This window comes from Copadichromis virginalis, linkage group LG5, assembly GCF_057382275.1.
Source record: "Copadichromis virginalis isolate Kocher_CV1m ecotype Utaka linkage group LG5, C_Virginalis_male_GT1.1, whole genome shotgun sequence".
NCBI classification, from domain to species: domain Eukaryota; kingdom Metazoa; phylum Chordata; class Actinopteri; order Cichliformes; family Cichlidae; genus Copadichromis; species Copadichromis virginalis.
The window spans coordinates 17,006,592-17,128,997 of record NC_140622.1 but is presented as its reverse complement, the minus strand read 5'-3'; the positions used below and the strand labels follow the sequence as shown (position 1 = coordinate 17,128,997).

General features: G+C 40.6%; 11 protein-coding genes across 15 annotated transcripts; 5 read left to right on the top strand and 6 right to left on the bottom strand.

The window, feature by feature from the left end:
- The first annotated feature begins 10,853 nt into the window (after positions 1-10,853).
- On the top strand, positions 10,854-13,680 carry lhfpl5a (LHFPL tetraspan subfamily member 5a). Its single transcript, XM_085458030.1, has 3 exons — positions 10,854-11,265; positions 12,915-13,151; positions 13,315-13,680. Exons 1-3 carry the CDS (start codon positions 10,863-10,865, stop codon positions 13,323-13,325), a joined length of 651 nt encoding a protein of 216 aa, XP_085314156.1. The 5' UTR covers positions 10,854-10,862; the 3' UTR covers positions 13,326-13,680.
- A 390-nt stretch (positions 13,681-14,070) lies between these two features.
- Positions 14,071-38,169, bottom strand: srpk1b (SRSF protein kinase 1b). Of its 3 annotated transcripts, XM_085456278.1 has the most exons (16): positions 38,098-38,169; positions 37,408-37,462; positions 24,976-25,103; positions 24,031-24,139; positions 21,350-21,437; positions 21,171-21,258; positions 20,408-20,514; positions 20,075-20,240; positions 19,497-19,522; positions 19,171-19,393; positions 18,625-19,032; positions 17,891-17,985; positions 17,641-17,748; positions 16,877-16,946; positions 16,619-16,711; positions 14,071-15,502 (listed from the first exon to the last, which is right to left on the bottom strand). In XM_085456278.1, the coding sequence occupies exons 1-16, from the start codon at positions 38,108-38,110 to the stop codon at positions 15,318-15,320; spliced, it is 1,962 nt and encodes a 653-aa protein (XP_085312404.1). In that variant the 5' UTR covers positions 38,111-38,169; the 3' UTR covers positions 14,071-15,317. The 3 variants fall into 3 exon arrangements, with proteins under 3 accessions (XP_085312404.1, XP_085312403.1, XP_085312405.1); XM_085456277.1 differs by lacking the exons at positions 37,408-37,462; positions 38,098-38,169 and adding an exon at positions 34,064-34,305; XM_085456279.1 differs by lacking the exons at positions 37,408-37,462; positions 38,098-38,169 and adding an exon at positions 30,355-30,751.
- Positions 38,170-40,082: 1,913 nt separating this feature from the next.
- Positions 40,083-65,604, bottom strand: mapk14b (mitogen-activated protein kinase 14b). Of its 2 annotated transcripts, none has more exons than XM_085456274.1 (12): positions 65,141-65,604; positions 59,540-59,669; positions 51,894-51,952; positions 50,913-51,024; positions 49,254-49,283; positions 48,853-48,900; positions 48,610-48,724; positions 47,708-47,779; positions 45,263-45,342; positions 44,066-44,144; positions 42,267-42,440; positions 40,083-42,186 (listed from the first exon to the last, which is right to left on the bottom strand). In XM_085456274.1, the coding sequence occupies exons 1-12, from the start codon at positions 65,257-65,259 to the stop codon at positions 42,119-42,121; spliced, it is 1,086 nt and encodes a 361-aa protein (XP_085312400.1). In that variant the 5' UTR covers positions 65,260-65,604; the 3' UTR covers positions 40,083-42,118. The 2 variants fall into 2 exon arrangements, with proteins under 2 accessions (XP_085312400.1, XP_085312401.1); XM_085456275.1 differs by lacking the exon at positions 45,263-45,342 and adding an exon at positions 44,674-44,753.
- Positions 65,605-67,081: 1,477 nt separating this feature from the next.
- tmem167b (transmembrane protein 167B) lies at positions 67,082-71,221 on the bottom strand. The gene is made up of 3 exons (XM_085456276.1): positions 71,051-71,221; positions 70,218-70,349; positions 67,082-69,123 (listed from the first exon to the last, which is right to left on the bottom strand). The coding sequence occupies exons 1-3, from the start codon at positions 71,058-71,060 to the stop codon at positions 69,041-69,043; spliced, it is 225 nt and encodes a 74-aa protein (XP_085312402.1). The 5' UTR covers positions 71,061-71,221; the 3' UTR covers positions 67,082-69,040.
- Positions 71,222-73,429: 2,208 nt separating this feature from the next.
- On the top strand, positions 73,430-76,320 carry LOC146709246 (protein FAM107B). Its single transcript, XM_085456273.1, has 5 exons — positions 73,430-73,453; positions 74,621-74,654; positions 74,833-74,989; positions 75,710-75,851; positions 75,994-76,320. The coding sequence occupies exons 1-5, from the start codon at positions 73,430-73,432 to the stop codon at positions 76,093-76,095; spliced, it is 459 nt and encodes a 152-aa protein (XP_085312399.1). The 3' UTR covers positions 76,096-76,320.
- Positions 76,321-76,962: 642 nt separating this feature from the next.
- Positions 76,963-80,198, bottom strand: b3galt6 (UDP-Gal:betaGal beta 1,3-galactosyltransferase polypeptide 6). Its single transcript, XM_085456272.1, has 2 exons — positions 79,890-80,198; positions 76,963-79,558 (listed from the first exon to the last, which is right to left on the bottom strand). The coding sequence occupies exon 2, from the start codon at positions 79,546-79,548 to the stop codon at positions 78,529-78,531; it is 1,020 nt and encodes a 339-aa protein (XP_085312398.1). The 5' UTR covers positions 79,549-79,558; positions 79,890-80,198; the 3' UTR covers positions 76,963-78,528.
- Positions 80,199-82,180: 1,982 nt separating this feature from the next.
- LOC146709244 (dnaJ homolog subfamily C member 16-like) lies at positions 82,181-90,549 on the top strand. Its single transcript, XM_085456270.1, has 15 exons — positions 82,181-82,607; positions 82,793-82,859; positions 82,998-83,143; positions 83,470-83,645; positions 85,420-85,604; positions 85,745-85,849; positions 86,186-86,344; positions 86,433-86,563; positions 86,785-86,962; positions 87,323-87,505; positions 87,638-87,714; positions 87,979-88,059; positions 88,202-88,297; positions 88,862-89,032; positions 89,155-90,549. Exons 1-15 carry the CDS (start codon positions 82,420-82,422, stop codon positions 89,633-89,635), a joined length of 2,424 nt encoding a protein of 807 aa, XP_085312396.1. The 5' UTR covers positions 82,181-82,419; the 3' UTR covers positions 89,636-90,549.
- Positions 90,550-90,654: 105 nt separating this feature from the next.
- LOC146709243 (cytidine deaminase-like) lies at positions 90,655-92,936 on the bottom strand. The gene is made up of 4 exons (XM_085456271.1): positions 92,649-92,936; positions 91,719-91,830; positions 91,243-91,300; positions 90,655-91,003 (listed from the first exon to the last, which is right to left on the bottom strand). The coding sequence occupies exons 1-4, from the start codon at positions 92,833-92,835 to the stop codon at positions 90,863-90,865; spliced, it is 498 nt and encodes a 165-aa protein (XP_085312397.1). The 5' UTR covers positions 92,836-92,936; the 3' UTR covers positions 90,655-90,862.
- Positions 92,937-93,173: 237 nt separating this feature from the next.
- LOC146709242 (trypsin-like) lies at positions 93,174-105,477 on the bottom strand. 2 transcript variants are annotated; one of them, XM_085456267.1, is made up of 6 exons: positions 105,055-105,477; positions 99,035-99,103; positions 98,245-98,395; positions 97,910-98,051; positions 94,019-94,276; positions 93,174-93,717 (listed from the first exon to the last, which is right to left on the bottom strand). In XM_085456267.1, exons 1-6 carry the CDS (start codon positions 105,098-105,100, stop codon positions 93,568-93,570), a joined length of 816 nt encoding a protein of 271 aa, XP_085312393.1. In that variant the 5' UTR covers positions 105,101-105,477; the 3' UTR covers positions 93,174-93,567. The 2 variants fall into 2 exon arrangements, with proteins under 2 accessions (XP_085312393.1, XP_085312394.1); XM_085456268.1 differs by lacking the exon at positions 105,055-105,477 and adding an exon at positions 100,383-100,485.
- Positions 105,478-105,484: 7 nt separating this feature from the next.
- LOC146709241 (trypsin) lies at positions 105,485-116,129 on the top strand. The gene is made up of 5 exons (XM_085456266.1): positions 105,485-105,875; positions 106,982-107,141; positions 108,759-108,900; positions 109,019-109,285; positions 115,665-116,129. Exons 1-5 carry the CDS (start codon positions 105,734-105,736, stop codon positions 115,839-115,841), a joined length of 888 nt encoding a protein of 295 aa, XP_085312392.1. The 5' UTR covers positions 105,485-105,733; the 3' UTR covers positions 115,842-116,129.
- Positions 116,130-118,297: 2,168 nt separating this feature from the next.
- On the top strand, positions 118,298-121,127 carry camk2n1a (calcium/calmodulin dependent protein kinase II inhibitor 1a). Its single transcript, XM_085456269.1, has 2 exons — positions 118,298-118,993; positions 119,807-121,127. Exons 1-2 carry the CDS (start codon positions 118,825-118,827, stop codon positions 119,878-119,880), a joined length of 243 nt encoding a protein of 80 aa, XP_085312395.1. The 5' UTR covers positions 118,298-118,824; the 3' UTR covers positions 119,881-121,127.
- Positions 121,128-122,406: the final 1,279 nt, after the last annotated feature.

Genomic DNA, 122,406 nt, shown 5'->3' with positions numbered 1-122,406 from the left:
GTGTGTGTGTGTGTGTGTGTGTATATACAGTACACACACACACACACACACACACACATATATATATATATATATATATATATATGTGTGTGTGTGTGTGTGTGTGTGTGTGTGTGTGTGTGTGTGTGTGTGTGTGTGTGTGTGTGTACTGTTAGAACAACTCTACTATTCAATACTACACACTACAGTATATTAGACTGAAATGTCTTCTGATATACTGTACTATAATCCAGTCCTGTACTATACCATGCAACACTATATATCCATCCATCTCTTTTTCTACTTATTCAATTCAGGGTGACGGGGCAGTTGGAGCCTATCACATGACAAAGCATATTACACCCTGGACAGGTCACTAATCTTTGACTTGCCAACACATAGCTGCAGATTTGAATCCAGGACCTTCTTGATATGAGGCGACAGCGCTCACCACTGTCTGACCCAATGCTATACAAGCCTGCCTTAAACAATAAGCATGGTTGCTTTTGTGACTGATGCATGCATATGGGCCCACATCAAACAGCAGTGGCCAGATCTCCCCCAGAGGCTGACTGCCTGAGAGGCATGCTTTGGCACCTTAAACAGAGGGTTCTTTCTTTCAAATGCCAAAATACTTGGTGTTAAACTATCTATATCTCAAACTAACCACAATACGATAAGATAATATCTAATTGTAATTCATAAAATGAAGCATTTGGACGGTAACTAAACAACAACAATAACTACGGTCGCTTTTCTGCATTGCACTTGGTAAAAATAAATACGAGGAGTCCTTGAAAGCAGCCTAATCGTATTGATTGGCGTGCAGCTGGACCAACTAGTAAAAATCTCACACTGTTTCTTAAAAATCCCAGACCAATCATCGAGGAGAACAGACCGATTAGCCCCACCCAGTGACACACCTCTCCTGCTGTAAAGATTACACATCTACAGCCATAACTGCGAGCGGTGACATCTGAAGTCCGTTAAAATGCCATAAACAGAGGGAGACTTTTCACATGAGCAGAGGAGGGGCCACCGGTCTGAACACCTTTGAGGTCAAACTTCAAATTCGAAAGTTATCGTATTATTGCTAAGACTCGGAGTTCATTGGCCCTGGCTTGGATGGGAAGTCAGACTCCGCTCTCTTTGTGCTGAATCGCATTTCTTCAAAAGGGGAAACTGAAATCCTTTCCCTTTAGTTGAGTCAAACAAACAAGAAGATCTGTTGCCAGTCTTCCTCAATTTCTTTCTCCCTTTCTTCACGTATACACAGAGCCTTCTTTCTTTCTATATGTTATCTTGATCTATTTATGGAGGTACAGTTTTCTCTGACATCCTCTACATTCAAGTTTCTGCTTCACTGTTTTAAATAATCTATGCAAAGTGAATGCACCACAGTGCCACTACACTGTCATAGTTGTTGGCAGCATTTATACTGGCACATCAAATCTACACTACAGCCTTTCCAAATACTCATCCCCCTCATTACCCATGCCTCATGTACCAAAGATGTGAACAGAACAAAACTGATGAGTTTGCCAGTGACACACTCACGTCTGCACTACAGCAAGTTGCGTTTCCCTTTTCCAACACGCTTGCGAGCTCACTGTGTCACACCGCCAGACAGATGCTGCTTTATCTATACATTTTGATTAAATTAGAATTCCTAGTGTGAGGTTCTGGGACTATCTCAATACTGATCAGCATAAACATTTCTCCCTCTCTCTGCACCAGCACTGATGACAATCACTTTTATGTTATGAAACAGAGCCTGCACACAGTTGCATGCACTGTAAACCTATTCAGTGCAAAGAGGAGCTTATGACTATGTGCGAGTGTGTGTGTGTGTGTGTGTTGGTGCCTGGGGGCCAGGTGGTGGTGGTTGGGGCTGCTGGATTCCATGCAAGATTATGAGGATAGCTAAAATCCTCCTAGATCTGCTGGTTACCAGCCACTAGCCGCCACAACTGGAACAACATAACACAGCAGTAAGGGTGGTGCATACAAACACACACTGGTGAACCAGAGACCACGCCATAATTAGCTTGCACTGTTTTCCTAAGCGTTTGTTTAAGTCCTTTCACTCCTTTTCCGACCTGTTTACAGTTTTCAAATCCGCTCTGGGTGATTCTTTCCCCTGCACTGCCTCCTCTTCAGCGCTTCCAGGGTAAAACAGAACATTTCATAACCATCCTCTGTGGGTTATAAGACCCTGAAGATATTTTGCCACACTGCAGCATAATCCCTATATTTAGGGAGGTATACAATCAAAATAATTACATAAGCGGCATTAAAATACAATTGTTCAAGTCGCCTTTGGGTTTTGTCAGTCACGGTGAAGTCAGCACCAGCTCAGATTTAACACTTTGCTTTTTCGTGACCCACACACATTCATGCGCATCATCCTCATTACGGGAGCTTATGGTAATGTCCTGGGCTGAAAAGATAAAGATGAGTCATGACTTTCTTTTTGCAGCAATCTTTTTGTGGCTATTTTCAAATGTTGAATGGGCAATATAAACTGGAAATCAGCCGTGATATAGTGGAACATGATATAAAAGACTTTTCCAGAGTTACCATATACCTGTACAGTGCTGTGAAAAAGCGGAAAAACTAATTCTGCCTTGAGAAATTCAGTGTGCCAGACCTGCTGAATCAAGAAATCACTTAAATAGAAGCTGTCTGACAAAGTACCAAAAAGTACACTCCAAAGTACTGACAAAGTAGGCTAAAAGATCTCAAAAATCAACACATTGCGCCAAAATCTCAAGTCATTGGCATCTGTCAGTCTGGGAAGGGTTACAAAGCAATTTCTAAGGCAGTGAACCACAGTAAGAGTGCATCGACGACTCATCCAGGAGTTCACAAAAAACCCAGAACAACATTTAAAGTACCTCACACTTCACTCGTCTCAGTTAAGGTCATGTTCATGATTTATGATAAGAAAGTAAGCAACTGGGCAAAAATGGCATTGTGAGAGAGCTCCAAGGAGAAAACCACTGCTGACCAAAAACAACACAAAGGCTTGTCTCACATTTGCCAAAAAACATTTTGATGATCTCCAAGACTTTGGGGAAAATATTGTGAAGAATGATGACACAAAAGTTAAACCTTCCGGAAGGTTTGAGTCCCATTGCATCTGGTGTAAAACTAACACGGCACATTTGCAGTTCTTGCTGGGAACGGTGGCACAACCAGTTTTTGGTTTTAGGGCCCAATTACTTTATGACACAGGGCCAGGTAGGTTTGGTTCACTTTTTTTCCTTAATAAATGAAATCATAATTTAAAAACTGATTTTTGTATCTACTCAGGTTATTTTTGTTTAATATTAAAACTTATTTGATGATCTGAAACACATAAGTGTGACAAATATGCAAAAAAAAAAAAAAACCCTTAGAAATCAAGAAGAGCTTGAAGCTAAATACTTTTTATATTCACTATACTGTGTGAAACGCAGTAATTAATATTATATAAAAGACAAAGTTAAAACCAAAATGCATTTAACGCCAGTGAAGTCCACACTTCTTGAACATCACATCTCCTCTGGTGAAAAAGACTGAAAAAGCACAAAGCTGAAACGGAGATGGAAGATGAAACTGCACCCTGATGTACTCTCCATCTTTATTCTTACACTTTGATGTGTCTATAATCCCTCACATTCTATATTTGGCTTTGAAGCTCCATAAGCTAATCCCCCCCTTTTTTTTAAACCGTAACAAAACTGCTTGAATTGGCCAGGATTACGCAAACGCACATTTGACGACTCACTGGCTGGCACAGAAAGAGATGCGCTGTGAAAATAAGAAGTCGGGCCGTTGTATTATATACATAGTAGTTGAAATTTTGCTTTCTTACATGCGCTTCACTTCAACTTGAAGCACCTAGATTTCCATGGATGTTTAACGGTGCCTGTGTTTTATGCAGATGTGCAACAGAGGAGCTGCATATGTGCTTTAGATTTATGTGTGTCAGCTGCAGTGGCACACAGCAGAGCGGGCCCTTTGCCAGTTCTTGGCAGTGCAAAACTCCCACAGTGATTTGTCTCACCATCCGAATGAGCGTGACCGATAGAGGTAATGTAAGAATGTGTTTACTCTCAGCAGAGCAATGTTAAAAACACTTGATTTTACTGCAAGGCCTGATTTTGATCATGTGTTTATTACATAAGTAAGAACTTTTATGGCTTAAAAAAACTAATAAAAAATGAAAGCGCGCTGAAGTGCCAAAAATTGCAGTTCCTCGAATGCTACCCGAGGGTGACTCTTAAACTGAGTCAGTTCCTTTAGAGTTCCAAGTGTTCAGTTTTACAGGATGTATAAACATGTTTGGAGCAAAAACAAATGCCTTTGCTCACCACTGATTAGTCCATAACAGGGGCACAGGAGTGAAGTTTTATTGCTCACTTATTTAAATTTTATCAAAGCTTAGAGTCTGCATCATTAGGGTGTGGCCACTAATCATTTACTAGGCAGTAAGCATATCAGCTAATTCAGTTCACTGCGTATGAGGCGTACGTAATGTTGTAAAAGCCCATCCAAAATGTCTGTGCTCCAGTTTTGGTAAGGGAGAGTCTGTATTTATTTGTTGTGCAGTCGTTAGCACCTTTGCCTCACATCAAGATGGTCTTGGATACCAGTCCACTCACTGGCTGGGTGGGATTAGTTTCTTTCTCTCCGAGTACCCAAGCTTTGTCCCACTGGCCAAAGACATGCATATTAGGTTAAGTGTTAAGTGTTTAGGTGTCTTCTGTCTCTGTCGCACCCCAACCAGTTGTGGCAGATACCCACACCCCTCTACTCCTCCCTGAGCCTGGTGGAGGAGTTTTTGGAGTTTTCTGGAGCAGGTTTCCTGCTAAAATTGAGTTCTTCCTTCCTACTGTTGCCGAGGGCTTTTCTCTTAGGGGGTTACAATATAAAGGACCTCGAGGTGTCTTTTGTTGTGACTTGGTGCTATACAAATAAATTTGAATTGAAATGAATTAAAAGCATTCCTTTTTAACAGGAGTTTACAAACTGAACAGCAGATAAAATCACAGTGTCTTCTTTATTTACATCTCTATTCATAGATAGTGATGTTTGTTTAATGTGCAGTAACTGCGTGGCAGTCATGGGTCAGTCATGACAACAAAATCCATATGTGAACACCATGCTCCCTCACAGCGAGTGCAGAGGGTGGGAAACAAAGGGAGAGAAAGCACAGATATGTCACAAAGGTCCAAGGCCAGGAGTTGAGTAATAGCTGTAAGCGCTTGCATGGTTTCCATTAAGATAACTTTTTTTGCCAATGCAAAGGTACTCCTATGGAGTTAAAGTGACTTTGACAAAATTCAGACAAGGAGATGAAGTTCTTTTCAAGGATGTGTTTGCTTGAAACCAGAAGAGCATGGCTGATCATGTGTATGTGTTCACGTGCTCATGCACAGAAAGCGATCAGCAATGATTCATGAATCCAATCAACCACAAAGAAGACCTACATTTCAGCTTCAGTCCTCGGGGCACTGACTGACCCACACTTTGCCCGTTTCTACCCCTGCTCTGATGCTTCCTGCTGGGCTGTGAGAGGAGGCTGAAAGGTGGCTCATGGGCCAAGTGCCTGCTGCAGCCTGGGGGCGTTACAGAGAAGTAGTGACACTCACTGACCGAGTTGCTATTGCGTCACACGATCTCAAACCCTGGATGTGTGTGTGTGTGTGTGTGTGTGTGTGTGTGTGTGTGTGTGTGTGTGTGTGTGTGTGTGTGAGAGAGAGAGAGAGAAAGCGAGAGAACGATGAGGAGGTCAGCAAGGGGTGGTTGTTGTTCAGTCCTCTGCCCCAAGCACATTGCATGCATCTGTTTCTGCTGACAGGAGACAGACAGACCCCCGGGCTCGAGGAACAACCTTCCCTGCCTGTATAAGTGTGGATGTTTATATTACATTAGTAAGTGTAAAAGGGAAGAAATAAAAAAGCGCTCACTATAAATCAGTATAATTGGCTAATCATTTCATTCGTTCAACTTCTGCTGTCATCTTACCCCATCATCTACCATCTTTCTCTCTAAGGGCATCCTGCAACTTGTTTCTATGGAAACTGCCTCTAAAGCAGGCAGGAAGAAAAGGACAGGAAGAGATGCTGAAATGGCAGAAAAGCCTCTTTGTGCCGGCAGAGGCTCTCAGATCCAGTTGGCCTAAAAGAAGCTAGACAGGGTTAAATACATACACACTCACACTCATAAGCTCCTCTTTAAGCAAAAAATGGGAAGACATGGTGAGATGGGGCATCACCAGATCCAAGAATTCCCCTTGAAGCCATGCAGCCTGAAATCTGTAGATAACCTGATAACAGACTACAGTTAACTGTTCCAGTCTCTGCAGTAAATAAGACTGTGCTATATTTATTTTTTGCTCTATCAAAGGCTGGGTCTTGTTCATGATTTGTCTTTTCTCCATTCACAGAGACACAAAGTCATGCGCGCACACACACACACACACACACACACACACACACACACACACACACACACACACACACACACACACACACACACACACACACAGAAAGGCTATTTAACAAAAACGCACAAAGAAAGCATGAAATCCCAAGACCCCTCTCATGTGCAAACATCACGCCATAAACACACACACTGTCACGCATACACAAAATCTAACTCTATTCTATCTTGGAAAATTGGATTGCCGGTCCAAATAATTTGATTATAAACACCTTCTGCCTTACACTGGGGCTGCATCACTTAATAAAGCTTAAGTGCAACAACACGCCAGCGCCCACACTCATAGACACACAAGCCCACACCATCACAGATCTATATTGTCAGCAGCTGCACCTTCCAGATCAACAGGCGGGGGGGAAATGGAGCTAATCTAAACAGATAGCAGAAGGTTCTTAGAGAAAATTGTGAATTTTAGATCTAAAATGAAGCAATAAATCAGCTTTTTTTAAGTCAGCTAGAAGTTTTGTGTATTCAGATATTGACTGAGGAGAAACTGAAAGGTTAACACAAGATCCAATATACCAGCAGTGGAAGAAAGGCTTCTTTAAGTCCATGCATTTATGTATTTTCACATTTTCACATATGAGCAGTTTGTGTGGGCCAAAAATTAAAACTGTGACCATGCTTTAACATTTGTTTAAGGAATGCACTGCAGAGATGAATGCATATGAATGTAACTGCCATTTAAAAAAAAAAAAAAAAACAGAAAAAGGTGAAAACAAATTAAGAACAGTTTACTTGATCTTACAGGAGCAACTGGGTTCAAAGGTCACCAACTGTTAGAGGCCAATATGGTTTATTTTGCTCCTATAAACAATATATAATTAGCAGACATTATTTACCATCATAAACCTACCCAATGAAATGCTACATTAAGTAATAATAATAATAATAACAATAACAATAACAACAACAATAACAATAACAATAACAATAATAATAATGATTACATATAAACATATGATCTCTAAAGTGATCATTCTGCAAAGAGAGCAGGTGGTAATGCTCAAATACGTTTTTATAAAACTTTTTATGGCACAAGATCTGAATCCAAATCGGATCTTGTGCCATATCACAAAAATGTCAACACTTTATATTAACTGGACACTATTAAGCATTACTAAGGTATCAATGATTATGTAGTTCATCATTTAGAAAACATTACTCCTACATTACTAAAGAAAGTTTTACATCAGGTCCTGTTTTTTGGGAGCTGTTAATGACATCATTTAAAAGTGACATAAACTATTAACAGTGTATTTAGCTGCACATTAATACAGACACAGCTTATAAAATGAGCTAGTTGTTTGTGAGTGTGATAATAGAAACGTTTCCATAGCTGTTTATTTCATATGGTAATTCATGGTTAATTCATACAGTTACGAGTTGTTAGTTAACTCTTTTGTGTGTACATCATCTAAAGTTAGGACGATCTATGTCTTACAAAGCATTTATAGAATGAAATAATGCTTGGAGAGAGGCTGGAGAGCCTATCCTGTGGAAGCGTCACAGTACACTTTCCGAAGGGCGTGACAAGGATTTGTGGCAGGAAAAGCCAAAAGTGTTCTGAAAGAACTTGCTAAAGTTATATATGATGTTATATACAAGCTATTTCATCATTAATAAACCACTAACATTAGTGTATATGAATGGCATGCTAAGGAAAAGTCATGCTTTAGAAATAATGAAGTATTTATTAATACTTCCCTAATGCTTTTCAATGTGTAGTTATCAGAAAAAGCTACCTCACTCCCTTTTTTAACTTTATGTTAGAATATGTTCTGAAAAAATCTTGCAGCTTGGAATTTGTCTGAGAAATCATTTGAGACAAAAACAGGAAGATTGACTTAAGTGCCAAGGTGAGGCCGCTAGATGAGACTGCAGCTCTGTAGCTCCATCTAGTGTTTGATTGTAGTACATCCAGAAATAGCTTGCAGACGTCACAGCGTCTCGTTCAATCGCTCCATCAATAGCACGTGCAAAGAAAGCTGGAGTCACCATGTCCCTCCTTAAACTCCGGATGTTTGTCTGAGGGATGTTAGGAGAACTTCGGCACAGAATAGCAGGATTACATTATAAAATCTCAGAGTTGTTAGGGTAAGCATACGATGTTGCTGTCTAAGGAGGTTGGACTTCTTTAAGTTTCCTTGAAGACATTTCACCTCTCATCCGAGAACCTTCTTCACTTCTAAGAGCAACTGATGGGGAGTCCCAGATTTTAAGCTCTATGGGAGTGTCCCCAAGAGGGTCGTGGACCGACTATGGATCCTCTACCTAATCACACAAGCCAAGTTGCGAAAAGGTGTGGGTCACAATCAGCCAAGGTCGGTTCGGGTGAACCCAAAGTGAAACCTAGCCCCACCCTATCATGTGATTTACTGAGGTCAAATGGCCCAGGGTGTGAGTGGGCGTTAAAGTGGGAAGGGCTCACAAAACTGGATTATAGATGGCAGACAGTTGGTGTCGTAAACCACCGCCTCTGTTCAAAGATGGTCGTTCACAGTGGACATAAATGGCTTCTTTTACTTCTCTTTCAAACCATCTGTCCTCTCTGTCCAAAATGTGAACACTGGCGTCCTTGAAAGAGTGTCCTTTGTCTTTTACATGCAGACGGGCAGCCGAGACTTGTCCCATCGAGGTGGTGGGACAATATTCAATAGCTATTTTGAATCTATTGAAAAGTGATGCTAGGTGTGGTTATAACAATGTGGAAGGGTTTTTGTGGATTTGTGCCCACGCTGCAGGGGCGCCTCCAGAACTGTTTCATAGGGGTGGTCATATGAAGGCCACTAAAAATACTGGTGGAACACCAAAAACAGAGCAGTGCAGGGGCACAGCGGAGGGGAGGGGCTGACGACGGGAAATTGTAAGAGACACACAAAGTGGGCAAATTTTGGGGGTGGCCAGTGCTCCCCCTCAGTGCTCCCCCTTGGTGCCGCCCCTGCTATGCTGTCTAGTGTGAAGGTGACGATCACAGTGCACAGGACTGTGCAAAAGCCCCTCATTTCTATGTTTTCTGGTCCTTTTTTATTTTCAGTTCAGTGCTTGTACCTGACCATTTTAAAAGAATTTGTTTGTTTGTTTGTTGTTGTTGTTTGTTTCTTGTTAATCAAAAAATGTCAAATACAATGCAGTCTAATACAGTATTTTTGCATCAACATGGCTATTCATAAATAGTTATTAGCTGTTCTGGCATATCAGGACAACTATGCAGTGTGTCGTTAAAAAACAGCAAATAAAGAGAAATCTGGACAAGTTGAGGGCAAAAGAAGAAGTAGTAGGCTTAAACAAATATTTACAGCAGGTGAACATTATTAAGAAATTTTACAAATCCAGCATAGACCTGACATAAGACCTGAGAAATGCATCTGACCCATCTATGTTTTCCTGAAGTTTCATCAGAAGGGGTCTCAGTAAAGGGGTGGCTGTGATAAAAGTCATTCTTAATGAAGGGAAACAGGAAGAATAGGCTGAGGTTTGCCACATTACACGAAATGAGGAGTGGCTCACTATTTTTGCACAGTATTCTAAGCCTACAGTGCTTAAATGCATCTTTATTTTAATTTCTCATGCTCCTTTATGCTAAAACATTGCTACAAATAAACACTAATATTGAACTGTTTAACATTTTTAGTACATTTGTTTAAGAGCAAATGAATATATTAACAAATACACAATTCAAATTGGATGTTTTTCTGTATTCAGTAGCCTACTTTGCTTTTTTCGTGTTATATGAGTACAGCAGGTTTACAGCAGTAATATAGATAGATAGATAGATAGATAGATAGATAGATAGATAGATAGATAGATAGATAGATAGATAGATAGATAGATAGATAGATAGATAGATAGATAGATAGATAGATAGATATTAGAAAAAAAGAAAGTTGATTAAGTAACACATGCTGTTACATGTGAAACAGCCTTGCTTGCCATCCTGTGTTGTTCTATCCAGCGGATCTTTTAACCATTAATCATTTATTACCTGACTACCTCAGCCTTCCTAGAGGAACCTCCCCTGCCAGGTGAAATCCAGAACAAACATCCCCTCATTGAATGCGGTGGAGTCAGTGCTGCCGTGGTATGCAGTGGTTTCTGGGACTGTTCACCTCTGCAGGGCCCACTAAGACACTGGGAGCGTGTCTCTCATACAGGTGTGTTTTCAGTACCGGGAGCTGTCCGTGGTTTTGAATTGCAAAGAGAACCACTGGAGCTATTCCCATCTCACTGGAGCAAGCGCTTACTAAAGAATGAGGACTTTGTCAGCGGATGTTTTTGAGCAGGACACTGAAGGTGCTCACTTGTTCGTTTTTTAACTCCTTCACTTAAATTCTCATTTTTTTCTTTCTTTCTTTCTTTCCTTCTTTTGAGAAGCTCTTCCACCTCTCGCCATGCTTCCTGCTCAGGAGGCAGCCAAAATCTACCACACCAACTATGTGCGTAACGCCCGAGCCATGGGGGTGCTCTGGATCGTTTTCACCATCACCTTCGCCGTCATCACCGTGGTGGTGTTCATCCAGCCCTACTGGATCGGCGACAGCGTCAACACACCGCAGGCCGGATACTTCGGCCTCTTCCACTACTGCATCGGGAACGCGCTCACCTCGGAGCTCACCTGCAAAGGGAGCGCGCTGGACTTTGGCTCCATCCCGTCCGGCGCCTTCAAGACGGCCATGTTCTTCGTGGGGATCTCCATGCTGCTGGTGGTGGGCAGCATCGTCTGCCTCAGCCTCTTCTTCTTCTGCAACGCGGGGAGCGTCTACAAGATCTGTGCCTGGATGCAGCTGGCTTCCAGTGAGCTTCAGGCTGTGACTAAAAAAGTTTCAAGAGTTTTTAAGTGTGTTTAAATTACAGGGTAGATGTCACAGTAAGAGTTTACATTATTGGAAAGTAACACCATCATCATGGTGTTACCAGAATCACCATGTAGGCTCCAATTAAGAGAAACATCATTTTAAAACTGAAAATAGCCTATGTATACAGTACATTTAGTCTACTCCACTATATTAGTATTTTGCAGATAAAGACTGGCACTAATCGAGCAATATTAAGAGGCTTAACAGTTTTATATGATGTATTGATCATACAGATGTAGAATGCAGTTAGTTAGAATAGATGAATTGGAGAAGACTTCCACTACCCGTAGAGCTTGCATGTAGATATTATTTTCATAATTTTGCTATTGTACGGTTATATCTTGTTTATGTATTTTAAAAATGTATTTATTCATGCAAGTCTTCATGTAAGTATTTAAAAAAGCCAAGGAAAGTAATGAATCCAGCTAATAAACAGTCAAAGTGGAAACTAAATGAATACCCATTAAACTAAGATTTAGGAACAGATCTGTAAGAAGGTTGTGAAGGATAATGGTGGCTCACAGCTGTAAACTCAGAGTCTGAAACATGTACGAAAGCCCAAAGCTGAAACGAAAAGCTATGAATTTAAGCATTTGGTGACATTTCTGTAGTTCCCTGCAGACTCGCAGACACAGACAGAGCTGAAACATGATTCTGTTTGAAACATGAAGCAGTTTGTGAGCAGATGTACCTGCGAGTGAAAGGAGAGGCCTGTAATGAACCAAGTAATGAGATTAACCCGAAGGTGTGCTGTTACACTTTCTCCTCTCCCCCTTTCGCACGTGTTCTTGTAAATCCATCTTCATGAGAAGCAATGTCATTTTGGCTCTGACACCAAGTTCATTTTTAAGGATATTTGGATGCAGGCTTTGAGAGGGCTGTTTGAAAATTGCTGTTTTGAGGGCCTTCTTTGGAGTGAGTGGATGCAGAACTTATCGGGTCTGTTACGAGGATGGGATCATTAATTCGCTGAAACAGAGGCCCCTGAGGTGTGAGCTTAATAAAGTCAGTTTAAGGAAAGAATTTTGCTGTATTAGTTTAACTGAAAGGGTCTTTCTAATGTATTCAAATATTTAGTGAATTTTAAAGAGGACTTGATAAAGTGAGTCTCAGAAATGCATGAAGATGAGGTTTTGTGAGGATCAGAAAGTGAGAGCGAGATGCGAGGCAAGTGTGTGCTGTGCTGCACCTCCTTGTGCTGAGGTGGGACGGCAAGAGGTCTTAGCTGTCTGTCAGTGGAGTCAATAATAGATGAACAAGTTCATCTTTATTGAGTTGAGATGCTCTGGAGTTGCTAGGCAACTAAACTCTGTAGGTGTGTGTGTATCTACCTGAATGAACACAGTGTATATTTAATTTCTCTGGTGGTTTCGCTGTCATTTGTTGCCCGAGCCTGTCAAAAGCAGCAAGATGGTCTGTCACAGTGAGCACATCTATTCATTTTTACAGGTTTCCCACCACAAATCAATGCATGTTTTTGGACTTTGAATAAAAAAATTTCAAAACACTAGTAAGATAAAAGTAAAACCATCACACAGACAGAGCTGAAGTCCAGCACTCGTCAGCCTGTGTCTTCTCTCCTCTCAGGTACGTGCATGGTGATCGGCTGCATGATCTATCCTGACGGCTGGGACTCTGATGAGGTGAAGCGCATGTGCGGCCAGCGGACTGACAAGTACACACTGGGCAACTGCACAGTGCGCTGGGCCTACATCCTGGCCATCATCAGCATCATGGACTCCCTCATCCTCTCCTTTTTGGCCTTCAGCCTGGGCAATAGACAGGACAAGCTGCTGCCCGAAGACTTCCAGGTGGAGGAAAAAGGTGAGGGGAAGTGAGGGGTGGGGGAAGGATAGTGAGGGAATGCTTTTCCTTAAATCTTAGCTGTGTGTATGGTGAGAACAATACTATATGAGGATGTATTTGTATCCTTCTTCAGTTATTATTGGCTTATATTTACACCAGCCATGTCTCTTCTTGACTACAGATAACGCATAGAGCCCAGTGGACACTGGCATGAATGGATGAGATTTTATGAAGAGTGCCACTGACTTCAGAGGATATCCCGAGGCTTCGAGTCACTTTGAAGAAATAAGAGTCCATCTCTGCCTCAAAATGAGCTCATCAGAGTCACTGTCCATCCTCATCTCCAAGGCTACAGCTTCAGATTGCCGTCAGTAAAAGCCACTTATTACATCAGATTTAGCTCTCACTTTTATTTGCTGCTTTACATTTTTTAAGCATTTTGATTTTTTAAAATAAATGTTAATTGCTGAAATGTTATTATCATTTTGAGTTTTGAGCCTGACAGTATTAGCCACTGTTGCCTTCTCTCTATGTGAGAAATCTAATGGCGCTAACAATAAAATGATACCCAAGCTGATAACGTTTGGTTTTGTGCTTCTGTAATTTATTTTTAGCATTCATGCTCTCTTAAGAGACATATTTCCATATGCATATACAGTAGATATTTGACTTAAGGGATGATTTCACATCTGTAAATACTGTTAAGTTTAGGAAGATGTTGCCTAAGTGTCTTCATTTGACTCCACCCATTACGTGTGATACTCTCACATGGGTTCCAATCCCTGCACGTACCCTGCACTACGCTGCTGCCAGCTCAAAGACCATTTTGTGCTACTTCTGTTGGACATTTGTGTTTTCACATGCATCTGTGTTCAGTGATGGAGAGAATATTTAAGTGGAAAAAAACTGTGGAAAGCAATGACATAAACAACCCAGAGAAACTTTGAAAATTATTTATTCTTACTGCCTAAAGAAAAAAAAATCAAATGATGAGACATGGACAGTCGAGCCTTTATAGAAAAACAAGCAACATGTTTCTGATAGGACTGAAAGGAATATTACAATAACTTTAAGTACAATCTATGATTTTCACATCCAGCACCTTCTTATACACCTGAATACACACCTTTAAAGATAAAAAAAAAAGAAAGAACGTGTAAAAGAACTGACTGTGCCCTCACTCTGTTCCAGCTTCAAGCTCAAAAAAAGGAGAAATCAAAGTCCGACTCTTTGGTACACTGTACTGTACACTTGATGTGAATCCACCTATCGCTGGATTTGACTGTGAATGTGGGAATTAAACTTATCAGGTAAAAAAAAAGCAACCCGGGTGTAAAAGAGCATTTGGCCAACTCATGCATGAAAAAGAGAAGGGCTCTGATTTTTTTTTCTTCACATTATAATGTCTCAAGTACTTCTCTTAAGTCAACATAAACTAATGCTGAAGCTAAAAATCTTTACTTACACAAGAAACCGACACAACAGTTTGGCTATCAGTGTGATTCTGAACTCCCGATGTATGACCTGCACCTGTATACAAATGTAAAAAGTTCTCTGATAACGGTGCTTTGAAAGCTACTAGCTGCTCTTCATTCCAGTAAGCAATATGTAGTTATCACTTTTGAGCTCTCTGCACTCTCTTTAAAGGCTTAAAAGCTGGTACACCTAACATGATGACGAGCAAACAGACAAATTTGACTTCTAAGTGACCTATATGATAATCGAAAGTGGCTCTGATGGTGACTGTTACAACTCTGTTAGCATCCTGTACCTTTCTGCGTTTGTAGAAAAATGTCCTTTTAAACCTGATGATCTCTTGTGTCTAAAATACAGAGAATAATGAGCAGAAGAGAAAAATCTGGAGCTGGCAAAAAAGGGAAAATAAGATCAATAAGTTCTATTCAGCCAGTAACAAAAAGTCATAAATACTGAGAGAGTACTTTGAGCCTGTTTTATTCTCCTTCCCTAACAGAACAGAGATTCAGCAGCAGTCTGTCTATCGTCTCAATGCTTCCCGATGAATGTAAGTAGACCCGTGAGAGCCGTGACAACAGGCTACAGGCACGATGGAATCACAGGCTCTCACAGAAATGGAAGTATTTGTTTACTGTACGTTTTCAAGCTTAAGCCCTTCAAACCCATCTTATCCTTTTCACAATATGCAGCTGTGTGTGCAGGCATCCTCTAGGATGAGAGCCATGGGTGGGAGAGGCACTGGGCTGCGGTGGCTCTTCTTTCAGGCACCAGGTCCAGCATGGGAAGCAGGAAGCTGCTGAAAGAGTGGGCCTCCTCTTTGGACCACTCATACTTTTCTACCAGGACATCAAACAGACCCCAAGGCTTCAACTTGGTGATGTGCCGGAGATCACCTGGGAGGAAAACACATTTAAAATTCAATCTGCTGCTTCATCGACACAAACAATCACTTTTCGCAGTCGTCAATCACAACAATACACCTCCACATTTTAGCCAACAACTAGACAAACACGTCCCTGTTTACATGAGCAAAGTGAAGCAGGTGAACAGGTTCAGTTACCTGGAAACCACTCACACACACAACCACAGCATAAAGACAGCTCACAAAGTATACTACTTAACAAACTTCAACAAGGATACATTCCCGTCTAAAGCTCTTGTTTGCACAGAAGAGCAACAGACAACATCTTGTTTGAAGGAATCGCAACCCAGTATAAATTATGCACACCCACCAGCAGAAGGCTCTGCAGGCGGGTGATTAAAACCACCCAGAACATCACCAGCACCAATCGACAGAGCATCACTGATCCTGATGTCATGAAGTGTCTGCAGAGCCCATAGCAATGCAGAAATATCCACTGCGACTTTGCTGCAGTTTCTTCCTTCAGGCTGTGAGACTACTGAACTGATCCTCCTCGCGTCACCACAAAAATCATGTTCCATTTATTAACATAAAGACTAAAATACATTTTTTTAATATTTGATTTCTAATGTAACGGGCTACATCTTAAAGTTTATTATACAAGCATGTGTTGAATAATGACATTTAAATGAATCTTGAATCTATTCACCACCCATGTAACTGAACATGACTATGTGGGATCACATGTCACAGAGCATGTAGGAACCATCTGAAGTGAATTCATAGGCTTCAAATCTATTTATCTCCATTTCATATTCATAACTATAATTATCCTGGTATTGTACTCTTAGTGATTCTATAACAAGCCTGAGTATCTCTTGAGTAAACACGCAGTGGGATCTCTTACTGCTGCTCATGCTGCACTTTCTCTGTAGACTTTGTGGGGATAAATCCACCGCACCACCTCTATAAACTTGAAATAGCTGCACTGATTATAATTTGCTAGTTCAAACCGAGCAGATGGCTGTTCCCTTGAGCCATCAGGTGTTGGGCCTAAAATAGAAATTCTGCACCAAATACCTGAGAGTATATTAAGGTTGAACTGGATGTAGCTGCTGCAGGGGTGGTAGCAGGCGGCCATGTTTACCTTTCTTGGTGAAAAACTCCTTTGAGTATTTGCCTGCCAAGATCAGCTTCCGAGGGACTTTGCCTAGCAGCTCGATGACCAGCGCTATGTGATCTACAGTGAGGCGGCAAAACACAAAAGCAGATGGACTTCACTATTGTTTCTTCAGTATAAGACATAAGTCACAATATGTCGAAACGAGGTGTAGGAGGAAGCTCGTCTTTGCTGGAACTGCTCTCTAGTTAAACTTAGATATATGGATGTTTGGACCACACCAACCTTCATCTCTGGAGTAGTCTTCTCCAGAGTGGGGTTCAAACAGGTAATCTCCAGTAGCCAGCTCAAAGGCCTGAGGAAAGAAGTACATAAGAACTCGAATACAAAAAAAAAAAGAGAGATCATACTCTCCCACTGGCTCCCTTCTAAACCCAAACTACAATTTAAAATCCTTCTCCTAAAATACAAAATCCTGAATGACAAAGCTCCATCATAAACCTAATAATGAGACAATATTGCCATACAGCACTTTGATCTCTGAGGAGAGGATTTCTTTCAGTTCCTAGTTTTCAGAAGTAGAATGGGAAGCAGTGTCTTCAGCTATCAGCCCTCTCAGTTTGGATTCAGGAGATAAGATGCCTCTTTCTTGCAAGGTTAAGTCTAATTTTTTCTTTTTGATAAAGTTTATAATTAGGGCTGAATTAGGGAATCTTAGACCATCTTTTTAGATCTGCTGCTTCAGGTTAAGGTTGCTTGGAGACTTCTCACAATGACCTAAGATCTTCTCCACTCTCCATTAATTTATATCAAAACCTGTTGCCTGCTCTCTTGGACAGTTTGTGTTTTGTCCGGTTTGTTGTCCATGGTGTCTCTATATTCCTCTTTTCCATGTTCTCTTTTCCTTCAACCAGGGGTTTTGACACATATGTTCCTCGTCACACTGAAAGCTTCTGCATAACATAAGTTATGTTAAGTTTGCTTTTCAGTGGGGGTTTGTGGGATCAGTTCATTTGCATACAGGTGTACTGTGTGTGAGTCTGTTTTACCATGCAGGCTGTGCTCCAGATGTCTGCTGGTGTGCTATAGCCGGCTCCTATCAACACCTCAAGAGAGCGGTACTGCCGTGTCTGGATGTCATCTGTGAAATGTTTGTGCTATAAAAACAGAAAAGTGAAGACTGGGTCACAAAATGAAAAACATGAACTTGGAAGATTTACAGTAAAAAGACACAGTGAATGTTTCAAGTTCTGCTTAAACGTTTTTTACAGAAAAAGTTTTATTGAATATTATACTCACCACCCAGCAGGCATTGCCGAGGTCAGCAATCTTAACCTGCAATTTGTCAGCATTGAGAGGGTCCAGGGGGTTTACTAACATGCTTCCTGTTGCTCCTGTTAAAGAGAGGAGAAGAAAGTGAAGCTGGTGTGTCTGCAGAGCAATTCTTTGCAGGATATTGTCAAGATAATTAATTATTGGAGGGCATTAGCAATGCGCACTACAGAAAAACAAAAACAAACCTTACAACCCATATTCATTGCGCCACACTGGTAAAAGTGATTTGGTGTACTCCAAATCATTCGCCCAGTCTTCTTATGGGTTACCATCCTTAATACTGCAGTGTGGTAGTAGCCATGCAAAATATTGTACCAATTTCACGAGCAATGCATTGATCAAGAGGCTTTGCATATCCAAGAGTATTACCGCCTTATAAACATGAGGTATGTCTCTGCCAACCAGTTAAGTTGTACTCTGTCCAGACGTCTCCTTTTAGAAAAGATGTCGCCACTTTATTTGAACCCATCATTAAAGTCAGAAATCGTGTTTAAAGATGTGATAATGATGTCTGACCACCAGTTCATCAGTTCATCATTAAGTGAACTTTCACCCTAATTTGAAGAATATTCTAAATGGACGTATACATATCTGACAACTAAAAGACATGATTCCTCTGGTCTCAGCTGCTGTAAACACTGTATTTTAGATATCAGTTTCTTAATTAATACACATTAATACCCCCCCCCCAAACTAACCATCCTGGCTGTTCTCTTCCTCATTTTCTCTTTTGGTCTCCTTTAGAGTGTCCATCTGCTCCTCTATCTTGTCTCCCTCTTTTAGCTCTACAGTGACAGAGTCTGGACTGAGTGAAGCAGGGGGACGTTGCTGCTCGGTATCAGAGTTTCCGTTACAGGATGGCCGCTCTTCTTTGTCACAAAATGCATTGTCGGTCTCTTTATTGCTTTCTGGTTGCTTTGCATCCTGTTGATCCTCCTGTTCCTCTGTACATTGCTCGGTCCCTCGAACCTCTAGACTGGTCTCATTCTCCGGTGTGGCGGCGTGGCCGTTGCAGTTGACCTCCATTCTGTTCTCGTCATCGGCCGTAACCTCCCTCTGTTCATTTAGCCCTGACGTATGAGCAGACTGCTCTTCGGGAGTCAAGTCTGGAGCAAAAAGAGAATAATTTATTTTGTAAAGAAAAATATATCTTGTGCGATCAAACATGAATTCAATCTGCAAATAAAACTAAAACTTATCGGCTGCCCTTCATGACCCTGACCAGGGTCTATCCTCTCATTTACCTGCGTTAGTATGGTTAGTGATGTCCTGCTGCGTGGCAGACGTAGAAAGAGTGGCTGAGGACGTATCTTCAGTGTTCTCCGTAGTCTCCTCGTCATCCTCCTCTTCTCGGGTGTCGGGTAATGCTCCTCCCTCCATCTCATGTATCCTCTTTTCCTGCATCTCGGCCTGCTTTTTTTGCTTCTTCTTCATCTTCTTCTTTTTGTTCTTTGACATTTTGGCTGTCTGGGAGAGGGAGAAAAAGGATAGTTTGCATTTTGAATTCATTCAAATGTAAATTTGTACAAAGTCCTGCACAAGATCTGCTTAACACAAAAAGATAACTTACTGGTTTGGAAGTTGGGGCTGTACTCACTGCAGGAAAGAGGAAAAAAAAAAAGAGATTTATGTTGCTGAATGACATGTGGCACATCCTCAGTCCCTCTATTATTAGTATTCTGTTCGAGTGGTTGAGCTGATTCATACCAGTGCTGTACTAATAGACTGTCTGCAGTGGCACCCTGCTCAGTGAGAGTCACACTCCTCTAAGCAAGCTGGTAATTTCCATAACCAATCCAGCGGTGACTCATAGCAGCACACAGCTAAGCTCTCCACTTTTATTAAAAACATCCACAAACACTCTAGTCTCTGAATACGTACATGGCATACACTGGATTATATCATAGGGTTGGAAAAACATTTTATTCTGAACTTCTTGTTTGTGCTTCTTCACACAATCTTAAAATAAACTACTTGCAGTGACAGTTCTCTAATGGCATTATTTGGAAGATTATGGCTCACCGCCACATAAATACATCTGAAACACCTCAAGTCACAGCACCTGGTGACAAACCTAAACAGCAAATCTCCTAGTTGTACGCAGCAAGTCAATCAAACCACAAAGATCTGAATGAGAAAGGTTGTGACCTGCAGAACCCGAGGGAGGTGCGGTGCCAGTCTTCTGCCACTGAGTAGCTTCAGCAGCCATCTTCTTGATGTAGGGCTCATTCACAGTGAGCAGAATGTTCTCCGGTTTGATGTCTGTGTGTATGATCTTACACTTGGTGTGGAGATAGTCTAAACCCTGCAGAACCTGTAGTTCAGAAAAGTCAGATTCAGGGTTAAAGGTGAACGTCTCCCATAATATCAATTAAAGTGCATCATTCATGATGGCAGATAGTTTTGATATAACCATCTTCTTCACTGAAAGACAAACACTTTTCTCCCACTAGAACCTGTCTGTGTTTTGCTGTTCAGTACCTGTCGTATGATGCTTTTAACACAGGGCGAAGGCAGCCCTTGATAATTCGACTTAATAATCCACTTAAGCAGGTGGTACCCAAGTACTTCAAAGACCATACACACATCTGGAGAAATGGAAGTCAAGGACTGAAATAGTGTTTGCAAATTAGAGTTTTTCTATATCAACTAGTGCACACGAACACACACACACACACACACAATCCCATGTTTTCTTCACATCACAAACACAATCTCCATCTACTGCTTCACTACTAATTTAAAGGATGTCTAGACAGGATACAGCACAGAGCTCTAAGACAGATGGAGATAGCATGAGCTTCACTATATCAAACACTGTCACACTGAAAAGACAAAGTTCAAATGAATGTCTGAACAACAAATGTAAATATGGAGTGTAATTAAACTGCGATATCCTGACTTTCCAATGACTGTCAGTCTAAATGCATCTTGTCAGCATGTCTGCACTGAAGCACAACAACACAGATGAGCTAAATTCACATCCAGCCTGAGGTGGTGTGGTCTTACCCTTGGACGTTCATCACTACTGTAGTTAATTGGCCTGGAAATGAATGTAATCATTATGCCCATGCCATCAAACTGAGACAACAACAGCAGGAGGGACAAGGGCAGCTGCTGTCAAGCCACTAATGCCTTCCTTAACAGAATGATCAGGCATCAGCTGATAGAGTCAGAAAACTGGTTAGTTTGCACCACTTAAAGGATAATGTTTCATTTGTGACAGAGTAAAAATATAGGATACGAGTTCCATTCATGCCAGAAATTTTGAAGTCATCTAGCAGCTGCACTACTTTCTCTCTGTAAGGGTCACTGGGATCTGTGTTTCTCACCTGGAGAAATAAAAAAAGAGATACAATCGGTGATGTGAGCTGTGGGATATCTACATTATGAGTCTGTGTGAAGTAAAGTGCTGTGCCTTACTGATTTCAGCAGCTTGATTTCATCCAGAGCAGTCTCAGTGTAATGTTCAGCACTTTTTACAACCTTCATGGCCACGAAGCGCTTTTCCCTGGAAATTACATGGACAAAATCAGTGAGTAAAACACATTATACAGTTCAGTGTATGCTGCATTTGCTTAAAAAGACTGGGGCTGTGCTAGAATTCTATCACCATCTTATACCTATTCTGTCTACTAGTAAAATTACTCTTACACATTTTGTACATCATCATTCATATAATGATGTATGACACGAACGCGTTTTTTAAACAATAATAATAAGTTTTTAAAAAGAAAATAAACAATTAAACTAAAATAAAATAAAATGTCATGCCCCCATCTAAAACACAGATTTCTAAAATTCTCTCTTTGATGTTTAAAATATTGTAAAAACAGGTCTCCAACTCCCGAAGAATAAATCTTTCTGAAGCCTTAAGAGATCTCCCAGACCATATCCAACAACATATGATATGTAGGAGCATCATGTTTCAACCTAATCATAATGCATTTATTACTGCTGTCAATAGTAATTGTAACAGATATTTACCAGCTGACCTCTCAGACCCTGCGGTATCAACCGGATCAATGCAACCTTTGACTCTCTTGCAAGATTTTGGTGAAATAGCTTCTTGGACAGAAGCAGGGTAAGTGCAAATGAGTCCCAATTCGTGTACCATGTTTTTCCAATATATATTCGGTAGGGGTGCAACGATACACAAAATTCACGGTTCGGTTCGGTTCGATACTTTGGTGTCACGGTTCGATATTTTTTCGATACAAAAAATGTTCATGCATTTTTAATTTGTCATTTATTAAAATTATAAATATATATTTTAACTCAAAAGTACAGTTTTTAAATTTAACCCTAACCCTTGTGCGTGTTTTTTATTTTGACAGCGAATGCGCACCTGCGGACCACTTATGTGCAGCCCTGGTTATTTAGCTTGTCATATTGCAGCCACAAAAATTCTTTTGTCCATGAAACCATAAAGCTGCACTTTCTTTTTGCCTTATAGTCTGATTTGTCATAACTTCTCCGTTTTGTGGTAAGCTTTTCTTTGGCTGTCACTTCTTCACCCTGACCTGTCTTATTTGGCTCAGCAGAACTGAAATGCTTTTACACACTCACTCACATAAGCTCAGCGATTCTCTGCGCGATGAACCTCTCACATGTTTAAGCTTGCTGCGTCATGTTTGCATAGTAAGCTAACGATTAATAAGACGATGTCAGAGGAATTGGTGCACAAATTATCATCACTCACAGATCAGTGCTGTCGCTCTCTATACACAGTTCGCGCGATTGCAAAGTGAAAGCAAAAAAACGAGCAAATTCAAACGCGATTTCAATTTGTCACATATTGACAGTGGCTCACCGATGCCAATGACATAATTACCCAGCTACATTTCCGAAAGAATGCAAAAGCATTGACATATATTTTTCCTACAATAGCCCGACGGGCAGGGAAGAGATAGATTTTGGTAGCCCGACTGAAAAAATCGCTAGCTCCGGGATGTCGGGCTAGCGATATTGCAAGCCCTGTGTCTGATTGAGGAATCACTCATCTTTGGAAAAGAGAGTTTATTACAGAGAAATGTCTCTTTCCAAAATAAAAGCTATACTATCCGCTTCTTCTAGGCTATATTCTCAGCAGCATAAGGAGAATCATGTGCTAACAGCTGTCTAAATGACTCGGCTAAAGTTAGTAGCATGCTTGCTTTTTTTTGTCTGCTTCCACTTGTCTTTGCACTACGATGATGTCGGCGTAAATGTGCAGTCATATTCGTTGTGTTCCCACTAGTGCTTTCAGGTTAATCTCGTTGAAATGACCTTAACGCCACAACATGGCAAATCTCCGTTAACGAGCTACCGCCGATCACTCCGTGCATGGGGCTAGACGGCCAACACGCTAACGAGCTAACTGCGCTAACACACTAGTTCACACCAATGTAATTGAGCATTGCGTGGCACATCCAACATACTGTTTTACTTTAGTCCATGACTCGCTTACCTTCAGGGTCATACGTCACATGAAAACCAAAATAATTCCAAACGCCAGATCTGAATGACGTTCAATTTGCCTGTTGCAAGGAGAGCTTAACTTCTGTCTCGCTAGCTTGCCCTGCGCTCTTCCTTCTGACTATGCTGTCTGTGTTGAGCGCTCAGTGGATCTGCGCTCGACAGTGCAGCCTAGGCGGAGTAGTCGAACACAGATTCACTGAGCGCTCAACACAGACAGCATCGTCAGAAGGAAAATTGATAAAATAAATTACAAATGTTGTATTGTTCGATACATATGCGTACGGAACCGAAAGCACTGTATCGAACGGTTCAATATCGATACGAATATCGTTGCACCCCTAATATTCGGGTAACCTGGGCAGATTTTTGCCATCATTTCTGGAATTCTGAACGAATCGAAATACAACCTTCAATCTGAAGTGCTATAGTGCATATTTCCTTCCATTTATCTGGTAATATTTCTGTCTGAAATTCAGCATCTCAACTTACATAAGTCTGATCAAATGTTAGCCACACTGGTGTCTGAATTACAGAAACGCGCATTGATCTCTAAAAGTAAAATCTCTTTAATAAATAAATCAGGTTGTCAGGTGATTAATTCTAAACACAGAAAAATTAATAATATTTTGTGAAAGCAAACTTACTGGATATCCCAGGCCAGCCACACAGTGGAGAAGTGACCCCAGCCAAGCTTACGGATCACATGGTATCTCCCATTGAACAGATCTCCAATCCTCACATGGTGATATCCACCTGACCAAAGGCACATGCATTGTCAAACAATGTATACAGAATATCCTGCAGGAGGATTTCGCTTAAAGGTTTTACTGTTCATGCAATTAGCCTGAAATGGGTGAAACTAAACTAAAGTGGGGTGGTGTTTTCTGTTTGTTCCTATGCAAATATGCAAAGAGCTTTTTTTTTTCTTTTTTTTGCATGTTACAGATACATTAAGGGGGATGAGAGTAGGGATATAAGCATAAATACACCATATATACACATATATAGATACAGAATATACAATATGGATGAATAGGATTGCTCATTTGAGTGAGTATATTGCACAGTGATTATTGCACAGTCAAATATAAGAAAGAGACAAAAAACAAAAAACAAATATTGCAAATATTGCACCGTGTAGAAAAGCCCCTACAACTCAGTTGTTCCCGCCCTCCCTTGTCCCCCTGTTTCTCCTCCCTGAGGTGAAGTGTTGATAATATATTATCATCATCATCAGTAAAAAGGTTTACAGAGTTTAAAACATGTAACATTTTAAGTGTTACAGAAAGCCTGGGTGGCATGTTCACCAGCTTTACATCTATACTGGACAACACTGGAACTTTGTTTTGGCTCCAGTATAGTGGTGGCTTTGAAGCATGAGAAGACGACAGCCTGTCTGAGAGAGGTGTTGAAGATATTTCTGAGGATGTGTTAGCTGAGACCCAGTTTTTTCTTGGGACACTTTAGTTTGCCTGCTTGTTGAGTTCCTTCATGCATTTTAAAAAAAAAAAGAAAAGAAAAGAAAGAAAAAAATGACACCCCTCACACACAAACACACATTTCATTGTAAAGAGTAAGAGAGATCGTACCCCTGCAGTAGTCGTTGGGGTCCTCCTGTTCATCGTCATCAGAGCCCAAGATCTCTTCATCCTGCTCTGGTAACGGAGACTCTGCCTGACCTGGCTGAGAGCCGCCTCCACGGCCATGAGGCTCTGGTCTGGGTGAAGAAGAGAACCAGAGAGACAGGGGTGGTAAAACAGACAGGAAAGTGTGAAATTCAGGAACATAAATGACAGGAAGAAAGGGAAGTGTGAAAGAAAAAACATTGACGGCTGAAAAGCTGGTGAAAGATGATGTCAGACTGGCTCACAAAGATGGATGTCAAAGAGTTTACAGCACGGTTTTATCCAAAATAAACTCATGAACAATATCAAGGATCAGGATAAATTCTCAATCCACTAAAAAGTACAAGTGTAATGTTTCTGTGATGACAGCCATTATGGAAAGGGTCTGAGCTTCAATGTATTAATATTGATGTATATATGTAAGCCAGGATACTTTTGACCCTGTCTGGATCAGAGAAGATTCAAAACAAATTCAGACTTGTGCACCCAATTCTTGTTTTTTAAAATCATTAAAGATGTATGCTGTACAATCATTCCAATCAATTAAAGGAAATCATTAAAATTAGCATGAAATTCATATCCAAGGTGAGTGGATGTAAACCTCTGAGAACAACTATACATCGGTAGTAATCATCTGACTCTACTTGGTTACTTGTTATCAACTGAATAACAAGTAACCACAGTTAGCGTGTATTTTGAGAAAGAATAAGTTAAAGTGAAATGATGTCACGTTAAGCTCCTTAATTTCCAGTAGCCGGCAACACAATGCTGCAGTGGTTAGCAGATCGTGGTCCTGGGTTTGTATCCGCCGACTATTCTGTGTGGCAAGTGAATGTTCTCCCCGTGGCTGTGCAGGTTCTACTTTGGGAACTCCCTCTATGTGTCATGGTGCATCCCGGAATAAGTTGGAAGTTAAAATTCGAGTTCCCAGTTGGAATTAAAAAAAATTGTTTTTCCTTGCTTTTCCTGGTACACGCCAAATCCAACATCCAAGTTCCGAGGTATCTGGAACGCAGCATTAAGGTGCAGGCATACCCTTTGCATTGGTCACTTCATGGGCTGCCGCAAAGATGATCATGCAATCACTTCTATTTATGCTCGGTATTAAGGTGGAGACAGCCACTGCAGTATTCACCTGAATAATAGGTGTCCCCACTCAGACAATATAGCAACATCAGCGCTGACATATGAAGAGAAAAACTCAAAACCACAAGCTAGCACATTGCCGAATGCTTTTCCACAAAGTCTCATCTTTTCAAACTATTGCAACATCCGCCCCAATAAAATCTGTAAACTTCTGAACTTCTGCTCTGAAATATCAATAAAATGGTGGAAAAAAACTGACGGTAAGAAGGCCTTAGGCTTCTAAAAGACTGGCGACCTCTCCAGGCTGTACCCCACCTTCTAGCCTATGATAGCCGGGGTAGTCTCCAGCACCCTCTTAACACTGAACTGGATAAACAGAAGAAATAGATGGTTGGAAAAGGAAATGGATATTCAAAATCATCATTAAATCTACAAGTTACAAAGAAAATACTTTATTTATTTATAGGATTGTGTATTTTTAAAAGTAACATGGGGCACTTTTTTCTAAAGTGGTGACTTTATACATACGTTTACATGCCAAAACCATTTCTCCCCGCCCTAGGAGGTCTGACAAGCGCATCACAGATATTTACTCACTCCTGAGAGTTCGAGGAATTTGGGTCAAAGTGACTTCATTTAAATATTAGGTTATACACATTTAAAAAACAAAAAACAAAAAAAAAAAACAATAACGCAAAGTGAAAATGTTTTTAAAAAAATCTAAATGCAGTAGTATTTTGTTTTTGAGCAGTTTTTTCATCACACTGTAGGTGTACAGAGACGTCGGTCAGGACAAGAACAATGCAGTACAAAATTGGATCAGAGAAGCCAAGTGGCCTGGTTAGCAGAGCTGCTGCCAAGCGGGGCATTTTCAACTTATAAATTCTTTCTTATTTTACCTCCTGAGAGTCCAAAGCCTTTTTAACAATTAGAAAAAATTACATTAAAAGAGCAAAACATGTATTTTTCCACAAAAACATATTTCCCCCCCCAAAAAAACATGCTTTAAATTATTCCCGTGCTTTACTTTATTATATTACTGTTATTTTCAGTTATTTAATATATTTATTATTATTATTATTTGGCTCCATTTTAATATCTAATCTTCTACAGGCTTCCCTTAATTCAGTTTGTCATCCTTCTCCTTTCAAGTAATATTAGACATAATTTACTCAACTCCACTGTAGCACATTTCTGGAGTAGCATTTGAAAAAAATAATAACAGCATGAAAGCAAGTGCCAGCATCAATGAGAGAAACTGATGTAAGCTCTTAAGCTCCAGAATCTATTTTGTTTTTTAGCTACACACAGGATGTAAAGCAGAAAAAGAGAAGAGGTGCGTGACTTGTGTTTCCTGAAAAACACCACACAGAGACTGAAGCATCTTACTTTGCATGGCAACTGGATTCTCGCAAGATTTACAAGATCATGAACTTTCTAAGCTTTGAGCTACGTGTGTGTATTTATACCAAAGTGTGCAACAAGAAACTGCAGGCCAATAAGGTAACAACCATTATGGGTCTTCATAATGTCACCATTTCTAATGCGATTTTATCTTTATTTAAATATGAATTATAATAATAATCTACTTCAATACTTTTGACGTAATTACCTACAATTTGAATCCATAGTGTCAGGTTGTAGAGCATCACCAAAAACAATGTAGTGATGTACTGCACTAATATATAATATCACCAAAGAGAAATACCATGTAGTTAAATATATGATTTAGGCTCACGATGGTTAACTGAGCAAGATGTGCAGTGGTTATCTAAAAATGACTAACTGCATATTAAAAATGAAGTCTACAGGTGCTCATACTGGAAAATTCAAAGTGAAAGAGACACAGTGTTTATTTTGTCAAACAAACATGTTTGAAGTCAAACATGTTAAACAAAGGCCCCTGAAGAATGATTTAACAGCATGTCACAGTTTCTTTAAGCTTCAGCTGCTGAAAACAAAAACAATTCTCTTGCTTTTCCAAGAGCGGCACAATGTTTGACTACTGACTATGTAAATGGTTATATAAAGTCAAGCCTCAACAAAATCTAAAATCAGAATAAATTAAATAATCAGCTAAATCTAAGTAACCATTCCTCCAGAAATAAGAGCATCAATAAAACCAAAGTGCTTATAATGGGCTACCCTATTTCCCCCCGGTGACGGTACACTGTGGAGGTAAGTAAGATAAAAGCTCACTGCTTCCAGCAAGAAATGTTTTCTGTATGCAGTGCAGGCAGATGCTTTTCCTCACAGCTGACAGATTCTTTCTTTATAATACTTCCAGCCTTGAATAGATGTTCCAATCTCACATATAAAATCTCTTATGATCTCAGGTCTAAGCAGATTCATTTATCCAGCTAATGTACAATGTTGGAGCTAAAGCATAACAGCATGTTGTTCACATAGATTTGCAGCTAATTAAAGGAAGTGACAGGGTAATAAGCAGCTGACATTACTGTGCACCCTCTGAAAAAGAAAATGTGTGGAGATGCTAAATTTGCTTCGGTCGGTACTTTATCGTGTTCCAGTTGCGATCAATTTTAAAGTAATTAGGATTAGTGTGCATAGCTAATCAGTTCATTGGCTTAGGTCAGAGCAGGATGACCACTGTGGATGCATCTTAACAAAATGTGCCCGCAAAGCTGTGTCACGTTTAGTTGTTTGTTCAACTCAGCTGTTTATTACTGCTCCTTAGGGGAGGAAGGCAATTATAATGTTGAGCTTAAGTCAGAACTGCAGAGATTAACTAATTAACCAAAGTCCTTTTCTACAGTGACAAAAAGTAGCTTGGAGTTCAAGTAGGTGAAATTAAAATAGGCTTTCTGCTTGGAACCTGACCACTTCTGCCTTTATGATGCAGGTGTATAAGAGAGGAGAAGATACAAATGCAGCCAGTGAAACATGTACCCAGTGCACTTTCTATTTGCATATCTGCCAACACAGTACAACAGATCTGTGATATTTTAAATATCACAATAACACTACAGGCCTGCTGATATCAGTCTAGCTGCTGTGTGTGGGAGGTATCCTCAAAGGAAAAAAGAATAAGACAAAAAGGTTTTGTATCATTACTCGTTCTGCGTCTGCATTACACATTCACCCGCCTGCGGTGAGAATTCCTCCTGAAAAGGTGTCACTGAAATGGGCATACGCGCATTTTTTCCTGCCCTCTGATTGGACTGTATGCACCCCTGAAAATTTTTGGGTCCCCTTAGATTTGATTGCAGTATTCAAGTGAATAAACACCAAAACCGCACTACTTTTAGAGCTGACAACTCCTACAAGGTGAATTTCTATTATGACTAACAGAAGCGTTCCTGCCTCCAGACTTTGTGCACATTACTGCAAGAAATATGAACACAAACAGTCTGATGAAGGCAAAACAAAACTAAATTTGCTTGCTTACTCAGAGCAAACAGAGCACAGTCATTGAGCGAAACCATTCAAAAGGCCTAACTCCTTTCATTCCTAATATACAAATGATGAAAAGCAAAACAGATTTGTATCAAAAATAGGTGAGGGTGGTCTCTGCCTATGCAGCTACTCATGGAAAAACCTGGATATTATTCTAATAGTCCTGAAACAACATCTTTATATTTGGACATGTCAAAGCTAGTGAATAAGGGTACAGGGGATGTCAATAAATGTCATCTTTATGGAGGAAAGTGCTAAAGTGACAACGACAATGAACAAAAACAGAAAAAAGAAAAGAAAGAACCGATTCCAAGTTTCTAAGCTTCTTTTGTAATGTTTAAACACAATGAAGGGATTTTTATATGTAGATCCATGACATGTCAATAAAGAGAACTACATCAACATATTTATGCTGACAGTTTTTAAATCAGCCACAAAGTTTTTTTGGACATTGAATCCAAAGACAACTAAAAATAGCTGACAGCATTAGGACAGAAAGGGGGAAAGAAATGTGGAGGTTAGAAACCAATGCCTGCATGTAAACCAGGAGAAGAAAAAAAAATGTAGCACGACCTCCAACCGATCAAGAGCATTCACACATTTGAAGCCAAAACACAGCAGGCAATCATGCTTTTCCAGATCACGTATCTAAGTTTGTTTGGTCCCCCCCCCTTTAACTGCGGTACGACGACACTTGGACCGAGACAGTTCAATGACCTCAGATCACACGACAAAAACCTGGATACATCAAGGACTTCTGCAGCACTGGAAACACCTGGACGTGAGTCATATCTCGTCTGGAGCTGTCAACAAACGCATACACACTCATCCTACTCTTACCTGCAAGATGCACGGATACCCATGGGATGATGCAGGGAGGAGGCCCAGAGAAGAGAGGGTGTAGGTGTTGAAAAAGCCTCTTACTCCATCCAACAGGAGGAAAAGAAAGAGGTATTAGAGGTTCAGAAAAGGGATGGAGAGAGTTAAAAAAAAGTACAAGTGGAGGAGAAGGAGGAGAAAGCGATCAGTGCTGACAACTGAAAAGCAGTGATTATAACAGAAGAGAGCAGAGAAGAGGAGAGAGGATGGATCAGAGCAGTGATGGGGAATACGAGCGAAGAGAGGAGAAATGTAGAGGCTCAACTGCAGGCTGAGCACTGAGGCTGAGTCCTGGAGCGCAGGGTACCACTGCACACTCCCCGACTCTCTCGCTCACTTTTTTCTCTCACACATTCACGTCTCTCTTTCTCTCCGTCTGACCGAGAACTCTCCTTGGCTGTCGTCAGCCTCTGGCCCAGCCCTCTTTCGCCGACAGCTGGGACATGATTGGATGATACAGCCCAGCACTGCATTGCAGGTGAGGGACGACATCAACCCCCCCACACACACACATACACAAACCAATCTGACCAAAACAACACTGTTCTCTATTCCCCCTCTCTGTCTGTCGATCACCATCGCGCTTGCCTGTTATTCAACAATGCTTCACTTACTCATATTTGCACGGAAACATCAATGCTGCAGTTTATTGTGCAATCATCAGACCTTACTCATAGAAAGGCAGACTTTCAAACTGTTGGACGATTCATGTAATGGGGAAGGAATCAGCTAGGTATCCGCAACTTGAAATGCTACTGCACTTCACAAGTTTCTGGAGCTGTATTGGAATAGCTTTGCATGACTTGGGGCCATTTTTTTGTGATTGGCCATTTAACATTTTCCAACAGCGCACAATGAGATTGCTGAACCTTCTTCTCCCTCCACACATATACTTGCTCACAGTGAAAATGAATACCAACAAGCAACCTGAGGGACATGAATGATTTAGCAACTTCTTTCCAACTTCTAACATACACATAGGGATAAATGATCAACATGTTGTACAACGTGTAACACGTACTGAAGTTACTAAAGAAAACCTTTTAAAATAAAGATAACGTACACTGTATGGGCTCTGGGATACCTCAGAACCCAACAGTATTTAACAGGTCTCCAGTGCATTGCAATCGTAGTTACAAACTATGAGTCAACGAAACAATTCAGTAATGTTGCTTTACAGCCAATTATCTAAATTAGCAAGATAAAATTATACAAAAGTACAAAATAAAAGTTATCTCTACAAAAGCAGACAGTTATGAGTACCATGTTTGTGTTGTTGAAGATATCTGAGACAGTAAATTAGATACAACTACAGAATAATACAAAATCTGGACAATGCAGCAAATCCACCTTCGTTCTATATATGAGAGTTACTTGGTTTGTACTCGTCCCCAGAACACACATGAAAATCTAGTAGAAGTAAAAGCATATGTGTCAATAGAGAAATGTGTGATAACTGAATCTCATTTCTCTGCTGCAGTTTCAGATTTGTTATTGTGTGCACACACTTGAATGCAACCTGGTCAATTACAATGAGAAGCTGTGAAAAAAAGAGCTCTATAAACTTTGCGCAGTCACTTTGAAGTTCAAAACAGTTTTCTGTGTTTCAGTGACTGCTGCCAGTTTTTATTATACATTGAAAAATAATCAGATAGTGTTTTTATCCAACAACAACAACCAATTCAGGAACCCACTGACTGCCATCTAATAACTTAACCCTCTAGGCCACAATGGTTAATCCTTTTGGTGGGGTAAGCAATTGTCAGGATAGCTGATATCTAAAAAATAAATAAATAATAAAAAGCTAAACTGTGGTCATGAAATAACTGATTATCTTGAGATCACGCTGCAGCCAGTGCATTCCCTGTGTTGTTCTCCCTGCAGACCTTTCGTGTTCATGCCAAAGCCTGCTTAAATATATTAGGTCTAAACTACATGGTCTAGAAAGCCTCTGGAACCAAAACTCTTATCTACACTCCTGCTTTTAGGGATTAAAGCAAACATAACCACATGCCAAAATTTGAACAGCCACAGCTTCAACAAAACTGGTCACCCTGAGCTGACTGTTTAACTCTTTTGTACACAAAGACCCAATAAATAGTCTGTAAATGTGTTATTCCGTTATTGTCCGTCAGAGAGACAAAATCTATAAAAAACTGCAATCACTTTACATGCCCGTCACTTCTGAGCACACATCTGATCTGACAGAATGTGTTAGCATCTCCTGCTTTCTCCTAGCCAAACTTTTTCCACCCATCCAGCCCTATCAGATCGTTAGAGCAAAACAAACAAGGGCACACAGAAGCAGTGGAGCTTGTGAGGATGGAGTATGGCCAAGAAGTTTAGCTTCCCTACTTGCTCCTTCGAAATGAAATCAATGCAAAATGCCTCGGCAGCAAAATGAAACAGCAGCAATAGGTATCTGTGCCGAAGGCCTCAGGGTGCAGTGCAGACAAAGTCTAAATGTGTGTGGTGCAGCATTTTGCCTTAAGCACTCGAACACCTACTGAAGGCATACGAGTGAAGCAAAGGATGCTTGTTAACGTCTTCAAATCTTCCTCACAGAAATGATTTACATCTACCTGCTGTGTAAGCACCAACTTTATATAATATGTTCTTTCCGATATTCAGAGCTATGTGGGTTAACTTTACAGAAATTTGTCTTAATAGAGACAGTGTTTTATGTTACACGCAGAGTTTTTTTGTACAAACCAGGTTTCCAAGCAGCCTGAGAAAGACACAGAGGGAGGGAGAGGCCAGCACACCACTACTTAAACCACTGCAGATTTCCATGGTTCACAAAAACAAATCCCTCCATAAAAACAGCTGAAACCCCGACATTTTTGAGGCCTGATGTGACCCGCCTCCCCATGACACCCAACACACACACACACACACACACAAACACCCCCCAAAAAATACTCGTGTTTATGTGTATTTATTCTGCTTCTGACAAGACGGAAGAAAGAACAGTGGTTAACCTACAGCATGAGGACAAAAAGAAAGCAAGAGAGAGAGAAACAGAGCAACACAGAGCTGTAGTCAGCTGCAGATGATGAAAGATTTGATGTGTTATGTAATGAACTGCAGCAATGGCTGGAAGAGAAAAGAGAGCAATGAAAGCAAAATATAACAGAGAGCAATAATGCTGGAAAATATAATAATGGCTATTCGTGTTCAGTCGCCTGAGAGGACCGCAGTCCTAAAATTAAAATCTGAGGCACAGAAATTTGCAGGGAAAAAAAAATGTTTCCTGTCTAACGTGATGCAAACAAACAAGAAAACAAGTCTGCAACTGAAACAAGAAATAAAATTTTAAGGGAAGCAGAAATAAGGTCCTGTGTGACAAGCATAAATCTTCCAATCCTGTTCTCAGTCACTTGTAAAAGGACTAAGTGAAACACATGAACAGGCAGTGAGGTGCTTAGTAAGGCAAAAGCCTGAACGTGCTCCCTAATTTAAAACAAAAATAAAGGGGAAAAAATGGGATCAGAACATCAGTATGTCAGCCAAGCTCTGTCTAAACTAGCAACACAAACTCATACACACACACTAAAACACTACTCTGACTCCCATCGTGGGAGCGGGGTTTAACGGCAGATTAAAGAACCAGAACATGCAAGCTCCAAGTCTGACTCGCTTCCCACAAGAGAACTGCAGTGCTACTCACTTGCATGTTAGACCGCTGGCAAGCTTCACTACAGCTGAATTGATGGAGAAGATCCAGTCCAGAAGCCACATGACTAAGAAGACACTAGCCTAAAGCTTTGTTACACAAGTCTATGATGAACTAAAATAAGCGCTGGCAAAGGTCTTTTTAAAGCTAGATTAAGACTTTTGTGACCTGAGACCAGGTCCATGTGCTCTCCGCTGGCTCTTTAACTGTACACTAGCTGCTGTGTCCTTTCAGCACAGCAGCCCCAACAGAGCGACTGACACAAGAGAGCGGGAGGGAAGGACCACGATGGGAGTAAGGGTGAGAGAGAGAGAGTGAGAGAGAGAGATGAGACAAAAAGAGCCAGATAGTGCAAAAGGGAGACAGAGTAAGAGGAAAAAAGTGGAAAAAGAAGATTTGATCCATCCTTGAATGGTTTCTACTTGTGTGTTGGTAAGTGAGCAAGTAAGCACTTTCTTCTGAACACCTTACACTGTATAAAAGATGGACGTAGCCACCATGATGACACACTGGTTTCTGAAGTCCCGTGTAGAAGCTTCAAGACGAACGCTTTCACTGTCTCTGTGCTTTGAAACGAGTGAGTGGTGGATCTGATGGTGAAACCAAAAGCTCATTGGTTAAGCACTTGTCAATCATTAACCAAGTTGTTAGCCTCCTTTTTTGGCATTTAGAATAACCCAAATTTACAAAACTGACCTAATGTTTTATTCAGTAGGACGTGAAATGGGCAACTGAGTGTCGGGAAAGCGTTTCTAGATCTCCTGGCAGAGGAACATCTTCCCTCTGCTATCACTCTTTGCTAGAATGTCGGTTGAAGGCTTTTCCACACTGACTTCATTTTTCTTCAACCGGATGCTACTTCCATCTTTTACACTGTCTATGCTGAATATACATGCAGTGCATCATTGTTTCATGTGCAAAAAGTTTTCAAGGGTTGTAGCAAATTTTAATGACTGTGGAAACCATGCATCCTCCAGATTAAAGAACAAAGGGACCATTCAACCTGTGATCTGCACAGATTTCAAAAAAGCACCTGTGATGGTGTGGGGACATTAAGCTGGATAATAGGGCTGCCACAAACGATTATTTTGATAGTCGACTAGTCACCGATTATTTTTGCGATTAGTCGACTAATCAGATCATCATCCATTGGACGTAAAATGTACAGCTTATTGCACCAGCAGCATCTGCTCTTATATAACTATCATTAGCTTAAAGCTTTAAGTGTTTAAGGTCTGTGCTAACTAAAAATAAAGACAAGATGATAGTTTATTAAATTTTAATGAAATCTGCAGATTGTTTCGGTGAAGTTTAATCAACTCCCTGCTATCTAAAATATAACGGGACACCGGAGTAAATTTTACAGCATCTCACACTTCTGATAATCAGCTGTCTGCTTGACGTTTATTCAGCTGTGTAAGAACTATAACTTTAATCTCAGCCAAACCGATTTACTCAGGAACAAATAAAATACTAAAAAAAGCCAAACAATAACATTTTAAGTTATCTAAGTGACTCATATATATTTAACCTGAGTAGCGAAAGACGGCGGTGGGTTTGAAAACGATCTGCCGGGAGTCCGGTGTTCTCACGGCTCTAGTGAGCCTTGCCCCCGGCTAGCTATCGAGCTAGTGGGTAACAGACGTCTCCGAAAACGTCGGAGCGCTTTTGAAAATATGTGGTGTCCTGATAAACTGAGCCGATATTTGAGGTTTACACAGCTACATTCTCGCCTGAAAATATGTTAAACGTTTATTTTGTGACCCAGAAAGAATAATAAGAGTAACATTAAAACTAACTAGCTGCCGCCATTGTTGGAAACTGAGCTGGGCCGCGCTATGAATTCTGGGACAGAGCTTCTTCTTCTTCTTCGGGGTTTAACGGCAGCTGGCATCCTTGTACATGCAGTGCTGCCATCTTCTGTTTCAGTCCGTTATTACACTCTTAAATCCTACTAATTCCTGCGTCTTTTGGGATCTTACAAAGCTTCAAACGACGCGTCGACTATTAAATTAGTCGTCGACGATTTTGATAGTCGACGTAATCGTGACTAGTCGACTAATCGTGGCAGCCCTACTGGATAATGAGTCCACTAGGGTCCTCCAAGTGATTCTGTCATCAGACAGTGAGGACAAGGGTTCGTGCCTGCCTGTTTTTTGTGACTGTGGAGACTCGACTATGGAAAATTTACATTGCAATGCACCAACTACACGTGCGTCCCAGCAGCAGACTTCAACGAACTATAACAGAAATGACTACTCGACCAACGGTACTCTAACTGTCCATAATCCATTATAATCAAAGCCTTACTATGTATACACGTGCAGAAGTAACATGTACATATGTGAAGGCACCATTAATGCTGAATGCAAGCTTTTTGCTACCATCTTCATGACAATTTCAGGAAAGGTTATTCCAGCATAACAATGTAAATTTTTCAACGTGTTGCTGGCAACCAATTCAAAATAATGAACACATGTATGGATTTTAAAAAATTAAATAAATAAATAACCAAAGGTCTCCGTTTCAACATGTGATGCATTGTCTTGCACAGCTGTCTCAAAATGAAAATAGAAGGTGTAAACACACAAATGCATCTGTGGTTGCATCAGGAATCCAGCCATGTATCCACTGTATGAAAAAATCTGCCAGATCAAACTGCGGCGCTATCCGCTGTCACGACCCCTTGTAAATAAGAGAGCAGCCAGAAGCAGCTTTTATTGTTTAACATATGTCTTAAAGTAGCATCTGTATTCCAAGTGGTATTTTTAGTTAAATATATGCAAATACATTTTGTGTGTTCTGTTTTGTTTTGTATACACATAACACGTGCATATGCATACATATACAGCTGAATACACAACTGTCTGTAAACATCTATAGCTTGCAAATGTTATACACTCCATACACACATATATTTGCCTTTTTGTGCCTTCATTAGGTTGCTGTTTAAAATCTATTCTCCTCTGCCCTTAATGTTATAAAGGTCAAATAATGCACTTTAACCACGGTGATAAAGTTTATAAAACTGTCACGAATTGTGACAAACCATGCACTCAAACTATCTGAAGCATCAATATGTTTAAAATTGACTCAAAAACCCTCAAATATCAAAGCCATTTCTCTATAATTATGAACTAACTTAAAATTATCTTCAATTATAAAGCGTTACAATGTGATGCTGCAACTATCAGTCTGCGTTGCAAATGATCGAATAAGAGCCAAATGATAGAAAGCAGCCGAGCAGTGTTCAGGACTGAACCATCTGCTTTGTGTCTTTATAATAATATAAATTAACTTGTGGTGTAAAAACAAGAGAAAGGTCCATCTTCACTTACTTTTTGCCAGGTTTCCGGGGCTTTGTCCTCTTCTTCCTTGCTTGCATCGCTAGTACTAAAGAGCAGAGAGGAAAGTGGTACAACATAAAGCACAGCTCCAAATATAGCAGCTGTATCTTTATAACACGACACCATGTCAAAAGCCGTTTTCGTGACTTTTTATTCCAGGGAGTGCTGGTGTAACTCGTAGTTCAAACTTATATTAGCAACAAATGAGGCTAGCAGGTTACTCCGCGTACGTAAATAGACAGAAAACCGGCCTCAGGGGTGTGTTGCCTCACATAAAAGAGGCATTTTAAGTTAGCTGCTAATAGCCAACTTGGTGCTTTTCACAGTGAATGTGATATTTCCCCTTTCTCCATTATCATGTGGACCCCTGGTAAATTTTATTTAAAGTTTTTGGGACTGTGTGTATCATTTATACTCTAATTCGGATCGACACTTTCCGCATACTTTGTCCACCATCTAATCTACTATGACGGCTATAGCTAGCATACTGTTAACACATACACAGAGAGAGCAGAGCGCATGGTCCACTTATACTTTCTGTCAGTTCTTAACGTTTCTTGTTATAACATTAGTTGTTACTATCGTTTCAGCAGACAACTGGCCTGATAAATGTCGAAAAGAAAAGCGTATCTCCTACAAGAATCCGTATAAAAAGCATTTTGCTTCAGTTAGCTACGTTACCTTTTCTTTCCATGCTGAAAACCAGTCAGGGCATATGCTGCGTTCGAGGACTGTTGGAAAAGTGAAAACTCTAAAGTCCGCCAAAATGACCAAACAGAGCGGATATGCGTTTGTTCCTGGGGGCAGTGTCCGTAGATACCGCCTTCGATCGTATTAAGTATCTTTTGTCAAATAAATTTAGCGCTCAGCACTTCATTTTGGAATTCCTTGCTAAGTTTGATTGTTAGCTTTACTGTTTATTGTTGTTTATTTTTGCACTGAAAAGTCGCACTTCTTCCATGAAGAAGAAAAGCTTCCCTGAGGAAATACTCATGAGTATTTTGGATTTTAATCATTACTTTTCCCCTTCATCTTAAAGTTTGGGCTTTTTATAAATCAGGGAGAGCCTACAAAGTGCTGAGAGCATCAGAGAGAAGCATCAAAGCAGCTATCAACCTGAGAGGAGCACTGAGTCAGCACTCTGTTTGCGTGAAAAAACATCATTTACTTTTAATGATCTAAAATGCCAAGCTGGGTAACAAACTGAAGTCTTGTACTCCTTTTACTAATAATTATTATTTATTTGCTTCTTTAATACTGGGAAAACATTCAACTGACTTATACTTGGTATTTAACTCTGATGCTTCACAAGTGTCACAGCTTGGGTGACCAGGTGTCCTTTTTATGTGGGAATGAATGCACTGCATTTTTATCCCTTGTCCCACAATTTGACTGATTTTGTAGGCCAGGCAAATTTTTAAATCCTGGCTTTTGCACTGTGGATATGGTGGGAATGCTTTGCTGTTGTACTTAGTAGCAGGTTAGCCCGTCTAATGCCATACTCATTAGGGAAAGTCACTACAAAGTCACAAGCTTTGGAGATTTTGTTAAATGTGATGGAAACTATTTTCTGTAATCGATACAGGGTCTAAAAGTCTAAAAGAATACATAGGGTTCATATATAAATATATATATAAATCAAATATATACATACATACAATTCTCGTCTGTGATCATGATTTATGATAACTGGTAGTTTCTCAATGGACAGATCAGTACTCAGAACAATGGTATAAGAACAGAGTGAAGATCTAAGAAAGAGAACTGTAGATTTACACAAGTTGGAAAGGTCTCTTGTAGCTTTTTCTAAACTATAAGGATTAAGTTAAATAGTTGGATCTAAATCATTTGCAGTCAATGACTACCTGAACTCTAGAATTCTTGAACGTCACCAAATGTGTTTGCTTTTACTGCAGCCACCTTCATTTGCTGCTTTTCTGTGGGTTTCTCTGACTTCAGTTTTGTATTTTTTTTGTAAGTGAAATTCATGCTCCGTTTGGTTGAGACCAGGTAACTGACTTGGCCATTGAAGAATATCACAATCAGCCTTGAAAAGGTCTTAGGTTCCTTTTGCAAGTTGTTTCGGCTCATTATCCCTTTGAACTGTGAAGAACTGTGATCAGTTTTGCAGCATTCATCTGCATCGGAGTGGAGAGCCCTGCACTTCAGAAGTCATCCTGCTACTTCTTTCAGCATCTACATCATAGGGGTCTTGGACTATCGATTGTGTGAGTTGTCAAATGAGCAAAGCACAGCTAACTGTGAACACTGGCATCCTTTAACCTTAAATGCAGATGTGCAGCCGATCCTGGTTCTGTTAAAACGTCTCTGTCATTGTTGTGCCGTGTATCTGTGGAGTGGCTGTTTGGAGGGCAAAAGTCAGATCACTCCTCACATGCACAGCCTAATCTATGTGGCTTTGTTTGTGTTTAGGCGTTTTATCTTTAAGATAAAGCAGATTTTTTCTGAGAGAGTGTTGCTGAGTCTGAAGTGCACTGGAATCTTGGAGTCTCTCTGAAAAGCCCAGCAGGCTTTCAACCCGTCACACACCAGATGACAGACAAGCTCTGCTCTACTTGTGCTATGCTGCCATCCAATGGTGACATGCTTAAAAAGGAAAAAAAGGCAAGGCAAAAGCTCACCCAATGAATGAATTCTGTTACAGCTTTGAAAAATAGTAGGCTTTATTTTCTAATGGTGGTATTTACAGGTGGCGTGGCCTGCTATCTTGATACATGTGGTCAAAAAAAACAAACAAAAAAACCCAGAAAAACATATTTCAGGCAGACGAAGTGTAACCAAATTTACTAATGACATCGGGATATGGACAAAATAAATATCCTATCTAAATCAATGCAGTTGTTTAAAAATGATAAAATATGAGGCTTCGGCATTGCCCTTCAGCATCCAGTGAGTAAACATATGCACTTTCCTGCATACATGTGACACCCCCCCCTCCTCTAAATTACTCTAACAGGCTTCTGGTGCTGCTTATAAAACAATCATTACAGAATCACAGAATAACATGAAATCTTGATTTAGCACACAAAGAGTAAAATAACACATTAGAAAAATCACTACATTTAAAACAAGCGGCTGAAATCAAACATGACTGATGTCTGATATTGTTTGGGTGCCAAAGGCAGAGCAACTGTGGATACAGCTTGCGTGTCTGACTTTTCAAACGCTTCACATTGGAAGCATTTTGTCATAAAAGTCTTCACACTAAAGAAATAGTTTAGTGGTTTGTTAGTCAATAAATGGTGACAAATATGCCACCATTAAAGGATATGTTTTGGGTTTCTTTTTTTAAAAATTGTGATAATTTGTTGGGCCGTGAATCAAGGCGCGCTGTAAACACAACCTCAGCAACGGTAATTTAGCAAACTGAGCAGAATGTATCAAACTGATTCCAAACGATCTCTTGATAACATTGTCGGCTCTTGATATGAAAGCTGTAGCCACTGTGGCTCAAGTGATCTATGAAATTATCGATGACACATTTGGATACTAATACAATAAGCTCTCCATAAATAATACAAACAACCTTAAATTCTGACAAATAATATTCTCTTTTACATCAATATACAAACAATATAAGAAAAGATCATAAATATACGGCGCAAACTGGCGCTCCAAACATTCCATAAACATTAATAGTACTGTTTCATAAATGCAATATGATTAAATTACATTGTCAGCTGACGTTGTGATGGAAAAACATTAAAATTTGAATAAACTAGTAAGCCAAAAACTCTGGCTTTAACATGCTGTGGTGAAACTGCAAAGATTGGTGGCTGTTCGCTGAAACATTCATGTGAAACAACACATGTGCGAGAAGACGGAAGAAGCTTACTAAAGTAATAGATGAAAATGAACACGTGGGAAATGCTCTCCTTGGGAGGGGGGGTTGCCATGTGTAAAACTCAATCATTAAGAAATATGAAGCCTTGAATTTTCCATACTGGGCTGAATATTTTACATATTTTGGCGTATCCTATACATATTCTAAATAAATTACACACAGTATCGGTTTATATGCCATTCTAGAACAAACTGTCAATGTGGGCGGCTGACGAGCCTCAGTACTACACGTGTGGTAGCCGTTTTTCCCAGAACGATTTATGTACAAATACTGTTTCTGTAGTATCTACATAGTTCTATGTACTCGTAGAAATAACAGAATTTAAAATGTGCCAAAAGATACACTTCACACTCAGCATGGTTTAAAACTTTCCAGAATTGTTGTCCTACAGCATTATTTTCAGCCATATTTTTTTTTTATAAAATACATAATACATGTTCCGTTATTACAATTTGCCTGGAGATACTGACATGTAATGTTTTCTTTTTTATTTATTTTTTGCTGTGTATGTAGAATAAGGGACAGAATATAAAGAATATATGTCTGAGATAAAAAAATTACTAATGCATAAGGAGAGTTAAAGTCTACCTCAGCACGGTGGGATTCATGTTAAGAAAAACAAAACAGCAGAGCAGGGGACGGTATGAACACGATGTCAAGTTTTTTGTTTTCGTTTCCCTGATAGAGCAACGTCCCCCCCACATATGAATGACGGCAGGCACTTGAATGTCATCGCTGTGCGCGTGTATGAGGAAAGTGGCGGATAGTCACATGAGACCGATAGTCTTTAGAGAGTGTTTCTTGGAAAACAAATCGTGGAAGAGAGCCGCTTCCTCCTCAAGATTCCATGTCGTCTTCGTCGAAAGATGGTGGCACGAAGCTGATGACCTCGTCGTAGGTTAAGGCTGAGAACAGATAATTGAAATTACTTTCCAACATACAGAATAAATAACCTTTAAAATCTATTTGGTTTCTAACAACTCACCTTTCCATTCCTCAATTTCCAGCTCACGGCTTTCAAAGCTCTGGTCGTAAGGCTCTGCTTCAGGCTCGTCATCTGGATCGTGATACTGGGCAAAGTAAGGGTGGGCCAGAGCCTCAGATGCTGTGATCCGCTTGTCTGTATCAAGCACCAACATTTTCTCCAGCAAATCCACCGCTAAAAGAAAGAAAGGAGACAAAGGTGAGTATGAGAAAAACTACAGGTCAGAGCAAAAAGGTCCAGAATGCTAACTTTTCTGTCAATATATGTACTGTGACTGCAGTCGATGCTCATATTAACTATCGGCAGCCTTTCAAATAATGGCATCAGCTTCTGTTTGTGTAAGAAAAAAGGTCAGCCTATACTAAACACTTTGATTCCAGTGATCCCAGCTCCATTAAAATGCTGTGCTGGGACCTTAGGAGAGCTTCTATAAACTACTGAATCATCGGTGTGCTTAGTTTTTCACAGCACTGCACAAAGTCTTGTGAAAACCTTCTTTTTCACATGACTGTATGCAGTGAAGACTTTGAAGAAACTGAGTGTGACAGTGACAACTGATTGTTGTCATTGTCACTAGTCGGTACCAGATGTACGGGTCGTTTAATCCAATTGTTTTACATTTTAATTGATACCCAATGCCAATAAAGTCTTTTGTCCTAATGTTATGCAGCCGTCTTCCACCAGATGGAGCACGGTTGCTGAGAAACACCATAAATCTATTAATCTGGGCCCGATTTTGGGGGTTAACGCTTTTACTGTTAGTTCTTTTAAAGGAGAAAAAGTGACATCATGCATACAAACGGGGGAAATAAATTTTCCCTGATGGGTGGATGGGCTTTTGATAGGGTGAGGAGTTCAGTCATTCATGATGTCGACCCCTGGGTAAAGGGTTCCGACTGGGCATGTTCTACCGAGAGGAGGCCCAGAGGAGACCCAGAGGAGACCCGGGACCCAGTGGAGATAATACGGCCTGGAAATGCATCAATTTTTCCCCGGACAAGCTGGAGGACTTTGTTTTTTTTAAGTGGTTGTCATGAATTTTTTATCTGCGTGCGTCATTCATAATGCAGCTTTGCAGAGTTTTTCACATTAAACAGTTTCCAAAACTTGATAACAGAGTCTCTTAGTTTAAGAGTAGTTGGTTAGTCTAATTTTTTTCCCTCGTTTAGTCGACTAGAAAATCAGTCACCAGGAACATCCCCAGTCTAAAAGCATTTTATCTAAAGCATTTATACAAATACTGTGTGCTGTAAAATGCATCAAGTCAGTGACGGAATAATCCTACAATGACATCCCCTAGATTATCTGCTGAAGAGCTCTTTATGACTCGAGGTGACAAAAGTTAATGTAGCTTGTTCACGTTACATAACTTGACATTGGTTACGTGAAATAATTTCCTGATGTGGTACGAGATGCACATGAGAAAGCACCCTTCACTAATCCAACTCGGCTGTCACCTGTATCCATTCTGTGTGTTTTTTTTTAACTTGATTGATTTAACATGCATAGCAATCAGGGTTTTTCCTGGCGTGGAGCTGGTCTTTGTGCAGTAACTACACATGCAAGCACAAATGCTTCATGTAAAGCAAAGCAAATGAGACACTGTTATTTCATGCCAGTGCTAATTGTTTTTCCTTTTGCACTAGCTAAAGCTAAAAAAAAACCCCACTGTGATAAAAAAAAAATCTTGCCAAAACAGATGAAACCGCTCCCCCATTATTATAACTACCACCACTAGAGGGAGCCAGTGAGCCAATAGCAGCCTAACCCAATGGTGTCATTCTGAAAGAGGAACTTACCAAGAGGGTTGGCACCAATAAACACGTCAGCAAAGTTTCTCTTTGGCATCTGGGGAAGTGAGTTGATATAGTTCCTCGCCTGTGAGAAAACAGAAACAAAGAAGTGTACTGTAAAAGCAAACTGCAGAAGATTTCCAAGTAATAAGGCAGCTTTTAAACTGCAAAAAACGTGCAATATTTCAATAGAACTACAATACTAAACTGAATTTGCCTGTTGCAAGACAAACTGTACATCCTCCCATTAAGCCATGTTCCAAGCATTTTAACTAACACCCAAATCACATGCATTACATAAACACTGTGGTATTATTTTCATAGTCAAATAGGATAGATGATCAGAACACGCTGGCTGCACTGGCAGAGCACTCTCATAAGCCTTGCTGTGAAAAGCATGACAAGTCAAAGAGGAAAAAGGGAATGTGTGGCGTGAGAGCAGAGGACAGTATGCAGAAAGGAACTGGTAGGATATATTTTAAACATCAAGTCTAGCTGCATTTATCTCTAAACAGTAATGTAGCTATCAGCTGATGGATGACTGCAGCATGGCCCTGATTCCGGCTGTGGGGAAGAGACGGGGCATGTGGGAAGACGAAGGGAACTTGTCTCACCTCGTGGCTGGGCATCCTGCTTATTAGGGAGGCTGGGGGCGTCCCTGTCAGGCGCATTATCTGCTGCAGCTGGTTTATATCTAAACCTTCTGAGTCAAGGGGTATCATAACATGGAGGTCAGCACATCAAAGAGCAGGTGTAGTTAGGAAGGTGGATGTATAGAAAGGATAGGGACTGGGGTGGGAACACACACGGGGTGAGGATGAGGAGGATGTGAAAGAAAGGAAGACAGTTTCTAAACTTTAATATAAAGAAAACCTTCATTGTCTGCAACCTATATTCAGATAATCACGAACACTGTGGTCCAGTTTGGCACTAACGTTTTTACTGTCACATAAAAGTTATCAGCGTGGCTCTGAAAAAAGTCATAGTACATGCTGGAAAGAAGCAGAAATCAAAGCACTGTGCTCAAATGGGATAAAAGCAGAGTGTTAAGAGCAAAACAGGTGCAGTTAAGAGGTAGTAGCATTGACACCAGGTCGTAAAATAAAGAGCCAGGGCAACACAAAGGCAACAGGGAGGATGGGCAATGCAAAAGAAAAGGAAAAAACAAATAAATAAAACAAAACTGGATGGGATGGCACTCACAGACTCTGAAGAGATTTTCATCAAGAGCTCAGGCCCTGGCGTTCCGACGAGCATCATTATAAGCTTCAACTGATCAATATCTACCACACTCACATGAAGGAAAACAGAAAGGATGGAGGACGTAACGGGGACAGAGGGGTGAGAGGTACAACTGTCGATGCTGTAGCCTGTAACTGATAAAGGTCCACTTATTCAAAATAAAAGATATCAAGCACCAACTAAAAATCATACAACGTCACACTGATGCATAAATATTCACAGATGAGTTGACTATGACTATATCACTTACTGTGACTGTGTGAAGTATTAAAGTACTTAAAAATGACTGAATGTAGATGCAATAGAAAATATCAAAGCAAATTATAAATGAAAGACCAGAAGCAATCAGAGTTGGAGGTGACATTGGTGGAGCTAACAGGCTACAGTGCTGTAGTTTCTGTGCCTGCTGTGGTGAAAAGGAAAAGCAAAACTTCTACTTCACCCATCACAAACAAAACAGAAAGTCTGGCTGGAATTTTCATCCCTCAGACTCAAGGAGGTTGAACATGGACATTTTCAAAAGCTGCTTTTATTCTGGGCATGCTCTTTCATAAATGTAATTCCTGTTGTTTTCTACCTGAATTCTTGTTAGTGTCTAAAGAAGTCCTTGTTTTTGTTTCTCATCTGTCTGCTGGGTCAGGGATGAGATACTACTCTAGGTGGAGGAGCTCAAGTATCTTGGGGATCTTGCTCACGATTGAGGGAAGACTGGAGGGTGAGATTGACATACGGACTGGGGCAGTGTCTCTAGTGATACGGATGCATCGACCTGTTGTGAAGAGAAGGCTCATAATAAAAGATAAACTGTTGTTTTATTGATTAACCAAAGGGTGGCTGGCTCGCCCTTAGAGACAGGGTGAGGAGCGGGGCCATTTAAGAGGCTCGGAGTAGAGACGCTGCTCCTTCACATCGAAAGGAGGCAGTTTGGTGATTTGCACATCTGATGCCTCCTGAATCCTTCCTAGGCATACCCTGTGACTTCGTATCCCCCCCCAGATGAGCTGGAAGAAATGGCTGCGGTAAGGGTAGTTCCGGTATCTCCGCTCAGACTGCTGACCTCATGACCCGAACCCAGACAGGCGGTAGAAAATGGATAGATGAATATGCATAAAATTAGGTGTGCAACTAGTGATTATAACTCACCGTGTAAATCTTATGAACAGTGATAAAACCATCACAGACTATTGAATCTACAAAAAATTGAGAATCTGGAATAGTGTTTATAATTCTTAGTGCAGACAAGCTGAAACTATAAAATAATTGTCCACAAAGTTTCAGATAATCATTTGATCCATCAACAAAAATAAATGAACTAACTACTGCGTCTCCACTCTGCAAAAATGTCACCAGAAAGCATGACAAGAATTCTCTAAATCACATCTAACGAGCAGTTTGAAGTGATTTGCTCATGCTACTGTTGACACACTACTACCTAGTACCCAAAATATGAACCACATACAGTTGTAGTATGTCTACTATTTAACATTTTTAATCCCGGTGCTATGGGAGTGCACCTGTACTTACACTGTACAAAGGCTAATGAGATGCATTGTATCCACAATCCCTCCCATTCTACTCATGTGCAGAGATCAGCTTCCATTCAGACAAGTAAAAGGAGACAGACCAGAAAGACTGCTTGCTGTATATTCAAACAAGCACTGTGGGTTGGTAGCTCCACTACATCACAAAGCAGTTTCGACACATTCAAGCACACATACCCCTGCAAGGCATGCAGCGAAGAAGGTGTAGATCGGCTGATTGATTAGTTAGAGCAGGAACACGTTATGAAACAGATTTTGATCTTTAACAAAACCACCAACTTGGTGGCGTATGCTACCTTCTATATTTAAAGGTGTGTGTGTGTGTGTGTGTGTGTGTGCGCGCGCTAATTTACAGGGTTTTCCGGTATGTTTTTATATCAAATCACATGACAGCTCTGCTGTGTGTAAGGGTTTTGTGGGAGGGAAACAGGAAGGTAGTGTAAAAAGTATCGTGGAAAAGCAGTGGAGATAAAAGTGGGCAGCACTGAGTCATAGACCACAGGGCACTATTAACTCCATATGAGAGTGTGTGTGTGTGCATATCATGCACACACACACACACTTTCCTGGCTATTCTGGCATGTAGCTCACTGAATTCAATACTCAGCAATGCTTTTAAGTCAGCCCAACTAGGTAAAATGGTGCTTTTGTCTGTGCTTGCAACAGTGCTGCAGCAATAGATTCTGTGAGAGCCTGGCAGTGAGTGCACTGGACAACAATTCTTATATAACTAGTCTAATACATATTTGTAAACCGTGTGCATATAAGCAGATTGAACTCAACCAGTACCTCCTCCTAATCTAACACAGACCTGCAGGCTGGCTACAATCTGACATTTATTTTAGCAGCAGAGGTGGAAGGATACGGTCTGTGCCAGGGAAGAGTGTCCGTCCTGTAAGTAGTTCAGCCATGATGCAGCCCACCGACCAGATATCCACTATTAAATAAAAAGAAATCATTTCAAACATGCATCTCAACAAATCCTTTAGATATGACACAAATCCAAGCTTTTCAGCATAATGCAGAACAACACAGCTGTACGTGCATGCTGCACATGCATATGCAAATGCAACGATGTAATGGTATCATCCTGTAATCTTCACTACTTGCGGTGAATTCAATGAAGTCTGCCTTGTTCTTTTCAGATTTAAACGCTGCTTCCTGATGAGAGCTGAGACTGCAGTTTTGTGACAGCATCCTGACAATTTGTCAAACTGTGAACGAACTGCGCTGCATTACGTTGTGTTACATGGGCAACGTTTAATTCAATAACTCTCACTGTTAAATAGGAAGAGAATTTCAACAAATTCAATTTTTTTTCACAAACCAAACGTTTCAAAGCTGCTGGGGAAGGCACAGCTCAAAAGCACAGCTAAACAGCTTGCACAGTTTAAGTCCACATTCGTTTATTTGCCCATTTACACCAACACTTAATGCTTTGTAAAGAAAGTGTGAAGCAGAACTAAATGGCACTCAACAAGGCAAACGTCTGTTGTGGATGATTTAGGCTGATGAAAAGGCCTCTAAACATCATGTTGAATAAACAAGAAAATTGAAAAGCTTGAAAAGCTGTCCTAGTTTCTCTAAAGTTGTCTCCTTATTTATAGAGAAGAAAAAACTTAGTATCCTTGTATGATCACTGCACACATAACCCCCCACATCATTGTAAACGCATGACTCTTGACTTGTAACAGATGTCCAAAAAGCTATTTCAACACACTTTTATGAAACTGCACTCAAAACATGATTGAATGTCAGTGTGCGTACCGGTCATGTTGTAGTGCATCCAGTTGAGCATGATCTCCGGGGCGCGGTACCACCGTGTGGCTACGTATCCTGTCATTTCATCATCCGTGTGCCGTGCCAAACCAAAGTCCAGGATCTGAGTGATGCAACAATGCATAGGCGACATAAAGACAACCAAATGAGACATGACTGAGCACCTTTAGCTCGACAGCAAGTTATATCGCATATGGTGAAGCTTGGATCTGAAACAATCAGTCTCCTCACCTTAAGCTCACAGTCTTCATTCACAGCCAGATTACTGGGCTTCAAATCCTGAGGAGAGAGGGGGGAAAAAAGAGTCCAGATGAGAATTTAGAAACAACAGGGAGACATCCTGCTGGTATTGCTACACATGTCATCATATTGCAAACATTTGTGTATGTTTTTTGTTTTTGCACTCATTCCTTCAATTATATTTTTAATCCACAATCAGAAACGTAAAACATTCCAAACCAAATTTTTATTTTATTGTCGTGTTAATCTGATTACTTCAAGCTCTAGTGTATAGATTTAATAAAACACCATCCAGAAAAGCTAAAGTGCCATTAATGGTTCTGTTCAGTTTAACCAGCACTGGACTGTTTTTCTTTGCAGACACTGACACATTCAGTGAGGCCATCACTTACTCTGTGGATGATATCTGCAGAGTGGATGTACTGTAGGGGGGAAAGAACATAAAAATATTTAAATGCTAATGCATCCATCCATATGGAAAGCATGCAGTCACAAAAAACACCTCACTTACATTAGTGTGTATTAGCTTATGGTATTTTAAATGTACACCAGCTGAACTCCCAAGCGATAAAACGAGCAGAACATCAACATAACTAGTGTACATTTCTTTAAATAGTAATCATTCAGAAATACCACTAACATCTTCCTTCGTAGCCAATCATCTGCCTCAGCCTCCTCTTCTGTCCATAAATTTTCTCTGAGGTCCATATTCAGCATTCTTCGCCCAGTGTATCCACTTTACCTCCTCTGCAAATGCTCAGACCATCTTAGCCTTGCCTGTCTAGCTTTGTCTCCAAACTGCTCAACTTGAAACTGTCCTTGTGATATGGTCATTATCTCCATCCTGGTCACTCTCAGTTAAAATTGTAACATCTTCAGCTCGGCCTCTCGTCTTTTCGTCAGTGCAACCGTCTAAAAACTGTACAGCAGGTCTTACCATCCCTTTCACTCTTGCTGCTATCCTTCTGTCACAGATGACCCATGACACACATCTCCGCCCACTCCACCCTGCCTGCACTCTCTTCTTCTCCTCTCTTGTGCACTGTCTGTTGCATTAGATTGTTGGCCCCAGGTTTTTGAATCTGTCCACCTTCACTAACTCTACTGCCTCTACACATCTTCACTATTACACCTGTCTCTCCCTCACTGACACACACATGTATCCTGTCTTATTTCTACTGAGTTTCATGCCTCTTCTCCAGAGCATACCTCCACCTCTCCATGTTTACTACAGACTACACTATCATCTGCAAACATCACAGTCAGCGGACACCCCTGCTGCACACCTCATCTGCCATTCTACCCATCACCACTGCAAACACGAAGCCGATCCCTGATCCCCATCTTGAACACTTCTGTCACTCGTACTGCACACCTCACCACTGTCCTCATACATGTTGTGCACCATCATGACTTCCTCATGCAGTACCACAGTTCCTCTCGTAGCACCCTATCATATGCTTTGTCTAGATCCACAAATATAAGCCAAAGTTTCAAAACCGTTCTCTCCTCTGAAATGTAACTACAAGAAACACAATCACAGCAACTCTGACATATCTGCTTGCTCTCAACAAGTGGCGTAAACAGGTGATTGACAAAGATAACACTTTCATGGAACAACAAAATCAAGTGTGTAATAGGCTGTAATCATACATGGTTTGCTCACATTACAAATACTACTAGCTGTAGCTGTATCCAGTTAACTTTTTACAGTCTGTGTTAAGACTCAACTGAGCAGCATTTGCTCTTTCCTGCATTGCAACAATCTGCAAAAGAGGAACTGTTGAATTTTATCCATTCACTTTCAGTTGCCACTGTTTGCAGAAAATTTAAAAAAACAAAACAAAAACAAAAAATAGTCACAAGAGTGGCACAGAAACGTCGCTGCCAACTAGAATTCAGCTGGTCTAAACGCAGAACAATGCAGATGCATCTGTGGTCTAGTGAGCTAGCTTTGCCTGGTTCCACAAGGCACCGCTTTTGCACAGATTGAATGCAAGTCAACTTTTAGGAGCAGCCAGTTTTGAGTTGAAAATGAGGGCCTCGCTGACCTTTAAGCCTCTGAGGATCTGGTATATGAGGAACTGGACGTGGTCATCCGTGAGCTTCTGACACTTCACGATGTTGTTGAGGTCTGCACCCATTAGGTGTGTCACCAAGTACCTGCAAATCAAACAGCCAATCAGATGTAATCTTATAATTCAGGAAAGTCTCTCTTTGATTTCTGCTGCAGCTTTATTTAGTTTAAACTTTAAAGATTTAATTTTTGCAGATTAGCAGGTCTGTGTAAAGTGCAGCTAACGGTGTTTTTGATAAAAAAATCATTCATCATTTTCTGTAAGAATTATTTCTAAATGTGGCAACTTAAAAGTTGGCAAGATTAAAGTGATGATAACAGAAAAACAACACAACAGAAAAAAAAACAACACTTTTTTTTCTCAACAGCAAAATATTTAAACAGAAAGTAAACCACTTGAAGGAGGCCAGCAGTGATTGTAGTATATATATGACCTCTTTAATCACACAGCACTAGTCCAAGGTCGTTGTCAAAGAACGAGGTGTTCGTTAATGGTCACGTGAAAAGATAAGCACCACGTCTTTGGCTAAACTTCACCTCGTGTATGAGATCGCGTTGAGGTTCATCTCACATTTCCACAAATGTGCAACATGCTGATGACGTTACACCATGCAGAGAATTCAAGGACGCTGATTGACTATTCTGCACACATACACTGCCAGATGGCTGTTACCATGGAGACTAGCTGTGATGTTCCTTAGGAGCACGTGTTCACCCTACATTCACCTTGGTACCACTCGCCACATGCTGCTCTCTCATGATGTTAAGAATCCTCGTGCATCTCTAACTAGTTTTGGCTATCGAGGTAATCTTGCGATTATCTGCTGGCACGAACGCTTTCATTGTGTAAAAAGTGAAGCTTATAGACGCTGAGACAGTAAGCAAGAAAATAAACAAACTGAACGAGTGAGAAGGAGAAAAGCAGAGAGCAAAAAAGAAAGAAAGAGTGACTTACACATCGTTAAATTCCTCTAAGCTTGTCGCTGGTGAGAAAACATCTAAAAGGCCGATCACCTGAAGGAAAAACCGAGAGGTCAGAGGTTAGAGACAGTTAGCAACTGGTTGGTGGGTGAAGTTTAATTTAGTTAAATAAGCAAACACCCCACCCTGAATCACCATCTTATTATAAGAGAGGTTTAAGCACTGTAGTGATCTCAGCACCTAGGCTGTCAACGCCATTTTGCCTGACAAAAAAACAAAATAACAGATCATGTTATCCCAGCTGATCACGGTAACTGGGGTCCCAGCCAGGAGACTGGCCAAGAGGAGGTAGGGCCTGGCACAGGGCCTTGGCTGTGCTCTCCGTAAATAGGCCACATAAGGCCACAGACTACTGGAGGGGCCATAGGGGTCCAGTGCAATGTGGATTGCAAATAGGGATGGAAATTGAGAACGGTTCTTGTAGAGAACTGGTTCCAAGTAGTCAAGATCCTTGGAATTGTGTGTCTGCCTGCATATCGGTTCTTGCACTCTCACTATGATCAGCTGATTTGTGTGGAGGAAAATTGTGGCGTTGTCTACAGTTTGGACATGGACATTACTTTTATTTTTATTGCACAAAAGGATAAGAGCGCGTTGGGAAAGTGGAGACTGCTCCAGGGCATAAACAACTGCATTATACTGCTAACAAAGCTTTGGCTCTTCGCAAGCACCTACACAGACATAATGCTAACGCTAAGCTAGCCAAGAACCCAGAGTGATTTTAAAGCTGAGTAAATGTTGACACCCGGCCAGCACCGTGATAAAGTGAGCCGTCACTTGCGGTGAAGCCGATGCTGAAATCAACAGGTAACAAACCAATGAGCAGCCAGACAGCAGCTTCCTTTTCTACCTGTTTGTGTTTCTAAAGTAGAATCGCTTTAAAGTCTCTTTGTGCTGGTTTTCATCTTTGTGTTCATACCTAAATACTAGGGGTGCAACGATACACAAAATTCACGGTTCGGTTCGATACTTTGGTGTCACGGTTCGATATTTTTTCGATACAAAAAAAAATGTTCATGCCTTTTTAATTTGTCATTTATTAAAATTATAAATATATATTTTAACTCAAAAGTACAGTTTTTAAATTTAACCCTAACCCTTGTGCGTGTTTTTTATTTTGACAGCGAATGCGCACCTGCGGACCACTTATGTGCAGCCCTGGTTATTTAGCTCGTCATATCGCAGCCACAGAAATTCTTTTGTCCATGAAACCATAAAGCTGCACTTTCTTTTTGCCTTATAGTCTGATTTGTCATAACTTCTCAGTTTTGTGGTAAGCTTTTCTTTGGCTGTCACTTCTTCACCCTGACCTGTCTTATTTGGCTCAGCAGAACTAAAATATATATCTGTCTGTGAAGGTCATCGTAGTCAAATATAAATCCTGCTGCTTTTACACACGCACTCACATAAGCTCAGCGATTCTCTGCGCGATCAACCTCTCACATGTTTAAGCTTGCTGCGGGAGATTTCACTTGTCATGTTTGCATAGTAAGCTAACAATTAATAAGACGATGTCAGAGGAATTGGTGCACAAATTATCATCACTCACAGATCAGTGCTGTCATTGCAAAGTGAAAGCAAAAAAACAAGCGCAAATTCAAACGCGACTTCAATACGTCACATATTGACAGTGGCTCACCGATGCCAATGACATAATTACCCAGCTACATTTCTGAAAGAATGCAAAAGCATTGACATATATTTTTCCTTCCTACAATAGCCCGACGGGCAGGGCAGAGATAGATTTTGGTAGCCCGACTGAAAAGATCGCTAGCCCCGGGACGTCGGGCTAGCGATATTGCGAGCCCTGTATCTGATTGAGGAATCACTCATCTTTGGAAAAGAGAGTTTATTACAGAGAAATGTCTCTTTCCAAAATAAAAGCTATACTATCCGCTTCTTCTGGGCTATATTCTCAGCAGCATATTAAACATATAAGGAGAATCATGTGCTAACAGCTGTCTAAATGACTCGGCTAAAGTTAGTAGCATGCTTGCTTGTTTTTTTTCTGCTTCCACTTGTCTTTGCACTAGGATGATGTCGGCGTAAATGTGCAGTCATATTCGTTGTGTTCCCACTAGAGATGGACCGATCCGATATTACGTATCGGTATCGGTCCGATACTGACCTAAATTACTGGATCGGATATCGGAGAAAAATAAAAAATGTAATCCGATCCATTAAATATCACGAAAGCACCTCACAAAACTTGCAACACGCCGTAACTCACCTCAGAACGTAAGCACGTTGGAGCAGTATGCATCACGTGATAGAGAGGCTGTGGCATGCGGGACCTGTGGGTGGTCTGGATAGCATTTGGAGCTTCGCTAGCAACCCGGCATTTCATCTCTGACAAAGTTATCCCGAGAGAAGTACAGCAAGTGTGTAAGTCCATCTCTGAATGTTTGTAAAGCATTCCTGCGTTAAGCTTAACAAGCGACTGCCTCTCCTGCTGCTACTTCAATCATGAAACTGCTTAACGATCAGCTGATCGGCTTTTCTGTGGTGAGTCCTTGTCTCTTGTTTGCTTTTGGCCCACTTTGCACCAGAAAGAGGAAACCAGCGGCTGAACAACAGCAGCACGTTTAAGCTTGATCAGCTGTTGTTAGAATGTATTTAATATTACTTTCTACTCGAGGATCTTTTTCTACGTAGCTGACGCTGGTAACTGTGCAGGGGCGGATCTAGCAAAGTTTAGCCAGGGGGGCCGATAGGGCATGAACAGGGAAAAGGGGGCACAAAGACATACTTTTCTTTCTTATTCTCATTTAAAATGTCTAGCTTTTAATAAATAATTATCTGACACCCAAAGTTTCAATTTGATGTAAAATGAATAGAAGTCAATTACTGTATATAGTGACTATTAAGTCTAATATATACCCTAGTAAGCTATAGTACTTTTTCCTTTGGGAAGGTACCATCTGTGCAGTCTGCAATTTTGTTGAAGAAAGATGTTGAATCTATTTAATATTTCTTGAAAAATAATTGATTTCTGTGCATTTTTTTTCACACTGCATCAAATTAAGGTTGATTACGTTGATTAAGCATCATGAGGTGGAGCGTGAGGGGTGGTTCCCTATTTTTTATTTATTTATTTTTGTTGTTGCTGGGAGTTGGAACCCTATTAGTTAGGTTGCTTAATATTTATGCTAAGTACTCTTTAAAATACCAGAATAGTGAGGATGGTGTAGGTTTAAGTTTATTAGATTGATCAGTATTGCTGAACTATGAAATATTTTTTTTTGCATACAGGTATAACAGAATAGCTTTAGTGTAGTTGTTGTTTTAAACTTGAGTATGAACTTATACAAAATGCAGCAAGATATTTAAAAAACAGTTTTGTTGATTAAAAAACACTATATCGGATTCATATCGGTATCGGCAGATATCCAAATTTATGATATCGGTATCGGTATCGGACATAAAAAAGTGGTATCGTGCCATCTCTAGTTCCCACTAGTGCTTTCAGGTTAATCTCGTTGAAATGACCTTAACGCCACAACACGGCAAATCTCCGTTAACGAGCTACCGCCGATCGCCCTGTGCATGGGGCTGGACGGCCAACACGTTAACGAGCTAACTGCGCTAACACACTAGCTCCCACCCATGTAATTGAGCATTGCATGGCACATCCAACATACTGTTTTACTTTAGTGCATGACTCGCTTACCTTCAGGGTCATACGTCACATGAAAACCAAAATAATTCCAAACGCCAGATCTGAATGAGGGTGCGGGAGGTCCATGTTGTAAGGAGAGCTTAACTTCTGTCTCGCTAGCTTGCCCTGCGCTCTTCCTTCTGATGATGCTGTCTGTGTTGAGCGCTCAGTGAATCTGCGTTCGACTACTCCGCCTAGGCTGCACTGTCGAGCCTAGGCGGAGTAGTCGAACGCAGATTCACTGAGCGCTCAACACAGACAGCATCGTCAGAAGGAAAGTTGATAAAATAAATTTTTGTATTGTTCGATACATATGCATACCGAACCGAAAGCACTGTATCGAACGGTTCAATATCGATACGAATATCGTTGCACCCCTACTAAATACTAAAGGGAAAGATCACGTGTCCTCATTAGAATAGCTAGCCTGCAGGTTTATACTGTTAAATTATAATTATGTATCAGTGTGTTTCAGTTCATTTTACAGAGTAAAATGAAAGCAACGTAATGAGTAGTATAACGAATGTCTTTCTCCTGGGTGTAATTAACGTACTGCATTACTTTTAATAAAAGTCTTCTGTGTGATATGTGTAAAAGCTTTTTTTTACTTTACTTTTTTTGACGAATGACGCAACACCGATCAGAACAAAGAGGGGAAATACCTCTAAGATCCATGTAATTCATTTGCATGAATGTAATGTCTTTGATATGCTGCTTAGAGATGGTCTCAAAGTGAAACCATTGAGAATCGATAAGAAATCAAATCGCTAAATTCTTATCAATTCCAAACCCTAATAGGAAACAATGCATATTGCACAGTATAGCAATAATAATAATTAAAAAACAAAAAAACAACAATAATAAGCAAAGAATTTGTTGCTGATTTATGTTCAATTTAGTGTTAGCACTAGGTGCTGTGCTTAAGTTACCTCGTCTCTTCAAAGGAAGTAGTGAACATTATTTGGTTGATGCATTATTTAGGATAATCCACCAAGCTGACAGCACAGGCACCTTTCAGGTAGTTAAAGTTGCATGCAACCGGTTATGCTGGTTCCAACAATGCAAAGTTATTTATAATGGCTTATAAATGCTGGATGCATTATTCCTTTTTTTCCTCTAGCAATACAAAAGCTTTTAGAGATGGGGTGTGTTCTGGAGTCTTTAACCTAGAATACACTGTATTTGCAGGGTCCTTCTCCCCTTTCCACAGTCTCTTGCACAATAAGTTTGTGATTGTATGAAAAAAAAACAACGTAATGTGTGAAAGTGACTAAATATGGATGCATACAATCACTACAGTTGAATATCTGCAGCTTCACGGTGCATCAAAATAAACTAAAGAAAGAAAAAACAGAAAGTCTTCTTATTTATGTGTCTTTCAGCAGTACGTGTATTGTACACACACTTCAGGCATGCATATACACATGCATGCAGACATACTGGCAGAGAGCAGCCCTGAGTGCTACCCCCACCCCCTGGAGTCAGGGGAACTGAGGTAGATAGGTATTGTAAAAATACTGGAGCGGCCCACCCACACAAGACCTAAATCTGCAGCTGATTGGTGGGCCACGGCCACAACAAACAGCCGATTGGTCCACTCAGGCTTTCCAAACTCAAAACTCGGGGAGTCTCCTGGCAACAGCATGAGCAAAACACAGAATCCCTCCCTATGTAAGCCACAGATATGTATTAAAGCACAGAGGATTTATGAACAGAAAATCACCGCAACTTGATGTTTTTTTTCTTCTTCCTGTTAGTACAACAAAAAACCTGGCAGCAGCATGTTCACGCCGAGATAAGTGAGATTCTTTATCAGAATGACATTTCTACGCGACGTTACCGTCTTGCCTTCAACACAGCAATACAGGCACAGACTCTGTATAATCCTCCATAATCCGTATTCCACGTAAAACCTGTTTTTCAAATTCACTGGTGTGTTTTCCCCCACAGTGCCAGCGCACAGCGCAACACTAATTCCAAAACTGCTCGAGTTGTAACAGAAGTGAAATCAGGGCTTGTGCAAAAAACAGGATCTAAGAAAGAATTTTAAAAAAAATACAGTAATGTGTGAATGCTGAGCCAAGTGCGCTTGGACTGAACCACAGCAAGTTCTGGCATGGGCGATGACGTTTCATATTAAACTTTTTTCACAACATAAGGAGACCTGGATTTTTTTTTACGGTGATCTGGCGTGTTCTTGTGTACATTTCTTCCAGGTGGCCTTTCATCTAAATACATGTAAGGCAAGCTAAAAGGTGCGCTTCTTTCTCACATTTCCATAAGATTTGAATAACTTCTGCACAGCAGCTTCTAATCAGAGCAAACAGGCACACTCTGAGTAGCAACAATCCCAAATCAGATCTTCCATTTAATGACTTCATAGCTGTCATTTATTAGAAAGACTACCCTACGTGTGTTGTGATAGCTTCTAGAGTTGCGCAACACTTATTGCATGAATTCTGTGAGCGCCTGCAATGAGTTCTTAAAGCTAACTAAACAGTGCAGAATACAGCTAATATTACATTAAACCGTAACTTTACAAGATGGGCTTTCATTTAACTGTGAGGTTTGTTGTACTGTTGTTAGGGGGTTTTCCCCTTTAAGACTTTCCATGCTTCTTACAGCTAAAGTTTCTTTTTTTTCCTTCTGAAAATTTTCACTTCACAGGTGCTGCTGGCAGATGATATCTCATAAAGTCCACTTGCATATATTGTGGCAATCTAAATATTTCTACCTCTTCTCACACTGTACACTTCCCTCTTTTCTAGAAATATTTAAACTCATATACAACATTCACCAGGTGGATTTGTTTCCACACAGGACTCAAAAAGCCTTCATCTGCACGCCAGCTTGAGAAATAATTGCTCACATTTCAAAACACATAAAGATCCTGTCTCTCTGGTCAAAAGCGTAACCCCGGATGAAGCAACAGCACAGAAACCAGGAACAATGTTTGCGTTTTGTATGCGGGCAAGTGTCTGCATGTGCAGTATCTACACACACACACAACACACACACACACACACACACACACACACACACACACACACACACACACACACACACACACACACACACACACACACACACACACACACACACACACACACACACACACCAAAGCAGTGATTATAGGCGGGAAACTCACACCAAAGGCAAAAAAGTTGAGATACTTAGCAAGATTTCTTTTTAAAGTTGCAGCTACAAAATAAGATTAAAAAAAAAGACACCGCAGTAGGTGATGGGGCTGCAGATGTAAACCCGTTTGGTGACTCATACCTCACCAAGCAACATCAAGCAATAGGCGTTAGACGCTAGCAGGGGAAAACCTCCGTTGTGATGTCCTGTTAGCATACACAGTTATTGCCTGAGGACAGTGTACCCGTGCCTGCTCATGCTGACACACGAAAATACCAGAAGGACTAACACTGGGGTTTAAACATGACAGTTAAACGCTTGTTTTTTAGTCAGTTCCAGGTAGTTGACATGCAGATGCTGTGATGTTAAACTGAGAGTACCTATCCTTTCTTTGTAGGTGGCTCAAAGTCAAAACAATGCAGACGCTAGCAGAAATATCCTACCACATAGACTTATCACCTTATCACTATGTTATAGATGTGTCTTTACATGCTTTCCTTTTTTGAATTCCTGCACGAGCTACATGTTTTTTCAACTCTTTCATCGTCATTTTTCAGCAAGTTAACCCCTCAAGCGCCATCAATCCAGCCTGATCAATCCATCAGGCTTGTTACATCCACCAACTCAAAGATATGGTCAGAAGTCACGAAAGCGACTGATCCTTTTGTAAACCTCGTGTGCTTTTCCATGTCCACTTGCATGCCACAATTCCTTTAGACGTTAAATGCACAATAAATGTTGTGTAAATACTGAAAAAGAGGCGAGCAATCACTGCCGCTTGCTGAGAGGTGGAGGTGATGTTTCCCCAGTTGTAGGTGACTTACATTTTCATGCTTCATGTGTTTGAGCAGTCGCAGCTCTCTGTAGGTCCTCTTTGCATGGATGATGGACTGGAAAGGTCTGGACAACTTCTTCACTGCTACCTTCAGGTTCGTCTTCACATCAAACGCCGAGCTGAAAGAAAGGTAACGTGTGAAACGGGTGGGCTCTTAACAGAAAAAAGAAAATGCATCGCTACCAACAGCTGTCACATAAAAAACCCAAACATTTCTCAAACTGACAATGAGATTCTTCATTAGACTGCGTAGGTGTCTAACGCAGTAAACAAAGCAAATACTTACATAACACCGAGCGCTTGGTTTCAGTTCTTATTACACTCTACAGTCTAAAGTTGAATAGGGAACATGATTGAACCTGTTCTCAAATATCAGCAGCATGGTGGGCAATGACACAGGAGTGTGAAAATACAGCAGCTAATTACTGAAAAACAATTAACTGCACAACATGCTGGTTGATGATCAGCAGTCTCCAGATAGAGTAAAACATTCATCTATTATAGAGCTGCTGTAAACTGTTGTTTACATGCTACAGAGTGTTCTAACATTAATGTAACCCAGCTGACTGTCTGACTTTGCACAAGATGTCCACAACCACTTGTGACTGACCACTGAAAGTCTGTTATTGCAGCTCTATTTGGAAAATTGGTTCTTTTTTCCCCCCATTCAAGAAAAGCACGGCTGACGTCTTTTTGAAGGCCCAATCTGTCAAAACATTATTAGTAGTATTTTTATCACAGGAAGACAGCAAAACAGATCATTTTATGTAACAGGAACAAAACACACACAAAAAAAACACAAAAGAAAAAGGTCTTATAATTAAGTGTGTGGCCTCAATTTCCTCTTTTGTCTACACAACTGTCAACATTCAACAGCTGATTAATTCAAAACGGTTCAATGTGCTGGATATCTCATTTAACTCGAGCAAACTCAAAATTAGCAACTGCCTGGTAAATGTGATGGAGATGTCACAGATCTTTATTTTTCTTCAATTCTGGTAATGGTTAATGTAGACGCCAAAAAGCATAGACACGAAAAAGATGAGTGAAATGAACGTGTTTTACTTATTTACAATAACAAATAGTTGAGCACTGGTTGACTCTTAAGATTATTAGACAGACAATGTGAAAGAGAAGCTTGACATTGCTGTATTTCCTTTATCTGTGAGGGAAGGCAACCTACTTACAATTAACCACATTCCTTCCAGGTCAGTCAGATACGGTACATCGTGCATAGATGATTGCAACATCTTTAAATCTGTGCTCCCATATGTGTGTTCGTTGTTGTTCTTGTTGTTATTTTTACACCGCAGACCAACTAAAACAAAAAGCAGGAACTGCATGGAGTGACACAAGGAAACCACCAGAACTAGACTAGCGGGCCAGTTTTTCTGTTGCCTTTCAGTTTAAAAGGATATGGGAGTCAGTTTCTCTTGAAATGCTTTGCTCAAACTGTCGACCTTTTAAAATTAACTGCACACACCTATGGCTGAGAGTGCAACGCCACGCACAGGAGAAGTGTTAAAACTGATTCTGTGTGAGTGACAAAGCTATGACCCAGAGTGCAACACATCCATAATAAGAACATTAAGATAAGCACTGTGTTTTTTCCAGTAAAGCTGAGATAATCTCCCACACCCAATGTGCTCCATGTCAGAGGCTTGCAGAACAACTTTAATGTGTCAGCAGTGAGGGAAAACCCATAGTCAGTAAACAGTGTACCAATCCTAAATGGCAAAACAAAGGCACACGCACTCAAACTGCTGCTAATTTGTAGGGCAAACAAGATGGGTCTAAGCATACACTATCCAATTAGTCAGCAGTAAATGGAACTGCCATAAGAAATGGCCATAAAGCGTAGACTAAAAAAGGAGCAACAGCTTCACAGGGAAGTAGAGAAGCAGCACGCTGACTAACAGAAGGCCAGAGTGAGCAAACAGGCAAATATGTGCTGTAGATGAGTCGTCGAGATGTCTGTAGTAACTGTCTTATAATCGTAAGACGTGCACGTGCATCGAGAAAGCTGGAACGCTGCATTTGTGCACTCTTTATCTGAGCACAAACATGTATACATTGGATTTCATATCAGAGCATGACGGGGTTCGTGTACGCCATCAACGTGATCGGCACTGCCAAATCTTACCACACGCAGTATCATTTTAAGTAACGAGCCATAACGTATGATCTGTTCATTATTGGTGAAATAATTGACACGGATTAAACTCAGAATTATAGCAACAGAACACATTACAATTTTTACTCTCTGTGTTGCATTAACACTTTGAGCCACATACTTCACCTTAGCGCAGGTCAAACGAGAAATGGTAGTAACACCTCTTTCTGCAAAACAAAAAAGAACCTCATCTAACCTGTATGTTTGTTAGGAACAACAATGCATCATAATCCTCAGTACACAGTCACGAAAGGAAGCAACCGTAAGACGACAGAGTCATGCAGGACACCGTGTCCTGAAAAGCCAGTAAAACAATAGGTGAGAAGCAGAGTGAGTTCTGATGATTGATTCTGAATTTCAGAGCAGCAACGCAGTCAACGCCACACTCCCAATCATCATCGTCATCATCAAGCTTTCCTGTAGCTGGGGACGAATCATCAGTTCATGATGAGTGCATTGTGGTGCAGGAAGTGTTTTAATATGCGCACACAATGACATAAGGCACAGCAGTGCTTGCGATAAGGCTTAATTTCCTCTGGGCCACTCAAACATCAATGTTAGACATTAAATGATATAATAAAGTGGGGTGACTTAATGATCTGGTGACGTTACACCATGCTTATCGTGTTTACTTGATCTTTGAAATAATCTCATTAGAGCCATATTCCAGCTAATAATAGCAATCATCATCGTTTAATTGATTTATCAATGGCATTATTAACACAAACCTGCTCAGTTAACAGACCTACAGATGAGGTCGACTCACCTATGTCTACTCTATCACCTAGTCACACTCACAAATCAAAGTAATTTTAGAAGTTGGAAAACTTAAGTATGTTTTTAAAATCTAAAGAAATTGACTAGCAAGTGTTACCTACAGAGATTTGGCACAACAGGACATTCAGACCATGATTTTGCTTGCTAAAGCTGTCGGAGGGAAAAAAAACAAAAACTGCAAAAAGTCGTATTTGTGTTTTAGGGATTCAAACTCTAATCCATAACTTTATACCAAAATGAGGGGGTTTACTTTTCTGACATCACTGATGCATTTGGTCATAGACCTCACATGACCAGCTGCTAAAACCAAAGTCACAAAATTGCTGCTTTTGGGCACAAGCTGAAAAATCATTGCACTTTTCTCTGACGTGACAACCCAAGGAGCCTTGTGCAATTCTTTCTTCATCAGCAAAATATGAAACACTAAATGCTGTCTGACAATGTAAAAAAAAAATATATATATACAAACAAACAAAAAAAAAAAAAACAGGAGCACATAAAGCCATCATTCCAGGTAAAGAAGTTCTGAAGCTGTAACTTGCAGCTTAATAAATATAAACAGAATCATTTAGGTCGAATTTCAACTTCATGAATAAGAAATGTGTGTAAGCAGAGCCAGAGTTTACCCTGCATTATCAGCTGGAGCTGTGCCGAGTAAACTTTAGGTTGCAAATTTGCCAAAAACAGTTTAGGCCTGTCAATAACGAGTGTTAATCTCAGCATGCTTTGAAAGAGTGCCCATGAAAACGGGAATCTGCGGATCTGAGAGTATGTCTTTGCACAACACTGACATTACAACATACATATGTAAAAAAATTAAAAAGCTTTGTGATACTGAGCAGCGTGCTCTTTACTGGGCTGTCTTTTCTTTTTATCTATGGCTAAGAATATTTCTGCCCTGTGTTAAAGTACCTACACACACCCTTAGCTGGGAAGCCTACAGATAAAAGTGCAAGGACACATTGAAATCCCAGCCAGCAGCTATTACTCCACACCAGCCCTGGCTATCCATTCAAGTCTGTCATTCAAAAAATAGTACAGCCAAGATATAAGTAGATATCAGTAGTGTTATTATCTTTGGTGTATGCGAGTGCAAAGTTGATCAGGCAATTCAAATGAAAAATCCACACAGTTAATGCCTGTGGCTGTTTTACTGAGTGGAGAACTCAAGCAACATTATGGTGGAGACAACAAAGACTTGGCCCGCTGAGTGCCTGGGAGCATGTGCCCAGCTAACCAACAGCCGTGACATGTTGGTGGAGGAGCTATGAGGTTATTTATATTTTTCCAGATACCATCTGAAGGGCTTTAGAGGCACACTGCTCTCTGGACCACTCTAGTTGCAGATTTTTTTATTCTTTTTTGTTTTTGGGAAGTTGCATTACGCAAAAGGTTTTCCACAAGAAAAGCTGACAGCTCCTTACAGAAAAAAAGCACAAAAAAAAAAAAAAAACCCCACAGGAATTTTCAAAAACTAGCTGCTTATGGCAGTGCTCACATTTTGCCTTGGAAGTGGTGCATTTTAAATTCGTAACAAGAATAAGCCTCATTCAATGGTCATCTATGAACATATGCCTTGCATTTGGCTTTGTCACTGGTGCTTCCAAACCCAGTTATTGTCTTAAGGACAAAATGAGGTCATCCACCATCCACCACTAAAAACTGCACAAAAAAAACAACCTTTACAGTCAACAGCTGAAGAGATGAAAGTGCGGCCAAAATGAGTTGTAAAGTTGTAATTACGACCCGCTGCTGTCCATGACTTTGTACTGACTAGAAGGCGTCAGGGCTGATGCCACTACCTAACCTCGGGACCGTGAGTCATGCGTGTACCACAGCGGGCGAAAGGATGACATCATTCTAGAGTCATCGACGTCGTCGGATGGGCTCCTGTAGAAAGCGCTCACTGTGCATGAGGGGGGCCTACTTTCCGAAAACCACGTGACGTTCTGGTACTCTGCAGGCTGCACCCAACTAGAAATGCATAATATATGCAATGTGCGGATGTGTAAAGTGCCAGGCGGCACATACAGCAACACGGCAATTATTTCAAGTGGAAAACGCGTGCTTCGTGACGTCCTGGTTAACCCTTAAACTGTGTAATTGTTACAGATGTGATCTGATAAGGAAGAACCCCCCACCACCACCTTTTTTCCTTTTCTCTTTTTTTTAAACCAGATGATGCAAGCATAGACATGTCGCACATGTAGCCTTCTGTTGATAAAATATTTGTTTTTTTCAAAGCAGCAGTTAAACTTCGCCCTGGGGCCATCACTGTGCTTACCGTACGCTACAAGTTACACCAGGCTGTTCAGGCGACACGAGAAAGTAAAGCAACAAAGTCAGAAAAAAAACGTGCACAAATCACAAACAATCCCCACCCGCCGAAAAAATGCGAGCTACTGTGTGGAGTGTGCACGGCTGAGCTACCGCGGCCCGAGTATTAGGACGTAAACAAAGGACACAAGTTATATCCCCGTGTCTTCCACGGACACCCTGCGCAGGCTGGTTAAGCAGCCCGGCGACAGATAGCTCTCCCGGGCCACTGTGGTTGGTGGGAAGTCGTTTGGTCGTTGTGCAATCGCGCTGTGTGTGTGCACTAGCTCTCTCGCTCGCTTCTGCTGTGCAACAACAACTTACCACACGGATCCGTAAGCACCGGAACCGACAGGAGATAAGTTCTGGTAGCGCTCCGGGACTTCCCACACGGTTTTGTTGAGCTCCTGTCGGTAAAACGTGGGTCTCTCCTTCTGCGACATTCCTGCGGATTCACCAGCCCCGCAGTGACAAAACAAGCCAGCGGAAACTTCTGCCCTCTCCTCTCCTCCCTGTGCGGCAAGACGTGCGGTAGTGATGCTGCTCTGCAATAAAACTCTACACGGAGCCGACCCCGAACAAAGCAAAGAAAACCCAAAACAAAAAACTCCAGCCGCCTTGTCGTGCAAATTTCGGTGCAGTTGCGCAGGTAAAATCCCACTTCTCCGTGCACGCCGGGAGGGCCGTCTGAAGATAACTTCCCCTACGAAGCTCTTTGGGGTCAGGAAGCTCAGTCTGGCTTTCGCTGGATTTTTCGCCCTGTCCCCGCTTTGCTGGGCGCGCGGAAACGTGTACGCGTACGTCTCTTCGCTCCTACGTCAGCCAGTGCGCGCTCACGTAGCGATAAATTTATCTCGCGAGAATTTGGCCGCTATTGGGAAACTAGGGGATATCCCATCCCCACCGTGTACAGGAGCGGGAATCTCCCCCTCCCGTTATGTTAATTGCGACACGTTTCTCCTCTTTAAATGTTTACGTCAGGCAGTGGAACATACAAGTATGAAAATAGTTATCAGATGAGCAAATGAGCTCCGTTTTAACCATCTGAGAGAGATCTGAGAGAGATCCTGCTTCAAGTTAAAAACAATAGGAATATCTGATAATATACATGAGCAATATAACACTCACAGGGGACATCTTTAGCTGAGTAGTACCGTTTCCCTGCTACATAGCTCATTTACACTGTGGTACTTTAATAATACTTTATTAATGTGGTATTAATGCCAGACCATTACTTAATTATAGAGTCCTGACTGGTTAAACAAGCACAGCATTTAGGCCCTTTATATAATGCCCCCAAGCAAAACCTGGCTTGCTCTCACTAGCTGCATACCTGATTGCAAATGAACCTTGACACCACCTGTATGTCAATAAGGTGTGACAGCTGCTTGAATTTAATTACACTGGAAAGTCCAAGCTTGTTTATTAGCAAATTTGGTATTTCTAAGTGTTCACATGTCACTAAAGGTCTATCACTCATAACAAGAAAAGCAGACACACAAATAATAACATGAATGATGGTCAACTTCTGTTTTAGTGCCCTTTTAACGAACACGCTGACTCACACTGTCATAACTCAGAATAGACCACGCCAGGATTGGAAATACAAATTCCACCTGTGCTTTCCTTCCTATCACAGTAAATGTATCAGACAACTCTCAAAGGACTCCATGTCCCTCAAAGTACAGAAAGTAAGGCATATTCCTACAGATAATAACTTATCTGCTGAAGGTTGCCTTTAATAACAGAGAATGTTCACAGAGAGGGCATTGGTGGCAAAAGACACTGAAAGGCGTGTGACACGTGTAAAGAGGTACAAGGTTCACTAGGTGCTGAGCTGGGGGTTAGTGGTCTTACAGAACCAGAATGATCTACAAACTCGGTGCAAACTTTTTACACTAGCCTCAGCACACAGTTATCCCTCATGACACATGCTGAAGGCATCAATGCTGCTGGGGGGATTTTGCTGGGGGGTTTCTGCAGCAGACGTTGGTGGGTAAAAATGAAACCAGCAAAAACACTGCTATATTGAGGGGGGAAAAGTCACCTTACCTCATGAGAAATGACTTCAGATCCCAAATATGACGACAGAGATTTTTAAAAAGAACCGTGCTACTCCACAGGAGTGACAGAAAATAGAGTCAAAAATGCAAATGTTGTCAGGGCAAAACTCAGGTAGGTTGCAAGATGTGCAAAGCTGATGTAAACTACAGTTGTATCACAATGGAAAACAAAAAGAAAAAAAAACACAAGGACAGGGGTGAATATACTTAATACACTCACTGGTCACTTTATTAGGTAAAACCTAATAGTATTGGGCTGGACCCCCTGTTCTCTTCAGAACTAGTTTAATTTGCAATTGTACAGATTCAGCAAGGTTTTGGAAGAGGCCATTTGAGTACAGTAATTGTCACGTTCAAGAAAATGATTTGAGCTTTGTGACATGGAAGCAGTCATCAGAAGGTGGATACACTGGTCATAAGGATATGGACATCATCAGCAGAAATACACAGGTAGGCTACAGTGTTTAAACAATGCTCATTTGGTATTAAGGAGCCCAAAGTGAACCAAGAAAATATACCCCACCACATTACAACACCAGCAGCCTGGAATACAAGTCCAAGGCAGGATGGATCTTTGCTTATATTTTTAAAATCAAATTCTGACCGTACCATCTGAATAATGCAGCAGGAACTATGATTCCTCATACTAGGCGCCATCTTTCCAATCTTATATTGCCAAACTTATAACATCTGGTGTGGTGTTCTGGTGCTGTAGCTCATCTGCTTCAAGGCTCCATGTATTATCTTCTGTTGGTTGTAATGAGTAGCTTTTTGAGTTATTGTTGACTAGCCACCAGCTCAGTCCAGTCTGGTAATTCTCCTCTGACCTCTGGTATCAACAATTCATGTTCACCCAGAGAACTGCCACTCACTGGTTATTCTTTAGACCGTTTAGAGAGAATAGTCTGAAACATGAGGAAAATCCTAGCAGATCAGAAGTTTATGAAATACTCAGACCAACCCATTTGGCAACATATACCATGCTACTTCTTCTCACTCGGATGGCGGGTTTGAACTTCAGCAGTTCACCTTGACATGCTTCAATGCATTAAACTGTTGCCATGAGATTGGCCAACTAGATATGTACATTTAACATTTGAACAGGCATATTTAATAAAGTGGCTAATCCGTGCAGATAAACTTTTTTTAAAGACAACAATACATAGAAATTGTATGATCAACATTTTACTTAAAATTGCATTGCATTCCCTCCCAAAACAATCTCTTCTTTTGAGAATAGAAATAATGTGACAGAAATGAAGTCGTAACAGCAGTATACATTTAAAATGGCATGAGAAGCACCATCCCTATTTGGCATTGCTTGTAAGTCTTCAAGCAAGACACGGCAAACACATTTTTGCAAAATTTTGAGATATGCCTCATCTGTTGCAGGTACTACTCGTTTCTCCAGAGTTTTGACAGAATTTTAATTACAGTCTAATGTGTGACATTTAAAACATGTTTTCCAGTATACATTTTGATAACAAAGTATATACAACATACACTTATTTAAAATCTGTATTTTTCTAACCTAAAAAATGTTAACATGGGAGATCCAAAAAAGTAAATAAAAGTGTACACATGGACATTTTTATATATTAGCTTTTATCTTTCCCTCCACCACTGACAGAAGAAACAAACAAACAAAAACAAAAAAAAGAGTTGCTGGGCATGAGCAGAGTTGATCATTTTCACTTTGATCACATGTAACCTCTAGCAAATAACTAGCGTTATGTTTATTTCCAAATATACACAGGTAGGCTATTTTTAAGTTGTATACAGGTGTAAGGTATAATGCACACACAGCCCTTCAATCTTCTGCATCCTTCAGTATTAATTATTACGTGGGGTGGATGGAGACGTCAGACAGTACTACCCAACAACAGAATGTTACCATGAGACCCAGCACTCTCCCTCCACTGAAATAACTGTGGAGTACTTCACATCTGTAGTGCATACATAATATTAAGGTAGAAGCTGTGTACCCAGTCATCAGAAGGGGGCAGCACTGACTTCACTTTCACATGGGTCCAAAGGTCCAGCGGGGGTTCATCAGTCATAGAATCCAAAAGGTGTCCCAACAACAAGGATTAAAACGTGACCGCAGAGATGAGTCCATCCCCTCTCTGAAAAGTTTGTCCTTTCCCATCTAGCCTCACCATCATTTTAAGAAGACAATGTAGAAGGCCATGGCCAGGCAAGATACTGCCACAGCGATGTGAAGCCTTGTCCCAATTACTGCAGCTGAGAACGAGATAAGATGAGTTAAAACAACAAGAAAGCATCAGACATAAAGTCAGATCTTGAGCTGAAATATCAGTGGATATTGTGACATACTACATTATCTGGAAATTCAGTCATTTTTGCTTAATCTGACAATATAAGTGCATGAGAAATGAAGGTATTACATCAAACTGGAAAAGTTCTTCCAGTCAAATAGTACAATAAAGCTGGCCTTGCATTTATTTCCCTTTGTTTATAATGACATAATAAAACTGTAAATGCCAAACAGCTGAACTGTTATTACCTTTACTAACAAAACCCTAAACTACAGGCAGTTTTTGTCCTATTTGCAGCGCTTGTGTGTTCATGTACGAATTTGTTATTATTCTTTTTTTTTTTAATCTCCATTATATCTCTGTATATAGTGAGAAGGCAAAAATGGCTGTACATTAATATCAAACATATAAGTAATAAAAACACATTTTTCATTGTTGTTCTTTATAAGCTACACATTCATTGTATAAGACAAAGTAATCAATTGCATGCACTATTAATGTAATTCTTTGAGATATACTTATTAACAGATATGTATGACAATATTCCAATGTGCCACACCACTAAAACTAGTTTAACAAAAATGCATATACAAACAACATCATACATTGTAACAAAGATGTAATGTTGCCATTTGTTTTGAGATCAGCCACTACATATAATTTTTAATATGCAGTGTAATACGTAATATGTAGTTTAATCAATAATTTGGAAGGATTTAAGAGTTAAATAAATCCCAAAACCTATATAAATATTAATAATCCTGTAACCCTAGACAGTTTATGTAGTATATTTCATCCAGATTGATTGATGCTACTAGGAGGACATGCATACATACACTATGATCATTATAGTAAGAAGATGAGGAGTTCTGAGAAAGAGGGACCAGTATTTGTGATCTATTTATTATCAACCAACCTTGCGTGTTGTCATTGTTTAATTTAAATAATATATGTACAAGAGTGCAAGACAAAAAAGAAAGCAGCAGGCTGCTAATATTAAGCATATAAAAAAGAAAAGGGGGAAGTCATTGTGTCTGAATCATACTACATCATACTTACCTTTGTAGAACACACCCCACACTCCTTTTTTCTCTGACAGCAGCCAGTTGTTGAGGCGAGGCACCTTTTTGAGGTATGCACAAGTGCAGATAAAAAGCAGCCCGAAGACAAGGATGCCATCGAATGAATAAACTATGGAAAGGGAAAAGTGGCATTGCATGCACTTATTATATTAGAGAATCTAAGAGCACAGAGTAACAATCACTCACTTCTGTTCAGATACAACCAAATACACTCTTAAATGCAGCACAGCCTCCAAAGAGGTTTGCTTTATAAGGAAGCAAATATTGACATTGATCAACCACTAACTCCAAGCGTCATATTAATATAGTATGCAAAACAAAACTATGGATGTCACCGTCTGATTTCCTCTCTGTAGTTACCATTGAGACAAATATTTATGCCAGTGGTGAAGCATACATGTATATTTTGCCTAACAGTGAATGTTTTTCCTTTGACCAAACTGTGCTGTTGCTGCTTGTTGTCTACCTGGCTATCCTGAATTTTTTTTGTAGCATTAGCCACAGCCACACACAAGTCAAAGCCTGATAGCATAGATACGTGTAACCTTACAAAAAAATAGAAGCTAGGAAGAGGTTCATACTAAACACAGCAGACTTTGTGACAGTACTGTTATTTAATAGAAAGACAAGTACTATAGCACTGTAATATGTGACGAGTTTGTTTTGGTGCTAACAGAGTGGCAGTGCTGCCCAGGGCCACGTCTACAACTAGCCTAGCCTCAACTAGCCTCAATTCCAAGAAGTAGCTTAACTTCATGTCCCGCTTGTTGTCGACAAGTTCTAGCGAGTTGGAAAACACGGAAAACCTACCATTTGTCATATTCGCAGCTTTCTCTTTGACGATGTTATATGACGGTTTGTTCCTCTAAACTAGCATTCCATCCTAAATTTTAAAGTAGAGATATTATGCAGTCACTCGGCTGACATTTCCGTTTCCCTGACTTAAAATCTTCTTCTACGCTTCACACTGTTGCTGTTCAGTTAGCGTTAGTGCCACCTACTGGCATATTTGATTAAGAGCTCAAATTTACAGTTTTAAACGCCCCTTTAAACTTGTAATCAATTAGGATGTAACTAGAAGTTTTTACTTGTGGAAATCGGATTTATATTTTTCAAAATACGAAATGAAAAATTACAATTTCACTCACCCATCAAGTTCGACTTCTTAAAATTAGATTTAGATATCCCCAATTGAATTTCTTGATTGATATCTGTAATGCAAAGAGAAACATCTACAACACTGCAACTACTTTCAAATTGAGCTTTTAAATTATGATTTCATTTTTTAAGGGAAAACCCCTATCCAAAGCTGACCCTATGTGAAAAAGTAATTGCTCACCATTGTTAAATTGTGAATTAACTGTGATTACCCATATGTTTTGGAAAGGTGAGTTCAGTTTCACAAGCCACACACAGGCCTGATTATTGGCAAACCTGCTGAATCAATAAATCAGTTAAACAGATTCACATCATGCCCTGATCTCAAGAAAAGATGAAACTTTCAAGGACTTTGAAAACAAAGTCATTGACAGTCAATCTGGACAATCAATTTCTAAGGCTTTGAAACTCCACCAAACCATGCTGAGAGCTGTGTTGCAATATGAAATGTGGCTGGTCTATTAAAATTACTCCAAGACCACATCACATCAACACCTTGTGCAGAAAGTCATAAAATAATCCAGAACAACATTGAAGAACTACAGGGTTCATGATTCAAGGTCAGAGTTCATGATTCAACAGTAAGAACGACACTGTGCAAAAATATCAACCATGTAAGAACAAAGGTCTTGAGGATCCCCAAGACTCTAGAAAAATATTCTGTGGCCTGGTGAGAGTTTGGGTCCTGTATTTTGTATTTACTTGGGTGACCTTTGTCTAATATTAAAATTTCATGTGCTTACCGAGTACCTCTCTAGTTCTTTGATGTAGGGATAAAATCACTTAAATAATATTCTACAAACTTTCTCATAAACTCTTCTTAATGCAGCACAACCAAGGCAACAAAGCTGAGAGATATTTGTAAACATGATAAGCTCTAACCTTGTGCTTCTACAGAGAGGTAATAAATTATTATAGCATTAGAAAAATGCACCAGTAAAAAAACAATCAATACAGCACAAGGCAGGTTTTTATTGGTTGTTTCTTGTGGCCAGCACACTGCTCCCCGTAGGGAAATAATATGGGTGGAATGTCGAGGCACAATGAACAAGCTGGAGAAAAAGGCTGACTTTGCTGCAGCTGTAAACCTGGACGCACCTTATGCAGCAGCAGAGGGAAGGATGAGGATTAAAGTGAGCTTCCACCCACGCTACAGTGAGCTGACATCATTTGCCCCCGTCAAATAAATCAATTACAAGAAAGCTTCAGTCAGATTTAGGCAGAGTGGCATCACAGTGCTTAACACATGATGTGAAAACCTGAACAAAAATAAAAAATTATGTATATATGTAAAATACATAACACAAAACATTAAAAAACATTCTTAGTTGAGAATTAGAGGTGCAAGTCAGCCTCTGAAGCACATAATGTGTGGCTTTACTGATGAGAAAACCATGAGTCCAGACTCGGTGATGTTTGAATATCCTAGACATGGAAAAGACAGAAATGTTGTCACGGTGACAACATATAGACACCTATAAAAACACACTTGTGTTGCACAGATGGCTAATCCCTACATTTCTACACTCACTGGCTCATTGTGTCAGTCTTAGATTAGCCTGTTTTTTACTTTAATTAAATGTCTTATGCTTATATATTTAATAATATATTTAATGAGGGTAGGGTAAAAGTATGCACCTTAACAACAAAGAAAAATGCATTATAGACTCATAGGTTTAACAATTTAATGTGAGCGTTGAATATTCCCATCACTGTGTGTAATAACAGAGCAAAAGACACAAAAAGCCATCTTTATTTTGCTGGCAGTGTTTTTTCATTATTGCTATAATGAATTGCCCTAATCCCTGCATATGCTGCTGCTCTGAGACAACAGAAGTTTCTCCCCTGAAGGAAACAAAGAGTCATAAGACAGTTAATGAGATTTGATAGCGTGGCACCTGTTTGATCATCTGCGCTCCGGCTGCAGAGCACGGGGCACCCCGCTCTCAAAAACAAAGCCGTCCTCCTCCTCCGGTGCATTCGTCTCTGAGGAACACAGCTCAGCAGTCTCTCCTTTGCATCTGTTCATCAATGCTTCTCCACCCGACCACCCAGGTAAGGCGGTTTCATTGATCGCTTTTGATTAGTGAGTTCTTATTAAATGGAAAACCATATAAGGAACAACTGAATTAATTATTTGGATTATAGATAAAGATATCTATCAAAAGTAAGTGCATGTGAGTTACCACCCTGGTGTATGGAAGCATATTTCTGCCAAATAAATAAATAAAATAAAATATATAGAGATATAAAATAATTATATCTATTAGTTTTTCTTATTTTGAGTTAGGAGTCACAAAATTTCAATTTATTAAATCGACTTACTTAAATTTTGAGAAACCTAACTCAAAAAATTTAGATAGTTAAGATTTTCACTAATGGATGGAAAATTATGTTTCTTTATTTGGCAGAAGCAAGCATCAATACTAACCAGTTACTTCTTTACTTCTTCATAATTCATTTGGCAGCTGCATAGTTCATGTAGCTAAACGTGATCATTTAAATTTGGCAACATCTTTGTAGGGTCATTACTTTACAATAGAAAGTGCCTGGAGGCGACTGTTGTTGTCAGTCGGCCCTATGTGAAGAAAATTGAATCCAACTGAATCGAACTCGAGTTCAGGTTCAGGGTTTGAAATTAAAATGTATTATTTATCAGTTATACATGTCTGCTGCCTGATGAACACTGGTTTGTAAATTATTCTACAGTTAAGCGGCGTAGGATCAAAGAAGTGTGAACTTCATCCTACTCCTTTTTGATCATGTAAATTTTGTGATATATAAAGTTAGTCATGGCATCATAATGTTTTTTTCTTTTAATTTTTTTATTTATTTACGTGTTTGAAATTAAATAGTGAATCTATCAATTATGTTTATATTTAAATGCCATATTATACAATTTATATGTATTTAAGAGTTTTTGGGGGGGTTGTTTTCCCTTTAACAGGAAGGGTGTCGAGCTTTTGCATTCTTAGCTAAAAAAGGTGTCACGCAACTAGATTTTACAGTTTAGATTGCATAATAATAATCATCCTAAATTTAGGCTTCAATTGATTCACACTAGAGAAATCTATTTACCTTTTTGGTGATTTAAGAATATTTAATAACCAGTCTGACTTTATTTTATCAAATGTTTAAATATGCTCATATGCACATTTTTACATTTTGTTTTGTTTGTGTTGCACTTCATAATTCACATAATTACCCCTGGTTTTCATTCAGGTACCACATAAAATGGGCATCCACAATAAAAGAGGTAAGATTAAAGTTTGTTGAAAGTGAAGCTCATGGAGTTTGAGTGAATCTAAAGAAACAAACGAGCTTCACTTCACGTGATAGAAACTAGTTTTAGTTTACTTCATGAATATCTTGCTGTAAACATAGGTATTGTGTACACTGAATAAATTGCACTGGCTTGTTATCATGTGTATCAGGCAGACGTCAGTGCTGGATGGTCCCATCTCACCAGGTGACTGAAAATCAACAACAGGAGGACAGTGACCTCATTAAACCCAGAAAGCTGCCAAATCCCGTCCTGGCTTCCCACCAACACAGAGCTCTCCATCAAGAGCTGCTATTCTGCCACAGACGGTGAGAAAACACTGACACAGGTAGCAGGCGCTGTTCACAAATGTTACTCCGCATTGTCTACTTGAGAGTTCTGCACTGAATTGTTCTTCATGTTATAGTACCTTTACTAAAAACACTCTGAGTTGCAGTATTTTATTAGTGTTCAAACATTTGTCCGTTGGAGAATCCTCTTATTTAACCTTTTTCCCGCTGGCTGGAGTTGTGGCAGCTGTGGATTAGCAGTATGCTTAGGTGGCGTTTAATGTGGATCAAGTCAAAAGTTAAATGTCCATTTGACCCCTGCTGAGGGATCAGCACTGAGCACTGAGTGTTCTCGCTCTCAAGTCTGAGAAAGAACAAAATAATCAATGTAACACAATCAACGACATTTGTGGTGCTTAAACAAGATTTCTATTAAACTTTCATTTATATCTTTATTTCACACTTGGTTCAATAGTTTCAACAGTTTTGTCCTTTCATACACACAAACCATGCTTTCCCTTGATATAACATTGCAACCATGCGTGAAAAGGAGCAGGTAGAAGAAAATAAAAGTTTTATTAACTATAGACACCCATCTACTGTATATACCTACACAAAACAAAGGATTTGTTGCATTAATGGTAACCTTTCTGCACTTACTCATAAGAACCACATCAGGAATTCAATGTTATGGTCTTCTTGTTTGTCTTAATCTAGAGACACGTCTTCTATCAGTTTTTTTTTTTATTGTGCCCTCAGAGGTGTACTGCCAAGAAAAAAGCCAGAGCTGCTGTGTGTCCTCGAACAAAAACAGAGACAGAAGAAAAACCAGGAGCTGGCTCTCCACCCTCCCTCTGACTTGGAGGTGAAGCTACGTATACGGCAGCAGAGAATGCAATTTGTAAGTACTCAGATTTTTTAAAAAAAGAAAAAAAAAAGATGCAGGGAATTCTACAATAATGCGTATACTTTTTGAATATTTGCATGCCAACTAAAATTGAATCGTTAGAGAGGACATCCAACAACACATATCTGTCTTGCAGTACGAGCTGGAGGAGAAGAAGAGGAGCGAAGGTCTGAAGAATGTGCCAGAATTTATTCGTGTGAGACAAACACTGAAGCACATCGCAAATCCTTCCCTGTGACGATTCGAGAAAATCTGCACATACCGTTAACGTGAAGTCCAGACAGATTCTTGTTGATACTGTAAATTGAAAGGAACACGATCCTTGAATGAGAACTGTTTGTATTTCAGAAGTGTTCAAGTGTGCCGACTCATATAAACTACAGTAGTTATGAGTTGCAAAAAGGCTCCTCCAAGCTTCACAGTGGGGGGGAAAAAAAAAAAAAAAAAAATCAATTTTGCTACATTTTACATTTGAGCGGGGAAAAAAATCTTTTAAAATGAATGCCATGGGTAAAGATTTCAGCCAATAGAACCACTGCTGCCAGGTAAAGGACCACAGCCACATTGATCCTTTTGTTATGATGCAAATGCAGCCTTTTGCTTACCTTGGGCAGACTTCATGTGGTTACATGCGGCTCAGGTTACTCTGACATATACCACCACCGAACTTTGCATTGTTGCAGACTGAGCACACAGTCTCTTTGCTTGGCACACGCTGACACAGCAGGATGGCGAGATGACGAGGCCCGCCACAGTATAAGAACTTCTAAGGACCAGTTGAAGGACGACAACAAAAAGCCCAAGATGTTGCCCCAGGCTCCAAAATCCCCAGATCCCAATTTAACTGAGCATCCTGGACATGTGTCCTATATGCTGCTGCCACACGACCTTCCCAGAGGTCCCGTGTCTCTATAACAACAGATCAACTTTAGTAGCAAGAGAGAGGGCCGTGGCGTGTTGGCACATCAGTTTTTCAGTATTAATAAAGCAGCATTATATTCTTAAATCTTAGCAGGACCGGCCTTTTGTAGAGTTCTCCATTATGAATGCATTTGGCTGTAATTTGCCCCTTTAAACAACTGATGTAAAAGATTTACATGACAAGAATAATTTATTTCTTTTTTTAATAAAACATCCAGGGGCAGCTGACCATTTACATATTTATATATATATAAAAAAAAGTGACAAACACTTGAATTGCATTGAATTAAAATCTGCTACTGACAACACTGAGAAAGAGTCATTATTCACAACAATGTAACAGCAGTCATAAAAAAAAAAAAAAAAAAAAAAGAGCTTAAATGTTGCCCTTTGTGCAGCAGTCTTCATTTTTAAGCGCTCCAATGTATCTTACCCCTTTGATCAAAGCTGCTGTACAGATTTCACAAGTTTTGGGAAACAGCCACTGACATCACAAAGGTGGGTTTCCGTTCGGGAGGCTAACATCAGAGAAAACAGACAACGGATAAATAACGATTGAGAGAAATTAAAACAAGTCTTCATGCTTAAAAAAAGTGACTCAGTGCCAGCCGGTAGTCGACTCCCGCATCCGTGTTGTGTTGCAAACAAAACATTCAGATTTATGCCTCTGTACAGTAAAATATCCACGCCTGGACTTTAGTGCTCTATCAGAAATGTAAGTACCATAACGGAATTCTCAAACAGGTTCCAACATGAGGAAAAAAAAGAAGTCCTGCCGAATCCCACATGTTCGCCCATTTTCTCTGAGACACGCAAAACCTTGAGCGCCATCGATCGTAAACAAAAAGTCAATCTACGTCTTTTGCAAATTTTCTCAAACATATTTTAAATACAAACTGTATCCATGAGCAGCGACCACACCCACTGCAAGCCCGTCCAAACTCAATACCAGTGTGTCATGTTTGCCGCAGAATAAAATAAAAGAAAAAAGGTAGACATCAACAGAATCAACAGAAGGGTAACGATCTCCTGTCTGGGTTTTTCTTGTACTAGCTACTATACTGTAATAACTTTAAAGCATATCTCATATATGTAGAAAAAGGTCCAACAGGTTAAGAGAACATACAGACACTGAAAAGAAGTAGGCAGAAGGTGATAAGGTTAAGCACTTACAGTAAAACCGAAGGGGCTCAACAACGAAGCAGGATTGAAGATGGCTTCTGTTAAAATACTCGAGGAGCAATATCTCTTGACGGTTCACGCCAAGCCGTAAAACTGATACCCGACATCGTACTTCAAGCTGTCGCTCTGATTTAAATGGGTGATTTGAGCTCTATAACCACATAAAAGTGAGTATTAATGTGTGGAGCCCCCAAAAGAGTGTTTGAAACACAGCTTTTGATTTGTGAAAATGTGAATCTCTTCGTTCATGGCTTTTTCTCCATCCAAACCCTCACAACCACAGCTATAACATGTCAAACCCACACAAAAGGGAAATGAAACTAATTGTAGGTTTAGAGCTCCTAAAGCTGCTTTAACATGAGCAAACAAAAATAAAATCAAAAAACAGTGAATTGCACCCTTTTTGTGTTTTCACAAATGCTACAATTTGTGTGTCTTGTATCAGTTAGGTGACTTTAAACGGTCTAACAATGGAGACTTGGTGGAAAGGAAAAATCCGATAACATTACTGACTTTGACGACATGACTATAGATATAAAGCGAACTTCAGCCTTTTAGAAAACAATGATTACGGGATCCCATCCTTTCTTTGGCAGCACTGTGAGGGTGGCACACTCCAGTCATACACGTAGGACAGACGCAGCTTGACTTCCTCCTTGCAGAGCTTGCCATCGCGCTGCAGAGTCTGATGTTTTTCCAACATGTCCTCCAAGCTCTGCTTATGCGTCACCAGGTATTTGTTGTTGCAGCCACGTGATTTGTACTCTGTGTCAAAGCGTGGGTCATGTGTCCGCCGGATGTCTACCGGTGCCAGCCACGCACCCAACGACACGTCCTCGCTCTGCCACGTCTTGAAGTATCTTGCATTAAGACGCACATAATGCACCAGATCGGCCGAGAGCACGTAGCCGCCGCCCAGCGCGTAGGGGAGGTAGTAATCGCACAGCTCCCACGAGCTTTCGCGCCACTTCCCCGCCGATTTCACCCGGCCTCTGCCCGAGAAGAAGCCCCAGTACAACCGGTTGGGCTCCTTCCCCTTCAGCTCCTCTTTGAGGAGGTCCAAGCGAGCGAATGTGTCGTCATCTGCTTTCAGGACAAACGTGAACTCCACGTTCTGGTCCAGCCAGGTGTACATGTGCAGCAGTTTGAGGGTCAGGTTCTCGTAAGAGTCTCGCAGGTCGGGCAGTAAGAGTAAGTCCTTGTGCCGCCCTTGCTCCGTGTTAAGATTCTGAAGGTCCTCACTGGAAAGGCCCTGTGTTCCTACTACAAACATGGCCAGAACATCAGAGTCCCGCTTGGCAAGCCAGGTGCTGCGGATAATACTACGTCGCTCCGTGTACTTCGGTCCTGTTGTGATGAGGACCACGAGAAATGCTGACAAGTCTTTGGATGCGGAGGGAGGATTCTGTTGCGCTGGGCGGGACTGAAAACCGATGGCTTGGGGGGCTCTGCCAGGAGGATCGGGGTGACCCTGTTTTAGGGTTTCTGATGTGCATTTTGCTAAGAAGACCAGAACTACAGCAAAGCTGCAAACTGAGCCAATGACCAGCGCTGTCTTGTGGCGGCACACCAGACGAAACAGATTCATGATGCGGACTCTGGGGTGAAAAAACAAAAGAGGCAAAATATATCAGCTTTATCATCACGAATTATAACTGTCAAACATAAATATGAACAAGTATAGTTAAAGGGGAATGAGCAAAGAGCTTTTGCGTCTTTCTGTTTTCACGTAGATGCTTTAGCAAAGTAACCTCAGCTCTTTCACTCACCCATGATTCTGCAGCACCAACTGGTTTCTAAGCTTAGTAGCTTAACAGTACACACACACACACACACACACACACACACACACACACACACACACACACACACACACACACAAATGCAGTAACCAGTTATGAACTGAATTGAAGAGAATTTGTTAGTTACCTTAGCAAATGAAAGCGTGTGCCTGTGGTGTGAACGGTACAGCTGGAGCGGACCACTGATAGCAGCTTTGCAGAGCTAGCGTTAGCTACCGAGACCAGACCATCTGCGCACTTTGTAAGCTCACTGCGCGGTATGCAAACGCAGAAAGACAGCTCATATTGGAAGGAAGGATGGAAACTTGGTCTTTTCACTGGGTCAGTCTGGGTTACAATAAGCAGCCTCTGTCATTCACCGTTCAGAGATCCGCACACAAGGTATCAATGCAATCACTGTCTACCTCCAAGTAGTGTCACTTACGGGTCTTCGTGACGCAGGGGAAACGGAAGTGAACCTCCGCCCCCCAAAATAGAGGTTTTAAAATGGCGAAAAGATAGGTTTATATTGACAAAGATTTCATTTAATTTTTATTCTTAAAAATGAGCATAAGCAAATAGACAAACACCACAACTCAATGTTGCAGTTTTTTTTTTTGCCAAAAACGGATAAAACACAATGATTACAGTAATATAAAACAACACAAAAAAGAACAACAAAAAAATAGCTGCGAGATCTAATTTTGCCACTTGTGATAATAAAGAAAAAATCTAAAATTAAAGCAGACTGAAGAAAATTGAGTGCTGTGAACAGCTGTAAACTAGAGCATGCGCAGTAGTCATTCTCCAGCTTGGAGCCCAGACCGGATGTTGTTATGTTTACTTCAAAATATAAGCATGCAAGTCCTTTGGCAAATTAAAGATAATCACAAACCTCAAATACTAAGGCTGTCATTATTGGGTCTGTGTGAGGTAGAGCTCGGGAGGATACCAGGAGCTATCAGTGATGGGTGACCTGACCACTCAGTTATTAACCACTGAACAATGCAGCTTTAAAAGACTGCTGCTAGTTGTTCCTTCATCTACACTGCTGTGAAAAGTATTTCATGTTTATACGTACACTATTCAGACCATATATATATATATTGTATTAGACAAAGATTACCCGAGTACATACAAAATACAGTTTTGAATGATAATTTCAAAGGAAAAAGGTTGTCCAAACCCTGTGTGAAAACGTAATTACCCCCTAAACTTAATAACTGTTTGTGTCACCCTTCGCAGCAAGAACTGCAGTCATGAGTCTGTGATAACCAGCAATAAGTCTTTCACATCACTGTGGAGGAATTTTCTCCCACGCTTCTTTGCAGAAGTGTTTTAATTCAAATTTACTTAGACGTAATTACATATTAAAAGATTTCCAAAGGGAAGAAATTGAAAAAATAAGAACTGATTATATCACCTTCCCTATCCCTCCTAAAGGGAAAGAAGTCCAATTTAAAATCTTGAATAAAATTTACCCGACAAATAGACTCCTTAGTGATAGATTCAAAATAGAAACGGGTAATTGTGTATTTTGTGAAACAGAAGAGGAGGATTTGGACCATCTATTCTTTTTGTGCAATTTTATACAAATATTTTGGTTGGATTTTCATACCTGGCTTTATTCCAGTGGGATTCAAATTACCCCATTTACCTTAAATATGATAATGTTTGGAGTGTTTTTGAAAGAAAAGAAAGCTAATTATGGTGTTAATGTGTTATTAATCTTGTGTAAGTATTTTATATATAAATGTCGCTTTTTAAAGATTAAACCAACACTGGCTCACTGGAAAAACGACCTAAACCTGTTGGTTAAATCTTTGACTTTAGTTAAAAAGAAAAAGGCTGCTTTTTTTGTTTCCTTTGTAGAAGATTTTGATTTAGTGAGTTAATAATCTATTCATTTATGTGACCCCATCTTTATATTTTATTTTCACTATATATGAAAGTTGCTAATATGTAAGAAATGTTTATTCTCTGAATCTGTAATATATGGTGCATTTTGTTTGTATGTTTATATTACTAATAAAAGAAAAAAAAAAAAAAAGAAGTGTTTTAATTCAGCCACATTGGAGGGTTTGAGCATGAACGGCCTGTTTAAGGTCATGTCAAAACATCTCAAAAGGATTTATGTGAGGGCTTTAACTAGGCCATGCCATTTTTGCCCAGTCTCTTTCTTATTGTTGAATCATGAACTCTGGCCTTAACTGAGACAAGTGAGGTCTGCACTAAGCTATTTAAATAAAAATCTATCATCGGCAGTCATCTTATCATAAGTTAATCAGTCTTTCGACAATGCCTTTATTAGCTCTCGTGTGTTTTTTATTATTTCTTTGTAATTAATTATGGATTTTTCTTGAATTATACTTTTTTTTTTCAGTTATTGTTCCTTTAGTTAGCCTAATTTTCATTTACTTTGAAAGTTTCAACCGGAAGCTGGTTTTCATCGCCGGCATGATACCGACTGTGCTAATGTCCATCAGTTCCTGGAAATAATGGCTTCGTCTTAGTGAAATACTACAATGTTGTGTGTGGTTATGCATAGCAGTCAAAGAGTTCGGCATGTGTGATCATGTAAGCCCGTCTGTTGCTGGAGAGCTTTGTAGCGTTACTCATCTGGACAGTACGGTAGATAACTGACGTTACTGTTGGTCAAGGACAGAGACAGACAGATCATGAGGGTTTGGAGGACCAGCCGACAGTCTGGGAAATGTGCAGCTTTTCTCGCCATCTTTATGCTAATTTTGAGCGCAGAGCTGGTGAAAACAGCCTCTGAATATGACCCCTATTACACCCTGGGTGTCAGCAGGAGTGCCAGTCAAGCCGAAATCAAAAGGGCATACAAGAGGCTTGCCAGAGAATGGTGAGTGACTGACAACCGGGCCCCTAATGTCAGCCCATCATATCTTAGCTGACAGTCAGCATTTCACATTTGGCATGAACTGCTGTTAGTATTTGCTTAACCCATCACTGTGTAGGCCTGTTTCAGAACCTTAAATGTAACCCTCTTTGAATCTGCTGGTAATCCGTAATGTCACCCTTTTGTAGGCACCCAGATAAAAATAAGGACCCTAATGCTGAGGACATGTTCATCAGGATTTCTAAGTCTTACGAGGTGGGTGAAAAGGGATCATTAGGCATTTTAACATGGTTCATTTAATTCACTTTCACTTTCTTTATCATAGTCTCGTCCCCATATTGCAGACATTACTGTCAGAGCCTTATCGTTTCCCGTTTCCTGTTTTGCACACAGATTCTATCTAATGAGGAGCGAAGGTCCAACTTTGACCGGTTTGGGCAGAAGGATGAAAACCAGCACTTTGGCCAGTCACAGCATCATGGTTTCCGCAGCTTTCACAGCAGCTTTTACTTTGATGAGTCCTTTTTCCATTTCCCCAGGTACCCTCTGCTGTCAGTGTAATCTGGGCTCCTCTTTGTGTTTGCAAACCAAACAAAAATATATATATATAAGCAGATTCCTTACATACATCACACATCAGTTCATACACTGAATACATCAATTTTGCCTTTTACACATATTTAGACTTGATCCTGTTATTCTTGTTCTTTCTTTTTTTGGAGAAGCTTCTCTGTCTCATGAACACTAATTCAACCCAAGCAAACAAATGAAAGTTACAGTTGCAGTTTACACTCAAGCTGTGTACTGTTAGCATCTTTGAGGTTAGATCTTAAAACACTTCATGTTTTTCCCTGCTTTTCTCCAGGAACAGAGACTTTTCAGACAGCAAGTACATGCTTCGCCTTGCACAGTTTAACAACGAAGTCCTTCCAGACAGCCACAAGAGGCCATACCTAATAAAAGTGACCTCAGAGTGGTGCTTTGCATGCATCCATATCGAGCCAGTGTGGAAGGAGACCGTGCAGGAGCTGGAGCCTTTAGGTAAGGATATCAGTGTGTCCTAACACCATCTGGGGATAAAGGCATCAGCTCACAAGATTAATGTCTGCACAACTGCCCATTAGGGCAACAGTGTTGAGATGCTTTACTGAGAGCCTTGCACTTCTTTAATTATTCATTATGGTTTATTTGTTGTTCTTGGTTTCTTGAAGCAAAGAGTGAAACAAGAGAACTCAACTCTATATAATGATTGTGAATAGCTGAGAGTTTGGCTTATTAGAAGCACAGTTAGTCTGTATCAGCCGTCTTGCTGTTTATGCAACCCTCTTGCACCGAGCTGATGTCACCTGTGAGAACAACTGGGATTTACATAGAATTTCACAAGGTGGATGTTACAACTGTTTAACAAAAGTCTCTTGCTTTGCTTCAAGATTCAAGGCCTTTATTGTCACTATGCAAACATAACAAAATTACAGCGATACTAATCTCCCGTGGCACGTAACATTTAGATGGTGACAGAAATAAAAAAGAAAACAAGTAAAATGTAAGAAGTACAAATGATTAAAAATTCTGCACTAACAAAGCTAAAAAGAACAGCAAGAGTGAGGGCGCGTTAGCAGTTTTATAGTACTGGACAGAGTGCAAAATGATTACGCAAGTTCTAAAATGTTGATAAAATAAGTCATGTACCCATATAAATATGTCTATCTGAAGGATGAAAACATGACTGTACGTGAGATACAGAAGAAGCATAGCTCTGAAGGTGCCTGCCTCATGGGGCGAGCATAATAAATAGCGTCTAAGGTGTGTGGAGGGTCCTTTATTTGTCTGTCAAACAGCTGTTGTGACTCACCTACAACTGCTGAGGTTTTGCCATCCCAAGAAATCCCAGCTTCAGAAACCTGAAGTTGGGGACTATCTCCATGGCTTCTTTCATTAATGTATAGATTTTTTTGAGGTGCATGTGTGGTTTATTTTGTAGCCCAGATGTCTACAATGATCTCTTTGGTCTTTGTGTTCACACACCATACTATTATAATTTGAACCTTTTCCCTGTGTGCGTCATTTAGGAGGCTACTCGTGATTGTATTATTTGCAAACTTAACAGTGGTGCTTGAGTCTGGACGGGTTCGGTAATTAGTGTAGCTTCTGATGCTAAAGCGGTATTAAGTACTGTGCTGTTCAGGTCATTTTATGACTTAAACTAGGGAAATAGTAGTTCTTCTTAGAGGCTTTAAGAGTCTCTTATTCCTGAGCTTCACAGTAGTTGTTTAGTGAAAGTGAAAATCAATCTTAACTCTTTACCTCGTAAAGACGACATTTAAAATCCTCTCCGGTGTATATAAGTAAAGATCATTGGAATATTTGTTCCAAGACTAGCCCCAGTAAGCTGTATAGACCTCCTTCGCTAAACCTCTTATGCACACACAGTCATTTTTTTTCTGGAAGCAGGCCGAAATATGACAGAAACCTGAAACTCAGTTCAGAAAAGAGAAACGAGGGTTAGCACTACCAGGTGTCCAAGGGGAAAGAGCTGAAATAAGATTTACTCACATCACTTGCATCCTTTATTATTATAAACAGATTTAGCCATAGATATATTTGAATACAGAGCAATTTGCCATCAGCTTGTTGTAAGTGAAAAAAAAAGGTTTCATTCAATGACATTAACTCACCATGTAAAATTATTGGATGATAACAAATCTGCCAATACTGTTTAGGATTTATTTATTTCTTTTTAACTTGCTGAGGCAGAGGATTTGTTTTACTCTAGTATGCCAGGTCCAACTGTAATCTGTTGTTATTTTTACTCCAGGTGTAGGCATCGGTATTGTAGACCTGGGCTTTGATCGGGCTTTGGCCAAGCAGCTGGGAGCTTACCGTGCTCCCTCCATCATCGGGGTGGTGAACGGAAAAGTGACCTTCTTCCATCAGGCAGTGGTGCGGGAGTTCCTGCGACAGTTTGTTGAAGATTTGCTGCCCCAGAAACTGGTGATGAAGGTAACTAAAACTGACACAATTGTGCTGCTACTGCATGTGTGTGCCATCATCAGTTTTTCTTCTGTGTTTATAGATTAGTCATCATGGCTAATAAAGTTGCAGGAAGTATATTTTTCAGCTAATTTCTGTTGTTTTTGTAGATCACTGACGATAACTACATGGCATTTCTTGAAAACTGGCATGTGGAAAATAAACCCAGAGTTCTGTTGTTTGATCAGGTCCCCATTGTTCCCCTGCTCTACAAGGTAGGAGAAGAACACATCCAGCTCCAAGCAAATAGATCACTCATTACAGAATGAGTTGTTCAGCCTGCCTCATCCCCTGCTTATAAAAAACAAAAATGCATGACGGCACATAAATAGACTCCCAACAGCAAGTGCAGAGGTCTCTGTTTTTGCAGCTCTTCCACTTAAAATTGTTCCTTTTTCCAAATAGATTAATTTTATATTTATATACCGCACAGAATTTTATCTAATTTATTTTCACCTTAGATGGTTAACAATCAAAAACTAATACAAAAGCAGCGTCATTTTTGTCTTGAGCACCCTTTCAGGCTCTAATCTTTCCATTCGACCCCACAGTTGACAGCATTCGCCTTCAGAGATTATGTGCGTTTCGGCTTTGTGGACCAGAGTGGCACAAGCAGCACCAGGCTCCTGCTGCAGTTCAACATAAACACATATGCTCCCACCATGCTGCTCTTTAAGGAAGACACGGTGAAGCCTGTTGACATCATCCAGGTACACCAGGAATATGCTGCAGCTTAAAGCCGGTTCCTTATGGTAATCGATTTAAACTTTACATAGAAGGATCTTTGTTTTTTATCAGGCCAGAGGGATGAAGCGACAGATGATGAACGAGTTTGTCTCAAACAACAAGTTCCTGCAGGTGCCACGACTGGTCAGCCAGCAGCTTTTTGATGAGCTATGTCCTGTCAAGCAGTTCCACCGGCGGAGGAAGTAAGACATTTTGTGAACAGATTAGTAGTCAATAGTCCTGCACTTATGATCCTACTTAGATTGACCTCTTGTAAACTTAGCCAAGACTGTTAGAAGAAAAATAATTTTTTTTATAACTGTAAGAAGCAGAATAGTTGGACAGTTGTCATGATGGTAATGCAAAGGTTGTGTAGCTACATTTGACTGCGGTGGCTGGGGAGCTGATTGTGAGTGGGTTGCAGGTACTGTGTGCTGCTGATCACAGGCGATGACCCAGCCTATCTCGCAGCCAATAAGGCCTTCCTGGACTTCGCCTCAGCCAACAGCAAAGATGTGCTACGGTTTGCATATGTCTACCAGCGTCAGCAGCAGCCTCTCTGCCAGGCATTGCTCCAAAATCAGGGAGCACACTCTGCTCAGGTCAGTGGTCAAAACACACACAGTCCATACTTTACAAAAGCAATCCCCAAAGTCAAGAGTTCTGCAGCCCGCTTAAAAACCAGAAAATCTTTTTTAGTGGCTGTTATTACTGCGGCCCACCCCGGCCAACGCTTTGGGAATCACTGCTTTGTAACAATCATCACTTTTCTGTCTGTTATTGCTACAAAAAAAACAAAACCTCAAGGACATCCTGCACTTTTTGGCAAACCACCTTCATATACCCAGAACAACTTGCAATGGAAGATCTCTCTGATACGATGTGTCACATTACCGATATGTGCAGACTAAAGATGGTGCAGCGCCTCAAATTACAGTCACAGTGCTCCTAAACACTGACAGGTGGTGATTCTCGAGAGGCGGAGCCAGACTGGTAAAGTCCTGTACCGCTCCGTGAGCGGTGGCTGGAATGGCAGCGAGGAAGACAAGTACCACCTTCATGAACAGCTGGAGCTCCTTCAGAAGGACCCCACCTATCTGACTTCAGACGCCACCTTACCAGAACTCAACAACGAGATGGCCCCCGTAAGTGCCAGCGTAGATGCTTTAGTCGAGAGCCTGCCAGGCTGGGTCTGCATGGGCATTCACACATTCATCTGAGGGTGAACTTCATTGAATTATATTTTTGCATTAATGTCCTTATTTTTCCCTTACCAGATTTTTATCATTCGGTGGATGAATGCTGCTTATGATTACATGCTTCAAATATACGATGACCTTCTCTACTCAAATTGGTAAGACAATACTGATCCAGGGAATCTGCTGAGTTCACTGTAAGAAAGAGACAGTCAAACAATGTTTGTTTTTCCTGATATTTTTGAAATGATTAAGTAAGTGAATCATTCTGTATCAGAATGAATATGAACATTGAGGTGGCTCTGTATGTTCTTACGTTCTGTCTTTAATTACAGCTGTAACGCTGCTCCTCTAAAGTGTATCAACATGTAGAGACAAAATTAGCTGAAACTCCTTTTTTTACTTCATTTTTTTCCTGCAAGGCGAGAGATGATGCCTATTCTGTCCTTGATCTTCTCAGCTCTCTTCATTGTTTTTGGCACCGTCATCATCCAGGCGTTCAGGTGAGGTAGACCCTGTTGGCAGACATGCACACTGAAACTTGACTGGTTGGCAGGTGCTTGCAGATGTTGAGCTGAGTCAAACTCTGGGAAAATATCATGATCTCAAAAGACTGATGATTTTCTTTCTTTGGTATATTTTCAGTGAGCCGGGTGAGAGCAAACCCCAAAAACCAAAACCAAAGCCAAAGGAGCAAACACGAACTGAGGATGATGCATCGAGCAGAGCAAGTACCTTCAGGTAATGTAATGACAAGTATAAGAGCCACTCTCATACCTTCCATGAGCGACTCTAATTGGAAATAATGCTTTTGAAAGCATATTTTGAAATTTTGTAGGTTTTTATCTAGCAGGCAGGATCATGGATGATTCCATGTGACCTAATAGAATAATGTTTGTGCGTTAATAGTTTCTCAGTCCAATACACCAAAAACCTTTGTCAAAAGAGAGTGCAGGTATGGGTCATTTTTGTTAGATACTTTTTTTATGCTTGAAGGATTCTTAGGTCACTTTGAAGTGGTGTAAAAAAACAAAAACAAAAAAACAAACAAACAAGGAGAAACATGAAACTGCACTAAAAAGGATTGCAAAAGAAGGCAGTGTGCAAAGAAAAACTTTGAAAGACCTCCGAGAAAGCCTGGAGAGCTACTGCTCAAGACTAACTTTGAAACTCACAAAAACATTTGGCTCTTTGGAAGCAAAATATAAAGAAATGAATAATGACTCAAAACCTTTGCACTGTACTGTATATGGACATGAACTACAAAAGCATATTTCATTAGTTTTTCCTCTTTGGTTTGTGTAGCCGTCCTCCAAAAAAGGACTTTGTGGAGGTGACAGAGCTAACAGGCATTACATACACCAGCAACCTTGTCAAGCTGAGGCCTGGCCACATCAATGTCCTGCTGGTGCTCACCAATGCTTCCAAGAGTGCTTTGCTCCGGAAATTTGCCAAGGAGGTTTTCTCTTTCTCTGGGTAAGTGTGGAGGTTTTACTTTTCATGAGTCTAAAGTGGTATCTGCTATACTATTGATCTGGCCTGCTAATATCCTCCAATGGCTATCCTAAATCCTAAATCTCTTTGCTGCCTATCTGCAGGTCTGAGACCCTCCACTTCTCCTTCCTCAACGCCGATAAGCATCGCCACTGGATGTCATCACTCCTTCGCTTGGATCGTGATGGTGCGCAGAGCCAGAGCCATTCAGATGACGAGGAGGAGTCTTCCAACTACATGGGCTATGTCCTGGCCCTGAATGGCCACAAGAAATATTTCTGCCTCTTTAGACCCGTGTTCACAGGGGACGATGGCAGCGATTCATCTTCTGATACCTCATTCTCCTCAGACAGCAGGAGGAAGTCCCGTTCCAAGTCAAGGTCTAGCTCACACTCCCGGTCGCGATCCCGTTCCAGGGAGGATGGATCCAGCTCCAGGAGAGGCTCCAGCAGGGCCACTAGCATAGAAGTCCACCATAAGCTTGACAGGCTGGGACTGTGGATGGAGAGGCTAATGGAAGGGACCCTGCCCAGGATACGTGTCCCAGCATGGCCCACGCTTTTTGACGACACTGCAGAGGGCTGAAGCTGAATTAAGAAAATTAGTTTTCAGGTTTGTTTGTTGTTGTTTTTTTTTAAAAGCTCTATTTTGCAGATGTAGTTTGCCACTGAACTGTTGAAACCCAGTGTTTTACAACAGCAGAATGCGCGTTCTTAATTGTTTTGTTAACGTGTTTACATCCACACAATGCATTACGGCTCAGACGTTAGCTCTAGCTAGCTGTGAGTGCAAAAATGTTTATCTACATTCATGAGGTTAAACTCATGCAGCATGGGAGATGTGCGTTTATTTCTGTCTGCTCAAGGACTTTAAAACCACATTGAACCTCTGAACTTTCCATCCACTGTTAACACCTCCCTAGAGTTTGATCTTTTAACGTTATGTCCCACTGATGGAAAAATCTGACACTTCAGAGGCTTTCTTTGGGAGCAGGCTAATGATGGCATGCAAACTGAAATTGTTGCACTGTTACAGATGATTTGTCTCTGTGGGATTGCAGGATCCTTCAATTGAATTTGATTTTGTACTTTAGTTTGCTATTCATAGCTGACATCGCTTTCAGACAAACAGAACTTACACAGCCTCAGAACACCCAATAACAGGGTGAAATGCATATTGATTAACCTGCTTGAGGCTGATTTACCTGTTTTGTTTGTTACCTCCAATCAACAGGAACAATAAATCAAACCGTATATTTGTCCATTTTAATACTTGGCCCTTTAACCACAGCAGATGTTAATGCATGGAATAAGTAGACCTAAAATCACATCATAAAACTCACCCTTGTCTCTGTAATAGAATAATTTGCTGCTCAACAAATAATAATTGTATTCTTCTATGTCTTTTGGAAGTCATTCTAACTGTATAAAATGAAGTGTAACTAAATTCCTTTTTAAAACGGTTTATTTATTAAAGTGTGCAAATATGTTTGACCTTGATATCTCTGTTGTTTGTGCTTCTTTTAACCGACACACATTGTTTATGTATCTACACAGTACTCATCATATACAAGCGGGCAAATGGTTGACTAATTGAGTCAGATGCATTGTTTCCACAGTATATTTTTAGCATCACTTGGTATTTAGAGTACACTTAAATATTTGACATTGTTTACATTTCAACAAATAATACAAGAACAAATATTGACCATAAATATAACTTCTGCTACATTACATCAATGCATGATCAGCATGTGCTTGAAGTACGCTGCGTGTCACGGACACTCGTGTGTTTTCGTACTAGAAGACTGGCTCAGTTGTTATTAGGAATGTAAGACACTTTCTTCTTGGTCAGGTCTTCGGGGCCAAAGGAAACTGGCAGAAGCTCTTCCACAGTCATCTTCATATACGAGCCATCAGGCTTTGACAAGTATACATCCCAGTTTGATCCAAACTGTAAACGGGGAAAGCAAAGGGCTGGAGTCTTACAGGATAGTCAAGTGTTTCACACTGAAATGTTTGTTTAATGACAAACTAGCACCTTCTAATGTGTTACACAGGCCACAAACAGGATAAATATTGGCTAGAGTGACGTGTGAGCTTGTCACTGTGTACTGTATACAATCACTGACTGGAGATTAAAGGTCCCCTTTAAACAAATCTGTTCCAAACCAAAATGAGCAGAGTTAATACCTCTCTCATGAACTGCCTGCAGCCTCCACATGGGGAAATGAACTGGTCACTCATGTCACTGAGGAAAGGAGAAGAAGAGTTTTGAATTGGCAAATAGTTGTTTACTTATATGAAATGTAGAAAGAAAAACTCATGGCTTCTATTTAATATTAGGATTCACGGCAGAATTTCACATACTTAGTTATAGTATCACTTCTCCAGCTTTTTCAAGATTTGTGACTGCTAAGGAGAAGTATCCTACAGCCTTAACTCTTCCCTAACAAACAATATACAGACAAAAAAAGTCTTAACCTGGTTTAAGAAATAACATTGGTAGTCTGTCTGTGTTTCTTAAGGTTTAGCGACGTGCACAAAGACATGCAATGTGGAGTGAGTCATAGTCTCAGACTTTGCAACAGCAGGAAGGATGCCTGCATCTGTGGAAATGGAGAACTTTCCAGATTACTGTGTGTGTGTTAATTATACGTGCTCCTTACCTGGCAATTGCAATGGCCTTGAAACGTCGGTGCCCTTCTGACACTGCCTTTGCAATAACGTTCCTCTCAGCACACATTCCCAGATTGTAACAGGCATTCTCCACATTACAACCTGCCGAAGACACAAGAATAGAAAGGGATTGTTTTTGGCAACATGAGCAATAAACGGGGTTCTTCACATGGTAAAAAACATTCACAGCTGTTTACCAGCCTTTTACCCTCCCCAGACATTCCCACTGAGGGACACTTGCCAAGGTTTGTACAGTCCAGTGACACTGACCTGACTTTTGTGTCTTTGCTTTACTGTAGACAGTGGTCTGACATCCCTCTCGGTGCACACAGTGCCGTTGAAGCAAGTGATAACCGAAGGGCTCCCTTAGCTCGCGGGAACGCTAAGATGTGTTCCTTCTCAGAAATGTGATTTAACTCAGTCATGTGGAATTATAAAAAGCTGAGGATGTAGAGCCACACGATAAATAATAAACCTTTATCTGAGCTTTCCGCACCAAGTCCAGACATTTGAACTGTCAGGTAATCATTAACACAGCGGATCAAGACAACTCAGAACAAACTAATGTGTAATTTCTTGTGCATTTCATTTGGATAAAACAAAAACAAAGGTAAGAGCTGGGAGGTTTTGTCATTTCTCACTCGTGTGTGGAGATCTTGCACCATAAAGAAGCAAGAATTGACTTGACTCAGATACAAACAGCATAATAATTTAGCTCACGTCTTCCTGTCTTTCACTATATACTTTTCAGGGTACAATTATGCTAAAAGTTACTTTTGTGTTTTGGTGCAACAGCATTCATTCAGTAAATAGTAGCCAATAACTTGCTTTTGTGTTCACCCCAAACCTAAAACCATTACCTTAAAGCTTCATATGATATACATGCATCTACTAAACAACAAGTTTCACATGAGACTTACCTGTATGCACACTGTTGTCAAGGGTGAGCAGCGCAGCCCCGACTCTGAATTTGCTGTAAGGACAGTAGGTTTGCTCCTTCGCCTCGTGGGAGAGCTGAATCAGTTTTGCAACTGTCTCTTTGGAAACATGTTTAATGTCACGATCCTCAATATGCATCACCTCACTGTTGGACTGGGTTCCTGCCATGATTACGGTTGTATTTTCTAAGATTTCTTTTAAAGTTGGTGTGTGAGCCTGTTGCAGCTCAGCTTTAAATGTGAATGGGACCGAGGGAAAGGGGAGAGGGCACAAGCAGCCAATCACTCACCAGAATGTCAGCATGCTGTCATAAAGAAAGGGAGGTGTTGTCCCTTTGTGACTTTTGTGCAGATGTGACATGAAACCGGGGTTTGGGCAAGACTCTGACTTAAGTGTGACTCACCTGCCTGACCGGATTCTGAGGAAGTTTCGTAGTGAGTTTTAGTTTTAGTTTAATGACCGAAAAAAACACAGGTTATTCTCAGAAAATGTTTATTTAAGGTCCATATGTTTATAGTCAGTGGACAATAGAAGGTTTCAAAGAGCAAAAACAATTCCTGAAACAGACGTTATCCAAAATCTATGACAATGTTTTCATTTCTGTATAACACTGTAATATAACTGTAACATAAAAAAGTGTTTTTAGCAGAATGAATTGTAAAACCTGGTTCAGTTTGTATCATAACGGTGATATTCAGTCAGTGGGACTAAAAGTCAGTCAGGTGTAGGTTCCAGGTAATTTAGCTTTAACAAATATATCTGTGATTATATAAAAACAATTATATAAAAGATAAACATAGCATTTTTGGTCCTTCAGGAGCCATTCAAGTTTGTTTCTTTTTCTTCTTCTTTTTTTTAATCAAGGTAGAATTTTCTGTTAGCTAGTGGTAAGGATTGTTATTAGCTGTTCTCAATAACCTGATTCATCCATCCAATGTAGTTTCTGACCTTGGTGTAGACACCAGGGTAGTATGAAATCGCACAGCCAATGCCCCAAGATACAATGCCTTCAAATTTACCGTTACAAATAAGAGGTCCTCCAGAATCACCCTGAAAAAGGAAAAGAAAAAAAAAAGATTTCAGGGTGTTTGTTACCTGATAGGACAAATTTTATTTGTTTATTTTTAAAGGAAATACAAAATCTGCAAAGTCCAGCAACCATTAGAAGTGATATTGCTTTTGTTAGTGGGACATTGTTGCTGCTGTTTGGCAATTTAAAGTTTACCGGATTACTCCATTAAAAAGCAAAAACAAATGCAAAGTCATCAGTGTAAAATAGACAAACTGAAGTGTCCATTTCCAAGTCTTGTATCATTCTTTTGTATTTAATTTTTGTATTTACATATGTTACCTGACAGGAGTCTCTCCCGCCACTCCTAGAGCCAGCACAGATCATGTTGTTTGTGATCCTGAAGGGGTAGTAATTCCAGCAGCTGGTGAACAATTCCACCTCCACTGACCTCAGTTCGGGGGATAAACTCTGGCCGTACATCCAGGTAACACCCCAACCACTAACTGTGCAAAGATTCAGGTTTTCCAGTGGCAGAGAGTTAGGGTCTGGCAACGAGGCTGGCTCGACCATGTCATTGATGATAGCTGGACGGTCCAGCTGACCCACAAAAAACAAATCCTTCTGTCAGTCAACATTGTCTACATAGCATACATAATATAACGTTCAGTCTATCATTTAACAGTGTCATATTTAGCCATAAAAGCTAGTTTTCTTCTGCAGTCCCTGCCAGGTTGAGAGAATGATTCAGAAAAAGATGCAAAAGCATGTTAACACAATTATTATAAAATCACAGTTAGTGAAAACTTCAGATTATGACAACACATTTTATTAGCTAATAACTACTGTTTTATAGATTTGGAGACAGAGGGTATAGTGGGTATAAAATGAACTTTGTGGAAACGTTTACTGAAACTCGGTAAAACTTAAAGGAATCATAGTGCGAGGTACAGTAATGTGAAAAGGAAAGAGTTCTCTGGTAAAAACTGAGTACACCCTCACTGCTTCCATAGCAATTAAGAGGATAAGTTGCAGGCATGTCTGGAGCATTACATTTTAGACTCTCTAGGCCTCAGTGAGCATGTTAAATGTTAAAGTTCATGACAAACAAGCTATACTTGTTTATACCCAACCCAAGTCATACATATGACTTAAGTTTGCAAAATAGACTCTGAGGAAACAACAAGACTTCCTGCAACAATGAAGATGTTTGGCCATAATTTCACAGCACCACGTGTTGCAAAAATCAAAGACAGCACAACGACCATGAACTCCTCTGTATAGCAAAGTATTCTAGAGTCACTGGCTTATGTACCAGGACAATGATCCCAAGGGCAGTAACATATACAACAGAGTGGCTGAAAATGAAAAGAATCGATTGGCCAGTCAAAGTTCAGACCTTAGCCTGACTGAAATGTTATGGCAAGACCTTAAGAGAGCTGTGCAGAGGGAATGCCCACAAAGTTCAACGAACTGAAGCAAAGTGGCAAAGTTAAAACATAAGGTTTAATGACTATTATGGGTTTTGTTGCCACATAATAGTTTATGCCGTTTGACACACTTGCATACTCAATCATCCAGGTAAGGAAATCCCACAAAGTAGATTCTGTTCTGTAGGATTTTCAGTGAGAGAAACGTTTCGTCACGTATCCAAGTGACTTCTTCAGTCTCAGCTGACTGCAGGTTTCCCCAAACTTATAAACAGTACATTCCTATAATTATCGAAACTAGCACAACAGGCTGTGAGGTCAGTTTCATGATCATTAATATGCAAATTGTCATGACCATTGATAAATGTCCATGGATACTATTCACAGAGAGTTGAGGAATGACAGCACTCACAGCGTTGTAAGAGGGTGAATATTAAAGATTGTGACCTCCTGGTCCGTTGTTATTCAATGGGGCTAGTTTCGGTCATCAAACCTGCAGTCAGCTGAGATTGAAGAAGTCACTTGGATGAGTGACAAAAGGTTTCTGCCTCGGGAAATGCTATGTCCAGACGAACAGAATCGACTTTCCGCGACTGCTGGAAAACATTTTATTGTTGGCTCAATGAGGGATTCATCATCAGTCAGGAAATTATTAATAGAGCTCAGCAACACAATTACACAATCCTCTATAAAGGACAGATGTAATACTAAATAAACTACATAGGTAATTTTGTTTACCAGCTTAAAGACTTTTCTTCTATCTATTATCTAGAATGGAAGATAAGGGAAGGGAAGGAAAACTACAGCAGGAAGACAGAAGAGCAGCTGCAACAGTACAACATCAGAGGGGTTTGGAGCAGCCTGAAGACAAGCTCAGGACAAAAACCAACCCCCCAGGCTGCAGGAGATTTGGGGTGGGTGACCTAAACAAATATTTTAATAGGTTTGATCAACCACCCACACCTCCCCCAGCATAGTCCCCCCTGCTGCAATCTCCCTCATCTTCAGTGACTGCCTGTCTTTCATCTCACACCTCCCAGCCATCACACTCACCCCAGGCTTCTGTGGACTCCAACATACACCACCCCTCCCCCAAAATCCACTCTATCTATCTCAGCACTTCAAATGAGGAACGAGCTTCGCAAGATCAAGGTGCGGAAGGCTGCAGGTCCAGATGGCATCAGCTCCAGGGTCCGGAGGTGCTGTGCAGATGAACTGTGTGGCATCCTAGGTTATCTGTTCAACCTGAGCCTGTTGCTGGGCAAAGTACCACAGCTGTGGAAGACCTCCTGTGTGGTACCGGTACCAAAGAACTCCCATCCCAACGACCTCAGCAGCTATAGGCCAGTAGCCCTGACATCACATCTGATGAAGACCCTCGAGAGGTTGTCTCTAAACCATCTGCGCCCCCTGGTGAGGTCTTCATTGGATCCGCTGCAGTTTGCTTACCAGCCTGGCATTGGGGTGGAGGATGCCATCATCTACCTCCTGCACCGAGCTCTGACTCACCTGGAGAAGCCTGGAAGCACTGTGAGGATCATGTTCTTTGATTTCTCCAGTGCTTTCAACACCATCCAGACACGACTTCTGAGGGACAAGCTGGAGCTATCAGGAGTGGACCACCACATGTCCCAGTGGATACTGGACTACCTCACAGAACGCCACAGTATGTGAGGACACAGGGCTGTGTCTCTGATACACTGGTCTGCAGTACGGGGGCCCCACAGGGAACTGTGCTGGCACCATTCCTCTTCACCCTCTACACTGCAGACTTCTCCATCAACTCCCCAAGCTGCCACCTACAGAAGTTCTCTGACGACTCTGCTATAGTCGGCCTCATCATAGGTGAGGACGACTCAGAGTACAGACAGTGAACTCTGGACTGGTGTCAGCAGAACCACCTGCTGATCAATGCCGGGAAAACCAAGCAGTTGGTGGTGGACTTCCGGAGACGCAGACCCACCACACTGACACCGGTGAACATCCAGGGAGTGGACATCGAGATAGTGGACTCGTATAGGTACCTGGGTGTTCACCTGAATAATAAACTGGACTTGAGCCACAACACTGATGCTCTTTACAGGAAGGGTCAGAGCAGACTCTACCTGCTCAGGCGGCTCAGGTCATTTGGAGTCCAGGGAGCGCTTTTAAAGACCTTTTATGACTCTGTGGTGGAATCCATCATTTTTTACAGTGTTGTATGCTGGAGCAGCAGTTTATCGACAGCTGAGAGAAAGAGGTTGGATAAACTCATCAGGAAGGCCAGCTCTGTTCTGGGATCCACCCTAGATCCAGTGCAGGTGGTGGGAGACAGGACTCTGGCCAAAATAACCTTTCTGATGGACAGAGTCTCCCACCCCATGCATGTAAATGTTGCTGAACTGCAGAGCTACTTCAGTGGCAGACTGCTGCATCCTAGATGCATGAAGGAGCGTTTCCGCAGGTCCTTCCTCCCTGCAGCTGTACAATCAAAACTGCTCCCAACAAACATAGATGTTTACATCAGCGCTGTAACTTGCACTAATCAGCTGAACAACTACCACTGTTATAACTACTTTTCTCAGTTTATATGCACTAACTTATTGGAAGTTACATGTCTACTTTTTAATGCACGGGTACAATAGAAAATCTGTACTTTTCTAATTATTCTAAATATTCTTAACTATTTAAACATCTTTAAGCATCCTGCTCTGTTTGCACACTACAACCTGGGTGTGCCACTTATCTGTACCTCCCATCCCAAGGTAAATGTCTAGAAACAGTAACAATAAATCATGAGGTCTTAGTCATGGCTGTCCCTTACCTTAAGCAGCATGATATCATTGTCAAGCATCCAGTAGCTGTACTGTGAGTTTTTAACGATCAAGGAGACGTTGAATATCTGCTCCAATCCATTCCACTGGGTGAGACTGTGCTGACTCAGGACCACTTTAATCGTGTGACTCCTACAAGAGGGGAAGACATGAATAATTGTTCAGCTGATCAAAGACACACAAAAGTTGTCCAAATATTTAAAAAGGAATAAATGTATTAATAATTATAATGATAGCACAAAACATTGATGTGCTCTGTATTAACATATGAATGCAAGGTTTTGATCAGTGTCTGTGCTCCTGATGTACAGCTGCAGTAACTTACGCCCTCCAGCAGTGGGCAGCAGACACCACCCATTGCGGGTGGATGAGGGTGCCTCCACAGAAATGGGAGTTGCTGTACAAGAGGGAGGCTTGATATTTGATGGTGTAAGGGTTTACCAGTGTACCCCCAATTATTCTGTTCCCATATGCACCTAAGATACACAGAGACAAAGGATTATGTCAAAATTTTCTATACATATAGGGGTATTTTCTTTGCAGTGACCCTCCATGTTCACAGACAGTGGCTTTCTCCAGTGTCCATGAGCAAAATCAGACCTGTTTCAATGCAGTGCTGTCAGACTGCCTGACAATTGTGGCCATTTAATATGGATTTTGCATTGTTTTTGTATTTTTTTAATCATATAATGTACTGTAAGTATTTTTATGTTGAGAAGACATTAAACCTAAATTGTAGTCGTTTACTTGTACAGTTTTTCACAGAAAGGTGAACTCCTTTGCATCTTTAATTCTGAAAGGCTCAGCCTCTCAGAATTAAAGATGTTTATACCGCTCACATTACTGAATAATTCAAATTGTTGTACAGTGTCCCACTGCCTCTTTTGTTTTTAATCTTTAATTGCAACTACCTTAGCTTTTGTTGCTGGCATCGAATGATAATTCTCAGTTTCAGCATCTAGAAGATGGTCTTTGAATCGTATACTTTGAAATTTCCTTCCCACATTTCCCACTGAGCTTTTATTTGAATTTTGCAAAACATCCAACTTTTTGGAAACCAGATTATACCTGAAGTCAGATATTGCGTAACTGTGTAGTCAGTGTCATCGACTCACCTGTTAGTTTAGCAACAAACAGGAAGGCCATTAAGAGGTGGCAGGACTGAGCCGGGTTCATCATAGTAACTGGTGCAAGAAGAAAAAATAAGCATCAATGGTCAGTATCACAGATCACAAATACATGAAGATGTTTTGTAGAGTGGAAAAAACAGACATTTTAATCTCATACGCTGTCAATTATAATCTGCACAGACTAATGAGGTAAAATCATCAGTTTGATTGAAAAATTCTGGTATTATTTTGCACAAAACCAAAATCCCTAAATAGGAAACTCATGTGACGTGTGCGATCATTTGTAACCAAACACAACAAGGTTGCAAGATGGTTTCACAAACATAATGACCAAATCAGTCCACGCACAGGCAGACATTAGAAACATGCCAACGCATATAAACGCAATTTGTTGTAAGTTCCTAAAATTGTAAGTGTATCCACTCCACACGCACACACACACGAATTAAAAAAAATACCAGAGCTAATAAATTATATGTATCAATACATCAAATAAAGTTGTTCACACAGGCTGCATTAGCACTCTTACTACCAGCATCATTTACTAACTATTCATCACATCTTAGAACTTTTATCTCAGAGTTTTGTGATCTATGTAGCATAGTAGTGACAGTATCAATACACAAAATCGCTACACAAACACACAACACACACGTACAAAAAGCTGCCAAGGTACTCAAAACCTCACAAAGGGAAATCTAGTCTCAACACATGTCGTCTGTGGCAATATGAACTCCTGCAAAGTTAGAATTTTATGAATACAATGGTGCGGTGAAGTTATGGGCATTAACACAGAAGTCATTCATAAAGTTTGTCCAAGTTCTACATTTAAATGGAGTCATTTGAACTTTTAATTAAAAATAAAGAAAATCCAGATTAAGCTTTACTTTCTTATTACACAATCAGCTGGTACACTGCCATTAATTCCACACCCGCGCTGCTAATGAGCAATACTATATAAGCAAGGCTTCCTCACCTTATTGGGAGTCGAGTATAAATCCGCACAGCCTGGGACACACGCTCTAACACAATCCTCTCACACCGAGACAAGTCTGAGAACTTGGGCCTCTTTTATATTGTGTTCATACCTGCCACTCTCATTATTCCCCTCCATGATACACCATTTATCTAAATGTCTCTCTCTCACACACAGAAAGGAGAGTCTGACCTAGTACAAGAAAAAAAAAGACATCCCCAGCCTTGTCTTTCATTACACCTTTCTTTCTGGGGCCTTTGTTCTCACAGCTTCAGCCTATTGTCTAGTGGTGGAGACAAAGTATTGCTGTGCAATGGTGAAACCCAACAAGCCAGAGAGATGATAAAATACACCTACCAGACATCTTGTTAGTATATCCAGTGGTGTTAGAGAGCGCAGGACAAAAGCACGAGTATGAGGACTGATATCAACCTGAGATGTGGCCGAACATATAACAGCATTTATTCTTTACCTGGACAAGGAAAAACGTATTCTCAGAAATTGCGTTAAACTGAGATGAGCGTGAGAGCATTTCCGTCTGCTTCCCCCTGCACACACAGGTCCACATAAAAAGACACCATCGTCATCTTTTTGTTCTAAAACACTTGCAGAGCGATATGATTCAGTGTTTGCTCTAAACTGTTCTTCTGGTGTTTTCTTAAAAAAGGAAAATGTAAAAGTTTTGGTGGTAAACCTTTTAAAACGTGTCACATTTTCAACCATTAGGACCCAACATTCTCAAAATGTTTTTAATAACAAGTCTGACTCTTATGTAAGCTTATGTAATTGTCAAGTGTTTGCACATATGGCCAGTTTCTAATGAATTAACCTAACATCGATGTCTGTGGGAGGAAGCCAGAGTACTTGGAGGAGAACCTTTTCTACTGACCACTCTTTTAGCCATACATTCGTACAGTGTTTTAATTTTGACAGATTATCAGATTAAGCGATTAACAGATTAAGCGAACATGCATGTCTTTGGAATGTGGGAGGACGCCAAAGTAGTGGAGAACAGTGAGAACATGCAAACTCCAGGTATCCACCAGGTTTCCAGAACCTTTTTGCTGTGAAGTAACAGCACCACTACAGTGCAGTCCTAGTATGGCAAAGTTTATTACCTGGGAAAATAAAGCATGCAGTGAGTATAGTCACTAAAGTTTACCAAAGGGGTTTATGGATGGACAAGCAGACGAGCTTAAAAAGAACAATTTCTTACCTTAACAGCTCCCCCACACCACATCTGTAAAAAACTGCAGGCTGTTCTGTTTTTGTTGGCAAATCTTAAATTTTAATATTAGACAAACATAACCGCAGTAAATACAAAACATATTTTAGATTATTTCATTTATTAAAGGGGAAAAAAAGATATCCAAACCCACATGACCCTGTGTGAAAGTAATTGCCCCCTAAATTAAAAACCACTACTTGTGCCACCTTTAGCAGCAAAAACTGGAATGAAGCATTTGCGATAACTGAGAATGACTCTCTCACATCAATGTGGAGGAATTTTAGCCCACTCTTATTTGCATAATTTTTTTTTTGTTCCAGGATAAACGTACAGTTTTTCATTTTACTTTTTGTTTCATTTTGGGGGGGTTTGGACTTGGTGGTGTGTTGCTGGTGCATTCAGGGCATGAACCAATGGTCGGACATTCTCTTTCAGGATTCTGGTCGGCTTAGGGTTAGCCATTTGTGGATAACGGATCTCACCGTGATTCACTAGAGTCCCAAAGCTTTTTCCATGCTTATAGATGGCAATGAATTTGTTTATCATTTGTTCCTGACTTTCTGTTGATCGTGGCGTGATGAGTTTCTTTTTGAGATCTTTTACCCTGCTTCACTTTATCAGACAGGCTCTGTTTAAGTGATTTCTTGATCCAACAGGTCTGGCAGTAACTAGGCCTGGGTGTGGATTGTGAAATTGAACTTAGCTTTCCAAAACATGCAGTTAATTTGTGATTTAATGGTTGTTTGATGAGCTGAAACACGTAAGTGTGACAAATATCTGAAAAAAGAAGAAATTAAGAAGGGGGCAATTACTTTTTCACAGCGCGCTAACATTTTGCAAATGTTTTATAATTAAAAACAAACTTTTTCATTTTCGTCATCATCCTTCAAACATCCTTTGAACAGTTGATTCAAATGTTGTCTTGAAAACATCGTAACAGCTTATGGGTAATGTTTTTTAGTGTTGTAGAAATGTTCACTGTCATAGCTGAGAAATCAGTGCCACAGCCTGCCTGTGTTGATTAGCCTGCTCGAGCAGGTATACACTGTATCCTTCCTCTCCTCTCCTCCCTGAGTTTTCTCTTCCCAGGTGTCATTCTCATTTAGGTTCCCAGAAGGGTTTTTTCCATTCTGAGTTCCCACACGTTGGAGCATTTCGTTTGCAGGCCATAACCTCCATATAGTCTTCACTCCCCAAGGTGTCATTGTAACTGTGAGGGTGAAAGGCGATAGCATGCTCAGCTCTCCCTCAGGTGCAAAGCCGATGCGACAAACAGGGTTTCTTTGTGTGTGTTTGCGACAGAGCAGGACAGATGACTTTGGCAAAAGTACATGCACAGTATGGATAGCTTAAAGAGGAGCATCTGCATAAATTTACATGGCAAAAAGATATTTGTGAAAATAATACCTAATTCGCCTACACTGCCAGGCACAAGTGATGATCAGTAAGCTCAAGTACTGAGAAAGGTGAGCTTCTTTAATGGCAACTTGAGGCTGTTTCCCAAAGTGAGTCGGTCCCATACAACGTCTGTAGTTAATTGTCACGGACTTCCACATTAAAAGGTTCAGCTTCATAAATAAAAATTGTTTACAGCCTGTCTTTTATTTCCATAACTGATTGATTTTAAATTTAAACTTCATATCAACTAAAACCAAAAGACCAGTGTTACTTTTCTCTAAATATTCAACTCGCTTACACAGCGAAATCCATGGATCCATTAACTGTCAGAGTTAAGACTGAATTTCAAACAATTCAAATTCAGTGTTGTTGTTGTTGTTGTTTTACAACTGTACTATGCCCTCAAATCGTGTCATAGAAGTCAGATAAGATTATACATGCTTGAAAAAAAGGCTTCACATTGAGGTCTTATGTCTATCTGATTTAAAAATATGAAGTCTGATGGATTTCTGTGTGCTGATATCATCAAGGGTAAATATTTTTTTCACCATAAATCCACACTACATTGAATTTGGAATTACTAATCATCCTTATGTAAGACTCCTCTCTAGAAATTTTCATTGCATGTCTGCCAACATTTAAAAGATTTATGACACAAAAATCACACAGTTGACAGGGCGGATTAGGAGAAAAAGAGAATCCTGTATTTAAGATAAAGGTAGGTGTTTTTATAAATATGAAGCCTTTCTCTCTTCAGCTTCTCAGTAGAGGATAACCTTATCTTCCCAAAAGATAAAAAAAAACTATCTATATATAACTATATGTAATACTGCAGTTGTAACGCTGTAATAGCAATGAAAAGAGAACGGAGCACTTTGCAGTTTTCCAAATGTAATTGTCATGGATCAAATGACACAAACTTCAGTAGGAACCCATCCTTTCAAACCACTCAATCATATCAAAACGAGCCATCACATCATTGCTTTGTTCATACAAGTATTGCACATGGTTAATCTGGTAGAAAAGTGTATTTATATACTCAGTGTAATATATACTGTACCTAGAGAATATAAGAGTGGTTAGTTCCATTACTTCTAAAAATATCATGTGAATTGCATGATTTTATGTAATTACTATGTAAGAACACTTTTTTCATATTGTACAATATAAACACTGCTACTACTACTAATAATAATAATGAACTATGACAATGGACTCATGTTTAAATAAATTAAAACAAATTTTCTCTAAACTGTTGAAACACTAATATATAAAACAAGTATCCAAGAATATAACAGCATTTGTACCAACAATGACATTAGAGAAATACTGAATTAGAGAGGAAGAAACTTACCACACTGAATTTAAAATCACCTCAGATGAAGGAAATGAAATCTTTCGATGTTTGTTATGTATAAACATTCAATTTTACACTTTTATCATTTATGGAAAATGTCACAAAAAGTGTCAAATGTACTGGGAGAAAATTTCCAGAACATTTTTTGCTTTTTCACGCATTTTTTTACAGTGCAATTTAAAGCATATGAATGAATCAAATAGTTTTAAAAACACATTTCTCATGTTTTAATAATTATTTTAAACAAATAATGATGCAAAAACATATGTCCTGGTTTTAATTTAAAGAGTTGACATTTAGCAAATCAGACACTGGGGGGAAAAAGGTTATAACAAAACATTTTCTACCAATTCCCTGATTTTTTCTATTAATGAAAAAGAAATACGCCCCAATATAAAACTGATCATTGCTTGAATTTTTTGTAAAACTGATAAACACAACCAGTGGGAATGAAATGTATGTCTAATTATATGACGAACGAGCTAATTTACTCTTTCATAACACCTGTACAAGCTTAAAGTTGACGTTAGCCGAGGCCCAACAAGGAGCTGTATTTGGTAGCTGTCTGCTAGGCTTCATTGAGTGAGCTGAACTGGACCTCTTTACTGTGTTTGTGACGTTGATGCTTTTTTAATTAAATCAACTGATAGGTAACGTGTGGTAACTTAACACTCTGTCCTCTCATTTAAGCACAGTCACTGGCTCCAAATTATGGAGGTGGGAAGAACCATAAAGCTATTCAAGGCTTTAAAACTAAGTAACTGTGTGGTATGAGGGTGGCTTTGTCCATCTTTTGTATACAGTCAGTGGTTTTATCTCATTAGTTGAACTGACCTCTTAACAATGCATTTATATTACCATTGTATTACAATAGTTCCATACCATTTACTTGAATTATGTGCTTTGTAGCAATTTATGAAAGGGAGAAAGAAAATTACTGTATGAAGGCGGGTTAGTGTTGGCCCAGGAAACACCTGACAGTTGGAGGCCACACAAAGCTCTCCCTCTCCTATTCTGCTAGGCGAAGCATCAATTATTCAGCTTACTGTAAATGTGGGACAAGAGGAGGTCAGGCGAGATTCTTCCCTCCATGCTGTGGACGATGCTGACTTGCCAGAAGGGTGGTGATGATCATCATCGGGCTGATGATAATATGTTATTATCATTGCTGACACGGATTCAGTGATGGATGATGACTCACACAGAGAAACACTTGTGCGTAGAATACCTCTGCGTTGTCTTGGCTTTGCTACGAGTCTACACACACACACACACACACACACACACACACACGCACACACACACACACACACACACACACACACACACACACACACACACACACACACACACACACACACACACACACACACACTCTTACTCACAGAGAGAGAGACTATTGAAACATTTCAACAGGGATACGCCTGGATGATGACACAGACAGAGCACCCTGATACAGTATAGATGAACCTGCTCACCACAGTGTTGCCATAGTAACAATGTAAGGCCTTTCGACAAGTCAGGAGGGTCAGAAGGAAGAGTTGTGATAGGAGATACGTTTTGAATGTGAACTTTGTTGCTCTCTCGCCTCTTTTTCCTCCTCAATCAATGCTACAGTGTTGGTTCGCGCTGCTGCACGATCAACAATGAAATTAAAAACTCCTCAAGGAAACTCGAGGATAAAGGTTGGTGGGGCTGACACCCACTGTTTCCTGTGAGGAATGAATGACCAGGCTGCAGACAGGAGCAGAGGACACTGCAGTGGTTCAGCAGCTGGTATGGTGCAACAGCTCAAAAACCTCTTCTGCTATGACGAGCCTGCTTATGTGTTTATGTTGTGTGCTGTTGGAGCTTATGGCAGTCCACAGTGAGTATCTAATGTTTTGTTTTTATAGTTTTGCTAACAAAAGATTCAAGCTTTCTTTGATTTAAAATATTATATCCAATCAGAGTTTTTCCACATTACTAAAACATTAGCTCCCATTCTCCCAGATGTGTGCCTAAGCTAATTTATTGAATCAATCACTCTTTTAGCAAAACCCTAAATGGTAAATTATCATTTAACCTTTCTGCAAGCACTTTTATTTTCCTCAGGAGGCAGAAGTTAAACACACCTAAAGCACAGAAATCGTTTAAAACTCTCAACTCAGCTCAAAACGGTGCATAGTTTGTTGCTAATGATGGGGGGGGGGGGGGGGGGACTGATAAAAGGTAGAGTGTACATGGGTGCATGGGTGTGCTGAAGGTTGATACCAACATTGGATGGCAGCAATCTGGGAGGCAGAGGAGGGAGAGCAAATTCAGTTCAGTAATGTTAGATGGACTGTGAGCAACTGAGACAGAGTATACTGTGGATGAAATTGAAAAAAAAAAAAAGAAGGAACATGTAATATGAGTCTTATGCAATCTAAAATATATATAACATATAATCTATTTGTTCTTTTTCTTTTGTGAATGAGGGAAGCAGTAACAAGTGAAAGACCTAATGTCATCAGATCCTCTGTTGCCGCCGCGCAGAGGCTCTGATGGGTGTGTACGCTGATGTTTCAGTGCATCACCTTGTTAACAAAAAAAGAGTCTGGAGAGGGAGATGGTGGCTGGGAGTCCATTTCTCTTTTTTGCATCTTGTTTTGACATTTTTGTAGCTATCTTTCAAAATTTACAAATTGTACAGTTTCCTTTTATAATTAAGCCACTGTCAGAAAATGTTGTAAATGTTATTTGAATTTTTTTTGTGTGTTTTTAATGTTTTGGGGAAAGAATCAAAGATCTTGAGAAACGTATCTTAGTACTTACGAAAAACTCTTGGCAATTTATGTCTCAGCGTGATGATACTGAGAGTTAGTCCGTGTCTCGTTTGTGTCTAATCTTCACAAAGTCCACTTCCTCATATCCTATTCATTTTCAAAGATAAGTTAAACAGAACACGCGCAACTTATGTTCCTTTCTTGGCTTGCTAATGTTTCCATACAGGCCGTGTGCTCATGCAGAGCCGTATAGTAGGTGGTCACACCGCTGCACCAAATTCCATCAAATACCTCGTGTCACTGAAGAGCACCAGCGGCCAACACTTTTGTGGTGGATCACTAGTTCACAGGTACTGGGTCCTGACTGCAGCGCACTGCAACATCGGGTAAGAATCTTCAAGATCTGCCATTAGCAGCAATCTGTGACTTCTAAAGTTTCATGTGTCTAAAAAAATCCAACTACGGTTTATCAGTTAGTTAATTGAGTAATCTACAAACAACAGCATATACTGCAATAACTTGGTCGATCTCCTAAGTTCAAACTTTTAGCACTCAAATACTGTAGCATACCTCTAAACTCCAAAAAAAAAAAAGAAGAAGCTTATGTGAAAGTAACAAATATCATTGAGCACAGCCTTCCTCTCAGTTTTATTATTTCATAAGAGTTGGTGGCTGGACGTTTCAAAGAGGTATAGTGCTATGGTAACAAGGGGATCTTAGTACGTCATAGTAAACATGCATCGATTTTCTTCCACTTATCTACTTAAGGGTCGAAGGGGGGTGGATGAGAGGCAGGTTGCCAATCTTCCTGAGCTAACACATAGAGACAAACAACCATTCAGGCTCACATTCACACCTAAAGCCAGTTTAACACCATTTAACTTAAGCCCATGGATGTCTTAGACTGTTGGAGGAAGCCACAGTAACCTGAACTCCACACAGAAATGCCACAGCTTGGATTTTGAACGCAGGACCTTCTCGCTGTGAGAGAAGAGAGCCTCAGAGAGCCACCAGCATGGCCATAGATGTAATATTTATGGGCATCCACACAGTAAGAGAGTAACAGCATCGTAGCAAACAAGGGACTGCAAAAGGTACAAGAAATTCAGCAACTTGTAGCAAGAACAAGTGAAGTAAGTAAGCAGCAACTAAGTATGTTAACTTTAAGCTCAGAGGTTATGGGAGCCAAGGGTGCAGTTTGCTTGACCGAAGGTGGTAAATACATCAGAGGGTTATCTACGTAACCTGGAATGTCCACTAGGCACTGCAGGTTGTGTGCATCATTTCCAAATGTGGGCTGGCTATACTCTACAGCCTTCATTTTTGTGAACTCAGATGTAGCTGATCAAAAGAATGGATTGTCAGCCACAAATCAAGGATGAGGATATGTACACTTCCACCATAAATCTGAAACACTTTCACAGACGGGAACATTTCTCTGGCATTTTTTCAGTACACTGTGGTTCAGAGTTAACTTGGCATGATTTTCTATTGCGAGCAGATGGTCCCAACAGATGCCTAAACACAAACATTCATTCTGCTGTGGGTAGGTAACGTCAGGACACAAACTCAACCTCTATGGGGGCCAGTGGGAAGTCAAACAGCACACAGATGCGATTTAGTCAGCTGACCTTGGCGCATCACTGAGAAAGACGGTGAAGTGTGATCTTGTCTGGATGTAGGAAATTGGCCATATTTCTGTCACACTGTCCCCATCCCCGCCTGCTCACAGTAAGCCATTGTTCACTGGCAGACAAGCAGTTCATGGTGGTCACGATCAAGCCCTGTGCACACTTCGAGTTTGACTTTGTATTCAGGTCGTTTTACTTTATCTTTGTCTTTCATTCATTTAGTAAAATACAAAAAAATAGTTAATTAAGCTTATATTATTTGTGGGAAAAGGCTTCTTTTGTTTCCTCTTTCAAAGAGATCACGATTACACGATTACATCTTTTTAGTGCTCTGTTAACAAATGTGATGCAACATGGATTTCTGTGTTTTAGGGCAGAGCAAATGATGATAGTGGCAGGCGACTACAAGGTAAACATCTTTGAGGGTACTGAGCAGTACGCTAAGCCCCGCATCTTGGTCATCCATCCCCTGTACAACAGGAGCACCAACAACGCAGACATCATGCTCATTAAGGTGCCACAGAATCGGTGCAGAAAAGTTACCAGTGGTTTGTTAAAGTTTAATCTGTTACAGCTTTCTTTTTTTAAAAGAAAAACATGTTCACGTGGAAACTGTACAATTTTCTGTCCAGCTGCGGGCTCCCATGGTTCTGAACAAATACGTGTCGCTGGCGCCTCTTCCCAGGCAGGGGACAGGTGTAGCTGAAGGCCACGTGTGTCGGGTGTCTGGGTGGGGCTACAATAGTCTGGAAGGAGGCCAGGTGCCTGTCACACTCAGGACAGTCACAGTGCCCATTGTCTCAACTGCAAGGTGTAACAGCAGCGACTCCTTTAATGGAAACATCACAGCAAACATGATCTGCGCTGGCTACAGCACTGGAGGCAAAGATGCATGCAAGGTACAAAGAACAAAGACACCACCTTTCACTAATCAGGAAAAAAAAACATGTTTTTAAAAGTTTCAGCTGCAAGCTAAGTGAGTGTTGGACACCGCCGCGGCCCTCTGTGCCAAGCATGTTCATTTGATGTTTTGAAAAGGCAAGAAACTCATTTTGAAGTAATAGACTCTCACAGGTACCATCCATGGTGATCACACAGCACAAGCTGAGCCTACTTTTATCATCTCACTTAAGAGCAAAACAATAACACAGTTCTGGAAACCTCTTTCCCCCGACAGTGTAAGGATACAGTTGATCATGTCAGTGTTGGTTCGAGCTACAAGCTTTTATTAAGGAGACATGCCTGTTTGTCCTGAAACATTACTGCAGTTGTAATAATCGCATAAGAGATAGAAAAGCAACCCTTAAAGTAGCAACACGACTGAAAACCTGGAGTTTTGCTGTAAACGCTTACATAGCAGCAAAAATAACCTATGATTTGGTTATTTGCACCGTGAAAGAGTTTCAGCCCGGTCGTTGGTGTGAAAGAATAATTTACACGAAATTCAGCGTGTGGTATGTGAGTAAGCTATGTCTCACCTTCGGCAAAGTAGAGAATGACTAGTTTAAAATAAACTCTATGTAAAACCTGTGTGTTTGACAAAGTCCTTGTGTGTTGGTTTTTTTTTCAAGCAATAATAATGATTTTTAATAATATGATTCAAAGATAAGTATTAAAACAAAAAACAGAAAGAACTTTTCTAAAGGAAAAGCAGACCAGCTGTACTCAGTCAAGTTTAAATCCATACCTTGTTGGCCAGTTGGAATTTGTCTTCACCACTACATCCTAAAAGCCACATGTGAGTATTTCACACATGCAGTGCATTATACATGAGATATGGTACTATGCAAAAGTCTTAAGCCGTCCATTATTTCTTTATATTTTGCTAAAAAGAAATGGGAAACAGGTGCAGTGAATTACTGAAACACAGCACCTGTTAGATGTTGGCTGCCTTTGTCTCTATCGAGATGATCCCACACTGCTTCAGTAATGTTGAGGTCCAGGCTCTGGGGAGGCTGATGCAATGACTGACGGTGTTCAGGTGTTTTTCTATCCAGATATGGTTTTGCTGTTTGAGATCATTGTCATCCTGAAAAACACAGTTGTTGCCATTCAGATGCTGTCTACATGGTATCCCATGATACGTCTGTGTTCATAATTCCATCACTTTTGACAAGATCACTGGCTGCAATGCTTCCACCATGTTGACGCCAAGATAGCTGTAGACAAAATTTGGATTCATCGCCCATAAGGCCTGTCACCACTGATTTTCAGTCCAGTTCTTGTATAATCTGGCATTCCTCAGTCTTTTCTCCCTCTTCCCTTACCTTAAAAATGGCTTTTTGACAGCCACCCTTCCACAGAAACCTTTTCTGATTAAGCTCTTGCAAAAAGTTTACATTTTAGCCAGATAAAACCAATTTATCTGGCTAAGGATAAATTGGTTGTTTGCTAAGTTGTCTGTTAGAAACAACCCTTATTCACATCTTGACTTAGGTGCCCCTTTAAAGCTTGTATGATTCATAGAAAAAAATGTTCTCTCATGAAACTGTGGCACAAACATGAACTGAATCATTCAGTAATAAAAGATTCTCTGTAAAACAGGTCTGGCATTAACACACTCATAGGGATGAGGGGGGCAAGGAAATGAGGTAGAGACAATATATACACACACAGGATAATAAGCAGATACACAACAAGTAGGACGCACAGCTGGAAGCTATAGGAATAATGAGGTGGGGGAAGTGAACACAACGCCAGACAAAGAGAAGAACAGTTACCAAAATAAAACAGAAAGACACATCTGAATGGGAAACAATGGTTAACTTAACACGGGGGAGCACAGAAAAAGGTCAAAAGCAGATGAGACTGGAACACAAAAAAACACAAAGAGAAACTAACTCAAAGCAAATCGGAACGTCAGCAGAAACTGAAACTAACAAGAACTGAAGGCTCGACAATCAGTGGAAAAAAGAATAGATCAGACCCAAATAACACGGCTATACACCATAAGCGTCTATACAAAACATGAGCTAAACACAACTTGAAGATAACACGACAACTGAATAGACTGGAAACTGAATACTGGCTAAACAAGGAATACAGAAACTCAGCCCAGAGGGTAGCCTAAATGCAGGACTTCTTCCAATAAAGAAGCAAAATCCAAACAGGGTGCAGGAAAGGTAATTAAAAAAACGAAGAAGTCACCAAGGAGACATGAAACCTAAACATAAAACATTCTCACAATCCAAAGGAAATATGAACTCACAAACACTGAAAACCCAGGGACCAAAACCAATGACACATCCCAAATGAGTGAAAAAGCAGCCAATGCCCAAACAAAAACTTGGAAAAAATGTTTGAAAGAAAAACATGAAAATGCAATGGGTGGCTCAAGACTATTGCACAATGCTGCACATTTAAATATTGGAACATGTAAACTAATTTTTACTGTAAGAAGGGCAACAATTTCACCTTCTTATACTTAATTTTACAGGAGCTACAACTGCATAACATCATGTGGGTTATTAGCAGGGGTGCACATAAGTAGTCCGCAGGTGCGCATTCGCTGTCAAAATAAAAGACGCGCACCAGATAAAAAGTAGCAACGCGCGTTTGCGTACATAAGATTTTCTGGAGGAGGACAGACATTTGTTTAGAACTCTTAAAGATGTCGAAGAAGCAAGCTCCTTTAAGCAATTACTTTGGTGCTCCTCCACCTCCAAAGAAATGTCAGAAGGAGTCCGAACCACAAAAGAAGTGCGTATTCTCGGAAAAGTGGTTGCAGGAGGCGACCCTGCTTCAAACAAATGATGAACGCACAGAGATGTGGTGCATCTCTAGCTGACAAAAAACAGTGCCTTTTACAGTGGGGCAAAAAAGTATTTAGTCAGCCACCGATTGTGCAAGTTCCCCCACTTAAAATGATGACAGAGGTCAGTAATTTGCACCAGAGGTACACTTCAACTGTGAGAGACAGAATGTGAAAAAAAAATCCATGAATCCACATGGTAGGATTTGTAAAGAATTTATTCGTAAATCAGGGTGGAAAATAAGTATTTGGTCAATAACAAAAATACAACTCAATACTTTGTAACATAACCTTTGTTGGCAATAACAGAGGTCAAATGTTTACTATAGGTCTTTACCAGGTTTGCACACACAGTAGCTGGTATTTTGGCCCATTCCTCCATGCAGATCTTCTCGAGAGCAGTGATGTTTTGGGGCTGTCGCCGAGCAACACGGACTTTCAACTCCCGCCACAGATTTTCTATGGGGTTGAGGTCTGGAGACTGGCTAGGCCACTCCAGGACTTTCAAATGCTTCTTACGGAGCCACTCCTTTGTTGCCCGGGCGGTGTGTTTTGGATCATTGTCATGTTGGAAGACCCAGCCTCGTTTCATCTTCAAAGTTCTCACTGATGGAAGGAGGTTTTGGCTCAAAATCTCACGATACATGGCCCCATTCATTCTGTCCTTAACACGGATCAGTCGTCCTGTCCCCTTGGCAGAAAAACAGCCCCATAGCATGATGTTTCCACCCCCATGCTTCACAGTAGATATGGTGTTCTTGGGATGCAACTCAGTATTCTTCTTCCTCCAAACACGACGAGTTGAGTTTATACCAAAAAGTTCTACTTTGGTTTCATCTGACCACATGACATTCTCCCAATCCTCTGCTGTATCATCCATGTGCTCTCTGGCAAACTTCAGACGGGCCTGGACATGCACTGGCTTCAGCAGCGGAACACGTCTGGCACTGCGGGATTTGATTCCCTGCCGTTGTAGTGTGTTACTGATGGTGACCTTTGTTACTTTGGTCCCAGCTCTCTGCAGGTCATTCACCAGGTCCCCCCGTGTGGTTCTGGGATCTTTGCTCACCGTTCTCATGATCATTTTGACCCCACGGGATGAGATCTTGCGTGGAGCCCCAGATCGAGGGAGATTATCAGTGGTCTTGTACGTCTTCCATTTTCTGATGATTGCTCCCACAGTTGATTTTTTCACACCAAGCTGCTTGCCTATTGTAGATTCACTCTTCCCAGTCTGGTGCAGGTCTACAATACTTTTCCTGGTGTCCTTCGAAAGCTCTTTGGTCTTGGCCATGGCGGAGTTTGGAGTCTGACTGTTTGAGGCTGTGGACAGGTGTCTTTTATACAGATGATGAGTTCAAACAGGTGCCATTCATACAGGTAACGAGTGGGGGACAGAAAAGCTTCTTACAGAAGACGTTACAGGTCTGTGAGAGCCAGAGATTTTCCTTGTTTGAGGTGACCAAATACTTATTTTCCACCCTGATTTACGAATAAATTCTTTACAAATCCTACCATGTGAATTCATGGATTTTTTTTCACATTCTGTCTCTCACAGTTGAAGTGTACCTCTGGTGCAAATTACTGACCTCTGTCATCATTTTAAGTGGGGGAACTTGCACAATCGGTGGCTGACTAAATACTTTTTTGCCCCACTGTATATGTACGCAAACGCGCGTTGCAACTTCTTATCTGGTGCGCGCCTTTTATTTTATTTTCCGCACCTGCGGACCACTTATGTGCACCCCTGGTTATTAGCCAAGAAACAATCCGGTTGTTCAGTGATGACGCGACGAATCCTACTTCCGGGTCTAAAGTAGTCTGCGTTTAATATGGCTTTTGTGTTGTTAACATGTTTAATGTTATGTATTTTCTTCTATTTGATCTCAAAAAGCTCCTAAAACAGTCAGCGACCACTGTTGACCTCCCTCGGCTTTTATTACCGCTAATCATTTATTTAAGCTCAGTTTTTAAAACCTTACGATGTAACTACAGCCCAGCCCATGCAGCAGTATATGAATGACTAACCTCGTATTGTGGATGGATTATCTCAGTTGTTCTCCTGGCTGAAGTTTGGTCCTTTTACAGCATCCTGCCATGCGATTACATTTGTTCCTGACCACCGAGAACACTCACATTAACTTTTATCGAGTGGAAAAAAAGTTAGCTTGTTTATATTATGCTAACATAGCTGTGTCGCTAGCGGTCACGTAGCACATCATTATATACCAGCTAGCCCAACTTCAGTAACCCTACAAACGTCACTGCTGTTTAGTTTTCTGTCTTCATTTATGCTGGAAGTGATAACAGAGCTGTACGTTTTAATTTGTTTCCAAAACCCCGCAGTCAGGACATGCTATATTGTATTTAGATAGAAGCTAGCGAGCTAACTCCCTGCTAACTTCTAACTCCGTTAAATGTCATAAATTCCGTTTTCATGGATGCCTGGATGTTAAACTCAATTGTTACACCTGGTAGAGCAGAACGCTGATCATTTTATTAAAGATGAAAGACTTTAGACAGTTTTTCAACTCTCAGTAATCCCATAGTGATCGTTTGATATATGGACCTGCAGCGGAGTTTAGGCCCAGACACGGCTAGTGACGTCAGACTGAACAACCGGATTGGCCAAAGTCACAAGATAAAAACATGTTTTCTCATTATTTATTTCTGGACTTCACACTCCTCCTCGCTGTTCTTATTTATAAAGTGCTCTACAAACCTCAACATTACGGCTAACAGGTGGATTTTCCCATTTGAGTGCAGCTAGCCAAACAGCAAACAGCCACAGCTAAAGAGACAGAGTGAAAGTAGACAGTGTATCCTCGGTTTCTTCACATAAAACTCATTGTTGCAGCCAGGGGCAGCACAAAAGTGAACCCCTTAAACTGATTTTTAGTTTTAGTGTTGTTATTTTCCTGTGGGTTATTGATTCTGTTGCTAGTTAACTAACATAAACTAAGGTAAGTCTTTTAGCCGCAACCAACCAAGCACATGACGTCGCGTACTGACAGAAGATGCACTAAACATGTTTTTAAAAGTTTCACTTTAAGCACTTATTTCTTAAATCCAGCTTCACAGACAGTGTTGCAGCTATTTTAGTTTTAGGGAGCAGGGCTCAGTGGTGCAAATGAGCTGTTATATCTGTATTGTTTCATGTCCCTTTTACAGCAATAGCCACATTTTACACGATTTCAGGTTTTTGTTGCTTGTTTTTTTTTTTTATAAGAAAGTTTTCACATTTATGCATTTTGGGAATCAGTTGATGTTGTTCTTTGAGCTAAAATAGACCAACAGCAAGTAACCTTCAATGCCTGGGATATCTGACCCACCTGGGCGGTAAATGCTTTTTGAAACAGTCTCCTATGAGGCGCCCATGTTCAGACACTTTGTATTACTTTGTGTATCATGTAACATCAGGGAAATTAAAGAAGCTTTACATCAATACTATGGTAACAAAAAACTTTTCCAGGAGTCACATTGTGAAATGGGAACTAATAGAAGGGTTTTATTGTTATTTATTACAGGGCGACTCCGGTGGACCGCTGGTGTGTGACAGACGGATCTATGGAGTTGTATCCTGGGGCAATGGTTGTGGTGATGCTAAGTTTCCTGGAGTCTACACGGCCGTGTCCAGATTCCGCCGGTGGATAGATCAAACCATCTACGGGTCATACCTGCGTTGCTTCAAACCGTGGAGATAATGAAAGCAGCCATTTGTGCCTGAAAGGAAACATTCCCATAAACACATTTAAGTTAGCATGGATAGGAAGTGGTTCTGTTGGAAGCTGCAGTGGCTGTTGAGAAAAACATTGCAGTGATAATTCAGATCACCTTTTGAATATAGTTAAACGCTGGATATTCTGAAATAATTACTATGATTATAGGATTCACTAGAATGTGCACCGTTTACAGTTACTGTAAATGTAATAGAGCTCACAGATTTGTGAAAGTTTTTTGATGCCAATAAAACACTCTGGGGCTGGTGTGGAGTTGTGTCAGGTCTGAATGCTGAATGACAAAAATCAGTTTTGGTCATAGTTTGACTTTTGTACAAAAAAGATAAATAGAAAGATCTGATCATGTACTTTCTAAAAAAAAAAAAAAAACACAAACACTTATTTTTAATCAGTTTCTCGTGTGGTATACACTCAACTAGTAATTCATTAAATGCTAAAACTTGCTTGGACCCCATTTTTTCGTGGCACATCTTAAAGGTGCTCTACTGGACTGAGTTCTGGTGACTGTGGAGGCCATCTGACCACGCAGAACTCATTATCACGTTCAAGAAACCACAGTGAGATCATCTGAGTTTTGTGACATGTCCAGTTATTCTGCCTTAACAAGTTATCAGAAGATGAGTACATTGTGATCATAAAGGGATGGATGTGGTCTGCAACAATAATCAGGTAGGCCGTGGTGTTTAATCATGCTCAGCTGGTACAAAAGGGGCTTAAACTGTGCGAAGAAAATATCCCCCACACCATTACATCACCATCAGTAGCCTGAATCACTGATACAGCTACGCTGTAATATGTTGCGCATTCAGAAATGCTCTTCTGCGTACCTTGATTGTAACAAGTTGTTATTTCATTTCTGTTTAAAAGCAGGCACGTGCCTGTCTGTACTTTGAAATCCTTCCCCCACAGCTCGCACTTCAGAGCCACGTGTAGCACCCTTTGGTTCTACACCTTGCTGCGTGGCATCTCCCTCAATCTTCCCTCCTGCCTTCCTGTCTCACTGTGACTCTGATAAATGCAAGATAGCAAAAACAATGAAGGATTTGAGGCAGCATTTGAGTCAGTATCTGATGACAATATATGGAGTCATTTATTTGAACAAACCACACCCAAACAGGCCTGAAAGAGAAGTTCATCTGAGTTTTAACTACTGCAGTGTTTATTCTTTCTTTTTGTTTTTGAAAATCTAATTTAACTAGTCATAAAGCTCTAATTCCATGAAGACATACTTGAGCCAAGTTCAGTATAATGTTAGCATCAAACCTTATTCAGCAGCTGCACTGAAGCTTTAGGAAAGAAAACATGACAAATACTTGATTTAGCAGACAAAAAAATAGAATTTGCAAGAAGAAAATGCACTCTTTCCCAATCCAACACTCTCAAGGGTTTACTGCTACTATTTTATCAGGTTACTTGTCTTCATTGCTTGGGAGCTTTAAGACCAAAAAACAGTCTTGATGGCGATGTAACCACATTTTGTGAAAAATATTGTTCTTTGAGATGTTCTCATATGAAAGAAGGATCCTCTGATAAAATCATTGTAACCTCAGCTCCGAAGGGAGGAGGTGTGTCATGACGGCACATAAAAGTTAGCTCTGCTGCAGGCTCCAATATCATTTTTCATTTCATTGTCTGTGTAATGATATTTAGGGAAGTTCCTCTGAGAAAGGATAGTCTATCTCAAGACTGAATACCTGTCCGTTCCTCCATGCCCTGTCTGTTTTGTAAGACAGTCCATTGTACTGTCATACCTATAGAAGTGAGATTAATGCAAACAGTAGACAGCAGTGGGTGGTAAAAGAAGTTCCAGAGGAATCAGTTTAACCAAACACCTTTTCAGGCTTTCTCTGCTAACATGAGGCGAAATGTTCTCAGTGTGGATCCTATTATACTATTACAGCATATGTATTTGGAATAATTATGTTATGAAGAAAAAAATTCATACATACTGTTTTCTTTCTGGGGGGTCTACTTGATATTTAGCCATCGTTTCTGTAACATGGATTATATTTTAAACAAACACAGTCACTGCTTTTTTATGCTAACCTTCGTGCTTTTCACTCCAAAATGCTGATGTGCAGTTTCCCGAGATACTGTGGGCGATAACGTGAAAACAGCACCAGGGCCTCCGCTGGGAACTTAAAGTGCGCCACGGGGCCAAAAGTCACATCCCAGCCTGTGAAAAGACTGCCATCATCTGGTGAGGTTTGACGGTCTCGTAAACCCCACGAACCCTAATAATAAAAATCTGAAAATTAATAAAAGAGGCTCGAGTTTTTAATATTTCGTGCTCGTCAACTGGTGGCGCAATCGGAATTGCTTCCCCCCCTCCACACATAAAGATATGAATCGATTCCCATTTACGTGCCACCTTCGAATTTCAAATCGCCATTTGTTTTTATTGCGTCCACATTCGAGGAGAGAGGAGCATTGGCAGTACTACTCCACCACTCCAACTGGACTTGGCTTCTCTGGGCTGCACCAGAAAACCCCCGAACAGCTCCCTCGCCAGGTCTCCCCGGGATCCGTGTTTTGCATCGCTCCTCAATTTGCATTTCTTCCTCAGATTTTCCGTGCGACGGGTTCAGCCGCTCAAAACCAGCGGGCGCTTCACGGCTCGGTTATACGCGCGCCTCCATTTCCAAAGCAATACGCACAGAGAGAAAGCCCGTGGATTTTTTCTCCCCCATTTTCTTTTTTCTTTGAATAATGTTGCCGAGCCTCCACGAGCAGGGAAACTGAGGACATTTTGAGTTACTGATATTTCTGTCGCGCACCTACGGAGACAGACACGTGTCTTCTGGGCACGCAGAAAGGGCTAGGTCGTGCCAGCAGATTTCATTGTTTATTTTCCCCTTTTGTTTTTTTTACGAAGGAGCCGGTTCAAGCTTGGCGACGAGCTATACATTTCAGTTTGTGCGCCTTGGTGATAAAGACGCATTTGGAGATGTCGGAAGTGTTGCCTTTCAACGAAGAAAATATGAGTCATTATGGAAATGAGGGCGACGAGGGACACCTTTCCTTCACCTGTCGTCTTCAAGACACCAACAACTTCTTCAACGGCTCACAGAACAAACGTCCGCCGAAACTCGGGCAAATAGGCAGGAGCAAACGGGGTAATTATATAATTAAGGCGTTTTCGCCTGTATGGTGATGTGGTGAATGCGCACATCGGCTGTTAGTGCACCATATTTAAGGATGTTTGCCTGAGAAACCAGATCGGCAACACTATTGCCTTGACGAGATGTTCAGTCGAGTGTATGGTCAGCGAACCAGTCTGCTGTTTGCATGCGTGTGTATTGTTTTTTTTTTTTTAATTATTCTGTTCGCATTGCTACACAAGTTGGATGCGCAGTGCGTGCCGCTAAATGCCTCCTGAATCTTGCTCAACAGAGTTGTGCTGATTGTCCCCTCCCAGATGAATGGCTGAACGAATTTTCTATGCAGTGTGATGGAGATTTTTGTGTTTGCATGATCAAGTCAGGCTGGCCATGTATGTGCTTTTGTGTGTCCTGCATTCCTGCATATCTACCAAGGTAGATAGTCCTTGAAAACTGAGGCTCAGTTGTGGTGGCACAGACATTTAGACAGACATAGTTCTATATACAGTAGTGCACAGAGACATGGGCAAACACAAAGACACATAAGACTTGCACCTGTGGGTGCACAGCCGACACTCGTACACAGTCACACCTGCACATTCCCAAATATGCATCAGAGGCGCCGATGCACATTCGTGGTTATCGCGCTCTTTTTGCATGGGCTTACGCTCTCATGCATGCACAAATCACTTATGCTCATACAGTTGCAGCACTAACGATTCAGGGCTTTGACACCCTTGTGTCGATGTTGAATTTTCAAGACGCCACACCAAGATGAGTCCCCCCCCTTCCCCTCCCCTCATTAACTCTCTCCCCTGTCATCCACAGTTGTGATTGAGGATGAGAATGGCGACGACGAATCGCAGAAAAATGGAACAGAGAAGACCCCGGCAGAGGCTTAGAGTGGTCAGCACACCACCCCCCTCAAAAGACACTCTTTAAATTTTTTATGGCGATATTTACCAGTTTTAATCCAAAGACACTGTATATAAGCACTTTCTCTCATGTGGCAGCAAGCAGCACTTCCACACCCTCCTCTCCCAGTCAGTCATGGCTGTCCGGATGACACATGCTGGCAGGGGTGGGAGATGGCAGCAAAGGAGACCCCCAAGTGGACCCTCCCCCCTCACTCCCAACACACACTTACACTAACACACACACACACACCCTCAACTACAGGGTTTTGCCATAAATACAAACGCAGGGGAAGGCAATGGGGAAGGGGGAGGGCAAGGGGTGCAGTGGTGGGGGGGGTTAAGGCAGGAGGCAATGCTGTCGAAATGCAGAAATCAGGGACAGGATACAAAAAAAAATCTAATATAAAACCTAAAGCACACAATTCTCCTATATCTTATCAATCAAACCTGTGGTACCATTTGTTCTGCTCTTCATTTTGAGCGAGGGCAAATGAATAGCAGTTTGTAAATATGGAAAGGGTAGCCCATATTTTCTTGCACAAAGTGGGAATTGGTAAACTGGTTTGTTTCGTGTTGAAGACTTTATTTATTATTGATCCTTGGGAACATGTCTTTTGCAGTGACTTAAGGCCTGAGGGAGTGTTTTTTTTTGTATGTTGAGAAAACTGTGAGCAAACGAGAGTGATATTTTTTTCACTTAACAATTCTTGATGTTGCCTGAGTGTTTTTTGTTACCATACTTTGCAGCTAACGAGTCATTTATATACCGTGTACCTCCCACCTGTTTGTAAGCTTCCCAGGCTTTCACCTGGATTGGTTGATACTGTAACTTGACTGTACACACCTTTATTGATAACAAAAAAAAAAAGACTATTTATATTGCATTGTGCATTATTGTGTGTGCCAAATCTCATGAGGGATATACTGTACCGGACAAGTTGTTATTTTTCGTGCTTTATACATTTACTCGTTGAGTTTAATTGTTTTGTTGGATTGCCATTTTTTAGGGCTCTTTCTTAAAACACTGAAATACCGACTCATGCATGGCAAATATAAAATCATGCATGCATGGCAGAAAATTCTGAAAATCTTGTGTATTCTTGAAGCACCTCGTATACAGCTTTGAATGACAAACCTCGAGAAACAGTCTTAACTCTGCGTTGTACTGTACGATTCACACTGATTTGTACAGTGGCCTAATATCTTGTAATAAAGATTATGACAAAGTACTATTTACTGTTAGTGTTGATTGTGGTTTACAATAAGGAATGATGTACTTGATGTTGCTTTTTTTTTTGTTAAAACTGTTTTAAATCTGTAGCAAAAACACAAAAAATATAGTTTTGTATAAGAGAGACATTAGCAGATAGCTTGGCTTAAAATTTTGGATATGTTCCTTGTACAGTTTCTCCTGTTGTTATTAGATTGCCTATCTGGCAAGTCAGCATTTTCCACTGTGAGAAAGTAGCATCCTACTCCTTGGAAAGAGCAGATATGGAAGGAGACGGCATGATGAGCGAGTAATCCCATCAAAGAGCCTGGAATCGAAACTTTGTAGCGATTTGTCGAAAAGGAAAGTTGACACACTGCTTGGACAACTGCACAACAGACTCTGATCTCATGAAGTGCTACAGTACTGCAAATTAATTTGTGGGGAAAATGTACACCACTGCTTCCCAATGCAATAAATGTCTGTTTGCATTTAAAATCTCAGCTTCTCTCTTTAATCAAGTCGTCCCTCAACTCCGCTGCCGGAGATGTGAATGGTGCAGGAGCACCAAGGCGTGAGCAATGCTGATGAGACGTGACATTTCCAGCTCTGCTGTGGTGGCTAAATGATTCATGTTGTGTGACGAGCCTCTGTCAGCGTACGGCATCTTAAAACCCGGGCCGCCTGTATCTATGCTACAAACGCATACATACAAGCAAACACAGGCACTCGCATGTCCGTTTCAGCTCCAACTGCAGGCGAGACTAACATATTGCTAGTCTCTCTCTCCCTCCCCATCTTGACAGACATGAAAGGGGCTGCCTGCGCCGGGTACCATGGTAACAGATGCACCTTGCACTTGATGGGTGTTGCGGTGGGTATTCGGTGCAGAATAGTCTTCCCTGAGCCTTGGCTTGATGCAATCGCGAGCTTTAATGGAATGCTCTCCATTCTCTTATCTCTGCCCTCTTCTCTCAAGACCCCCTATTCACTCTGTGGCGTGACCACATTATCCTGCCAAAATAGTCCCTTCCTCCAAGATGGCAGTAAAGCATGACAGCAATGCCTACTGCAGTAAGAGTCTATCCCCTCACACAGGATCAGGGGATGTTACATTTGGGGAGTAGCGGTTTACCATTGCCTGTGCAGTGGATCTTTTTATACAAAATCGTGCATGGAATGCTCGATTCGATTAGTTGGATGAAGTTTGGGTCTCCTCAGTCTGAAGTAAAACTCACAAACTGTTCCCACACAACCAAACCTTTAGAGTCTGAGTGACCCATGATAGATAAGTGGATCAT

Coding starts and splice junctions, on each gene's coding strand:
- LOC146709244 (XM_085456270.1), top strand. CDS start 82,420: ATGAGGGTTTGGAGGACCAGCCGACAGTCTGGGAAATGTGCAGCTTTT. Junction 82,608..82,792: donor AAGAGGCTTGCCAGAGAATG/GTGAGTGACTGA, acceptor ACCCTTTTGTAG/GCACCCAGATAAAAATAAGG. Junction 83,646..85,419: donor GCAGGAGCTGGAGCCTTTAG/GTAAGGATATCA, acceptor TTTTTACTCCAG/GTGTAGGCATCGGTATTGTA.
- LOC146709246 (XM_085456273.1), top strand. CDS start 73,430: ATGCTTCTCCACCCGACCACCCAG. Junction 73,454..74,620: donor TTCTCCACCCGACCACCCAG/GTAAGGCGGTTT, acceptor GTTTTCATTCAG/GTACCACATAAAATGGGCAT. Junction 74,655..74,832: donor GGGCATCCACAATAAAAGAG/GTAAGATTAAAG, acceptor CATGTGTATCAG/GCAGACGTCAGTGCTGGATG.
- camk2n1a (XM_085456269.1), top strand. CDS start 118,825: ATGTCGGAAGTGTTGCCTTTCAACGAAGAAAATATGAGTCATTATGGA. Junction 118,994..119,806: donor AATAGGCAGGAGCAAACGGG/GTAATTATATAA, acceptor TGTCATCCACAG/TTGTGATTGAGGATGAGAAT.
- mapk14b (XM_085456274.1), bottom strand. CDS start 65,259: ATGTCGCAGAAGGAGAGACCCACGTTTTACCGACAGGAGCTCAACAAA. Junction 59,670..65,140: donor GGTGCTTACGGATCCGTGTG/GTAAGTTGTTGT, acceptor CCTTTCTTTCAG/CTCGGCGTTTGATGTGAAGA. Junction 51,953..59,539: donor AACACATGAAGCATGAAAAT/GTAAGTCACCTA, acceptor TTTTTCCTTCAG/GTGATCGGCCTTTTAGATGT.
- srpk1b (XM_085456277.1), bottom strand. CDS start 34,134: ATGTGGCTTCTGGACTGGATCTTCTCCATCAATTCAGCTGTAGTGAAG. Junction 21,259..21,349: donor AAATCAAGCTGCTGAAATCA/GTAAGGCACAGC, acceptor TTATTTCTCCAG/GTGAGAAACACAGATCCCAG. Junction 16,947..17,640: donor TCTGGAGCACAGCCTGCATG/GTAAAACAGACT, acceptor TTCTTTCCTCAG/GCCTTTGAGCTGGCTACTGG.
- LOC146709242 (XM_085456267.1), bottom strand. CDS start 105,100: ATGGAGGGAAGAATCTCGCCTGACCTCCTCTTGTCCCACATTTACA. Junction 98,052..98,244: donor GCTGCCCACTGCTGGAGGGC/GTAAGTTACTGC, acceptor CCCCTCTTGTAG/GAGTCACACGATTAAAGTGG. Junction 93,718..94,018: donor GCGGGAGAGACTCCTGTCAG/GTAACATATGTA, acceptor TTCCTTTTTCAG/GGTGATTCTGGAGGACCTCT.
- tmem167b (XM_085456276.1), bottom strand. Junction 69,124..70,217: donor GTGGGGTGTGTTCTACAAAG/GTAAGTATGATG, acceptor TCTCGTTCTCAG/CTGCAGTAATTGGGACAAGG.
- lhfpl5a (XM_085458030.1), top strand. CDS start 10,863: ATGCTTCCTGCTCAGGAGGCAGCCAAAATCTACCACACCAACTATGTG. Junction 11,266..12,914: donor CTGGATGCAGCTGGCTTCCA/GTGAGCTTCAGG, acceptor CTCTCCTCTCAG/GTACGTGCATGGTGATCGGC.
- LOC146709243 (XM_085456271.1), bottom strand. CDS start 92,835: ATGGCAGGAACCCAGTCCAACAGTGAGGTGATGCATATTGAGGATCGT. Junction 91,831..92,648: donor TGACAACAGTGTGCATACAG/GTAAGTCTCATG, acceptor TGTCTTCGGCAG/GTTGTAATGTGGAGAATGCC. Junction 91,301..91,718: donor AAGGCCATTGCAATTGCCAG/GTAAGGAGCACG, acceptor TCCTTTCCTCAG/TGACATGAGTGACCAGTTCA.
- LOC146709241 (XM_085456266.1), top strand. CDS start 105,734: ATGACCAGGCTGCAGACAGGAGCAGAGGACACTGCAGTGGTTCAGCAG. Junction 107,142..108,758: donor GCAGCGCACTGCAACATCGG/GTAAGAATCTTC, acceptor TCTGTGTTTTAG/GGCAGAGCAAATGATGATAG. Junction 109,286..115,664: donor GAGGCAAAGATGCATGCAAG/GTACAAAGAACA, acceptor TATTTATTACAG/GGCGACTCCGGTGGACCGCT.
- b3galt6 (XM_085456272.1), bottom strand. CDS start 79,548: ATGAATCTGTTTCGTCTGGTGTGCCGCCACAAGACAGCGCTGGTCATT.